Source organism: Gigantopelta aegis, chromosome 14 (genome assembly GCF_016097555.1).
Source record: "Gigantopelta aegis isolate Gae_Host chromosome 14, Gae_host_genome, whole genome shotgun sequence".
Taxonomy (NCBI): Eukaryota; Metazoa; Mollusca; class Gastropoda; order Neomphalida; family Peltospiridae; genus Gigantopelta; species Gigantopelta aegis.
Genome location: NC_054712.1, coordinates 4519707 through 4641602, shown reverse-complemented (window position 1 = coordinate 4641602; position 121896 = coordinate 4519707). Strand labels below are relative to the sequence as shown.

The 121896-nt window shown below is 36.9% G+C and overlaps 5 protein-coding genes and 1 long non-coding RNA gene across 6 annotated transcripts in view; 4 read left to right on the top strand and 2 right to left on the bottom strand.

Moving 5' to 3' along the window:
* Positions 1 to 1162: 1162 nt before the first annotated feature.
* LOC121388414 (protein fantom-like) lies at positions 1163 to 59033 on the bottom strand. Its single transcript, XM_041519723.1, has 39 exons — positions 58936 to 59033; positions 57592 to 57733; positions 56215 to 56359; positions 55834 to 55886; positions 55532 to 55632; positions 53720 to 53806; positions 52757 to 52842; positions 51943 to 52020; positions 50089 to 50161; positions 49328 to 49398; positions 48251 to 48255; positions 47081 to 47133; positions 43569 to 43715; positions 41210 to 41283; positions 40517 to 40656; positions 39893 to 39999; positions 37760 to 37877; positions 37130 to 37248; positions 36322 to 36423; positions 35696 to 35767; positions 35064 to 35141; positions 34187 to 34302; positions 33185 to 33254; positions 30026 to 30155; positions 29136 to 29230; positions 27448 to 27607; positions 26545 to 26699; positions 25565 to 25783; positions 24809 to 25000; positions 23948 to 24080; positions 18742 to 18855; positions 17360 to 17407; positions 10664 to 10695; positions 9955 to 10012; positions 9353 to 9549; positions 7995 to 8187; positions 6665 to 6749; positions 5502 to 5635; positions 1163 to 3702 (listed from the first exon to the last, which is right to left on the bottom strand). The coding sequence occupies exons 2-39, from the start codon at positions 57662 to 57664 to the stop codon at positions 3590 to 3592; spliced, it is 4026 nt and encodes a 1341-aa protein (XP_041375657.1). The 5' UTR covers positions 57665 to 57733; positions 58936 to 59033; the 3' UTR covers positions 1163 to 3589.
* A 3098-nt stretch (positions 59034 to 62131) lies between these two features.
* On the top strand, positions 62132 to 72036 carry LOC121388164 (sodium/calcium exchanger regulatory protein 1-like). The gene is made up of 4 exons (XM_041519402.1): positions 62132 to 62275; positions 64287 to 64459; positions 68539 to 68652; positions 69688 to 72036. Exons 1-4 carry the CDS (start codon positions 62206 to 62208, stop codon positions 69748 to 69750), a joined length of 420 nt encoding a protein of 139 aa, XP_041375336.1. The 5' UTR covers positions 62132 to 62205; the 3' UTR covers positions 69751 to 72036.
* An 11429-nt stretch (positions 72037 to 83465) lies between these two features.
* LOC121389518 lies at positions 83466 to 88533 on the top strand. Its single transcript, XM_041521172.1, has 2 exons — positions 83466 to 84090; positions 87813 to 88533. Exons 1-2 carry the CDS (start codon positions 83580 to 83582, stop codon positions 87830 to 87832), a joined length of 531 nt encoding a protein of 176 aa, XP_041377106.1. The 5' UTR covers positions 83466 to 83579; the 3' UTR covers positions 87833 to 88533.
* Positions 84625 to 87795, top strand: LOC121389519. Its single transcript, XR_005960078.1, has 4 exons — positions 84625 to 85752; positions 86254 to 86378; positions 86861 to 87015; positions 87657 to 87795. It is a non-coding gene; the product is annotated as an uncharacterized LOC121389519 (long non-coding RNA).
* Positions 88534 to 91463: 2930 nt separating the features above from the next.
* On the bottom strand, positions 91464 to 103243 carry LOC121387947 (solute carrier family 52, riboflavin transporter, member 3-B-like). The gene is made up of 3 exons (XM_041519133.1): positions 103220 to 103243; positions 98679 to 100220; positions 91464 to 93527 (listed from the first exon to the last, which is right to left on the bottom strand). The coding sequence occupies exons 2-3, from the start codon at positions 99957 to 99959 to the stop codon at positions 93324 to 93326; spliced, it is 1485 nt and encodes a 494-aa protein (XP_041375067.1). The 5' UTR covers positions 99960 to 100220; positions 103220 to 103243; the 3' UTR covers positions 91464 to 93323.
* Positions 103244 to 103264: 21 nt separating this feature from the next.
* LOC121388683 (bromodomain-containing protein 7-like) overlaps positions 103265 to 121896 on the top strand; it is a 26658-nt gene continuing 8026 nt past the window's right edge. The window contains exons 1-9 of the mRNA XM_041520134.1: positions 103265 to 103398; positions 106174 to 106376; positions 110534 to 110790; positions 112667 to 112811; positions 113162 to 113272; positions 116008 to 116174; positions 119609 to 119726; positions 121103 to 121175; positions 121753 to 121863. Coding sequence (XP_041376068.1) covers positions 103341 to 103398; positions 106174 to 106376; positions 110534 to 110790; positions 112667 to 112811; positions 113162 to 113272; positions 116008 to 116174; positions 119609 to 119726; positions 121103 to 121175; positions 121753 to 121863 — 1243 coding nt within the window. The 5' untranslated portion in view covers positions 103265 to 103340. The remainder of the gene's footprint in view (positions 103399 to 106173; positions 106377 to 110533; positions 110791 to 112666; positions 112812 to 113161; positions 113273 to 116007; positions 116175 to 119608; positions 119727 to 121102; positions 121176 to 121752; positions 121864 to 121896) is intronic.

Genomic DNA, 121896 nt, shown 5'->3' with positions numbered 1-121896 from the left:
CAGTGTCCCACAAGTGGTGCACCAAAGGCCATAGTATGTACAGTTTTGTCTATTGGAAAGTGGAACCAGTTTAAAAATAAATAAAATTGCCAGATCCAGAACCATTTTGAAAAGAATAAGCACCCTGGCATATATACTGATGCCCAAAATAAACTTTCCAAAGCTTGAAATTGTATTATTAATAAAGCATTGGCTGAACGGAGCAATACTGGCTGTCGAGCTTTGGGATTCCAAAGACGACTTGACAGAGACCGGACTCCAAATCTAAAGCATGATCAACTATAGCTTCAACGCAGAAGAAGAAGAAGAAGTATTATTTAAAAAATGGTGCGATATGAAAGTATCATGATTCGATGAATTCCAGTCTACATCACAATGCACTTTGTGATACATGAAACATGTTTGTAAGGTGGTTTCTAAATTGGTTATTTTTTTTCAATTGGCTTCAACATTTATCAAATTTTATATCTGTAATGTTTCTTTTTGACATCCATATATTTGAGGAAATGTGGTGTACTTCTTGGTGGGTGAGATCAATGGCCTTGCCAGGATGTTTTTTAAGAGGGGGGGGGGGGGGGCTGGGGTCGGGGGCACCCACACTGTCTGTGTGTATTTTTACATGTGTTATGGGGAGACTGACAAGTATAAAAGGTGGTGTCCTCCATGGCATTCTCACCCCATGAGAGAGATCACCTTTAACTTTGTTACATATTAACAAGAGACCTGAAAAGCACTTGCTTACAAGGTGGGTGGGACGTAGCCCAGTTTGAAAGCCCTAGTCTGATGTGCGGTTGGTCTAGGATCGATCCCCATCAGTAGGCCCATTTCTTGTTCCAACTAATGCACCACGACTGGTATATTAAAGGCCGAGGTATGTGTTATCCTGTCTGTGGGATGGTGCATATAAAAGATCCCTTACTACTAAAGGAAAAATGTAGCAGGTTTCCACTATGAGACTATATGTCAAAATTATGAAATATTTGACATCCAAAACAAACTTTAATGTTTGCTTACAACGCATTATAAAAAAAAAATGTAATCGTAACCGCCTACATTTGGATTTTAAAATAAATTTTAACGCAATATCCCAATGAAAATGGCTGAATCAAAATGATTCAATAACCCCCAAACGAGGATCTACAATCAACTACAAACAAAACTATTTCATACTATCAATTTATTACCGTATTTAGGCACTTCACTATGTTACAAAACAACAGGACGGAAAAATACTCAGTATTTACATATCACAGTTAAAAACAATAAAATACAAGTATAAATTATTTGGATACAGCTACAAGGCAACATGGAACAAACTTTGTGTTTGTGGTTTTTAACCGTTTCAGACTCCGTAATACAGTAAATTATAGCCAGGGATGACACATAGGTTGTTCTTCTCCAAAAACAAATTCACAGTCAATCTGGTAAACTGGCAATAAAACCAAATAGAAAAGAGGCATATTTAAACGATTCTGTTAGTTTGTTGCAATATGTTCTGCTAATGCCGATGATACAACAAAGTGTTGGAAACTACACTTAGAAATAATTTTACATGTTGTTTTGGAATCACATCTGCAACGCTGGAAATTAAGACAATATCCATGGCAATAATATGTCATGGAAAACTAATCTTCACAGCAGTTTTGAAATTAATTTGTTGGTAAATGTATTACAATAAGAGGAGTTTAATTTGTTGGTAACTTATATTACCAAAAATAAACAATTAAAAAAAGTGACAGAAAATTTAAGTTCTGTGGCAAAATAAATACTGCAGACAATTGAAAACATGGTGGTAACCTCCACAGCATTGCCAGTTACCATGGTTACTTGCCAGAGTTGCATCTGTAATGCATTGGCACAAAAGCCACCAAACATGCAGCCGTTTTGTCAAAATGAAGCTTTGGAGACTTCTTAAATGTATAGTAGGCTTACATGAACCAGAATTGGGTTATACATTTAAAAATAAACTTTGCCCAGTTGCCAACTGTCCAGGCTAAATGATGAATATGAGTAGCATTCTAAGTTTCATGTATAATGAACAAAAATAATTACAGCTATGATATAGTAGAAGGTCGCATCTGAAATCTTTCAGTATTCAGTACAATACAGACAAGATAGCCATGACCGTGAACACATGGAACATTAAGACTGACTAAACCAGATCCAAGAGGACTGATGAAATGAGCCAGTATCCACTATGTCGCTCTACACAGCTTCCATTGACACTGGACGGGACTTGGAGATCAGGCCGGTTTACACACAAATCTGGATTATAAAGATACATTGTACTTCTTGTACAAAGAGAAAATTAAAATCACAGTAACACAGTTTAAGATATTATGACCCATTTACAAATGTCATTTCTTTAAAAATGTGTTTAACCTAGGAGTACTTGCGACTTATTAAATTCAAAAATGTGTTTAACCTAGGAGTACTTGCGACTTATTAAATTCAAAAATGTGTTTAACCTAGGAGTACTTGCGACTTATTAAATTCAAAAATGTGTTTAACCTAGGAGTACTTGCGACTTATTAAATTCAAAAATGTGTTTAACCTAGGAGTACTTGCGACTTATTAAATTCAAAAATGTGTTTAACCTAGGAGTACTTGCGACTTATTAAATTCAAAAATGTGTTTAACCTAGGAGTACTTGCGACTTATTAAATTCAAAAATGTGTTTAACCTAGGAGTACTTGCGACTTATTAAATTCAAAAATGTGTTTAACCTAGGAGTACTTGCGACTTATTAAATTCAAAAGGAGTAACATATTATGACTCCGGTTATTTCCAAATTAAAAGTCATTTAAAAAAAAACGCTTTTAGTATGTATTTGTGACTTCATAAATGTTTCAAAAGAAGAAACATATGACCATTTACAAATGCCATTTTTGAATATGCTGTTAAATTTTAACCAAAGAATACTTGTGACTTGATAAAAAAAAAGGAGTAATTATTTCCACATGGGATTTTTCTTTTTGTATCAAATGGATTAATAATGGTTAAGACATTTTTTCCTTCCTTTTTTTTAAAGTGACTAGTCAAAAACTGGGATATATTTTTTTTAGTAAAATGAGCATTACTTTGGATAATGCAATGGATTAAAGATGAGTTGATGTACCGGTATATACACAAATCACAAGTTTAATTTATATTTCTTGGGGTGGAGTGTGTGTGGGGCAATTCCCCTGCCCTACCAAGCAGCTCTAGCTCTTATATTACTAGTATTTATTTATTCAGTCAGTCGAGTCATAATCAATTGTCCAGAATCAGCTACTGACCATTCTATATAGTTTATGGCCATTACTAACCTATGCAAGAGGAAATAATATGTAGAGGTGAATTTACCAACTGGCCCCCCAGGACCAACCAAATTGGAGGCCATTTAGGAGCCACTTACTAAAAAATGTGGTCACCACTGGTAACTAAATGACTGATTATTTCAACCTCTGGAAACATATCCTCAACCTTTATGTACACCAGCGAAGGTTCTTAGATAACAACTGTCAGGTCACAGTATGGTTGCTAGTGAAGATTATTTCTCTGATAATGCTAATGTAAACTACACATTATCGTTACTAAGATACAATTGTCAGTAAGTGCCTTCCACTTCCATCTCACGCTCCACACACTGCATGGCCGACAGACATTCCACTGTCAGGTTTAATGTTCCTATTACCGTATTCTCATCTTCAGCATCATAGACTAAAAGCAAAAAAAAAGATGCATAAACAACTTAATAAAACAACAATTCTGCGGAATTAGATGTCTCGCCTACCATATATATATATATATATATATATATATATATATATATATATATATATATATATATACACTTTTCAGTACACTGTGACTGTGATGAACATCCATAGGTACAACTATAAACCAAGTTTCAGCTCACTGTGATGAACATTCAAAGGTGCAACTATAAACCAAGTTTCATTGACCTAGGACTTAAAGTTTGTGAAAAAATTATCTAAACGTGAAACTTTAACAGTCAGAGAAAAGTAAAGCCTATATCTTGCCTTTTTACTTCATACACGTGAGACAATAAATAGGTTTGCCTACTACACTCATAGAAAGCCATCCATTCTTACTGACACAATAACTATTGGTATTCTGGGTCCATGTTCCATTTTAAATGGAGTAACTTGAAACATCTGAAATGCTAGCTGTCACAGATAAAATGCGACAAAACAATTTTATTCCAAAAATCAATAATGTACAAAAAGTTTACGAAAGGCATATTTGTTGAACAACCTCGTTAGTATGAAGTGAAAATGTGACGTATAGGTACCGGTATTACTGTCTTGATTGTGAAAATGTGACGTATAGGTACCGGTATTACTGTCTTGATTGTGAAAATGTGACGTATAGGTACCGGTATTACTGTCTTGATTGTGAAAATGTGACGTACAGGTACCGGTATTACTGTCTTGATTGTGAAAATGTGACGTATAGGTACCGGTATTACTGTCTTGATTGTGAAAATGTGACGTATAGGTACCGGTATTACTGTCTTGATTGTGAAAATGTGACGTATAGGTACCGGTATTACTTTCTTGATTTTGACAGCGTCAACTTTTGCATTAAAGTTTAACATTAAAGTTTTCCATTTAAATCAGTTTCTCACAAACCACAAATCCTAGGTCAGTGAAACTTGGTTTATAGTTGGACCACAATGCACCAAAACATATATGGTAGGCAAGACAACCATAACAACTTGAAACTACAGCTATCTGGTGTCTAACATGGATATTTTGATTTTTGAATGAGAAGAAGAAAGGAAACCTGGGGCCTAATTCACAAAGTTCTCTTAGGCTCTGCTAGACAACAAAGCATCCTCTTTGCAAGTCTTTTAGCATTGCACTGCGAGATCGCAAAGTTGCAAGAGAGTTGAGTAAATTATGCCCTTGCTGCTCACCACATAGGCACTGGATCGTGCAACCAAACGTAACTCAGGCGAAGGCTTTATGACTGACCTACCTCCCATCCCCAATAAATAATGCATACTGACACAACAGCCTAAAAAACAAAAAACATCGTCTCTCAGTTTCCTCCCATTAGGGCTGATCTACATATCACATGGGTGGTGGGTCTGCTGAATATTGCCACATTATTTTGTTGGTGGTGGGTACTGGAACAAATTTAACCTCCCCAAACTCCATGGACCATGTGGTACTTTGTGACACGGCTTGAGTAGAAATGTAGGTAACATCTCACTGGGTACTGGAAATTTTTCTACCCCCCTCCCCTCCCACAAGTCGAGTGGTACTTTGTGACATGGCTGGAGTAGAAATGTAGGTAACATCTCACTGGGTACTGGAACAAATTTACACCCTCTCCCTTCCCACCAGCCGAGTGGTACTTTGTGACACGGCTGGAGTAGAAATGTAAGTAACATCTCACTGGAAACTGGAACAAATTTATCCCCCTCCCCTCCCACAAGCCGAGTGGTACTTTGTGACACGGCTGGAGTAGAAATGTAAGTAACGTCTCACTGGGAACGTCTTCATCTTTCACATCCCTGCCCTGCTCCAGGATATCCTTGACACTGACGAATGCCACGCCAACATCCTCGCAGTCCGTGTCCTGGTCATCCTCCGGTGGCTCGCTCACAACTGTGAACCGGATTCTAATAAAAAAAAAATAATAATAAAAAAAATACAGATGGCATAATCACCTCTAAAGCAAACCTCGCTCTTTTAAGGGGAGCTATCAATCTGGACCCCCATCATTTTCCTGAGACTAGTTCACAGAGAGTAAAACCAGCTGGCACAATCACCTCATAAAAGCAAAACTCGCTCTTTTAAGGGGAGTCATCATGCCTCCCCACCATTTCCCCGAGAATTGGTGTAGCAGCTTTTATATGTGAGGGGAGAGGGCTAATCACACTATCTACAAGTTTTTTTATGGGACAAAAGAGGTGTCCCTTACTATTTTAAGGAGAGTACATTTTAGCTCCCCTTAGCCTGTGAGTTAAAAAAAAAGAGGACTACTAAAGATCCTATATAATATCAATATTGAATATGGTATTTTATCATCCATTAAAGGTGTTTGTAGGAGATATCGCTTGCACTATAATTTGCAATATCTCCTGCCATTTCTCCGCTTCTTTTTGTTACATCACTGTGTAATGTTTCAGTGCTAAACCTATCACTAATGACGTCACACCACTGTCGTTCTGCTAGTTAATGAGTCTACACTGCCAAATATACTGACATTCAAACCACATTACTGACATTGTTTACAATTGTCGCAAATGAAAAGAATGATAATGGATGATAAAAAGAATATCCCCCTCGTGTCTTGTGATATTATAATTTATAAGCACTCATTGATAAAAGTATAAAAATCCTTGGTAAGCCTCAGATTTCATACTTTTATCAACATGTGCTAATAAATTATGATATCACAAGACACGAGGGGAGTATCCTAGACTATATCTTAAATGGCTCCCTATAATCTAAGTTAATCTCATTAACAACAAACCACTAACTCACTGTCTGCACAGACAACCCAGACAGCTACATTGTGTGCCCAGGACAGTGTTCTTGAACATAAAGCAAGAAAATGAGTATAAATAAACGAATTAATAAATGTTGACATCTTTACACCAAACGACAGATGTAATATATCGTGTGGATAAATGAGTAAAACAAACCTGCCACGTTCAGGATCATTTGGCAGCAACATGCTGGCAAGACACTGCCGACGTTCGTAGTGCTTTTCCATGTCCACCAGAATAGCTGAAACACAGCATAAATACACTATTTACAGACAGACTGATAGTTTAATAACGTCTCACCTCATTACAAAAGAATAAAATGCAGCATCTATAGTAATACAGTGGGACAGACTCAGTACTGTACTTTTGTGTCATTAATATCGTAACATAAACCTGCATTCTTGTCTCACCATAGTGGAGCATCATTTAGCAGATAATCTTCACTTTCCAACAGACAGGACAGTCGTGGTTGGGATGGGAAATCCATCCTGTAACCCATCGCGCCTCATGCGAGAGCTCTATCACTGAACTAGATCCAGCCAGGACAAAGACATCTCTACATATCTTTAATTAACTGCCACCAAGTGTCCAATATAGAAAGACCGGCCTCGGTGGCGTCGTGGTTAGGCCATCGGTCTACAGGCTGGTAAGTACTGGGTTCGGATCCCAGTTGAGGCATTTTAAATCCAGATACCGACTCCAAACCCTGAATGAGTGCTCCTCAAGACTCAATGGGTAGGTGTAAACCACTTGCACCGACCAGTGATCCATAACTGGTTCAACAAAGGCCATGGTTTGTGCTATCCTGCCTGTGGGATGCGCAAATAAAAGATCCCTTGCTGCTAATCGGAAGAGTAGCCCATGAAGTGGCAACATCGGGTTTCCTCTCAAAATCTGTGTGGTCCTTAACCATATGTCTGATGTCATATAACTGTAAATAAAATGTGTTGAGTGCGTCATTAAATAAAACATTTCTTTCCAATATAGAGAAGAAACCCCACTGATGGCATTTTCTTACCAACAGGACAGTATTTACCACAGCCTTTAAGTTTGGTGAACCAGTCATGGGAAACTGGGAGCTATCACACCCAACCATTTGCCACTTAATACAATTTACTTATGCTGGAAAAAGTTTTAAAAGTTTGTTTTGTTTAACGACACCACTAGAGCACATTGATTTATTAATTATCGGCTATTGGATGTCAAACATTTGGTAATTCAGACATATAGTCTTAGGGTGGAGACCCCGCTAAATTTTTCAATTAGTAGCAAGGGATTTTTTATATGCACCATCCCACAGACAGGATAGCACATACCACAGCTTTTGATATATCAGTCGTGGTGCACTGGCTGGAATGAAAAATAGCTTAATAGGACAACCAATGGGGATCGATCCTAAACTGACTGTGCATCAGGCGAGCACTTTACCATTGAACTATGCCCCACTCCACCACCCACCCCCGTTCTGGAAAACGCTAAAACTTACTTTTGCTGAATCCGAAAGTGATCTGCTGATTGGGCTGTGGTTTGGGTAGTGAGAACGGGGTTTCTGTTTCCTGTGGGGACAGGTTAAGAAACTTGTACTCCACAAACAGTTGTTTGATGTGTTCCTTCTGCATGACGGGCGCCTCGGCGTACAGGGACAGGTGAGATATGACAATCGTCACAGTGTTACCCAGCTGAAAAATAATCTCTTTTATTGTTCAAGTCAATAATGGTGACAGCATTACCACGATGGAAAGCAATTGTTGTGAACGACAAAAATAATGATAACAGTATCAAAAAGTCGAAAATTAAGTGTTTTTAAGCTGAAAATAAGTAATTATATTAATGAGAAATAAAGTGAAAGTTATACTTTGTTCTGTTTAACACCACTAATCATTACCTATTGGATGTCACACATTTGATAATTCTTCAAATAAACCTACTACATTTTTAATTAGCAGCAAAAGATCTTTTATATGCACATTCTCACAGACAGAATGGCACATACACAGAGATTATTATACGAGCTTGTGTGTCGTACTGATTTTACGAAACAAGTGTCAGGATTATTGTATTACCCGAGCGAGTGTAATAATTCAAGCAAAACGTTTCAAAAATTACTAAAAAGAGACAACGTGATTGTCATTGTCATAAGCGTTTATACTGGGGAAGCCGCATTAAGTTATGACATCGCTTCCCAAAAGGACATCATTCGATGTGCATTCATTCATTTCAACTTATTTTCGTGCTTATATCCAATTAAGGTTCAAGCACGCTGTCCTGGGCACACACCTCAGCTATCTGGGCTGTCTGTCCAGGACAGTTCGTTAGTTGTTAGTTGGTTAGTGGTTAGTGAGAGAGAAGAGGACGTAGTGGCCTTACACCTACCCATTGAGCCCTTAAGAACTCGCTCTGGGTTGGAGCCGGTACCGGGCTGCGAACCCTGTACCTACCAGCCTGTAGTTCGATGGCTTAACCACTACGCCACCGAGGCCGGTTTCGATGTGCATGTGAAATCATTATGACACATATGGGTCATACTGGTTATCTTTCCCTAAATATCTTGAACCATGTGGATAATAAACAACCTTTAACAATCCAGTCATGGGATGGGGAAAAAACCTTATCAGAAAATGGATGCATCAAATGAAAAAGTGACAGCCAGGATTTTATAGGGGGGTGGGCACTGACATTGGGTGTGTGTGTGTGTGTGTGTGTGTGTGTGTGTGTGTGTTTACTAACCACACTGTCTATGAGTAGTGTTATGGGGCAAAAGAAAAATATAAAAGGTTGTGGTGGAAAAATGCGTCATGGAGAGTTACTGAGTAATGTTTAGCTGCACACTGTTGATGAATGTACCGTATTCAAGCCCTTGTTCATGCGTTTCAGTGGCAGTGACCTCATCATAACGCCCTCGCTATCAGATTCTATCTGGGTCGGCTCCGATTCAGACTCCGATATTGGCTTGTCTTTCAGAACTTGTTGTTGTTGTTGTTGTTGCTGCTGTTCTGGTTTCTCCTGCAGTGTCTCCTCTTGTATCTCCTCACCAATGGATTCTTGAGAACAAAAGAAAAAAGACCTCTTGAGAACACAAGAAAAAAAGACAAGAATACCAGTGAGGTACATGATACGCCCATCAAGAGTTTGATGGAGAAGCACACAAATTAGTGAATGTATTATATGAACTGATAAGGAAAATATGGCCTGGACAAAGATTTCTTTTAGTTAGTATGCAATAATGAGCAAAAAGTAAGTCACAGTGCCCCGAAAACCTAGGATTGTGAAAAATTGCACACCTCAAAAATATTTGGGAAAGTAGAGTTTGTTAAAATGAGGGGCACAGTATTTCATACACCCGAAATTGAATTTATGGATGCACAGAAATGCGATAGAAATTGTGCCCCTCAAAAACAAAAGTCGGCAGTGACACAATTTATGTCACAGTGTACAGAAATAAATACCTTCATCGTCTTCAGTTGGTTTGTCACCAAAATATGTGTCGGCCATTTGCTTTTCTTGCTAAAAAAATAAAATAAATAAAAAGTCTTATTTTCACATTTACTAGTACATTCTTAATAATAGGTGTTAAATAAAGTCACAATAATTAATTTTAAGTTATCCCTGGAAAATAACATTGACAGGAGTGCTAGATGCAGAATTACAACAACATAAAACAGGCCATGACTTACGAAAAGAACCAGGCAACTGACTTTATTCTGGCGTTTACATGTTATGGATCAATTTTAAGGGAGGATGGGAATGGAATCAACATTTCTTGCAGTTGCTAATAATTTATTATTATACAGGTTTTGACATAAGACATGAAAGGTTGTAATGTTATGTATCCGATTGGTTATGGCAATAAAAGATAATGGGAATGGATGTCCACTGATAAAACAAAAAACCCATAAAAAAACCCAACCCCGATCAAAACCACAAAACAAAACAACCAAATATTTTAAACATAGAGAAGTTTGTCCATTTTATCAGTGATTTATAAGTTAACCTTTAGGTTAAGATCTTCTGTTGTTGCAAAACCCGTTGCTAGGTTATGATCACTTTAACAGACATGACGATTAGCTGTAGTATTTTACAGAAATATTGCTCAAATAATTATTCAAAGATGTGAGTAGTTTATAATAAATTTAATAATGTACAGGCTCCACTTACTTTAGAAACACTTTTCGGCTCAGATACGGCATCTGAAAAAAATACAGATTGTATTTAATATAAATATTGAACAAATACTGCCCACTATTTAAACCCATATCCCGACTACCTTTTATTAATTTAATTCATCTGAATCCAAAAACAAAAAGAACTAACTTGTGCTCAGTATAACAATATTACAATAAAACAACCAATTCAGATTTCATTTGAGGTAAATAAACATTAAACAAATAAAATTAAAGCAATAATATTAATGAAAACAGACTCTTCATTTTTAAAAATGTCTGTTAGTTTTAAATGACAAAATCACTACACTTCATTGTTCTATTTCTTATCACCACCAAAAACAACATTATATTATAACAACATTATATCATAACAACATTATATAATAACATTATGATTTACAACATTATAATTTTGTTCCTCGCATTGCTTTTGTTGCTAATCACAAAGTCATCTGAAACTGCTAAAAATAGTACAGACAGCTGATGCTATACACCATACCCTGTAAAGCAGAAGTAATAAAAGAAGAAATGAATTTCTAAATCATCCTAGATATCTTGTCTTCATACACACAAAATAAATTAAAAAAACCCATAAAATTTAGGGAGCAATTCAAAATTATAAATATTTTCACCAGCAAATAAAGTAGACTAAACAGGAAGAGTGGAGTTAATATCAATGAACACTTTAAAACTACTACTACTACTACTACTACAACAGTGAAACTCCTTTAAACCGGACACCCCTCAGCAGCAAGTAAAAAGTCTGGTATTAAGAGGTATCCGGTTTAGAGAGGTTCTCTTATGTACAGATGTTTAAAGAGGGACCACAAAAATGTTCAGTTTTGAGGGAATTCCGGTTTACAGAGGGTCCGGTTTTGAGAGGTTTCACTACTACTACTACTACTACTACTACTACTCCTCCTACTCCTACTACTACTAACAACTATTACTACTACTACTACTACCAACTACTACTTTTTTAATGTATCTTTTTCGAATTTGAGGTGGAAGGAAGAGCAAAGCAAAGAATATAATATTATGTGAAAAATAACAATGCAGACCTTTTAACAGAAAAAAAATCTAAAATTTTCTTTAAAAGTGCTAGAAATATTACATGTACATGTACATACGAAATATGACTGCACAACAAAAACTGTACATAATTAACATATTAATTAATAAGTATATAATATTATTTAAATATTGTGTAGAAAATCAATATTTTAGTATTGTTTTATAGTATTTGGTGTGAGGACACTTAATATATTTTTAATAAAATTAATTACACATAAAATACAAACATAATTACATGGTGTAAATATTGTTTAAATTTATAATATTAAGTACTAAAACCTTGGACACGGAATTAAAAATACATGTACATAATTATGCACTTCAGCTCAAATATTGTTTGATAATAAATTATAAAATGGAAATCTATCCATTAGTCTATAATAACTCATTGACATAATATTTATTTGTCTGCATACACAATTCATAACTTATAACATTTTACATAGAAGTTAAAGGCATATTGTCACAGACCACTGACCTATTTAATGGTCTAACAAAGTATTACCTGAACAAAATTAAATTGATTTGTCCCTAAATGTACTTTATTCAACCATCTTCATAACCACCATACTCCATTTATTAATGGTATTTTGTAAAAATAATTGAATTATGGCAATGGTCCATAATTCAAAAACTAAAATTGCCGAGAGGGTTGACATGAATTTCACTCAATCATGGTTCAGTTAAGGTGATGCGATAGCTGGATTTAGTTTCCAACACTTAATGTAATTTTTATTTATTATCCATTTTTAGAGAAATAAGGTCCTTAAATCCGTGACAGTATGCCTTTAAAATTGAAATGAACCTAGAATCCAGACAGAAAATAATCAAATACACAAATACTGAACACCAAAAGAAAAGCCGATCAGAGTGAAATTATTATTCCGTGATTAGAATCAGGCTGTTTGAAATGATTAGTCCGTAATTACGATCAGGCTGTTCATTATCTCTGAACATAGGAGGCTGTTTGAAATGATTAGTCCGTAATTACGATCAGGCTGTTCATTATCTCTGAACATAGGAGGCCGTTTGAAATGATTAGTCCGTAATTACAATCAGGCTGTTCATCATCTCTGAACATAGGAGGCCGTTTGAAATGATTAGTCCGTAATTACAATCAGGCTGTTCATCATCTCTGAACATAGGAGGCCGTTTGAAATGATTAGTCCGTAATTACAATCAGGCTGTTCATCATCTCTGAACATAGGAGGCTGTTTGAAATGATTAGTCCGTAATTACAATCAGGCTGTTCATTATCTCTGAACATAGGAGGCTGTTTGAAAAAAGTATTACAACAGCAATATTTACTGACGAAGAAGAAGAAATTTGTTTTGTTTAACGACACCATTGGAACACGTTGATTCATTAATCATCGGCTATTGGATGTCAAAACACTGGGTAATTCGGACTCATGCTATATTTACTGAATGCAGAAAGATTAATAACTAAGCATGAAAAGAAGGTGGCAGTAGCAGCAGCAAAAGCAATCAAAAATTAAAATCAAAAATCAATATCTGCTGCCTACTAGGAATGGGATGATTCATTTTTTATTTTTTTTTGCGATTCGATTTTTGATATTTAGTCTATGGTTCAATTTATTCAGCTATCACATACACATTTTAATAAACTATTTCAAAAGCAACAAACTTTATATATAATGGTCACTTGTGTAATAATTGTAAATAAATGTATCATAAAAAGAAAAACTAAAGAACAAAACTATGTCTTGACTAGAAAACAAAAATACCATTTTACCATGACATGATACAGTGAGTTGGTTGTACGACAGCCCATGGAAACACGTCACATGCAGCGGAATTGAGTGTTATGATTGGTCAAATTGCCTTTCTGCATCATGGGAATTCCCATCAGAGTGCAAGCTATGGAAATGCTAATATATACATACAGACATACAGCCTCGTGGTTAGTCTCGCAATTTGCGGGTGATTTGGTGCCACAGGTTTGAGTCCCAGCAATGGCATGGGACAATTTGTGAGGCCAGAAAGGATTTAATTATCCCCTGTGCCAGTGCGTTAATATCTATGTATGTAACAGTCAACCTCAACATACATACAATATATAGATATTCATACATCAATACATACATACATATATATATTAACATTTCTGTAGCTTGCACTATAATGGGAATTCCCATAGATATAATATATATAATAAATGTGCCATTTAACCAAATTTTTAATAAATCGCAGTAGACAAATTGAAAAACAATGCAGTCGAATTGTGGGTCTAAGACAATGAATATTGTGAACTGCAATTAACAATCGCACCACTACTGCCTACCAATGTACAGACTGATTAGAACAGGTCTAATGGACTACAACACTTCCTACCAACCTGTAGACTGGTTAGCACAGGTTCAGTGGACTACAACACTTCCTACCGACCTGCAGACTGGTTAGAACAGGTTTAGTGGACTACAACACTTCCTATTGACCTGTAGATTGGTTAGAACAGGTTTGGTGGACTACAACACTTCCTATCGACCTGTAGACGGGTTAGAACAGGTTTGGTGGACTACAACACTTCCTACCGACCTGCAGACTAGTTAGAACAGGTTTAGTGGACCACAACACTTCCTACCGACCTGTAGACTGGTTAGAACAGGTTTAGTGGACTACAACACTTCCTATCGACCTGTAGACTGGTTAGAACAGGTTTAGTGGACTACAACACTTCCTGTGGACCACAACACTTCCTACCAACCTGCAGACTGGTTAGAACAGGTTTAGTGGACCACAACACTTCCTACCGACCTGCAAACCGGTTAGAACAGGTTTAGTGGACCACAACACTTCCTACCGACCTGCAGACCGGTTGGAACAGGTTTAGTGGGCCACAACACTTCCTACCGACCTGCAGACCGGTTGGAACAGGTTTAGTGGACATCAACACTTCCTACCGACCTGCAGACTGGTTGGAACAGGTTTAGTGGACCACAACACTTCCTACCGGTTGGAACAGGTTTAGTGGACCACAACACTTCCTACCGACCTGCAGACTGGTTAGAACAGGTTTAGTGGACCACAACACTTCCTACTGACCTGTAGACTGGTTAAAACAGGTTTCGTGGACTACAACACTTCCTACCGGTTGGAACAGGTTTAGTGGACCACAACACTTCCTACCGACCTGCAGACTGGTTAGAACAGGTTTAGTGGACCACAACACTTCCTACTGACCTGTAGACTGGTTAAAACAGGTTTCGTGGACTACAACACTTCCTACCGACCTGTAGACTGGTTAGAACAGGTTTAGTGGACTCCTGAACCTCAGTGTGTGTTAAATAACTAAATTAAACGTTACAGCTGAAAATTATATGTGTTTCTTTTGGTAATCAGTGTACATGTAATTGGATCTATGACCTATGGGATACACTGTAAATCATAAAATAATGGCGATCTTAAAATTTAGCAAATCCAAATAAGAGACATATTAGCAACAGAAAACTTTATCAAGGTCATCATATCAGAAACTGAAAAAAGAAGAAGAAAAAAGCTCAAGTTGTAGGATCAGATGATATAATATTTTGGACAAATCTTGACGTTATGCAGCTTACAAACAACTTGAATTTAGTAGAAAATTGCGGTAAAGTGCATGCTAATTAACTAGTGTTGTTTCCTATCATTTGGTTTCATCAATAGCATGTAACCATTGTTGTGAGTTCAGTTAATCACAGACAAAACAATTGCACCTTTTTTTCTTCTTTTTTTGTGTACGTCTCTTTAAATTTAGTGTCGTGAAATATTGGCGTCTTGTATGACCTCACTAAATTCGCTAACAGATTTCCCAATTCACAGTAGTCCATCTAACTCTGTTGCATACATGTATTACAATAACCCTAATGCACCCAGCTGGAACATGCTGTTAAGATAGTGAGCCGATTTACCTTGTAGCCTACTGTAAATACAGGCAAATATTAAAACATACAGTACATATAATATTAAATTATAGACCACCACGTTGTCATACTGCGGTGAGTAACATAAACAAACCATGTTTTAGTGGGAAAATATACTCAAAAATGCAGTACATTATATAAAATGACAGACCACCACATTCTCATACGATGAAGAGTAACATAAACAGACCATGTTCTAGTAGTAAAGATATTTAAAAAATGCAGTACCAGTATGTTCTAACATAGAAAATGACAGACCACCACATTCTCATACCACAAAGAGTAACATAAAGAAAACATGTTCTAATGGAAAATTATACTAAAAAAATGCAGTATATTATATAAAATGACAAACCACCACATTCTAATACCACAAAGAGTAACATAAACAGACCATATTCTAGTAGTAAATATATTCAAAAATGCAGTACCGGTATGTTCTAACATAGAAAATGACAGACCACCACATTCTCATATGATGAAGAATAACATAAACAGACTATGTTCTAGTAATACACATATAAAAAATGCAGTACCGGTATGTTATAACATAGAAAATGACAGACTACCGCATTCTCATACCACGAAGAATAACACAAACAGACCATGTTCCAGTACTTCTAATGCACATAATACAGAAATTACTAACAGATCTTACTGATTGGTGCATTTTAGCCTATGCCATCTATAAAGCATTTGCATGATGTGTGAGGGACTGTATGATCAACCCCCTCAGTTGGGGAAAATTCAGATAACCACGTAAATTACTTGTCTGGTGCATTATGCAGGGTTATATGCACAATGCTTATCCAGTAAAAATAGGAAAAAGGGTTGGAAACAATTAGAACAACATGAAATGAAGCTTGGTTGGTGCATTTCTCTAATTGCCCATAGCAACATACAAAAACTCCCCTTGATTCCACCTTGAACTTTCACTGCTGTGGCAGCATGATGTCTTTTACCAATTAATAAGGTCGCAGTTAAGATTAACAAATGTTTAGTGACATCACTATAAAATCAAAACATGCCAGCTGTTAATTATCAGATATTGGGTGTATCAAGATCTTCTGACAAATTTTATGGTAAAATATGTTTGAATACTGTGGATTGTAAGCTGACACCCGCCCCACCCCCCACCCCCCACTCCCAGGTGTTAGCAATCCAGCATGTATATCTTAATAAGGATGATACAACTTCTAGCTTAGCTTAGTGGAATGAATATGCTACAGAAATAACCCCAAACAGGTTGAATTTACATTTTGGCAAATTACTTAATATATGAAATAATATTCTCCAAACCAAACTCATATTTGCATCTTGTGAACTGATAAATAGTGAATTAATATTGTCTTTAGCTAGCAACATAAATAATATTAGTAGCCAATCTATCTTATCTAGTCATATAGTTAGACATACATATAATACAACAGTACAAATTTACTATGTAACAAGCAGCAGATAACCGTTTCCACGAAGCTGACCGTTTCAATCCGCTGTTAAAATAATGCTGTAAAGAAGCAGCTCAAAGTTAGAATACACATTCCTGTCCCTTTTCCTGCTAGGATTATACGGTTATATACGGACATACACATGGACATGTACAAGTTACGCATACCATTAACATTAGCGTAATACAGAGGAACATAGATGAGTCGAACTGTACATGCAGTTCCATGCTATAACCAATCATACCCCATTTCTTGGTTCTAGTCTTTGGTCGTGGACGCACTTTGAGACTACCTACAATGTTCATAGTAATGTAAAAAAAACAAAATAGTGAAGATTGTGATTGAAAACTGGTAATAAAAGAAACTAAGAAAAATGTTCCGAGTAAATTCAAATTCTGATCCAGCTATAAATAACTTTAAAGCAAAAGATTGGCCAGTGGAACCAACACGTGTTATAGCCAATATTGGCTCCACTGCTATTCAAGTGATTTTAAAAAATACTCTAATACTAATATTATTATAAGGTGAGTAAAAAAAGTATTAAAAAGCTAAAACTGTCTACAGTGAAAGAATAAGAAGTGATCATTTTACTTTAAATGAAAGCCACACTGAAAGAGAACAGTAACATTTAACAGCAGTGGTGAATAAAGCACTGAAATGGAAAACAACTCAAGTAAAAAATGAAAAACATATCCATGAATTAGGTAAATGGCGGAATTTAAAATATTAAAGCCACACAAAAAGAAACAAAATCATTTTCAAATGCACATGGAATACTATACAAGTTTTCGCTAGATACCATGGGAAGTTCACAAGTTTTGTAAAAATGTTATCTAGCGAAAACGAGCATGGTATTTTATTTATTACCCACCATGAAATAATGCAAAGTCTGACAATTTCTGTGAATTTACTCAACGAGACACACGAATGCACATAGCTAACACCAGGGAAGATGATGTCGCCGAAATGACATTTCTACGAAATTTGTATGACACACCCAGACGTTGTTTACCAGGTGGGTAATAAATTTACTTGTGAATTGAAGAGTATTAAAAAGTTATTCTTAATGCGAGAAAGTTTTTATCTTATAAAGACTGATGTCACGGATCTTATTTGATGTAATTCTGTCGAAAAACCTGCTTGCACAGATTGATAATACAAAATTTCCCTATGCAAATTGGGAATTAAAATAAAATGATTTATCCACTCTTTTTGATGAATAACAGGACAAAATAATAACAAATTAATAACGTAGGTTATCAGCTTTATCTTGTTGGGCACCCCATTTTTCGAAGCAAACTTAGTGTTAAAATCATCTTACATCACAAAGTTCCATAGCAGAACATGGTGATTTACATTGATTTTAGTGCTACGATTGCTTAATAAAATGAGGCCCAGAACAATACGGCATTCCCCATTCTTACCTCCTCCGCTGCTGACCTTGATTTTTGTATATTTTGTGCGACTCTAATTAAAAGCAGTTTCTAAACAAGTGCTTTAGTCTATAGAATAAGCCATCTACATTAAAAACTAAAGCTGGAAGAAATGTTTTAAAAAAGAAAAAGAACAAGAAAGAAAACAAGAAACCGATTAGGTGTTTATTTGCAGCTGTAACTCTCTGGTTACCTGACTCCGACCCCGACTCAATTACCACCTGTCTATCAGGGTCGTGGCTTTTCCTCGGCTTTAGCTCCTCACCCTCTGATTCCTCTACTATTGTGTCGGGTGCAACACCTGGCACTGTTAAAACATGCATGCGTCACAATATACGTATTCATTTAAAAAAAAAAAAATTGTATCAAAACTGATTATTTTATGTTAAATTATCCACAGCTGTTGTTACTACTTCTATCAGTTATGTATATGCTACTATTGCCTGTCATCTTGTTAACAAGAATATAGGGAAAGGTCCTAATATAGACTTAAGCCTGTCGACCAATCCCTATCGCCATGAAAAGGACTGAATAAATATTGTTTAAAACAAAAGGAAATGGAGATCACAGATTGTTTCATCATCCCCAACCCCACCCCCACCCCAAAAAAACAAACCAAAAAACAACAACCCTGTAATATATTAAAGTTACTGACCCTATAGTTACAAAGTTTGTACCTTTTATGTTTACAAAAGAAATGTGAAAACTAAATTTTGAGTTTCCGGATCTACTAACAGTAGAATGACTCTATCATATTTGTTTCTGTTAATAACTTGATAATTAAAGCAAACAAAAAGTAAATTATTTTAAAATTTAATGTTTAAACAAGAATTTCGCAGAATTAAATGTTTCCACTAGCATAAACCTTTTTGGTGTACTGTGATAAACATCAATAGGTGCAACTATAAACCAAGTTTCACTGATCTAGGATTTATAGTTTGAGAAAAACTGATCTAAAAACAAAATTTCAATGTTAACGTTTAACACCATCACCATCACCATTGGAACAGTAATACTTACATCTCAACTTTTTACTTCATAAAGGCAAGACAAACTTTGAAATAGATTTTTTCTTTTATACTGCCTAATAACAATTACGGGTCAGTGACTTTACAAACAAGTTAGTTTTAAAATCTGAGTGCTCAATCTTTCACGTGCAGCACACTTGTAAGATGACAAAGATATGGACATGTTTTCACTCATTTTTCAATGTACATCACTGGCTTTGCTCATTATTCTTTTGATTGTTTGTAAATAACTAATCAAAGTTTAGCAGGATTAAATCACAGCAGGACTCGGCTTTATTACAATGAATAAGACAACAACTGGCTGTCATGACAACATAGTAATGTTGGTTTTTTAAAAATTTTAATTTTTTTTTACATTTAAGCGCTAATAATGTAAGAATTTACAGAAGAATTATCTCTCTTGGACTATCAGAAGACATCATTAAGTGATTCAGAAACATGATTCTGTAGTTTTACCTATCGGCAACGCAACTGGTTTCAAAATGCAAGGTTTTGTATAACACCTTGCACCAAAATAAGTTTTAAAAACTAATTTTTGTCATTAACAGGTAGACAATGAAGATTAAACATTTATTTATGATTTTTTATGTTTTAAAGAAAACAAATCTTATATCACTAAGGTATAGGCAAAAAATAATTTCAAAAATTGTTTTTAATTTAGTTTTCAAGAATAATTTTGAAAAAACCCAACCCCTAATACAATGATCAATAGGAAGAAAGTTTTAAAGGCTACTTATAACTGAATTTAAAATCTTCAATTTTATACCTTGATTTTTTTTTTTCAATAGAATGAATATACCATACACAAAACACTGACAGTGTTAATATTCACAACTGTGTTCACACAACTCAACAAAGTGTATTACAAAAATATGCACCAATGATTACCTACCCTGCCTAACAGTAAATGATGCAGGTGGCGCTATGACTTTGACTTTTGGTTTTGCTGTCTTATTACGTTTCACTAAATTAGATTGAAATATTAACACTAATAATAATAATATTCAGCAATTTCTTTGGAAAGCACTATAGCAGATCCCAAACATATACTAGTATCTGAATAAAAATTGTTACAAAAAGAAACACACCAAATGTTTTGTAATAATAATAATCATTAAAAAAAAAATATTAAAAAAAAATATATATATATATACGGTAAGTAGGTATTTTCCCCCAAATGAAATGCCAACCCCATGACTATTCTTGAGAAGTAAACTTGTTTTGTTTAAAGCATTAAAATTCTGTTCAATATCATAATAAAACCACAAAAATGTACATAGATTTCAATCTACTGTGCCAGTATGTCACTCAGTAATATTAGCCAGTGTACCACGACTGGCATATCAAAGGCCGTGTAATGTACTACCCTGTTTGTGGGATGGTGCATATAAAAGACCCCTTGCCGCTAATCGAAAAGAGTAGCCCGTGATGTGGCGACAGCAGGTTTTCTCTCTCAATATCTATGTGGTCCTTAGTCATATATTGCCATATAACCATAAATAAAATGTGTTGAGTGCGTCGTTAAATAAAATATTTCCTACCTTCCTCAGTAATATTAACCACATTGCAAAGAACTAATTCACATCTGGCAGGGTCAAAGTTTGAAGTGCACCTAACCTTTGACAGCACAGTTAACACTACTACCCTGCCATTAGTGATAAATGTGACAGTGTTTTTTGTACAGTAAAAAAATAATTTATCTGGGTAATGAATGTCAAAAACTAAAGTCAACATATGGAAAGTTTAGTAAACAACCACTGACACCACTAGGACAAAAAACCTAAAATGGCAGCCGAAAACATGTTTTGCTAGAAATTTTAAAAGTGAAAAATAACACTTAAGATTTCACAAATGCATGAAAATAAATATACTAGCAGATACACAAAAGTGTAACCAAGATAAATTAATAAAAATAAATGAATTGAATCCATTAACAAAAAGAGGATGACTCAGATTATGCAGAGCATAAAAAGGAACATCCAAACCATTCAAGCAAAAGACAGAGAAGGAATATGTAGCCATATGACTGGAAGTAAGGCACCCTGGGTGGAACGGAAGATTTCTTATACACCCGATGGTGAGAACACCATACGTTATTTTTGATAACACATGGTTGTTTACACATGTACGTGTGTAACAATTTCAAGACATATGACTGGTTGCTCCTAGGTGATGACCAGGTCACCATTGCCATCATCCAATGAAAAACTACATGATGGAAATTGATTAAATTGTGATGTATTATGTATAGTTAACCTGACAATCATGGGTCTGTGACACGTAAGTTAGCTACAGTGCAATGGCTGTAAATAACTTTTAGTAAAAACAGATGTAAAAATTTGTTTAAAACCTGGTTTTTGAGGATATGTAAGAAATAGAATAATACATTCGTGTCCGTTAGATACCATTAATCTTACAACTCATTGTTTAAAAACGTATTAAACTCGCTTTTGCTCATTAGATACATTTTAAAACAACTCGTGAGATAAATGGTATCTAACGGCCACTAATGTATTATTCTCTATTTAGCCAATGATTGTCTGTTGGGACGTTTGGACTAGATCAATTGAAAAGGAGAGAAATGCAAATAGGTTAAGATAAAAAGAAATTATTTTTCTGGGGACCTAGACAAGAAAATGTATGTAATATCTAATTTTGGGTCATCGAAAAGGCTCTGTTATACCTGTCCTTAACTTAACAATCATTGTTTTGAAATGAAGCGATCATGCAGCACGCAATAGCATCACTTGGGAGAACAAAGAATATTTTATGTCACTGCAAGACCCTAATGATAGGAAAAGATTTCAGAATTCCAAATTTAAAACCAACGGCATCACACGTATCACTGGATGATGTATAGCTGAGTGATGGTGCGATAGGGAGTCTATCACACCATTGCTAAATGGAGGGCGGCTATTAGTCAGGAAAATGTTCACAATGACAGCAAAGTCAGAACAATCTCTTTACCATGTGCTAGCATATCATCTAATTGATTAGCAAGTGCTAGCATATAATTTGAGAGATCAAATTATATACTAGCACTTGCTAATCAATTAGATGATATGCTAGCACATGGTAAAGGGATCATCTACAAATCAACAAATGTTTGCATATCATTTCCTCAATCAACAAGTGCTAGCCTATCATCTAATCATCAGCAAGTGCTAGCAGATCATCTACTTGATCAGCAAGTGCTAGCAGATCATCTAATTGATCAGCAAGTGCTAGCAGATCATCTAATTGATCAGCGAGTGCTCGCAGATCATCTAATTGATCAGCAAGTGCTAGCAGATCATCTACTTGATCAGCAAGTGCTGGCACATCATCTACTTGATCAGCAAGTGTTAGCAGATCATCTACTTGATCAGCAAGTGCTGGCACATCATCTACTTGATCAGCAAGTGCTAGCAGATCATCTAATTGATCAGCAAGTGCTAGCAGATCATCTACTTGATCAGCAAGTGCTGGCACATCATCTACTTGATCAGCAAGTGTTAGCAGATCATCTACTTGATCAGCAAGTGCTGGCACATCATCTACTTGATCAGCAAGTGTTAGCAGATCATCTACTTGATCAGCAAGTGCTGGCATATCATCTACTTGATCAGCAAGTGTTAGCATATCTTCTACTTGATCACATCATCTACTTGATCAGCAAGTGCTAGCACATCATCTACTTGATCAGCAAGTGTTGGCAGATCATCTACTTGATCAGCAAGTGCTAGCATATCATCTATTGATCAGCAAGTGTTGGCAGATCATCTACTTGATCAGCAAGTGCTGGCATATCATCTACTTGATCAGCAAGTGTTAGCATATCTTCTACTTGATCACATCATCTACTTGATCAGCAAGTGCTAGCACATCATCTACTTTATCAGCAAGTGTTGGCAGATCATCTATTGATCAGCAAGTGCTAGCATATCATCTGATCAATCAGAAAGTGCTAGCCTATCATCTGATCAATCAGAAAGTGCTAGCCTATCATCTGATCAATCAGAAAGTGGTATCCGATCATCTGATAGATCAGAAAGTGGTATCAGATCATCTGATAGATCAGAAAGTGGTATCAGATCATCTGATAGATCAGAAAGTGGTATCAGATCATCTATTCTATCAGAAAGTGCTAGCCTATCATCTGACTGATCAGAAAGTGGTATCAGATCATCTGATAGATCAGAAAGTGGTATCAGATCATCTATTCTATCAGAAAGTGCTAGCCTATCATCTGATTGATCAGAAAGTGGTATCAGATCATCTGATAGATCAGCAAGTGCTAGCCTATCATCTGATTGATCAGAAAGTGGTATCAGATCATCTAATCGATCAGCAAGTGCTAGCATATCATCTAATCAATGAGCATGTAATTACCTGCAGCCTGGTCAGACAGGGACGACATCTCCGATGACATTCCTGGCATGACGTCGGACACGGCGGCCGCTACAGCGTCCTGCACCATCGTCTCGTTCTGGGCTGGTACTTCCATGCGACGTCGTGCGGCAGGCTGAAAAACATTGCACTGACAGTAGGTACATGTAGGTTGCTTAATGTGCCGACATTCTATTAAAGCGACAGACCCTAGTTTTTAAACCACTATGGCATATTTTGCACTATTAGAGCCACTTTTGAAACTTGAAATCAGACATTACTTGGATTTAAAGGTTTAGATATACACCAGTTGTGGGGTACCGCTTTAGATATACACCAGTTGTGGGGTACCGCTTTGACAGGGTATATAAATCATCATTTCACTAATAACGTTTAAATGTTTAGATATACACCAGTTGTGGGGTACCGCTTTGACAGGGTATATAAATCATCATTTCACTAATAACGTAACACTGACAGCTTACATGAGTGACCACCCACGAAAGATTGGCTCTATGACCTGCTCTGTGCTCTACTGATGTCATTAAAGAAAACAAATGCTTGGTTCAACAGTGTATGTGAATGTTAAACATTTCACTAATAATGTATGACTGATATCTTACCTGGGACAGGTCGGGCTTTATGACCTGCTCCGTGCTCTATTGATGTCATTAAAGAAAAGAAACGTTTGGTTCAACAGTGTATGTGAATGATGAACGTTTCACTAATAACATATGACTGACAGTTTACATGAGCCACCACCTGGGACAGATCGGGCTCTATGACCTGCTCCGTGCTCTATTGATGTCATTAAACAAAAGAAACGTTTGACATTTCACTAATAAGGTATGACTGATATCTTACATGAGCCACCACCTGGGACAGGTCAGGCTCTATGACCTGCTCCTCGATCGCCGCCTTTCTGCTCTTGGCCACAGGGGTGGACGTGGCGATTGGAACACGCGCATCTTGAAACCTGGCTGCTAGGCGAGGTCGTGTGGGGGAGCCCGTAGCAACAAGCTTCTGAGGGGGATCGTCAGGGGCAGCTTCATATGGCTGAAAAGAAAGAAGAAGACTGTTCAACCTCACCACCAGAAGACTGTAAACTTTAATTAGTTGCCCACTAGTTTTATGCCATTAACAAATGGCATATTAATATATTATGACAGAAGGGTTAGAAACAGTTTTTAAATACAACAGAAGGTAAGGTAACTTTAAATTTCAGAGAATATATTCTGAACCTGTAACATTGTGAAAAAGGTAAAATAAACAAATAAACAGTGTTTATTTTACCTTTTCGAAAGCTAAATCCCTGTAAGAAGTTTTATCCTACATTTTTCTTATAAGTTTTCATCTATACAAAACTCAGACAATACTTTTTGAATTGTAACATTTAGTCTGCAAATTTCACTAGTGAAAAAAGAAAATCACAAAATCTTCCCTCATATTGCTGTGCGAATAAGGGTAATAAAATAAAAACTGGAGAAAACTTTAATAATTATCTCTTTTATTGAATACTTATCCTGACCTCTCACCTATGACACTTCCCCCCTTATTACATCGGACTTGTCAGATTAGGCTGATAAGAAAATATTAAGGAAATGCAAAATATGACATTACCACAAGTGGAGCGGACTTCACTATTTTCGGGGGGGTGTATGGGTACAGCCATCGCATGTCGATGTTAATTGATCCGTTCTTGGAGTTGTCAGCCCGCTTCAGTTCGAAGTTGCCGTAGATGGGCTCATTGTGAACTAAGGAGATGAGCGGGATGTTGGCCTGTCCCAAGTACTGCGTCTCGTCCGGGTCCGTGTCGTCAAATACAAAGATCTTCAGATGCTGGAGCAGAAGGAATATTACACAAATTAATATAACACATAGAACTGTAAAGGAAAGATTATTTGTTTAACGACACCTGGGTACATTTTAAACTATGGTTAACTGATGACTAACATGATTATTCATATACTTAAACGTCTTTGTTGAGAGGAAACCTGTTGCTGCCACATGGGTTATTCCCAGTGATGCAACAGCAAGGTACCTTTTATATGCGCTGTTTCACAGACAGGACAATACATACCACACAATCCTTGATGTACCTGTCATATGGCACTGCTTAGTATTGGAGAAATGTCATGTCCATAGAACCTGCCTTCGGCAATTTAATTTTGCAATAAAGAAACACAAAATTAAAAATTAGCCCTTCAGCTGATAAAAATATTTTTTATCTGGTGGCAACAGAAAGTCTGTAACCTATGGCAATTCATATCGCATCTACAGCAATTGAAGTCAAGTTCAAGCACTGAATAGCTGATATTACATAACCAATTGTCAAATGGTTTACATCCAGTAGCTCTAGTGGTGTCATTAAACAAAACAAACTTTAACTGAAGACTGTTTGTTAAAATCATCCAATGTTTTACACCTGGTAGTCGATCAGTGAATCACTATGATCTGAGACTAACGTGTCGTTAGACCAAACAAACCCTAACTGCAGACTGTACATCACAATTACCAAATACCTGACATCCAATAGCCAATGATTACTTAATGAAAGTGCTCCAGTGGTGTTGTTAAACAAAACAAGATTTTTTTCTTACCACAGTTTTGAGGTACTGATCCAGTTCGGCTGTCATTGGCACTGGGTATGTTTTGTGGTCGTGGAACTCAGGGTTGTTGGATGAAGGAAGAATCACAGTGTCATGGTCATTGAAGTCAAAGAACTGGTACACACAGTACGGTGATGGCTGAATATCTGAAAACAAGAATTACACACAATTACTTTAGAAGCTGATTCGGTGCATAACAATATAATTTGTGGTTTGACATTCAAGATTTCCATAAAGGAAAATTGCTAGTCCTCGATATTCACTGAACAGCTCAATTTATCAGCATAGACAAATATTAATATTAAATCTAATTACTATTGTTAGGTGTGAGATTTGATTTGGTGATAAACACCTCAAGAGGACAACTTCAAACCTGTGTATATATTACGTTACTATTGTTATGTGTGAGATCTGATTTGATAACAGACGCTCCAAGAGAACAGCCTCAACCCTGCATACATGTCACTATTGTTGTATGTGAGACTTGATTTGGTGGTAGACACCCTCAGTGGCACTCACTTGATCTTCTGGCTTTGAGCTTTGAGCAGGAGATGATCTTGATGTCTAGTTTGTGTGTATATATTACGTTACTATTGTTATGTATGAGATTTGATTTGGTGGTAGACACCCTCAATGGCACTCACTTGATCTTCTGGCTTTGAGCTTTGAGCAGGAGATGATCTCGATGTCTAGTTTGTGTGTATATATTACATTACTATTGTTATGTATGAGATTTGATTTGGTGGTAGACACCCTCAATGGCACTCACTTGATCTTCTGGCTTTGAGCTTTGAGCAGGAGATGATCTCGATGTCTAGTTTGTGTGTATATATTACATTACTATTGTTATGTATGAGATTTGATTTGGTGGTAGACACCGTCAATGGCACTCACTTGATCTCCTGGCTTTGAGCTTTGAGCAGGAGATGATCTTGATGTCCAGTTTGTTGATGTTGTCCCGGGGTCGCGTGGCCGGCATATCGTCCAGCACCTCCAGTGCCTGACTCGCAATCTTCTCATTACACGTGATGTAGCCCAGAGCTTTCGTCCTCTCCTGGTGACAAAATTACAAAACAATTTAAACTGACATCATTACAGATAGCTGAGAGCCATTCGTACTCTCCTGGTGACAAAATTACAAAACAATTTAAACGGACATCATTACAGATAGCTGAGAGCCATTCGTACTCTCCTGGTGACAAAATTACAAAACAATTTAAACGGACATCATTACAGATAGCTGAGAGCCATTCGTCCTCTCCTGGTGACAAAATTACAAAACAATTTAAACTGACATCATTACAGATAGCTGAGAGCCATTCGTACTCTCCTGGTGACAAAATTATAAAACAATTTGAACTGACATCATTACAGATAGCTGAGAGCCATTCGTACTCTCCTGGTGACAAAATTACAAAACAATTTAAACGGACATCATTACAGATAGCTGAGAGCCATTCGTACTCTCCTGGTGACAAAATTACAAAACAATTTAAACTGACATCATTACAGATAGCTGAGAGCCATTCGTACTCTCCTGGTGACAAAATTACAAAACAATTTGAACTGACATCATTACAGATAGCTGAGAGCCATTCGTACTCTCCTGGTGACAAAATTACAAAACAATTTAAACTGACATCATTACAGATAGCTGAGAGCCATTCGTACTCTCCTGGTGATAAAATTATAAAACAATTTGAACTGACATCATTACATAAAGCCCAGAGCCTTTGTTCTCTCCTGGTGACAAAATTACAAAACATTTTAAACTGACATCATTACCTATAGCCAAGAGCCTTTGTTCTCTTCTGGTGACAAAATTACAAAACAATTTAAACTGACATCATTACAGATAGCCGAGAGCTTTCGTCCTCTCCTGGTGACAAAATTACAAAACAATTTAAACTGATATCATTACAGATAGCTGAGAGCCATTCGTCCTCTCCTGGTGACAAAATTACAAAACAATTTAAACTGATATCATTACAGATAGCCGAGAGCTTTTGTTCTCTACTGGTGATAAAATTACAAAACAATTTAAACTTACATCATTTACAGATAGCCGAGAGCTTTCGTTCTCTCCTGATGACAAAATTACATAAAATCGGTTTGTCCCATGTAATCTGTTATTATATTTCAAAATAAAAGAGAAGGAAGCGTGTGAACCTTGTAAAAAGTGACAGTTTGTTCCATATAATCTGTAATTATGAGATGTAACCATTACACAGTGGTTCAGATGGGGTGTGGTGGCCTCACACTGTTTTCCTCCCAAAATACGACCGTCATGTATATAGCCACTTCTATGTTTAAGTGAAAAAGATGGCGGCATCCATTGCTGTTGTATTTATGGAATTAATTTTTGTATGCAATATTTAACATCATGTCTGTAAGGTAGTTGACTAAATATGAATGCAAAAAGATCCCTGCATTATTAGGAATCGTGTAAGTACAAAGATGGCAGTCAAGAATGCAGATCCAAAAGAGGAGAAGCAATCAGAAGGATTGGAAACTGTTATTTAAAAGTCTGTGTATATTATATTATAGATATCTGAAGATAAAAGATAAGGAAAGGTGTGAACCTTGTAAAGTCTGAGTGCCTGCTCCATGGGAACCCTCAGTCGCACCCAGTACTCGACAGCACCATAACCAACCCCTTCACCACCATGGCCAACACCTGCAAATCAAACAACACTGACATACACACTTACAAACATAAACTGCAAACTTCAGAAGATAACTAATTTTAATGCAAGGTTGTTGTGACCCATTAGATTATGCAAATATAAATCAAGTAACTAAGGAAACAACAATTCTGCAGAAATAAAAGTCTCGTCTAACATACATTTTTGCACTGTGATGAACATCCTTACATGTAACTGTAACACAAATTAGGACTTGTAGTTTGTGAGATACTGATCTAAATGCAAAACTTTAATGTAAAACTTCATAAAGGAAAGACAAAATCATGATAACCCACATCAGGTTACCCAAGAGTTTGAAATATTGTTCTGTGTGCTTATATCCACAAAAAGTCCCAAGACATCTGCTATGGGGACATCGTTCAAGATCCTCAAGAAATATGTCCTAGGTGAACCCAGGGTTAGCTCTACCACTTGCCAAATTTGACAATTGTAAATTTTAAAAACAACTGACAAATTTTATTTTAATTTGGTGAAATAATTTCATCATGATTGTAACAATATATTTATTTTGCGGAATTAAATATCTTGCATAACGTAAACAAATTCATTGATCTAGGACTTATAGTTCGTGAGAAACTGATCTAAATGCAAAACATTAATGCAGAAGTTGACACAATCCCTGCCGCTTCTTGAAAAGAAAACCTACAGTAAAGGCAAGACAATAACTGTGGGTTTAGCAATGTTTCTAGTTTCATAGACAATTTGTCGCAATTGTCTGTGCACCTAAAACTAACCATGAAAGCTACCACAGCCTGTTGAATACCAACCTGTCAGAGACACCACCCCGTGTATGCGACCATGAGGTTTGTCAAATATGTCCTTGAAGACGAGCTGACATGCGGCAATGGTGACATAGTCCTGTCCAAACGACTGGTGGACCTCCAGAGTACAGGCATCCTGAAATTACACAAACAGAGTACAGGCATCCTGAAATTACACAAACACAGAGTACAGGCATCCTGAAATTACACAAACACAGAGTACAGGCATCCTGAAATTACACAAACACAGAGTACTGACATCCTGAAATTACACAAACACAGAGTACAGGCATCCTGAAATTACACAAACACAGAGTACAGACATCCTGAAATTACACAGAGTACAGGCATCCTGAAATTACACAAACACAGAGTACAGGCATCCTGAAATTACACAAACACAGAGTACAGGCATCCTGAAATTACACAAACACAGAGTACTGACATCCTGAAATTACACAAACACAGAGTACTGACATCCTGAAATTACACAAACACAGAGTACAGGCATCCTAAAATTACACAAACACAGAGTACAGGCATCCTGAAATTACACAGAGTACAGGCATCCTGAAATTACACAAACACAGAGTACAGGCATCCTGAAATTACACAGAGTACAGGCATCCTGAAATTACACAAACACAGAGTACAGGCATCCTGAAATTACACAAACACAGAGTACAGACATCCTGAAATTACACAGAGTACAGGCATCCTGAAATTACACAAACACAGAGTACAGGCATCCTGAAATTACACAAGCAGAGTACAGGCATCCTGAAATTACACAAACACAGAGTACAGGCATCCTGAAATTACACAAACACAGAGTACAGACATCCTGAAATTACACAGAGTACAGGCATCCTGAAATTACACAAACACAGAGTACAGGCATCCTGAAATTACACAAGCAGAGTACAGGCATCCTGAAATTACACAAACACAGAGTACAGGCATCCTGAAATTACACAAACACAGAGTACTGACATCCTGAAATTACACAAACACAGAGTACAGGCATCCTGAAATTACACAAACACAGAGTACTGACATCCTGAAATTACACAAACACAGAGTACTGACATCCTGAAATTACACAAACACAGAGTACTGACATCCTGAAATTACACAAACACAGAGTACTGACTTCCTGAAATTACACAAACACAGAGTACTGACATCCTGAAATTACACAAACACAGAGTACAGGCATCCTGAAATTACACAAACACAGAGTACAGGCATCCTGAAATTACACAGAGTACAGGCATCCTGAAATTACACAAACACAGAGTACAGGCATCCTGAAATTACACAGAGTACAGGCATCCTGAAATTACACAAACACAGAGTACAGGCATCCTGAAATTACACAAACACAGAGTACAGACATCCTGAAATTACACAGAGTACAGGCATCCTGAAATTACACAAACACAGAGTACAGGCATCCTGAAATTACACAAGCAGAGTACAGGCATCCTGAAATTACACAAACACAGAGTACAGGCATCCTGAAATTACACAAACACAGAGTACAGACATCCTGAAATTACACAGAGTACAGGCATCCTGAAATTACACAAACACAGAGTACAGGCATCCTGAAATTACACAAGCAGAGTACAGGCATCCTGAAATTACACAAGCAGAGTACAGGCATCCTGAAATTACACAAACACAGAGTACTGACATCCTGAAATTACACAAACACAGAGTACAGGCATCCTGAAATTACACAAACACAGAGTACTGACATCCTGAAATTACACAAACACAGAGTACTGACATCCTGAAATTACACAAACACAGAGTACTGACATCCTGAAATTACACAAACACAGAGTACTGACTTCCTGAAATTACACAAACACAGAGTACAGACATCCTGAAATTACACAGAGTACAGGCATCCTGAAATTACACAAACACAGAGTACAGGCATCCTGAAATTACACAAACAGAGTACAGGCATCCTGAAATTACACAAACACAGAGTACAGGCATCCTGAAATTACACAAACACAGAGTACAGGCATCCTTAAATTACACAAACACGGAGTACAGGTATCCTGAAATTACACAAGCAGAGTACAGGCATCCTGAAATTACACAAACAGAGTACAGGCATCCTGAAATTACACAAACACAGAGTACAGACATCCTGAAATTACACAAAGTACAGGCATCCTGAAATTACACAAACACATAGTACTGACATCCTGAAATTACACAAACACAGAGTACTGACATCCTGAAATTACACAAACACAGAGTACAGGCATCCTGAAATTACACAAGCAGAGTACAGGCATCCTGAAATTACACAGAGTACAGGCATCCTGAAATTACACAAACACAGAGTACAGGCATCCTGAAATTACACAAACACAGAGTACAGGCATCCTGAAATTACACAAGCAGAGTACAGGCATCCTGAAATTACACAAACAGAGTACAGGCATCCTGAAATTACACAAACAGAGTACAGGCATCCTGAAATTACACAAACACAGAGTACAAGCATCCTGAAATTACACAAACACAGAGTACTGACATCCTGAAATTACACACACACAGAGTACTGACATCCTGAAATTACACAAACAGATCACAATCACGGTTCAAGTTACCCAATCATCTGAGACAACACTGATTAAATAACTGTGCAAGGCAGTGTGATAATTGAGAACAGGAACATGTTCACGGAAATGTTCTTGCCACTTTAAAATGTTTAGGAACATGTTCCCTACATAAGAACAGTTTCAAATACACAGTAAGAGTGACTAACCCTAACCCTGTAACTGGAGAGAGAGAGAGAACCTTTAACATTCCCCTGTACCACTAAGGTTTTGGGCATAGAAGTTGGGTTTAGAAGCATGTCATTTTAGCATGTTCGCTTTAGGTTACTTTGAATCATATCTTTGCTATTGTTAATATACATGTATTATGAATGATTTACTAATGTTCAGACCAGTTCATTTTTAAAAGGAAGAAATGCACTAAGGTTGAGAGCTCAGGTTCAGACCAGTGTTCATTGTAAAACAGGGTTAATTATCCTAATGGAAAAGATTAAAATTATAAACACTGTTCAAGTAATTATTTGATATTCATAAACAAGACAAATGTAAGATGTACAGTGTTTTTTGTTAATCTCACCTTTTGCAAAAAGTGAAGGAAAAAGTCGTCCACTTTTACAACATACTGGGAGGTGAAGTCATATTCTAGTCTGAAAAGATAAAATTCATCATTTTATATAACTATATTATGGGTCATCCTACTGATTGCTATAGCCAAAATTGGATTTTATGTCCTCATAATTTTATACATAAATTTTTTTTTTTTTAATATAGAAGTAAAATGAAGTTTATACCACAACAATTATTAGCATGACAATAAATACATTTTATAGTCAGACACAGTAACAAATTGTGAACAGTCAAATACAGTTCTTGAGTCTTACAAATTTACACGTGGCAAAATACAAATGAAATGAAGAGAGATGGTAAAGCTACTAAAGGAACAAAAAACAGAATAAATGTGACAGAGATGAAGATATGAAAGTACCTCTGAAATAAAGTTCAATTTAGAATTGAAGGGTTCATTTCTAAAACATGATTTTGGAGTTAGCTGTGAAGGTATACTGATATCAGTACACGTCAAACACACAACAATAATGTCTTTGTCAAAACACAATCTATGCCCATTAAACAGAAAGAAAAAGAAGTGCTTTATTTAACGACGCACTCAAAACATTTTATTTACGGTTATATGGCATCAAACATATGGTTACGGACCACACAGACAATGACAGAGGAAACCCACTGTTGCCACTTCATGGGCTAATCTTTTCAATTACCAGCAAGGGATCTTTTACATGCACCATCCCACAGACAGGGTAGTACATAGCCAATAGCCAAATGGGCCCACTGCCAGTGATCGATCCCAGAATGACTGCGCATCGAGCAAGCGTTGTACCACTGGGCTTTATGTGGTATATGCCACGTCAAGTTGTAGTAAAACCATGTTTTTCTCAAAATTATGTAAATGGATGTGTCACGTTTTGGAAATAAACTCTTTAATTTCAAGCACAAGTTAAACATAATACAAACCAAGTTTCCTGACACTGTAGTCTATGTAGTTTTGTTCTAACCTACATACCTGGCCCCTCGTAGTACTGGCGTGGACTGAATCTCAAACTCAAAGAACTCCCACGTGCAAAATATCGACGGCTCGTCATCTCCAAGCTGTCGGATTCCTTCGTCTGATAAGCTCACCTGTCCGTGAAAGACATGTATTGAGTAAACTCTTCCCGATACCATTAACTTACGCTAATGACAAGCTTCTACAGATATATTCATTCATTTATACTTATTTTCTTTCTTTTATTCAATTAACAAAGTTACTGTACTTTTTAAAATTAGCAGTTTTCTAGGCTGATCAATATTTCTATTTTTCACACAATATATTCTAATATAGAAATTATACCGAAGGGGGGAATGTTTTATTTAAAGATGCACTCAGCACATTTTATTTACGGTTATATGGCGTTGGACATATGGTTAAGGACCATGCAGATATTGAGAAGAAACCCGCTGCTGCTACTTCATGGACTACTCTTTTCGATTAGCAGCAAGGGATCTTTTACATGCACCATCCCACAGACAGGATAACACATACCACGGCCTTTGATATACCAGTCGTGGTGCACTGGCTGGAGCGAGAAAGAGCCCAGTGGGTCCACCGACGGGGATTGATCCCAGACCGACTGCGCATCAAGTGAATGTTTTACAACTGGGCTACGTCCTGCCCAAATTATACTGAATGCATAAAAAAGTTAATAGTGGTGTGCAACCATAATGAGTTAGAAGTCTATTTTTCCACTTCTTATACTGCTGTCAGATTATGTACCCTTTAATCCATTTTTATCCATTAACAACTCTAAAACACTTGCTGTACTAACTAAACAGAAGGCTTGATGCTAAAATAAATTTTATATTCAAATACAAACAAAAGAACAATAAGTAAATGTTCTCACCTTTGTTATGTGAATTTCAAATAAGTTTTGTCCTTTTTCCAAATGAATTGTCTCATCAAATTCTATTGTGCATTCCTCCTACAAACACAAAATTTCACTCATTATAAATATCAAGGACCATTTAAAATACAGTACATTAATTAAAGAGACATATGCAAGATTATTCTAGCGAAGAGGTGCAACATTTTGGATAAATAGAATTCGCTACTCATGGTTTTTAATATGTAAAATATCAACTTTAACAATTATCGATTAATAGAAACGTGATTGATATTTTACATGTCGAGGTTGATATTTTACATATTAAAAAACATGAGGTGTGAATTTGATTTATTCTATAACACTTCTAAAATAACACTTTAATTTGATATTCAGTAAATCACAGTTCTAAAGTTGCTTCCATTGATAATATGACGTACTCGTGATTAGCATAAATGTAGTTTGACATCTTATACTTACTAAATCTTCTGAAGACAATCACATTACACTCAGGTATACAGCTCTTGTTGGCTTGTAAGCAAATCCCCAATTGGTAGCAAAACATTATTAACAAGGTTAATTAGCCAAATACCAAAGGTGTTTATGACATGGATATTGTGGGTTAACTATAGGATAAATTAGGTCACACGTACGTCCTCTGTAGGTGGAAGAATCTTGAACTGCCGGGTGCCGTATGCAACATCTCGGAGTTGAGCCTCAAGTTTCTACAAAGTATAAAAGAAAACAATCAGGTGAACAAATGACATTTTTCATAACTTTCTGCATCATTTCTTCCTCTCATTAACTATATTGTTGCAGCTAAAACTTTAAATAATTTAAAATGTTTTAGGTGGGTTTCAATCATTTTAATTATTAGTTATAATAGAGGAGAAATATGGAGATAAATTTTTGAATGTAATAAGAGGCTTCAATCGGGCAGCTAATCATGATGACAGATACTCAGGAAGATGTAACATTGGCCAGCATTTTAAGCCGGCATCACGTTCAAACTGTACTTTAAAACCAATGGGCCGAATTTACGAAGTCTGTTTTTCTTAAACACAGGTGTTTAAGCACTGTAAATGTATATAGTTACATGCATGTAAGACATAAACAGGCTTTGCAAATTCGGTCCAATATGTTTAGATTTTACTAGATCAAATTAAATACACCAACAAATTTGACCATCTATAAAAACAAAACATTATGGTCAAAAGTTGTAGAAATAATAAATATTTGACTAAGGTATGAATAGTTTCAAAATGAACTAAACTCAAACCTTGATTCGAGCCGCTCTAATATCCAGCAGTCTGGCGTATTCATCAAGTTTCATCTCGTATTCCTTCTTTAAGTCATCCATTTTAGATGCAGCCAGATCGACCTGAATCACAAGAGCAAGCAAAAATTAAACATGTCTTATTTCGTGTAGTCAAACACAAGCTGAATTATTTACACAGAAACTAAAATTAAAAAACAGTGAGTCATATAACAACACTAATAGAAATAAGTAATTTTTGTTATAAATAGTCCATCAAACCAGAACATCTAGAAATCTACTTGGCCGCCGATAGTTTCATTTGTCCAAATAAGTGGTTTGTTTTATTCAAGTGAAAAGCCAGACTAACACTGGGAATAACTTTGTTTTTGCCAATTACCACATATCTAGAGTATTTCTTTAAAACATGTTACAAAATGGCCAATATAAACAAAATTTTATTAGCCAAATACTAAATGTTTAAACTGTCATATCTAAGGCCATAACTTAAAAAATGCTAGATTTTTATCCAATTTTGTTTTTGAAATGGGAATGACATTTTTATATTATATTTTCAGGATATTTAAAATACCATGCATTGAGCATCAGAGATGTTTATAGGACAAAACATTTCGGGAGGGAGAGGATTAACAAAATTGGAGACTGGCCTTTATTCACTCACTAGTCACAAGAGTACCAATGGGATGACAAATTCCAAATTGATTGTGCAGCATATATGAGTGCTTTACAACTGGGCAACATCCTGGCCCCCCACCCCCCCACCTCCCCCCCCACCCTACCTTCCCAGTTTGGACAGATGACATATACGGACCTCTATCTGGTAGTCCTTGTTGATCTTGTGCTGCACGATGAGCATGTTGCGAGTTTTCTCCAGCTCGTGAACGGTCTCCGCGTACTCCGCCTGCAGCTCCAGCAGGCTCTTCTTCACGTCTGTAACCACACACACAATACAAATTGACCACGATCCCATGCTTTCGGGAATCACAGATTTTCAGTTTCAAATATCTATATTAAATCATTTTATGATTCCAGTGGAATACTAAAACAAAATCCACAAATTCAGTGCCTTAACACAGAGACTACGTTAGTCAAAAAAAAAAAAAAAAAAGAAACATCTGTGGGCACCAAATATACAATAACACCTTCAAATAAAAAAATTCCAAATAATTATGTCCAATGTAAACTGAAATGTTCTTTACCTTAGAACCAAATGAATATCTAATTTTTTAAACAAATACCTGGCTATAATTAACAGCAGACCCTTCAACAGTTAACTTGGCCTAACTCAATTTCCAACAAAGTCATTAGTACTGCAAGTGTAATTGTCCATTTGATAGTAGGAAATAAATGTCGTTAACAGATCACATTACAGAATATCCTCATCATCAGTTTACAATCTGTTATACTATTTAGAGGTTAACAAGTGTAAAATAGTGCTGACCTTTTTCCATCTCCTCGTCAACCCTTTGCAGGAATTCTGGGTGTTTCTGCTCATGCTGTTTCTTCTGTTTCACAAGTACCAGAGCTTCCTCGATCTCTGTGAAGTCTATAGCACTCTCCTATACAAATAACACACAGAGTACATTAATATTTAGTACCAGAGCTTCCTCGATCTCTGTGAAGTCTATAGTGCTCTCCTATACAAATAACACAGAGTACATTAATATTTAGTACCAGAGCTTCCTCGATCTCTGTGACGTCTATACCACTCTCCTATACAAATAACACACAGAGAACATTAATATTTAGTACCAGAGCTTCCTCGATCTCTGTGAAGTCTATAGCACTCTCCTATACAAATAACACACAGAGTACATTAATATTTAGTACCAGTGCTTCCTCGATCTCTGTGAAGTCTATAGTGCTCTCCTATACAAATAACACAGAGTACATTAATATTTAGTACCAGAGCTTCCTCGATCTCTGTGAAGTCTATAGCACTCTCCTATACAAATAACACACAGAGTACATTAATATTTAGTACCAGAGCTTCCTCGATCTCTGTGAAGTCTATAGCACTCTCCTATACAAATAACACACAGAGAACATTAATATTTAGTACCAGAGCTTCCTCGATCTCTGTGAAGTCTATAGCACTCTCCTATACAAATAACACACAGAGAACATTAATATTTAGCAACAGAGCTTCTTCAATCACCTTAAAGTCTACCGCACATAGGTGTTCATTTTAATGCATGTTTTAAAAACTATTTTTCAAAACTAAAATAAATAAACTTTTTAAAAATTAAATAAAATAATAAAAACAATTAATAAAAATAATTTAAAAAATAAATAATAAAAATTTTAAATTTTAATTAAATAAATTGCAATTTTTTTTTAAAGATGCATTGTGATGAGCACTCACAGATGTAATTATAAACCAAATTTCTATTGATGTAAATGCTAGTTTGTGAAAAATTGAGCTAAACACAAAGGTTGCTACTGTTCCTACTGTTGCCACTGCTAGAAAACACATTCTTATATCTTGTCCTGTGGGGCGGGATTTAACTCGTGGGTTGAGCGCTCGCCTGAGTTGTTTGCATCGCAGGATCGAATCAACTCAGTGGATCCATTCAGTTGATTGGGTTCTTGTTCCAACAATGCACCACAACTGATCAAAGGCCGTGGCACGTGCTGTCCTGTCTGTGGTAAAGTGCAAATAACAGATCCCTTGCTGCTAATGGAAAAACGTAGCAGGTTTCCTTTAATGACTACTGAGTTTGACATCCAATAGCCGATGATTAATTAATCAATGTGCTCTAGTGATGTCATTAAACAAAACAAACTTTAACTTTTGTAAAGGTGAGACGACAAACATTCTGGGAATACTGCTAAAACAATACATGTCCCCTATCGGGCCCAACAAATTTTTGTATCTCCTAAGTTTAAGGGCCATAACTCTGTGAAAAATTAGTAAATTACCATGAAAGTCAAACTTCATCGGTAACAGTACATCATAAAGATATACGAAATATTTGTGGTTACTATTTTGAGGCATTGTCAAACAAAAGTCAGAAAAAATGTATGTGGGATAGACAGACGTACGGACATGAAACCTATATCTCCTATGGTTGGACCAGTAGGGAATTAAAAATCAACAACTGTGTACCTTGGTGAAGAACTTCATCTTTTCCTCCAGGTCATCAGACAGACAGAGACAGACAAACAGACAGACAGTCAGAGACAGACAGAAGGATGGATATGAAACCTATCGTCTCCTCTAGTTAGATCGGTAGAGGACTAAAAGTCAACAACTGTGTACCTTGGTGAAGAACTTGATTTTTTCCTCCAGGTCATCAGACAGAGACAGACAGACAGACAGACAGACAGTCAGAGACAGACAGAAGGATGGATATGAAACCTATCATCTCCTCTGGTTGGACCAGTAGAGGACTAAAAATCAACAACTGTGTACCTTGGTGAAGAACTTCATCTTTTCCTCCAGGTCATCAGACAGAGACAGACAGACAGAGACAGACAAACAGACAGTCAGAGACAGACAGAAGGATGGATATGAAACCTATCATCTCCTCTGGTTGGACCAGTAGAGGACTAAAAATCAACAACTGTGTACCTTGGTGAAGAACTTCATCTTTTCCTCCAGGTCATCATACTGCTCTTTCACCTGGTAGTAATTAATCTGCATCTCTCGGAATTCCTGCTGCGTCTTTTCATTGGAATCTGTGCCACACAGAAAAAACACTCATTGATTTAGGGCACAATCTTTCACACAAACCATTGTTGTTTGCACGTGAAAGAAAAGACAAAGTATTGAACTCTAGAAGTGATAAACAAGTTCATTTTTATTTGAGAATAAGATTTTTGGATTACCTTCCTTCCACAAGTAATAGCAAAGTCAGGGTATGACAATATGGTTCGGACCACCAGACTTCCATAACCGGTAGCCCAGTGGGCTATAGTTTTTTTCCCATGATGGATGTTGTACATGCATCAACACCTTTATCCAGCCTTTAATGTGTGCTATTATGTGAGAACCTTGTGATACGAGTGACACCAGTAGCTGTTAATTGATCCTTAGTTATGCACTTTTATCTTTAAGGTAAACGTCATTTTTTGTTTGTTTTTGTTACAGGAATTTTATGGCTACTCGTTTTGACTTCTGTCTACCAGATTTTACATACTGGCTACAATGTTAGGGCCAAGGCCTGAAAGTGACTATGACTTGTGAACACTTTACCTCTTTCTGCGGCGTATCGGTCTATGATGCTTCCTTTCTCGCCAAGGTCAGACTTCAATGTTGCCTCCAGCTGGGCTATCTGAACCTTCAAAGCGTTCTCTCTTTGTCTCCACTCACGTTCACGCTCCAGGTCAAATGCACTGTACATACAGAACATAGCAACAGTTAATGGATAAACTTAAACTAAAAATAATATACAATAACACACTTTGAAAACTCAATATGGTTTTAATGTGACATTTAAAAAATTGTTATGCGTAAATTTATGAAATTACCATATTTAGCATTACATGCCAAGGTGTCAATGAGTGGGTGGGTGGGGTGGGGGGGGGTGGGGGGGCTTTAAGAATTTTGATCTAACATCTGCTCATGAAATTGACACAAAATCTGAATTTTTTTAATCTGATGTCAAACCGAAAATATGTCCAGCATGCTTTCAATACACTGCATGTACAAAACTGTATAATATGTGGATGGTTTTACAATTTTTTTTATGTTTTGAGCTTTTGTATCAATTGCATGAAATCCTTATAGTAAATGTTTTTTTGAGGTACTTGTTGATAGATAATTCCTTATAACCAATCATCTTGGATACACCCTAATTATCTGAATTACCCCACACACACTCTCCCCTAAAAAACAAACAACCAAAAACCAACCACAACAAGTAGCACAATCAACAATTCAACTTGCCTGCTAACAAGCTTTTCGTTGGCTTCTTTCAAAATGGCATTTTCTCTTTGAAGATCTCGGACTTGTTCTTGCATCTAAAAAACCCATATAATTATATATTAATGTATCATTTTGTTTTTTGAATTGAATTGAATTTTAGAAAGACACCAAAGACATTTAGTAAACTTAAATTCTAGGGTTGTTGACATATTGTTATGGTTCAAAGCGGGTTTTTTTGTTTGTTTACTGTATCAAATATTCAACATTTAAGTGCATAGTATGTTCTCCAAAGTTTATATCCATTTGGAATGTTTCATTACATCTTGGACACTGTTTACATTTTCACAAAGTTCATACACTTTGTTAGCAAGTGAATTTCATGACTTCCTATGAATTTTTAAATGCATTTTCATTACATTTTCTTTTTCAGATTATCAAGTATTTTTCTAATGATCATAAAAATAATCTAATAACATTTCAGTGTTCTGACATGAAATGTCAATCTTTCTTTTTAGGTATTTTTAATGAGTAAAAAAACAACACTAAATACCAAAGCAAGTTTTTCATTTTTCCTGACTTTCCACGACTCGATCCAAAATTACATGACTTTCCAAGCCAGGAAATTTTTCATTTGCAAATTCCATGACTTGCCAAGATTTTTTACATGACTTACACGAACCCCATTTCATTCTGCTTTATCGACTACCATGGTCAGTGGTGGATCTAAGGGAGGGGGCCCCCTAAATTTTGTGACAGTTATAGTTTTATTTTATATTTTCATTTTTAACATTGGAGAATCAGAAGAATCTCTTTGGGAACGTTCGTGGCCTTCGGCTACATGACACTGAGACCCTCACTAAATAGATTTTCTGGATCCACCACTGATGGTCATGACTCTAAACTAAATGTATTAAACAATGATTGTGTTATGAATTACAGCATTTGGCACTAACCTCTAAGACTTTCTTCTGATGGGTGTGATTGTTCTGGTTGTGTTATGAATTACAGCATTTGGCACTAACCTCTAAGACTTTCTTCTGATGGGTGTGATTGTTCTGGTTGTGTTATGAATTACAGCATTTGGCACTAACCTCTAAGACTTTCTTCTGATGGGTTTAATTGTTCTGGTTGTGTTATGAATTACAACATTTGGCACTAACCTCTAAGACTTTCTTCCGTTGAGTTTAATTGTTCTGGTTGTGTTATGAAGTATAACGTTCAGTACTAACCTCTCTAAGACTTTCTTCCAGTGAGTTTAATTGTTCTTGTTGTGTTATGAAGTATAACGTTCGGTTTTAACCTCTCTAAGACTTTCTTCCACTGAGTTTAATTGTTCTGGTTGTGTTATGAAGTATAACGTTCGGTTTTAACCTCTCTAAGACTTTCTTCCACTGAGTTTAATTGTTCTGGTTGTGTTATGAAGTATAACGTTCGGTTTTAACCTCTCTAAGACTTTCTTCCACTGAGTTTAATTGTTCTGGTTGTGTTATGAATTACAACATTCGGCACTAACCTCTCTAAAACTTTCTTCCACTGAGTTTAATTGTTCTGGTTGTGTTATGAATTACAACATTCAGCACTAACCTCTCTAAAACTTTCTTCCACTGAGTTTAATTGTTCTGGTTGTGTTATGAAGTATAACTTTCAGTACTAACCTCTCTAAGACTTTCTTCTGATAGGTTTAATTGTTCTGGTTGTGTTATGAATTACAACATTCGGCACTAACCTCTCTAAGACTTTCTTCTGATAGGTTTAATTGTTCTGGTTGTGTTATGAATTACAACATTCGGCACTAACCTCTCTAAGACTTTCTTCCACTGAGTTTAATTGTTCTGGTTGTGTTATGAATTACAACATTTGGCACTAACCTCTCTAAGACTTTCTTCTGATGAGTTTAATTGTTCTGGTTGTGTTATGAATTACAACATTCGGCACTAACCTCTCTAAGACTTTCTTCTGATGAGTTTAATTGTTCTGGTTGTGTTATGAATTACAACATTTGGCACTAACCTCTCTAAGACTTTCTTCCACTGAGTTTAATTGTTCTTGTTGTGTTATGAAGTATAATGTTCAGTACTAACCTCTCTAAGACTTTCTTCCACTGAGTTTAATTGTTCTTGTTGTGTTATGAACCTCTCTAAGACTATTTAACGTTCTGGTTTGTAACCTCTCTAAGACTTTCTTCCACTGAGTTTAATTGTTCTGGTTATGTTATGAATTACAACATTCGGTACTAACCTCTCTAAGACTTTCTTCCACTGAGTTTAATTGTTCTGGTTGTGTTATGAAGTATAACGTTCGGTTTTAACCTCTCTAAGACTTTCTTCCACCGAGTTTAATTGTTCTGGTTGTGTTATGAAGTATAACGTTTGGCACTTACCTCTAAGATTTTCTTCTGCTGGGTGCGATTATTCTGGTTGTCGTTGCGCAGGATGAGAACTTTGTTTTCCTCCTCCTTCAGCTGCATGTTCAGACTCTCCATCTCCATCAGCAGCTGGTCGTGGCTGTGTTTTAACACACGCGTGTTCTAAACAACAATGAAGAAAACTTAAATTGGGGGAAATGCCATGGGTTAGAGGTCAGGTCAAGGATAAAAAGAAAACAGTATTTATAAAAATTAGAACACAGCCATTCGATATTATTTTTAAATACTTTTCCATGTATGTTCTATAGAAGAAAAAGTATTTTAAAATAATATTGGATGGCAAACACGTCACTTGACTTTGCTTCTGATGGCCCGACTCTTGTTAATTATGCATGAGATGACAAGTCACTTCATACTGATCTGAAACCTTGTCACTTGTCGGTTACACGTGATGACAAATACGTCACTTGTCGGTTACACATGTGATGACAAATACGTCACTTGTCGGTTACACATGTGATGACAAACACATCACTTGTCAGGGCTAGCTCTGGCACTTGCCAAATTCACCAACTGCGAATTTTGAAAGCAGTTGGCGAATTTTATTTTAGTTTGGTGAAATAATTTCATGTAATAATTGAATTTTTTTAGAAAATAACTGACAATTTCAGCAATTTTTGAAATTTAGTAGACAATTTGGCGAAATGTTTTGCTCACCCAGAGCTAGCCCTGCATGTGATGACAAACAAGTCACTTGTCGGTTACACATGTGATGACAAACAAGTCACTTGTCGGTTACACACGTGATGACAAACAAGTCACTTGTCGGTTACACACGTGATGACAAACAAGTCACTTGTCGGTTACACACGTGATGACAAACAAGTCACTTGTCGGTTACACACGTGATGACAAACACGTCACTTGTCGGTTACACACGTGATGACAAACAAGTCACTTGTCGGTTACACACGTGATGACAAACAAGTCACTTGTCGGTTACACACGTGATGACAAACAAGTCACTTGTCGGTTACACACGTGATGACAAACAAGTCACTTGTCGGTTACACACGTGATGACAAACACGTCACTTGTCGGTTACACACGTGATGACAAACAAGTCACTTGTCGGTTACACACGTGATGACAAACAAGTCACTTGTCGGTTACACACGTGATGACAAACAAGTCACTTGTCGGTTACACACGTGATGACAAACAAGTCACTTGTCGGTTACACGTGTGATGACAAACACGTCACTTGTAGGTTACACATGTGATGACAAACAAGTCACTTGTAGGTTACAATGTGATGACAAACACGTCACTTGTAGGTTACACATGTGATGACAAACAAGTCACTTGTAGGTTACACATGTGATGACAAACACGTCACTTGTAGGTTACACATGTGATGACAAACACGTCACTTGTAGGTTACACATGTGATGACAAACAAGTCACTTGTAGGTTACACATGTGATGACAAACAAGTCACTTGTCGGTTACACATGTGATGACAAACACGTCACTTGTAGGTTACACATGTGATGACAAACACGTCACTTGTCGGTTACACGTGATGACAAACAAGTCACTTGTCGGTTACACAAGTGATGACAAACAAGTCACTTGTCGGTTACACACGTGATGACAAACAAGTCACTTGTCGGTTACACACGTGATGACAAACAAGTCACTTGTCGGTTACACACGTGATGACAAACAAGTCACTTGTCGGTTACACACGTGATGACAAACAAGTCACTTGTCGGTTACACACGTGATGACAAACACGTCACTTGTCGGTTACACGTGATGACAAACAAGTCACTTGTCGGTTACACATGTGATGACAAACAAGTCACTTGTCGGTTACACACGTGATGACAAACAAGTCACTTGTCGGTTACACACGTGATGACAAACAAGTCACTTGTCGGTTACACACGTGATGACAAACAAGTCACTTGTCGGTTACACACGTGATGACAAACAAGTCACTTGTCGGTTACACACGTGATGACAAACAAGTCACTTGTCGGTTACACACGTGATGACAAACAAGTCACTTGTCGGTTACACGTGATGACAAACAAGTCACTTGTCGGTTACACATGTGATGACAAACAAGTCACTTGTCGGTTACACATGTGATGACAAACAAGTCACTTGTCGGTTACACATGTGATGACAAACACGTCACTTGTCGGTTACACATGTGATGACAAACAAGTCACTTGTCGGTTACACGTGATGACAAACAAGTCACTTGTCGGTTACACATGTGATGACAAACACGTCACTTGTAGGTTACACATGTGATGACAAACTACTCACTTGTCGGTTACACGTGTGATGACAAACAAGTCACTTGTCGGTTACACGTGTGATGACAAACACGTCACTTGTCGGTTACACGTGTGATGACAAACACGTCACTTGTAGGTTACACGTGTGATGACAAACACGTCACTTGTAGGTTACACATGTGATGACAAACAAGTCACTTGTAGGTTACACATGTGATGACAAACAAGTCACTTGTAGGTTACACATGTGATGACAAACAAGTCACTTGTAGGTTACACATGTGATGACAAACAAGTCACTTGTAGGTTACACATGTGATGACAAACACGTCACTTGTAGGTTACACATGTGATGACAAACAAGTCACTTGTAGGTTACACATGTGATGACAAACAAGTCACTTGTAGGTTACACATGTGATGACAAACACGTCACTTGTCGGTTACACATGTGATGACAAACAAGTCACTTGTCGGTTACACATGTGATGACAAACAAGTCACTTGTAGGTTACACATGTGATGACAAACAAGTCACTTGTCGGTTACACATGTGATGACAAACACGTCACTTGTAGGTTACACGTGTGATGACAAACACGTCACTTGTAGGTTACACGTGTGATGACAAACACGTCACTTGTAGGTTACACATGTGATGACAAACACGTCACTTGTAGGCTACACGTGTGATGACAAACAAGTCACTTGTAGGTTACACGTGTGATGACAAACAAGTCACTTGTAGGTTACACGTGTGATGACAAACACGTCACTTGTCGGTTACACGTGTGATGACAAACAAGTCACTTGTCGGTTACACGTGTGATGACAAACAAGTCACTTGTCGGTTACACGTGTGATGACAAACAAGTCACTTGTAGGTTACACATGTGATGACAAACAAGTCACTTGTCGGTTACACATGTGATGACAAACACGTCACTTGTAGGTTACACATGTGATGACAAACAAGTCACTTGTCGGTTACACGTGTGATGACAAACACATCACTTGTCGGTTACACATGTGATGACAAACAAGTCACCATGCATGTCGGTTAAAACTGTTTTTGAATGCAGACTCAAAGACTTTGTGTCTACACTCAAAGTGATGAAAACAAGTCACTTGTAGGTTACACATGTGATGACAAACACGTCACTTGTAGGTTGCACATGTGATGACAAACACTCAATCACGTGGAGTTAAAACCTCTTCCAGAGCAAAGATAATATAAAACTTTGAGGAACTTCTCCTCGAGCTCACTGAGAAGAATCAAAGCTAATAGCAGACTTCTCCTTCACTCAAAGCTTACAGTTTAATCATGTTACACATTCTGCAGACCTGCTTTGACTCACTCTGAAAAAAGACTAATATATTTGAGTGCACCATGCATGAACATAAAAGTGCAGACTGTTACATTGAATGCAGACTCAAAGACTTTGTGTCTACACTCAAAGTGTTAAGTAAGACTTACATAAAATTTAAGACTACTTAGCGTGCAGACTCAAAGACTTACTAAAGAGTGCAGACTCAAAGACTAAAAGACTTACATAAAACTTAAGAGTGCATCATAAAACTTTGTGTTCAAAGATTAATATAAAACTTTGCAGACTCAAAGACTCACATAAAACTTTGAGAGAAGATTCAAAGACTAATATAAAACTGAGTGAAGATTCAAAGACTAATATAAAACTTAAGAGTGCAGACTCAAAGACTTACATAAAACTTTGAGTGAAGATTCAAAGACTTTGAGATAAAACTTTGAGAGAAAGACTTACATAAAACTTTGATTCAAAGACTAATGCAGACTCAAAGACTTACATAAAACTTTAGAGTGCAGACTCAAAGACTAACATAAAACTTTGAGAGAAGATTCAAAGACTTACATAAAACTTAAGAGTGCAGACTCAAAGACTTACATAAAACTTAAGAGTGCAGACTCAAAGACTTGCATAAAACTTTGAGTGAAGATTCAAAGATTAATATAAAACTTTGAGAGAAGATTCAAAGACTAATATAAAACTTTGAGTGCAGACTCAAAGACTACTATAAAACATTGAGTGAAGATTCAAAGACTACTATAAAACATTGAGTGAAAATTCAAAGACTAATATAAAACTTTGAGTAAATATTCAAAGACTAATATAAAACTTTGAGAGAAGATTCAAAGACTACTATAAAACATTGAGTGAAGATTCAAAGACTACTATAAAACATTGAGTGAAAATTCAAAGAGCTCCAAAGGCAAATTGTTCAGACTTCAACTACTTTGAAGATACATTGCTGATACTTCATTTCATGAGGGCAGACTTCAAGGTAACAATATTTCATCTGGTCAAAGTTTGAGGTGCACCTAACTTTTCATTCCACAATTAATACCATCACTGGTGATAAATGCGACAGTGTTTATTTTCATATTTTGTGTCATCTGGCCAATAAATTCTGGTAATTTTATTTGCACCAGCTACTACACGTGTGTAAGACATAAACGTGTTTAAGCATTGTAAATGTGTGTAGTTACACGTGTGTAAGACATAAACAGGTGTTAAAGCATTGTAAATGTATGTAGTTACACGCGTGTAAGACATAAACAGGTGTTTAAGCATTGTAAATGTATGTAGTTACAGGCATGTAAGACATAAACAGGTGTTTAAGCATTGTAAATGTATGTAGTTACAGGCATGTAAGACATAAACAGGTGTTTAAGCATTGTAAATGTATGTAGTTACACACATGTAAGACATAAACAGGTGTTTAAGCATTGTAAATGTATGTAGTTACACACATGTAAGACATAAACAGGTGTTTAAGCATTGTAAATGTTTGTAGTTACACGTGTGTAAGACATAAACAGGCTTTGTAAATTCGGCCCATGATCATTTTTGTGTGGAACTAGTATAATCAAAAACAATTCCTGTTATATTTGAAACTAGCAGCATACCTCATCCCATTTTTTTCTGATTTACTTTAAGTGTGAGGGTTATAGTATTTATATCCATGTCAATTGAAGCACTGCATGTAGGAGCAATTTTAACCACAAATGTTATTATTTTATTTGGTGAAATACACCCTCAAGATTTCATAATCATGCAAGCCAGATCAATATTTTATGTTGCTTTGAAATATTTTACTGAACAAGTTAAACAGGATGGCACAACAGCTAAAACCTATCATAGATACAAAGTATGTTCAGAAATTTACAAAGTAAGCATCACATGCATTTAAAACTTTCAAATGAAGAATTGACCAGGGAAAAAGGGCATGGATTTATTTTGTCAAATAAATTATTTTTAATAAATTACTGAAAACAAATAAACAGACCAATGAAACTATGACAAATAAAATATGATTATATATATATTAAACATTACGTGGTAGGTTGGCCAAGACTTGAAATGTGTTTATTTACAGATTAAATCTCAGGTTCCAATAAAAATAAAAAAATAAAAATCTCACTTCTGTTCTGCGGTCATTTGTTGCTTGAGTTTCAAAATGTCTTCTTCAAACTCTGTTTCACGCATACGATTCTAGAATTATTGAAAATCAACAATAAAAAATATTAAATCAAAACATTCACATGAAAATAATGTCCAGTCTGAATGCTGCTAAATCAATACATGTCCCTTATTTGGCCCAACAAATTACTATATTTTTGAGTTCAAGGGCCATAACTCTGTCACAAATAGGCAAATTGCCATGAGAGTCAAACTTGATCTGTAACTACATGATAAACCTATTAAAAAATTTCAGCTCAACATCTTGAGGCATTTTCAAAAATGTCTGGAAAACCTTATGTGGGATAGTTGGGCAGACAGACAAATGGAATGATGGATGGACAGAAAGATGGGAGACAAAACCTAGTCTCCTCTGGTTGGATGGGAAGGGGACTAATAATGGAAATATACTAACTTTTAAATGTTGTTATTGCTAAGTTATCAAACTGACAAGTTTTTGGTACTACATATTTTCAACTATTATTACAGGGAAACTCCTCCAAACCAGACCCCCTCGGGAGCAACTGAAACATACGGTTTTAAGATGTATCCAATTTAGAAAGGTTCTCTTGTGCATGACCCACATAAACCCCGAGATCCTGAAAACCGATAAAAACATTTAGCCTGTGGCAGGTTACTGAATTAAACAATGTTTAAACAATCAGTTACCATGAAAGTGAATTATATGTACATGTAAGTAAAATGCAAATTACATATACCAACCTGTTCTCTCAGCTCTTCTATCTCCATTTCATAGACATTCAACCTCTCAGATAATTCTGCAATGTGGCGTTCTCTAAAAATGCAAATATAATCAAAATGAGTTCCCACAAAATGAGTTAATCCCAGTAACAAGACAAAATTGGATAATGACTACATCAAAACAAAATAGCTTAACTACAGTAATAACACTGTTTATATGACCCATTAAACATGAAACTCTGTTATGTAAACCACTTATATCTTACGGTCTTCCAAGAATGACAAAAATTAATAAATTATATTTAAATACTATAATGATTAATCTTACGGCACACACAAGATAGAGCCAAGCCTTTTGCTACTCCATAAAAGGTTTAACAATGCCACTAGAGAACATTAATTAATTAATCATCGGCTAATAGATTTCAAAGTTAAATTTTTCTGACAGGTATTCTTGTGAAGAAACCCACTACATTTTTTCATTAGTAGCATGTATCTTTTATATGCACTTTCCCATAGACAGAACAGCATATATCTCAGTATTTAAATAATATTGCAGTTGTGCAGCTCTGGTTGGTACAGAAAAACCAAAACGATAAGTCTGCAGAGCAGATCGATCCTAAACACTAAACACCGAATGCTCTGCCAACTGAGCTAAATAGTAAATTCCACTCCTACAACTCTAATCAATGCATCAGGGGTGCAAAACGTACTCACCCGCTCTGACAGATGAGCTAAATAGTAAATTCCACTCCTACAACTCTAATCAATGCATCAGGGGTGCAAAACGTACTCACCCGCTCTGACAGATGAGCTAAATAGTAAATTCCACTCCTACAACTCTAATCAATACATCAGGGGTGCAAATCGTACTCACCCGCTCTGCCAGATGAGCTAAATAGTAAATTCCACTCCTACAACTCTAATCAATATATCAGGGGTACAAAACGTACTCACCCGCTCTGACAGATGAGCTAAATAGTAAATTCCACTCCTACAACTCTAATCAATACATCAGGGGTGCAAAACGTACTCACCCGCTCTGACAGATGAGCTAAATAGTAAATTCCACTCCTACAACTCTAATCAATATATCAGGGGTACAAAACGTACTCACCCGCTCTGACAGATGAGCTAAATAGTCAATTCCACTCCTACAACTCTAATCAATACATCAGGGATGCAAAACGTACTCACCCGCTCTGACAGACTGAGTTCAAATATACAACTACTAGTCCGACAGGTGATCTGTGTTTCTCTGACTGATTGTGATTTTTTAGTGTTTAGTTTGTTTGGGGTTTTTCCCCCATCGAATCAGCAATTCCGCATCAGTCTTGTCGGAATTCCAAACCATTCAAACAAATTATTTAGAATTATGAAAAAATACACAACAATATATGTACCACACTGGCAAGCACAACATTCTGGAAACAGAACCAATCAAAGGTCAATATTTTCTAGAAATGGCTTGATTACGTTGAAAATATATTGCCGGTAGTTTTAAATAGATTGTTTTGTTAAATACTTGTAGGAGGATGTAACTTGAATTTTGTAAATCTTTATGAAATAAATGTGATTTTTTTTTTTCTAGAATATTTCAAAATTTATTGTTTTGTCAATTAAGGTTTGGGGCTTTATTCGTTTCCCACATGATGTCCTTATTATTGCTTTCGTCAAATATACATCTATCATTTGAAGTGAAGACAATGTACATTATAATGGTGTTAAATAATAATATATTGTTCTATAGGCTGGCAGATTAGCAGCAATACTGGCGGGCTAGTAAATTTCACTTGGTTCTGGTCTGGCAGGCTAGTGAAATATTTTCCATTTCTGCACCCCTGTATATCATCCAGGGACTGGGTCATAACTTACAGCTGTCTCCTGTCTGCTTGTCTGTCTTCTAGTGTCCCCTGGCCATACGGATGCATCACCGGACTATGCAGTGCTCGGCTGAAAAAGAAACAATTTAAGATTATAATGTCCTGGATATTTTTAGTTTACGTTAAATATGATGTTGTCTGAATGTTACATACGAAGACGTTGACGAAATATTATGGCCTTATGTTGTTCCTATGGCTTACAGAGTGTTAAGAGGTGAAGTGTGGTTTGTTCAAAGGAGGATAAAAATATTCTGTACATTTTGAATTGAATTTAGGTAACACCCAACCACTCTTTGAGTTGTTACTTTGTGTAGCAGCTTAATATAGTCCAGTTCAGGAGCAGTACCAGTTGCACTTGCATCACTCATAAATAATTTTTGTTTAAAGATTTAAAAAAATAAAAAATAAATTATATTATAGATATTACAGGGGTGGGAATTGGTGAACTGTAAAAATGGAGAAAACTTGAGGTGTTTTCTCTTTTATGGATACATTACCTGTCCTCAAACAAGTGCACCCCACCCCTACGGCTAGTAGTCTGGTCCGAACATCCCAAAAGCCAATGGGATGGCCTAAATTCTTCTAGAGGGGTCCCGGAAATTCTTGAAATCCTAGGTTAAAATCTGTGCCATCTGACACATTTTGGATGAAAGGACGATTAAAATGCGAGGAAATGCAATGTTCCATGAGAGGAAAACAGCTGATCTGAGGAGAATTCCTACCCCTGATTGAATTGAATGACAGAATGTTTAACGATACCGGGTATCAAACCAACGGATTGAAGTCAAGGTGTTATACAAACTCACTGTCTGCCTGGTGGAGCCGGACCAATTACTCGCATATTTCTCTTAAGACGTGTATCAACCGGCAATGTGTGCTGATGAGGAATACCCTGCAATTAATTTCAGTAACATTAATAACTAAACATATAAAGTACCCTAGTGAAAACTGTGTCGTGCATTACTTCAATAGCTAAGAAATTGAAAAATAAAAATAATTTATAATTTTGAAAAATGTTCACCGAAGTCCAAAGTAACAGAGAAGAAAATGGAGAAAATATATTAACAATTAAAGTAATTAATAACATTCTTTTTTTTATGATCCATTAAAAATCAGGTGGTGGGATGGGGAAAGCATATCTATTATTAAATTAATACAGGGTTTTATCACCTATGTTTCTAGACTCTGATTAATCGGCATCATTCCCCACCATTCCTCAAAAGCTATGTCGTTTTTTATTCCCAATATTGGAGTCAAAAATTCCCAATCAATGTAAATAATTCTCATTTTTTATTATATAAAGGCATATTTTGAAAACAATACATAAGACTAGATATTAATTTGCATGAATATAAGTATATGTATAGTATTAGTCTTTTAGATTCTAACAAGATGTTTTTTAAATGAAACTAAAAATTTCCAAAATTTTGTAAAGCAACGCTAAAACAAATTCCCAAAGTCAAAGAAATGGGTGTCACGTCAAATTTTAGAAATAAACCCTGTAATAAGCCAATATTTATAGATGAAAAATTAAATAATTTGGCTTCATTTGTCTTTAAAAATGTATCGCATTTCACAAGATCTTTGTGACCTAAGCTGTTTTATTATATTGTTAATAGAATTTTCACACTAGACATCCTAAAAATAAAATAGAACCTGTTTAACAGAACTATAAAATAGTGATTTATGTTAATTAATATGCAACTGCATTTAATGAACTAAACTAAAAGGTTAATTAAAAAGAAATTAAAGTAAAATGTCATACGTACCGTATCAATTCTAGCTTGAACTTGACTGAAAGCTGCTGGCATAGGTCGCTTCAGAGCAGACGCAAGCTGCTGTTTCGTCACCATCAACTAAAAGAAAGGAAAGGAATGTGTGTTTAATGACACCTCAGCACGTTTTAAACTATGGCTATTTAGTGTTTATCAAATGGCCATTTCAAAACTTCTTCAAGAGAACGAAAGAGAAAAACTGCTTGCCACCAAACAGGTAGTTTGTAGACTATTCCTACTGATAAAGCACTGACTGAGATGAGATAAACCTGTCTCCATAGAGGGTTACTGATCCTGCAACATATACTGACAAAGCAGAATGGGATCTTTCACATGCACTTTCCCATAGACAGGACAGTACATTCCACAACCTTTGATATACCAGTTACAGGGCACTGGCTGAGATGAGATAAACTTGTGTCCATATAGGGCCCTGATAATCTACAATGTATAAAACTACATGGTACCTCAAGTAAACAGTGGATCTTTTATTAATCATTTAGACTCCTATTTCAGTTAAACAATGGGAATTACTACCAGCTGCTTGTCAAATCTGATGTGAATACAATGGCATGGGCATTGATTTCAGATGTTTGAATACAATGGCATGGGCATTGATTTCAGATGTTTGAATACAATGGCATGGGCATTGATTTCAGATGTTTGAATACAATGGCATGGGCACCGATTTCAGATGTTTGAATACAATGGCATAGGCACCGATTTCAGATGTTTGAATACAATGGCATGGGCACCGATTTCAGATGTTTGAATACAATGGCATGGGCACCGATTTTAGATGTTTGAATACAATGGCATGGGCACCATTTCAGATGTTTGAATACAATGGCATGGGCACCGATTTCAGATGTTTGCGAGTGCGAATAATTTTTACATGCTCATATACCACTAGAGTTTCGAGCATGCCAAATTAAATGGACAATTTTGAAATTTACATCCAAAAATTAAATAGTGGGACTTTAAAATTCTGATGCGCATCTCTAATTAATAAAGAAAATTCTACTCATTAAATTTGGTCGCTAGATTAGATCGGGTGGTCAAAAAGAAATTAGATAAGATCGGTGGCCTGACTCGGGATGGAGGGGGGGGGGGGGGTTAGAGTTGAAAATGGGCAGAATTTTGAAAACAACAATTAGTTAATAGAATTTAAAAAAAAAAAAAAAAAAAAAAATTAAAAAGAATTGACTGCTTGGTCGAATATTTATATAATTTGGAGCATTTTAGAAGGACAGTCCAAAAATAAATAAGAGAAAGAAGAAATGATCGGACTATTTAATAATATTAAAAAAAGAAAGTAATTTCGACATAATCTTTTGAACGAAGGTCTAAAAGTTTAAAGTCCGATCTATATGTCCACATGAGTGGCCTCGTTAAGGCCGTTATGGTGCACAGCTTGTAAGGACGAGATGGTTTGCATCCTGTCAAGAAAACCCCCAGATTGACAGTCAATAGACGTTGAAGGTGTAGTGCTGTGCTGAAATACAGATCTTGAGAAGCCGGATCCGTCTGAACAAGAGAGAGAATCAGACTAGGGTATAGTCCAGTCGTCATGGGTTGGTATAGTGGTGCGGACGGGCCCGACTCTGGAGGATACGAGATGGTATCACAATAAAACAAAGTAAAGTCTAGAAAAAGAGTAGTAGGGGCCGACCAGATGTTTGAATACAATGGCATGGGCACTGATTTCAGATGTTTGAATACAATGGCACGGGCATTGAGTTCAGATGTTTGAATACAATTGCACGGGCATTGAGTTCAGATGTTTGAACGCATCTAAGTAGTTACCTTTTCTTTCAACTGAGCATTTACTTTCTCATATTCTATTAGTCTTGCTTCCAAATCTGAAATCTTCGATTCTGTCTCAATATCAAATCCTTTTTTATAGCCTGTAAATAACAAAAACAAAACACAAAAATAAAACACCAAAAGTGGACTTGATCCTTATAATAATCAAATATCACAACAAATATACAAATGGCAATGAGAGACTGATTAGCAAACAACTTTGAAGTTTCTTTTCTACATTGTTTGTTCTATATTTTTCCATCCAAATACATTAAAAATAGTAAAAAAAATTTATTAAATACCTCCATCAGATTTCTTCTTGTCATTGACCAAACGAAGGAGCTTTGTTGCCATCCTGAAATCATAACATTTAATGAGGTTTTATAAATATTTGTATATTTTATAAATATTTGTTGATCCAAGTGAATAGGGTATAATACATCATGTATGATTACAGAATCAAAACTTACACTCATAGGTGTACATGACTGGGTGTGTGTATGTGTATGAAATAAAATATTGTGGTGTATCATATATATTTGGATTTAAGCCAAAGTTGCAATTAAGAAAAAATAAATAAACAGATACATTTGAAAAATACATTTCTAATACTTTCTTTAGCTAAAGAAAAATTAGTACAACTTTTTTTTTTAACTCCAACAATTGGCAATAACTTTTTATACCGTTTGATTTTGTCTTCCTGCTTTCTTGCATGTTTCTTTAAGATAATATTTTCTTCATAATTTCTAAGATATTTATCTTCTAGTTCATCACGTGTCCATTTTGAAACCATTCCACGATGCTGGGCTGCCTTGTGGTCCAAAATAGCTGGAAAAAAACATTATGACTAGTTACAGAATCATTTAACATAACCCACCAGGGCTCACCCTGTACACTGCCAAATTAGCCAATTGCTAATTTTTATTAAAAAATAATCTTGAATTAACCACATTTCAATAATTTTAAAGGAAATACCCGGTACTCTACCAGGGCTTTAGATCTCACTAATTTGGACACAACGGGGACTTGGTCTTTTCTGATTGCAGGAAAGTCGTTTTACTTCAGTAATGTCAATAACAGCTACTGGATAGTTGTCAATATTCAGAAATATATTTCAAGTAATTTTAATGCAATTAAACTTAACATTTCAGTGGTTTTGAGGTGAAATATTTTGAGGTCAAAATGTTTGTACTTTTGGGCATGATTATTTTGGGCACATGTATTTTGAGCATAATGTTTATCGCTTCAACTTTGATGCAGTCTAAAGCCCTGTCTATTTATTTGAAAATTTATTCCAGTGTGAACCCTGCATGCATTTAAGAATTGAAGGTGATGATATTTAAGTGACGTTGACGGAAATATCAACCACAGAAACGATTTACACACTGAATAAATGGAGTATCGTGTTAGTGTGAAGCCACTCATACACAGTGACAGAAATATGCAGAATTTTTTACTAGTCCACCAGACAAATACATCTAGAAATCTACTTGTCCGCCAATATTTCACTTGTCCAAATAAATGGTTTATTTTATTTAAGTATCTGGATGATGTTTGTGATTGCTAAAAATTAAACTGCACTGAAATTTTTTACGTGTCCACTGGACAATGACCGAGGTACATTTTGCTTGTCCGAAGATTTTCCCTTGTTGGGACAAACGGACAAGTGCTTATTTCGAACACTGATACACAAGCATGTAAAGTGGTTCTACCATTCATACTTCCAAGAACATCAATAATTATCATGTTCAGTTCTTATAATTCCATGATTGTCAGTAGCAGGCTCCATGTATGTCCAATGAGAGCAGGGAACTTTTGTTTTGAACATTTTGATTAGCGAGATTTCTAGTCAATTGAAACTTGATTTTTAAAAATTGTGTAGGGATCTCTGAAACTTGCGTAGCAATCGAATGTTCCCTGGAGAGCCACTTAAAAATGATGTAATTACTCTAGACGGAATGAAAAACATTTTATTACAAGACATGTCCAACACTATTAACAGTGTTCTATATAATCAACAAAATTACAATGGTCTAAAATATGGAAAACAAATCTGTTACCTATGTCACTAGCCATATTCTTTACTCGCTTGTTTCCGATATCTCGGACAGGAATGAGATCATGATTGGACATTGTGAACCTGCTTCCTTTCTGCTCTACTCGTCATACATCATACAATCATCACTTCATTATACTTCACATCTGAAATAATACCAAAAAATAATCATAATAAAAATAAATAAATACAACAGTAATACTAATTTGTGAAATGTTTCTTGTCGCAGGCTGTAGATAAAACATTAAAAAATGAACATGCAAGACAGGTGTGTGTGCAGGGATGGTTCCTGGGCTCAAACTGCCCCACTCGACTTCCCACTCCAAGTAATCTTTTGTCCAATATATTTTCTGTAGTAGTATGATTCGATTCCCCTAAAAACTTTGCTCGCCACAGTTCTGACCTCCTGTCACAATTTCCTGCACATGCGCCTGCATGATCACTTCTAATAATAATAAAACTATATGTCTGGTGTGAAAATATTGAGTGTTTTGTATGATATAAAGGACTCTAAAACTAAAAAGCGCTCTGTATCAAGTTAAAAAGAAAACTGACAGTAGCAAGTTAGCTGTTAAATTCCTTCATCCGAGTATATGAAAAGTTAGCACGATTATTATTTGTTTTGTTATAACAAATATTCTTTAAAGAAAGTTTTTAAACAAACAGAAATACTTTTATGTTTGCTAAATAACTACAAAGTGCACGTGGTCAAATTCCAGAATCATTTTCATTAATTCTGAGAGATGTATGATCACTGTAACATTATTGAGTGTCACACTGGAACCAGTTTTGTTAAATAGCCAATTTTCAAATATGTAGAGTATTGGTAGGAGTTTCCTTTGACACTGTCACGTATAAAGAACATTATAAATACTTATCATAGAGAGTTAGGGTTAGGGTTAGGGTTAGGGTTAGTGACAGTGCCAAAGGAAATTCCTTCCAACCTTAGCAATTGGCTAATTTGGCAGTGGATATCAGATGTGACAGTGTATGTCAGATGTGATCATACATAAATAGTAAAATACATGTCTCAACTTGTTAATTATCATAGGATTGATAAATAAATCACCCCTATCGCACACAATTACACCAAACGTCATTATTAGGAAAACACATATTTTGTGTTACTGTCAATTCTAATATATTTTGATAATATTTATATCGAACAACATACGAAAATAAATCCAAACCCTCGCGCTCTACAAACAAATCATGCATAACCAAGGTAAACTTATTCGGTTTCCAGTGACCGTCTATAGCGTCACCGAAAAGGTTATCCTTTTCCAATGTAATAATCAATAAAATAAATAAATAACTTTTAATGCAGCGATATAAATAATCAAATTACCGGTACATTTTCCATGTTATTCAGGAATGTTCAAACGATGGAATTTTATTTCTGTTGTTATTTTTGTTGTTATTTTTTATCCATACATGCGCACGAAAGAATTCTTTTAAAAGGGATGCAACTCTTCCGTCTACGTCTGAAAATTTTCGGTCTCACGACAGATGTTTTTTCTTCGAATACCTCTACTCTAAAACTGGAGGGGTCAAGGTATGCGTCTCCTCCAGTTGAAAGGCGGTCTCAATATTATGCTGTTACTGGCATCTTCCTATCAGAACCAATAATATATGGTATGCTGTCTACAAAAGAGCCATTGCTAATCATTAAAACATATTTATATTTCCAGGACAGCGTGTTTAAATCTTAACTGGATTTGAATACAGCTCGATACTTGCACCCCAGCACATTGCGTCATTTGTTTTAACATTAACCCCGGCCTTGAAATATGTCCCGTCACACTTTATATTCAATAGAAATTTAGTCAGACTGTCTATATTCTAAGTCTTAAGTTAAAAGAAGATTTTTGTTTTGTTTAACAACACGTAGGAGCACACTGATTTATTAATCATCGGCTATCGGACGTTAAACATTTTGGTAATTCTTAGAGAGGAAACCAGCTACATTTTTCCATTATAACAAAGGATTTTTTTATATGCACTGTCCCACAGACAGGATTGATTGAAACATATTTTATTGCTTTTTAAAGAACAAATGGATTAGGCACAAGTTACACAACTTACTAGGCCTTCTCCAAAATACATACATATTACGACAGTAATACATTTTTGCAATTTAAATATGAATAAAAATAATTATCTCGCCTTCATGTAAAATTCTTTAATCTCATTGGTTGTTTGCCGTTGGACAAATCCCTTATCCCCCTGTGGGCGGAGCCAAATTCTCTTATACCCCGTCTGTAATTTCCAAGTTTCCTGCCGCCCCAGTTAATGCTAAAGCAATAATTAGATTATAAATAACATTGATAATCAATCAAGTATACACAATTAATTTTATTTTTACTATAAAATACACTATTTCAATACTTTTAAAAGCTGCAATGTTGAACTCGACCACCTAATTACGGTCGTGGTGTTATTGTATTAATGCGCGATTAGCAACATTTTTTTTTTTTTTTTTTTTTTTTTTTTTTTTTACTACATACATTTCTGATAAAAAAAAGTGTTTATTTTTATTTTATTTTTATTAATATCTGTTTCAGACAATTTCGTATTACAAACATTTGAAGTTAAAAACTCGTTTATCGATGGAACTATTTTTCGTCACTGGCAAGTGCTTTCGTTCGCGTCCGCGTGGTACGGCTCCTCCGTTAATAAATTGTTAACAATTATTGTCTGGCGTTATTTTAATTATTTGGCTATATGGTTGAACATGTCGGCAAGATAAATTCGTTGTAGAAGCATCACGAGGGGTATATGGCTTTTTATGTACCCTCTGTGTGCTCTTTTACCCCCTCGCCTTCGGCTCGGGGTAAAAGAACACACAGAGGGTACATAAAAAGCCATATACCCCTCGTGATGCTTCTACAACTTATAATATTATTGAGAAAAGAAAGAATAAAGGAAACAGAAAAAAAAGAGACGCAATAAAGTTTTCTATGTGTTCGATAATTAAACAGCAGGTTTGATAAAAAAAAAAAAAAAAACCCACAAACAAGGCATCGCAATGATTACATAATGGCTACACAAATAATAATAATAGCAATAAAATAAATAAATAGTAATAATTGGCAGACAGAAAAGCACATACCACGGCCTTTATTATACCGATCGTGAAAATACAATTTTTATCCTACTCTAAATAAATAAAGATTTTAAAAGTATTTCGAAAGTGGGACACTTTTGACGGGCTCCTACCGATATCGGTTTTGATTGGTTTATGACAAGTGCGGAATTCCCCAACAAGAGATCACGTGAGATTTCGCAATTTGATTACTCCCATTTACAGATAAACTTTATTATTGATTATTTGCCCTTCGGGGTTTTAAGATCAGCGAATAATTGAAATATCCCGACAGTTTTAGTCGAGATTGGGGACCTTTGTACATAATATTTTTGCCATGCAATTTTGTTATTACTTTAAAACATATTGTTATTGATGTGGTTATTATTATTAGTAGCGTAGTAGTAGTAGTAGTAGTAGTAGTAGTACTAGTAGTAGTAGTAGTAGTAGTTGGCCTAGTAGAAGTAGTAGTAGTAGTAGTAGTAGTAGTAGTAGTAGTAGTAGTAGTAGTAGTAGTAGTAGTTGTTGTTGTTGTTCGTGTAGCGTTGGTATACTGGTTAAACTAAAACTCCGAGGTATTAGATTTAGGGGGTGGGTGTGGGGGGGGGGGGGGGTATATTTTAGACACAATATCTTGCGACCATTTGGTTGTCGACGATTGCCAAAGCATTACATAGTTTCCCCTAGCGCTTTCCCCATCATATCAATATCAATAAAGGGAGGGCTGGAGGTGACTCGAGCTATATAGTAGAACCTACTTAGTAGTAGTAGTAGTAGTAGTAGTAGTAGTAGTAGTAGTAGTAGTAGTGGTGGTGGTGGTGGTGGTGGTGGTGGTGGTGGTGGTGGTGGTAGTAGTAGTAGTATAGTAATTGTTATTGCTGTTGTTGTTTTAATTATTATTATTTAAATGTACTCTTCCCATGTCCGTTTCTGTGGCCTTGCAATACCTAAAAAATGGCAATTATGTTCAAGAAATATTCACTTTACAATTAAGCGTACCAAAAAAAAAGAGCAAAGTTTGTTTTATTTAACGACGCCACTAGAGCACATTGATTTTTTTATCTTATCATCGGCTATTGGACGTCAAACATATGGTCATTCTGACACTGTTTTTAGAGGAAACCCGCTGTCGCCACATAGGCTACTCTTTTTACGACAGGCAGCAAGGGATCTTTTATTTGCGCTTCCCACAGGCAGGATAGCACAAACCATGGCCTTTGTTGAACCAGTTATGGATCACTGGTCGGTGCAAGTGGTTTACACCTACCCATTAAGCCTTGCGGAGCACTCACTCAGGGTTTGTAGTCGGTATCTGGATTAAAAATCCCATGCCTCGACTGGGATCCGAACCCAGTACCTACCAGCCTGTAGACCGATGGCCTGCCACGACGCCACCGAGGCCGGTCAATCAAGCGTACAAGTGCATTCGAAGCAAGCTGCGTAGTAAAAATACACATGCTATCCTACAATCGAATACAACCCAGTTATCGAACACTGCCGAGTTGTCATTGGGGCAAGTTCACTGAAGACACCATGACAAACCTTGTTGGAAACTGGCGGCTTGAAACAAATGAGAACATTGACCAATATATGAAAACTATCGGTATGTTGGATTATCTGTAATGTTAGGTTTTAATTAATGAAAACCGAAATGCTTTCGTAATGTTTCGTAAGAACACGGAAACCGGTAGGTGATATTCGATTGGTGTTCTACGTAAATTGGTTTATTATGTTGACGTCTTGGGTTTATTTTAAATATTATTCGGTTTTTAATGTCTTTTATATGATCTATATGTGTTGCTTTGTGTGTGTGTGTGTGTGTGTGTGTGTGTGTGTGTGTGTGTGTGTGTGTGTGTGTGTGTGTGGTTTTTCATCTAGTAATTTGATTAAGGGGAGTCAGCAGCTAAATGATTTGCAGTAGATCTTATTTAAAAAAATTAATTTACTGTTAATTATTTTACTTATTTATAACATTAACTCCAAAAAAGCTAGTAGGCTAGACTAGAGCATTATATCCATAACTTTGGATTATCAGTATTTAATTTACGGTTTACTGCTGCCAAATAACAGGATAGGAGATGAGTGGGTGTTAAGGCAATATAGAAAGAAAGAAATGTTTTATTTAACGACGCACTCAACGCATTTTATTTACGGTTATATGGCGTCAGACATATGGTTAAGGACCACACAGATTTGGAGAGGAAACCCGCTGTCGCCACTACATGGGCTACTCTTTCCGATTAGCAGCAAGGGATCTTTTATTTGCGCTTCCCACAGGCAGGATAGTACGAACCATGGCCTTTGTTGAACCAGTTATGGACCACTGGTCGGTGCAAGTGGTTTACACCTACCCACTGAGCCTTGCGGAGCACTCACTCAGGGTTTCGAGTCGGTATCTGGATTAAAAATCCCATGCCTTGACTGGGATCCGAAACCCAGTACCTACCAGCCTGTAGACCGATGGCCTAACCACAACACCACCGAGGCCGGTCTAAGACAATATAGATACTTTTAAATACTAACTCAAGAATGTGCATTGAAGGCTTATATTTACTACAGATACAGTAGGCCCTATATTCATTAACTATTATATAACCCCAGTATTTATTACGACAGGTTATATTATCCGAGGGCACGTGTGAGGGGAAACTACATATTGGAATTAGGGTGGTGTTATTGTTATGTAACGGTTTCAAACCAATGTTTCAGTTTAATTCATTACTTAAATGCAGCCAGTCATGTCCAGATCGTGCTAATACAATTTAATTTATATACTAGTATATATTCTATACATGTCATGATGGATGTTTGATAATAGATTTACATAATGCTAGAGCGAATTAGCTCTTTGAATTTAATAGGCATAAGGGCTCCCATTTTTGCGGGTTGAAAGGCAACCCGAGTTGAGCTCCACTTAAAAAGAAGCCTGAACGTTTATTCACATTTGCGTTACTACGAAACAGCTATAAAAGGTTCCAAACGAATCACTATGCACCTTTTTACACGAATTACACAGTTACAACTACTGTTGTGAGTAGAATGATGAAAATATACGTGATTAAAAGTTTTCAGGTCAATTCGTTTTTCCCAAGCGTGTCCATCGTTTTCCCCCCGAATGACCACTCGAATTATGTTGAACTTAGGACCAAATTCACATTAATGTTATAAGTGGAGGGAAGGAATGGGTGTTTAAAACATCAAGAGTTTGTGTTAGCCTTTGTTCGAATGATTTCATAAGAGTAGCGACAAATATTTTACCTAATCGATATTAATCTTATCGCCTTTTGCGATATGAAGAAAGAAGAAATAAATGTTTTACTTAACGACGCATTGGACACATTTCTATTTACGATCATCCAATGGGCTACATTTGTCGATTTTGGCATGCGATCTTTTGTAAGCACCATCCGACATACATGATGGTACATATCACGACTTTTTTATATACCAGTTGTGGAGCATTGGTTTGATTGAGAAATGGCCCACTGCCCAATCCTAGATCGATCGCGCATCAGACGAGTGCTTTACCATTGGACTACGTCCCGTCCCATGCGACATGAAATCGATAAAAAAAATTAGCCAGAAAATGACATGTCATTTTGTTATTATTGCAGGCGTGGGTTTCTTTCTTAGAAAACTGGCAAATAAAATAACCAGCTATGAGGAAATAAAACAAGATGGCGAATTCTGGGAAATCCATTTCACTTCTACGTTCAAAAATGACGTAATACGGTTCAAGCTGGGCGAATTGTTTGAGGAGGAAACCATGGATGGAAAGACGGTCAAGGTAACGCCTTCTCATTAGCAACTATAAATCTGGATTGCCATAAAATCTGTAACAGACATAGAATGTCTGCGACTGTGTTCCCATGTATGCATGTGCATGTGTATATCAGCGCCCTTTTATATATTGCTAGCTAGAACACTGTATTCATTCAAGTGGTTTTATAGTAAACGTAAACACGATAGATACCATTATGTGAATCCCCTGGGTAACATTCATTTGATAATCCAGAAGTTATGATCCCCTGTTTCTCAGCAAATAATAGTTCTACTATGATAGTAGTAGACAATGGGAGATGAGTTCTACTGACTGACGAGTACTGGTTCTAACTATAGGCACTGTTACAGTTTATATATCATGTTCCTCATATGCCGTTGTGTAACGGCCTGAGCGTAATAAAGTTCTGTTCTGTTCTGTTCTGTTCTGTTCTGCTAAACATATCTAAGTTTAGTAGGCCCTAAATAATTATAAGTAATCATGAAAGTAATCGCTGATTACGATTACATTAGCAATGTAATCGATTGCGATTACATGACATTCTCAAACAATTTAATCGTAATTCGATTACGATTGCGATTACATGAAAACATGTAATCGATTACAATCGATTATACGATTACTGATTACGATTACCCCATCTCTGAATATTTAGAGAATAACTAACGAGCTACGATGAATTATGAATTATCTGTCCCGAGTGAATGAATGTTGTAAACTCGAGCCTTTGGGACAGATAATTCATAACTCCTCGTAGCGAGTTGGTTTTTCTCTTTATTATCCATTGTCAATTTTAACTGATTTTTAATGTAAAAATTCATCTGCAGTCTACAACAAAGCCATCAGCCATTACGTCATATAATCTTACGCGCATTACATGACGTAATGTAAGTGACGTCATAGCATAACAGCGTTCTTTTTAAAGCCAAATCTTTACAGTACAAAATAATACAACTGTATTTGCATTTGAAAATAATTATTTTTATATATTACTAAAGCCGCTGCTTATGAAAATATACCATTTCATGTTTACGAAACAAATGAGTCCATTTGTTTTTGTAAATCTTTGTAGATCGTATAACGTATGTGTAATCTGACTCATGAATGGAAACATTATATGAATGAAAGTTCCGGCCATGGCAAGCAACCAACCAAACGTCGTGATTTTTAAGCCAGCCAATCAGAGGCTATAGAAGCAATCTGCACACTGTGCAGAGATCGAAAAACATATTACCCCATATATTTGAGCCCATATGGGTTGGCAATATATGTATGTTACATATTGTATGGAAACCAGCTTCATGATCTTTTATATGAACTTTTCTGCATACGTTATAGAAACCCACTTTTACTGTTGATACATCAGACATTTAGCTGGTGCGTATCAAGGGAACATGTGCTGGTGGAGGGGGGCACACACACCCCACCCCGAATTTCCAAAGTGCACAGAAAAGCCAGTACTTAGAAAACGAATACAAATGAATGTATCTCTGGGGGGGTTTGTGGGAGTAACATTTTGGTGGGCTTTTCGTGTTTCTGAGGACGATTGTTGCTACATACGTTTGGATGCTATGTGTATTTTGTACAGATTGCGCTGTAGGTGCCATTTTTTAAACACTGCACCCCTCCATAACCCCTACCACCACCCCCACCTCCAACCCCCCCCCCCCCCCCATCCCCCCAAAAACCCTACTATTGCTTAAAATTTATGTAACCTGATAGTTATTTGCTATTTTATTTGTGACATTTTCTGCTGATTGTGGTGGGGGGTTTTCTGCCAAAATTTATAACACATAACTTTACACATCACTTAGTGCGTGAAAAATGGACGAAATGGTCGATTTAGTTTTATCATGTTCACGAAAGTCCACTGACAACGATTGATGTCTGTGACCTTGTATGTGCAGTGATTCATAACTAGTAGCAGATGTTCACAAAGTCCTGTCGTTCTGTTTATGCAAAAATCGAAAGAAGACAACTGAATATACTACACAGTACAATAGGTTGCATTGTACCAACTCAGAAAGTGGCGTATCAACTTATTGTGAAGTACACCGTGAAGTATTTACGGAGTATATGCCACCACAGCTATTGTTAATAGTAATATATATGTGACATTGATTGTACAAATACTATTATCAATTCAAAATAATTTGATATTTTTACTGGACTCGAACTTAATGGCAGCACCAACGACAATTGCCATTGCTGCAAAATGAATTTCTTAAGGTTAAGGGCTTTACTGAGGGGATTTTGCTGCTAGATAAAAAAAAAAGGGAAAACGACACCACTAGAGGACATTGGTTTATTAATCATCGGCTATTAGATGTCAAAAATTTGGTAATTTTGACATATAGTTTTAGAGAGGAAACCCGCTACATTTTTTTTCATTAGTAACAAAATATCTTTTATATGTACCATCTCACATACAGGATGGCACATACCGCGGTCTTTGATATACCAGTCGTGGTGCACTGGCTAGAACGAGAAATAGCCCAATGGGCCCACCGACGGGGATCGATCCCAAACCGACGGCACATCAAGCGAGCGCTTTAACACTGGGCTACGTTCCACCCAGATAAAAAAAAATAATAATAATAATACAAATCTCGGTTAAAGGTCTAAGTTTGTGGTTTTTAATTTTGTGTTTCTTTATTGCAAAAGTTACTGGTTTAAAATTGGCTCAAAATGCCATAGGTGAGCATCTTTTCTGCGTCAAAACATTTCAAAACCGCTGTAGGTAACACAATCTTAAGTTCGAGCCCTGAGCTACTGATGTAAAACATTTCAAACCCGCTGTATGTAACACAATCTTAAGTTCGAGCCCTGAGATACTGATGTAAAACATTTCAAAACCGCTGTTGGTAACACATTCTTAAGTTCGAGCCCTGAGCTACTGATGTAAAACATTTCAAAACCGCTGTAGGTAACACAATCTTAAGCTACTGATGTAAAACATTTCAAAACCGCTGTAGGTAACACATTCTTAAGCTACTGATGTAAAACATTTCAAAACCGCTGTAGGTAACACATTCTTAAGTTCGAGCCCTGAGCTACTGATGTAAAACATTTCAAAACCGCTGTAGGTAACACATTCTTAAGTTCGAGCCCTGAGCTACTGATGTAAAACATTTCAAAACTGCTGTAGGTAACGAGCCCATGGTACTTTTACTCAGTATACACGTATGTGTTATACAGCAGACATTAAATGTTGAAACTTGCACATCTTGTGTGTGTGTGTGTGTGTGCGTGCGCGCGCGCGCGTGTGTGTGTGTGTGTGTGTGTGTGCAAAAATTACGGTTATTAAAATCACATTTTATGCAGGTATATTACATGTGGGCGGCACACTGGCTTTTTATATGTGTGCTATCTGGGTGTATCGATATACTGTTCCTGTTGCTTCTCTTAGAAAATGTTAACATTGTAGGAAATAAAAAATGATTTGATTCAACAGCACTTTAAGACACGCGTGCAGTACTTTATTATGTTTAGACTTGTGGACTTGGTATCGATTCGTTATGTTGTGAATATTACCTTGGATGTTGCTTTCATTATGACTTTCAATGCTATTTATAAGTGCAGCAAAAGTAAATTCACAGAACGAATATTTCAGTGCATTATCAATAAAAATTCAAAGCTATTTTATATGCAACTTCATTATTTGAGATAGAGTAAATTATGGGATTTTTTTTTTTAGTAGTATTGTATTTTTATACAACCCCGCGTGCTAGTGATAAAGCGCTCGTCTGATGCTCCGTCGGTCTAGGATTGATCCCTGTCAGTGGGCCCATTGGGCTATCTCTCGTTTAAACCAATGCACCACGACTGGTATATTAACGGCCGTGGTATGTGCTATTCTGTCTGTGGAATGGTGCATAAAAAAGACCCCTTGCTACTAATGGGGAAATGTAGCGGGTTTCCTCTCTAAGACAATGTCGAATTACAAATGATTAGCCGATGATTAATAAATCAATGTGTTCTAGTGGTGTCGATAAACAAAACTAAACTAACATTAACTATAATAATAATTTTTAAAAAGGTTTAAAAGAAATATGGGAAATATACTAAACCATCCTTTCTCGCAGACGGTAATGTCGGTGGATGGCGGAAAGTTGATTCAGTATCAGAACGGCGTGAAGGAAGGTGACTTGGATCGGGAGGCTGTTCGGGAACTACAGGATGAGGACACGATGACTGTGGTAGGTTGATGATAATTAATGATGATTAAAGGAAATGACAGCGATGTTTGCTTAATATGACCACAGTTGATGGTAATTAATAATGATTAAAGGAAGTGACTGCGATGTTTGCTTAATATTACCAAAGTTGATGATAATTAATGATGATTAAAGGAAATGACAGCGATGTTTGCTTAATACAACACCTGAACACATTTTAAAGACGTCTACTTGCTGTCCAAAGGCTTATTTAGACTTATAGACGGTCCGGCTTAAAAAAAGTAAAAGTACATTAGTTTCTACGAGATCGTGTAGACTAGTGTGCGATGCGTGCGTCTGCAAAACGTATGTGGTCAGCCGCATCAGCCGCAACAGTCGGACCGCACTCAGTCTGTACGAGCTTTAACATACATGGGGGGGGGGGGGGGGGGGGAGGGGAGAGATAGAGAGAGAGAGAGAGAGAGAGAGAGAGAGAGAGAGAGAGAGAGAGAGAGAGAGAGAGAGAGAGAGAGAGAGAGAGAGAGAGAGAGAGAGAGAGAGAGAGAGAGAGAGAGAGAGAGAGAGAGTGAGTGAGTGAGTGAGTGAGTGAGTGAGTGATGCACATCTCAATGTTCATAAATAATACCAGGACAATAAAGAAATGTTTTAACAAAATTATACTATGAAACTATATAGAACAACAAAGAAAACGCGAATATTAATTTAGTTTGTTTGCTTCTTTTAAAATTTAAATTATTCTCTTTGAATCCCGTTAGCTTTTTAGTTCCTATATAACGTTTCTCAGTGGAGCTTTTTACCGGCATCCGTACTTCAAAATAGACTTCAAAGGAAAAGTTGACGGGCGTCTGACGTCTGTACAACTTTCTTTGACAGTTTCGATTGAATTGTTTTGAAACTTGGTACAATTATCCTCTGGTGCATCTTCCACAAACTAATAGAGAGTTATTTCTTCAGCACACACGGGCCACCTGGACTTTGCCATTCTTGTTTTTTCATGCTATTTACAGACACTAATAAAATAATGACATGTAATACTTATTTTGATTTGTTTTTCAGACGTTCACTGCTGTAGGAACAGGTATATCAGCGAAACGGATTTTCAAACGTTACACCAAATGATTTCGGAAATTCGAATTTTGCATTCATTCGCACACGTATCATGGCGGACTGGAGATGGGGGTGGGGAGAGAAGAAAGAAATAACGAAAAACAGTTGAGGGATAATCGTGAGAATTGGAGGATGTAGGCCATATTTCATTCCATCTGCCCTGGTCAAAACGTTCTGGGTCGTGATTTTGTGATCAAGTAAAAAAGGGTGGGGTGAAGCATATTATACGACACTATTTTTCCTGTACATTTTGAGGTCAATATATCCGTAAGATGTATAATACGCAATTCCGCACAATACGACACTAACTATTACATTTTTAGTGATATATAAAGCCACTTAGTAGATATATGGTTTTTACTTATAGAATTTTTTACAAATATTTTATTGGCATAATGTTATACATGCGTAACAGCTAATCCATTAGTGACATCGAATGCTGGTTGGCCTGTCTCGCATATTACTAGTATTTACTTTCCGTGGATTTCCACTTCCAGGGCCGTACTTTGCTTAACATAAGTGTGGTGACAGCACAAGAAAGAATCAGGGTACAATATTACAGGGTCTTCTCGGGGTGTACAAAAAGGGGGCACTTATAAACTTAAAAATGGCTTCTTTTTTTGTTTTGTTTTGTGTATGTGTAGTGTTCAACCATTACATCTACACCACTGTTAGATCCTGCCGTGATTTCAAGATCCACGAAAGGGAGTGCGTATTATACATATAAATTATAAAAGAGGGCGTGTATGTATACCAGGGGCCTAGACTGGGGGGCGGGGTATCTGAGATTTTGAACGTCACCCCCACCCCCCACACCCGCTGAAGCTAAAACATTTTTTTTACAGTGCAAATTAGGCTATTCATATAGGTATCAAGTGTAGACAAAAGTGTCTGCTAGGTTCATATTCGAACACTCCTAGGTACAGACTACGCTTCGCCCCTGATTAAGCGGCGTTAAGGACTTGGACATTTGAAAGAGGTGCATCTGTTCTTTTTAACACATTGTTTGAAATGTCCAGTACAGTACATTTATAACTTCACACCTTTTTTGTATTTGCTATCTTGGTGTCGCTGGAATGGATTGATATGCCAAACATTCCATTCATCGATAGGAAATGAGATTGTTTTTAAAGGGACTGTCCTGTGTTTCCTGCGGTTGTATTACAGTTATTGTCGTCTTTACTGCTATTGAAGGCAAAGTAGGTTTACGTTAACATGCAATACTGACAAATTAATTTATATTAGCGACCTAGTAGCAGCTGACATACAGTTTTACAAGATATATTCGCTGCACAAGACTTTTTTCTTTTCTTTTTTGATGTTTGCTTTTAGCAGTAAAAAAGAGGAACTTTTTTGTTGCTTTTCACCGGATCAACTGAATAAATTTTAAGATGCCTCCCCCCCCCAAAAAAAAAGAAAAAGAAAAAAAGCTCAAACAATTTTTTTTTTTAAATGTTTTATTTAACAATAAAACTAGATCACATTGATTAATTAATCATTGGCTATTGCATGTCAAACATTTGGTAATTCTGACAGTCTTCACAGGAACCCAGGCGCGTGTGAAGTGGAGGGTTTCTGCGTGTCAAAATGTCTTCCAGTGCAGGGGGAGGGTTTTGGGGGTCGAAACTTCTCCCTGTTTAAACATCGATACATATATTCAATATATTTTCCCCAAGGAGTGTGTCTCTCGAGTTCTCTATAACATTCGCCCGCTACTATCTAGACTCATCCCTACTACAATTCCTGCACAAGTCTGCTATATTTTCCCCATTAGCAGCAAGGGTTGTTTTATATGCACTGCACAGCCTTTGATGTACCAGTCAAGGGACACTACATGTTTTAGACCAGTTGATCCATTTCAACAACTACAACGACAACTTCATTTTCTTGTTTAAGAGTATTAGTGTGTGTTTCTAGTCGTCCTAATGTTTTAACAGCTCAAATTGTACTTCACTTTCAGTCATATTCACACGTAGGTATGTAAGTACATGTATGTATTTTATTTTGGGAAAGCCACACAATCACACACCCCCCCCCCCCCCCCACACACACACACTCCAAACTAGGAAGTCCTGTTACAACTGTAAGACAAGCTAATAAACAAGGTGGGTAAATGTGATTGGAGGGCGCCCCTGGCCCCGCCAGTGAAATCCAGGACAATCTCTTTAACAATAAGAACTGTTGTGTGAATATTTTTAATATTAAATGTCTTGTCTTTGTGAACACGAAATACTGTTATTTTCTTTTATACATGATACTTGTAATACTGATATGCTATGAAATAAAATTAACACATTTGTCAGTAGTTGACTTTGATTGTTGGTATATCTCACTATAATTGATTAAATGAATTCAGTGCAATATAATTTTAAAATGTTATGTCGGAGACGGACCACAGCATAGGTGGTGCGAGGCGAGATGGCGTGGCGGACGCATTGCATGTTGGTTACTTTTACAGCGTATCGTACCACCCCACCCCACCCCACCCCACCCCCAACCCGACGTAGTCCCAGTACACTCTACTGGTGCCGTTGCCTATAAACTACTTATAAAATTCCTTTCAGGTTATGCACCACTGACAAAGTGTAAGCTGTGTACGATCTATTCTATAGTCACAGGCATTGGGAGGTGGGGGGGGGGGGGGGGGGGGGAGAAGAGAAATATTTAATTTAATGACACAACACATTTAATTACGGTTGAATTTAAGGTTAATGACCACACCGATAATGAGAGAAAAACTGCTGTTGCAAGGGATCTTTTACAATATGCAGAATCCCACAGACTGGAAAGTACATACCACGGCCTTTGTTACACCAATTGTAGGCTAGTGCACTAGCTAAAACGAGGTATTGCCCAATGGGACACCGACAGACATCGGTGCTACATCAGGCGAGCTATTTAAACCAGACTATGTCCAGCCCTGTCATTAGTATTAGAGTGAAGAAGAAAAGGATCGGACATTCCCGTCGGTTGAAGATGGTTTAAAGGTACATACTTTTCTAAAACAGTGTTTGGTGATAAAACCTAGTAGCGGAAAGGGAATGTGTCAAAATTTATAAAAATTGTGCACTTTGTGATAGATGTTTGCAATTTGGCATGGTGTTGGGTATGGGCACAAGGTTTTCAAGAATCAAGTTGGGGTGGTCATCTGGCGGTCGTTATGCAAAAAATCCAATGTGGCCGTTGCCGCAAAAAAAGAGAAGACAACGTATCTCCGCTCCTTCTAGCTCTAGATCCCTGTATAATAACACTTTTTCTTTCTATATTTTTTGGTGCGAGGAATCCATTTGTATAGTCATTTTTCTGTTTCAAGGTCATTTGGGTTGTATTTAGAACAAAACCCGGTCAGAACTCTAGAACTAAGCCACACAGAAAGATGATCGAGGTCTGTAGACTCTCTAAACCTATGGTTTTGACCCAGGGAATTCATATGTCAGTTTATTGAACACCTCACTGTCATCCAATAGTCAACAATCCAATATAGTGGTACAAATATCAGCTGTTCCAGTTACAAATGACCATAACTTCGGAACTAAGCCATATAGAAAGATCTTTGGCTCTATATCTATGATTACGACCCCAAGGAACTGATTTCGCAGGTTTCTTGGTATGGTGAATCATTTTGTGTTTCAAGAACGTTTTCAAGGTCAAAGGTCATGTTCAATGTCATTTCCAAAATCTACATGCAAACCTTAAACCCCCGACATTTTAAAACTTGAATGACTTGCTCAAACAAATGCCAAATTGCAAAAACTTGTCAAAAAGTGCACAATTTAAAATAACGTTAGACACATTAGATGGAAAGCTTCAAGAAACGCCAATGACCTACTCTAGATATCTTCTTCCTTGGTTAATGCGCAGAAGATGTCGGAAGAAGGCCTCATCAATGGACATGTAGAAACACTCGATGATATGCTTGTCGTAAAGAAGGCAAAATAGTTTGTGAATCCTGGCAAGGTTACAGTCATAGAAGGTGACTGTCCTCTTTATGTCCAAAGAAAACATATCAGTGGGAGTACCCCGGCGAGGTAGGTGAATCGAAGATGTGTGCTTCATGGGCTTCCTCCACGTCCAGATGACGTCCCAATAGTGTAGGGGTAAGCTGACGGCCAGATCTGGCTGGGAATGTATTTTCTCCCCAGCAAATGTCTTCAGTACTAGCGTTCCAGCGTCTCTCCTAGCTGACAGACACGTAAAGCGTACATGTTATGCGTACCCGCTAGCTCTTACCTAGCTCCATGTACTCAAAGCGCAGGTATAGGAGTACTGACGTAAGAGCTATGCGCCTCGTGAACTCTTGGAGATGTGGGAGGAGCGAGTCATCAGCAACGCTCCAACAATCTGCTACTGTACCACAGTGAGAGACAGGCCACTGACTCTGGATGCTTGCGATGACATGTGTCCATGGTTTTTTGCCTTTGGAAACACAAACTATGACCGCTGGATGCCAGTTTTCTTGAAAGATGTGTCGCGACTTCCAAAGACCCACCTATCAGTCCATTAGGCAAGATCGTCGTGCAATGTCGTGACACGACGTTCTCATTGATGGCACTTAATCAGAGCCAGGAGCACAGCATCATGTTTCTGAAAGTGGATAATGGAGCAAAGGACCTCTATCCTCAGCAAGAGAAGAAAGAAGCCAAGACAAGACATTTTTTATTCAGTATAAACGCCATAGGCTCATAATACAGTCAGAATGTGTAGTGTATACTATAGGTATATATTTAAATATTTAAGTATTTCTAAGTTTTTGCACATTATAAAGATAAAGACATACATTGAATAATACATCCAAATTTTCTGATGTCATAATATTTATAAAGGTTTGCAATGAATGATTTTTTAAAGTAAATTTAGAAATATGGTGATCTCTTGGTACATAAATTTTTCAAGCACGAGAATCAGCATGAACTTCCATCCTTATCAGGAACCAAGTCAGATATTCTTTCCTGGTTCTGGGTAATCTCCAGCAGTCATATAGAGGCTTCTATGGTTGTTCTCGATATGTCGGCAGGAATACACATCAGCACGGCGAGAGTGGACAGAGTCTGAGTTATGTATACAGATGCACTTGCTGCCACACATGCAGAGCCAGATGACGGAGAGAGTGGACAGTCTGAGTTATGTATACAGATGCACTTGCTGCCACACATGCAGAGCCAGATGAGGACAGCACGGCGAGAGTGGACAGAGTCTGAGTTATGTATACAGATGCACTTGCTGCCACACATGCAGAGCCAGATGACGGACAGCACGGAGAGAGTGGACAGAGTCTGAGTTATGTATACAGATGCACTTGCTGCCACACATGCAGAGCCAGATGACGGACAGCACGGAGAGAGTGGACAGAGTCTGAGTTATGTATACAGATGCACTTGCTGCCACACATGCAGAGCCAGATGACGGACAGCACGGAGAGAGTGGACAGAGTCTGAGTTATGTATACAGATACACTTGCTGCCACACATGCAGAGCCAGATGACGGACAGCACGGCGAGAGTGGACAGAGTCTGAGTTATGTATACAGATGCACTTGCTGCCACACATGCAGAGCCAGATGACGGACAGCACGGCGAGAGTGGACAGAGTCTGAGTTATGTATACAGATGCACTTGCTGCCACACATGCAGAGCCAGATGACGGACAGCACGGCGAGAGTGGACAGAGTCTGAGTTATGTATACAGATGCACTTGCTGCCACACATGCAGAGCCAGATGACGGACAGCACGGCGAGAGTGGACAGAGTCTGAGTTATGTATACAGATGCACTTGCTGCCACACATGCAGAGCCAGATGACGGACAACACGGCGAGAGTGGACAGAGTCTGAGTTATGTATACAGATGCACTTGCTGCCACACATGCAGAGCCAGATGACGGACAGCACGGTGAGAGTGGACAGAGTCTGAGTTATGTATACAGATGCACTTGCTGCCACACATGCAGAGCCAGATGACGGACAGCACGGCGAGAGTGGACAGAGTCTGAGTTATGTATACAGAGGCACGTCTCAAGTCCCAAACTCTACCAAGCGTGGTGAGACTGCAGGCCCTGCTCACTGCAGCCATTGTTTGGAAATAGTTCGTCTCAAATAAAAATAAAAAGAAGAAAAAAGCCCCATATATCTCCATAATTGGATTTTCAAGCCAAAGTATTTTGATAATAATATTTTCGTTCTATTTCATGCACTTTTGATAATGGATGATTTACAAATAATTATACAAGGGATGGACCCAAAGATCATATTTCTATTTGGCTTAGTTCCAGAGTTATGGTCATTTTTAGCTGCAACAGCAAACATTTTGCCCACCATATGGATTTTTTTTTTTTACTACAAAGCGACAGTGAGGTCTCCAACAAACTTTACAATTAATTCACTGGAGTTGAAAAAAAAGAAGGCCTGGAGACCTCAATCATCTTAATATGTGACTTAGTTCCAGAGTTGTCACTGTTTTTGTTTTGCTAAAAAATACCTAGGAACAGAAAAATTATTTCGAAAATTGATTCTTTTCACTAAAAACATAGAAAAAGTGGTATTATACAAGGAGATAATTACAGTTTAGTGTTGAGGGGTTTTACGGTATATATTAGGAATAAAATTAAATTTAAAAAATTCACTAAAAGAAAATATACACTGTTTAAGACATGTTTGACTATTGTTATATATGCTATATACAGTTTGGTAATGCTACGTGTGTATAACACTGATACACAATGTATATTAAAATAATGTATCACCATTAAAGCAATTCCAAACCAGCAGGATAAAATGTTTTTTGTAATGGTCAAGGTTTACCATGGCCCTTACAAATAACATTGTATCGCGCTGGTTTGGAATTGCCATATCAATACTTCACAATGATGATTTATTATTTTTGTTACTCATTTAATTACAACATCAACAACAAAACAATAATTTTGTAAACTATTGTTTGTTTATTCTTGACCCATTCATAAACACTTCAGTTACAAATTCATTTGACCATATAGTCAACATTTTTTAATGATATAAACAAAATTTAACAAATTCACTATAAATATAAGCCTGACATAATATTGTTACAATAAATATATATATATATATATATATATATATATATATATATATATATATATATATGTATATGTATATTAAAGGTATAGTAGACCCTATCAGTATGTCATAATACAAACTGCAATATTATGACACCAAGATCTATACAACAAAATCATTCATTGGTCATTATCTTATCTATCGTTGTTAACTGACCAATAAATGATGCTGTCTTTTTAACAGAATATATATTGTTTTTGCACAGACTTCCATTTCCCTTAAGAACACTGATAACCGAAGACATGTTTTGTGCAAGAAAATAACATTCAACCCACCATTTATCACTCTGTTTCTTTCTTGTTTTCTTTTAGGTTATTCTGGTTGCTTTGTTTCACCTCGCCAACGTAATTTAGTACTGCCAGTGTTTGAACTCCATCTTTGTAGCCATACAGTGTAAATTATGCATGTATGTAGATGTCCGTACCTAAATGCATTATATATTATGTCTAATTATTGTCATTTTCTCCCCCTTGTTTTAGATATTTAATGGCATCAAACAAGCTGCATTCTCCATTCACTGGCTGACAGGATTCTCTAGTCCCATTCAAAAGACCGCTACTTCAGTTGAGTGCAAGAAAATGTAATATGTAAATAGCATTGTCATACATAATACATGTATAACAGAGGATTTCAAGAACAAGCACTTATCTGTTTGTCTTGACAAGTGAAAATGTGCTTGGACAAATACATTCTACCTTCAGGGTTGTCCTATGGACAAGTAAAAATGCCCAATGCATAATTTTGAGCTATAAAAAACATTGTTCTTGCACTTGAATGAAATAAACCATTTATTTAGACAAGTGTACATATTGGCAGACAAGTACATTTCTAGATTTACTTGTCCAGTGGACTATTGAACAGTTTTGCTTATTTCTATTACTGCAAGTCATGTGAAATGCACTATACATGTAGCTAGCATAACACTGGTTGACATAAACAGAATGATGTAACCCAATGTCAAAAAACAGCCACTTCATCCAGTGTGCAAAAAATGTAATATGTAAATAGCATTGTTATACATAATACATGTACAGTGAAACCTCTCAAAACAGGACCCTCTGTAAACCGGAATTTCCCCCAAACCGGAAATTGTTCACGGTTTTTTATTAAAAATCAGTACAGAACTTAACCTCTCTAATCCGGATACCTCTTAAAACTGGACATTTTGATTGGTTCAGAGGGTGTCCGGTTTATAGGGGTTCCACTGTATAACAGGAATCCAGGAAAAAGTCATGTGACACTGGCTGACACAAACAGAATCATAGTCCCATGCAAAAGATAGCTACTTTATAGTATGTAAATAACATTGTTACACATAATACATGCATAAGAGAGGAATCCAGGAAAAGGTAATGTGAAATACACTAAAAGGTTTATGTAGCATAACACAGGCTGTACAACAAGGAAGAAAGGAATGTTTTATTTAACAACATGCCCAACAAACTGTTTTAATTATGCTTATTTGGCATTGAAAATGGTTAAGGACCACACAGATAATGAGAGAGGAAACCTGCTGCCACCAAGCAATGGGCTATTGTTTCAAATTAACAACAAAGGATCTATTATATACATGCAGCATCCTACAGACATGATAGTACATACCACACCCTTTGTTACACCACTTGTGGTGCACTGGCTGGAAAAAGAAATATCCCAATGGGCCCACCGATGGGGATCGATCCTAGACCGACCATAGATCTATGGAGACATCTGTAAAATATTACATATGTATGAGGTCACCAAGGTTCCAAAGACAGCTTGAGAAACTGGACACATGAAGAGATATAGCCCATACTAGATACCCATAGTGTCCATTATTTCAAGAAGATTTCTGCATCTGAACTACAATAGGTTCCACTTCAAGATTATACAAAATATCCTTCCTCAGCACCAGCTGATCCAGTGTGATTTTTTTCACATTCACGTGTTTTTGTCCAAATTTGAAATTCTGGGTCAGAGAGTTTGTGAAGGACGTTGTTTTGATATAAACAAACGCTTACCTATGGCAATGTTTGCCATTGGTCAAAATTATGCGCAAGCTAAACGGTTAACAGCAAACTTGAATATGCCTCCACCTCAGTCCCTGTCATGTTGGCAGAAACACGCAAAAAGTTTACATTCTGCTACAAGGTTGCAGAATCTAGTATGCAAAAAGCTGCAGATGAGATTCGAGTGGGCAGCATGTCTAATGTGACAGTTTTCTTGTGATGGTTCGTGGCAGCGTAGAGGTTTTTTGTCTAAGAATGGTGTTGCTACAGTATTGACTGTAACTGGTTGCGGGAAATCATCAAAAGTCATTGACACAGCGACCTTATCAAACTACTGTTCAGCATGTCACATTATGAAAAACAAACTCTCTGATCCAGAATTTCAAATTTGGACAAAAACACATGAATGTGAAAAAAAATCACACTGGGTCAGCTGGTGCTACATCTTCATAAATCAAGGCTAATATTCGTTTCTCGTATTCAGCCTTGATACATGTAGTCAAGATTACTGATATCAACTACTAGCACCCTCTATTGGAAGAAAATTTGTAACACCGATTATGTCCCTTACACAATGACATCGCTGACCAATCACAGCATCGGTAACATGTGACAATCTTAAAAGCAATATAAAAAATTAACCGCCGGACGCTGACGCTGCCATCTTTGTTTACAATAACAAGGGAATCTACAAGGAGCGTTGCGATTCGTTGCAATCAGATCTCATCGCATCCAATGAAATTTAATCATTTTGTGGCACGATTTCTTGACGACATGTATCAAGGCTGAATATGAGGAACGAATATTAGCCTTGATTTATGAAGATGCTGGTGCTATGGAGCCTTCTGGTATGGTTTCAATCTTCCGCCGTTCAAGAACCACCCGCAAACTTACATATTCGGGATATCTTGGAGATGGTGATAGCAAGTCCTATAGTGCAGTGGCAAACGCTGACCCACCCCAGGCGCGGATTTAGTGGGGGGCCCAAGGGGCCCGGGCCCCCCCTATTTTTGGGGTCAAGTTATTTTATTTTTTTAACTGTAGCATACACTAGAGTGGAATTACACAAAAATGCACTTATTTCAAAATTTCGCGGGGGAGCATGCCCTCGGGCCCCCCCTATTTAAAAATCCTGGATCCGCGCCTGCACCCATCTATTCCAAGCCATGTGTGGCTATAAAGAAGTTAGAATGCTGTGGCCACATCCAGAAATGAATATACCGCAGATTGACTGACAAAGTGTCAGAATATAAACATAAAACGTTTGTGGAGAATGGTAAAACATTCAAAGGAATTGGTGGCGCTGGCCGTTTAACTCAGAAGGCAATTCTTAGGATACAAGGTCATTATGGAGCAGCCATTCGTGGTAATCCAGGCAACGTGAAAGCTATGCAAAAGGCAATCTGGGCCATCTGGAAGCATCGTTCAAGAGATCACACTGATTGTGGAGACTGGTGCCCGTCAAAGTCTGGGAAGGGTGGTGATGCGAACAAAAATGCTCTTCCAGAATTTGTTTGCAAAGCAATAAAACCTGTGTTTAAAATCTTATCCAGTGAAGACCTCCTACAGAAATGTGCCCACGGTGGAACACAAAACACAAATGAATCATTCCACAATTTGATCTGGGAACGCTCTTCTAAAGTCACCTTTGTTGGGCGCCGCTAGGCTGATGCAGCTATTGTGTATAATGATGGTGAAAGTGCTAGAGTGGCAATATGTGAAACAATGGGACTCAAGCATGTCGGGCAAATCGGCTGTAATAAAAGCTTGTCGTGCACGGTCAAATGTATCTGCAGCCCGAAAAGATGACAGTTCATATGAAGCAGGGAGATTCTGAACTTTTGATATCTTATATGATATCTCTGTACCCAAAAAAGACAAAAACATCACATATAAACCAAAAAAAGACTACTTTTAAAGTTTAAAGATGATTTTCTCATTAAGACTTTTTCCACATTTATCGCTCTCTTTGAAAACTATTTAAGGTATTGCTATGAAATTTTCAGTAGTTATTTGTTAAATATTACTTACAAAACTCAACTAGTAAGTTTAAGAAAATAATAATATTTTTACAATGTATTATGTAACTGATCATCATCCGATATTTAGGCTCATTCATGAACATTTTCTCCTAATTTGTTTTCTGGCAGTTTGGACTGTGATTCTAGTTCAGTGTAGTAAGGACACCTAAATGAAGCCACATACAAGTTTTCAGCAATATTGAACTATCCATTATGGAGATACCCGGTATGTCATAATGTTGGCTGATTGCACTGAATGGGCAGCCATCTTATTTTTCTAATTAGCATAAAATATGCAAATATTTTTACAGAAAGTAATTAAAATTCTGAACTCCAACCCCAGTACTTTGTTGTCTCAAAGTCTGAAAGTTCTATGTTAATCCATTTAGTAGATTCTGACAAGTGAATGGAGCCTTGTCCCCCCCCCCCCCCCCCCCCCCCCCCCCCCCAATGTATTTTTATGCCTGTATGCATAGTGTTGCCTTAAACCTGCAGTCTCAAGTATTTAGAACAGATCATCAAAATTAACTTTCGTATCCAGTGTGCATGTTAGATCAAACGTTCGAACCATGACTATAGGAATGCAAAAAGAAAGTTCAGAAAATGACAGCAAATCAGATCCAGACTTTGGGCCAGATCAAATGTTCGAATCGTGACTATAGGAATGGGGGAAAAAAGTTCGGAAAACATCAGAAGTCATCCGTTTTGAAACCGACAACATATTCTTAAATTTCCAGGACAAAGTGCAAAAAACACCATTTTTCAGGTCTTTCAAGCACTGAAAAAACAGCTTCATAAAATTTGAGGATTTTTAAGGAATTTAAGGATGCATACAAACCCTGGAAAAAGGATGGAGAAGTTGGAGCAGCTCTTTCAGTGATTTGGCTACACACATGCTCCACCAAAAGGGAAGAACTGCTGAACAAACATACACCAACTGAAGCAGACAGGAGTCTGTTACCAACAATCACGGAAAGCAACAGTGGTTCTGTCAGAAATATCAAACAGGGTCATACAAGTTCAGCAAAACAGAACACTATATGCTGTTGTGGGACTGGAAAGGAGGTGGGTGCGACACTTTGGTGCCACTTGCTGGCTATCTGAGAGACAGACATGGGAGCACACAGAAACCAGCAAAGACTGTTCTCACTTCCAAGAACAAACAGGCTTCACTGGCAAATGATGGCAAAGTTTTGTCGTGTCACACTGATAAAGATCTATGACAGTACTAACAATGTACATGCATTATCATGTTGCACTAGTGGAATTGACAGTGTACCCACATTCTCGTCTCGTCACACTGGCAAAGTTGCCAGCTGTACCCACATTCTCGTCTTGTCACACTTGCAAAGTAGCCATTGCATGCAATTCATCATTTTGTCCTAATAGTGAAAACCACTTCACATAAGTTTTTGTCATACATCACTGGTAACGGTACCTGGACACAAAGGGCCGAATTTACAAAGCCTGTTTTTCACTGCCAGGTGTTTAAGCATTGCAAGTTACACGTGTAAGACATAAACAGGCTTTGTAATTTCGGCCTAAACAGTTGGGTCATATGCTACAGATCAAACTGCTCAATATAGTTTTATTGGAACCTCTTAAAACATGCTTTCGGCCTACCACCACGGCAGGTACGACACATGACAGTACCTTAGAGGCTATTAACAATCATAACACTGTTTAGTTCGGGTGTGTTTCATTTTGAAGGCTGCCATTTATCCGTGGAACATACAGTATCTTCGACAACAGTTGTTATAATTATTATAGTCTGGTTTCCCAACGGTATGATTTGACAAACAAGCCAGTCCGATAACAGGACACATAAAGGTGCCTTGGACTACCCAGTTGAAGTGAACAGTTAGTTAGGGACTGAGCTAGCATTGGGAGCTGCACTGGGACCATTTAGCATGAACCCCCTACATGCTACGGTAACAGTGTCGCTGTTAAATAGTCAACAAGAATCATGGGGCAAAACGGCAAGTTATTTTAGATCTCAGTTATGCAGTCAATGAAGAAGAAGAAGAAGTTTGTTTTGCTTAATGACACCACCAGAGCACACTGATTTATTAATCATCGGCTATTGGATGTCAAACATTTGGTCATTTTGACACAGTCATAGAGATGAAACCCGCTACATTTTTCCATTAGTAGCAAGGGATCTTTTATATGCACCATCCCACAGACAGGATAGCACATACCACGGCCTTTGATATACCAATCGTGGTGCACCAGCTAGAGCGAGAAATAGCCCAATAGGCCCATCGACAGGGATCGATCCTAGCTCGACTGCACATCAAGCGAGCATTTTCCCACTGGGCTATGTCCCGCCCTTGAGGTCAATGAAAGAAAGAAATGTTTTATTTAACGATGCACTCAACACATTTTATTTACGGTTATATGGCGTCAGACATATGGTTAAGGACCACACAGATTTTTAGAGGAAACCCGCTGTCGCCACTACATGGGCTACTCTTTCCGATTAGCAGCAAGGGATCTTTTATTTGCACTTCCCACAGGCAGGATAGAACAAACCATGGCCTTTGTTGAACCAGTTATGGATCACTGGTCAGTGCAAGTGGTTTACACCTACCCATTCATTGAGCCTGGCTGAGCACTCAGGGTTTGGAGTCGGTATCTGGATTAAAAATCCCATGCCTCGACTGGGATCTGAACCCAGTACCTACCAGCCTGTAGACAGATGGCCTAACCACGGTGCCATCGAGGCCGGTCCAGGAGATGGTGTCAGCTTGTGTGCAGTCAGCTATTGCAGTGCTGGAGCGCCAGTATAGTAGATATTTCAGCATTGAAATTACAGAAAAACTGAGGGAGGAAACAGCTTCAACCCGTCTCCATAATATCGATTCTGATGAGATCATGGAGATGTTTAGTGCGGCAAAAGCAAAAGCTCCGAATGCCATTCTCTGCTTCTTATCTTCACAGCTGCGTGCTTGCAAAAACAAGACTGTGGTCTACTTGGATGGTATAAGTGAAGAGAGAAGGGAGATTGTGCTGAAAAAAGCTGTGAAGCTTGGGCGCATGCAAAGAGACCAAAAGAGGAGAACACAGAATGTACTCAAGGCAGAATTGATAAGTAGGCAGAAGAAGAAGCAGCAGAGCAGGGATGATTCAGAAAGAAGAAGGATGGAGCGGTTACTCAAGGACAAAGGTCTCGAGGTAGTACAAACCGCCTATCCAGATCTTGACTATTCTCAGTCAGAAAGAGTCCATGAGATGCTGGATGGAAAAGGTTGCAGAGAAGTAAATTGACCAATGAGCGTCGTGTTGCCCACGAAGATAGTGCTTTTAAAATACACCCCCTATTTGAATAAAATAATTTATGAGTTTGAAAATAGGTAAGAAATTGGATCTTTGACAGGAATTGCACCTACATTTATGGTGCACAGTTGTGTTGAATGAGATCTCACTTTCCATGAGTGATTTGTACATACCGAGTATGAATACATGGTCGGGGTGGAGAGACTTCCTAGCAGCCGTGAAATGGCAAAATGCCGGGTGCCTCCAAAAATAAGAGATTATTTCCAGATTTAGGTTGACATCACCCAGTTCAGACATACTTGCTGCACAAAACAAGGACTGGCCATCATCACTACATGTGTGATTCACCTGGGAAAATTCTCTTTTTCTATTTTTTTAAATTTATGTTAATATAGTGGACAGTGTGTTATGATTTACTTCTCTGCTACCTGAAGACACTCTTGACACATACCACTGGAATTCACACCACACTGGTTACCAAGGTAATAATAACAATGTATTTGTATATTTCATAATTTTAATGGAGCCAGAAATTGGCTGCTTTAATTTTTATAAGTTGTTACATAATCACTGATGTAATATGACCACCACAACAACAACAACAAATGTTAAGGTTGAGGTCAACTCAAACTGGGTATTGACTATGAAAAATCGTATATTGGCCAAGACTGAAAAGATGCCAAATATGGGATGTGTAATTTGGACAGGCTGCCAAAAATGGGACAAAAGAAAGGATTATAACAAATATGGAGTTATTCATGCAAAAATACCTGGTCGTCCAAAACACCAAACTTTTAAAGTACACCGACTCCAGTATATGCTCCACCACAATCACTTTGACATACCTCGTAGCATGGATGTATCGCATTTATGTCACCACTCCCTCTGTGTTAACATTGAACACTTGAGCCTCGAACCACATTATGTTAACAACAACCGTCAACACTGTCTAAACATTGTCCCGAAACACTGCATCGGCCATCCAGGTTATAGAGACTGTTTTTTTTCTTCTTGGGGACAGGTACGTATGATCTGTTAGACATGGTGGTACAACTTCGGAGTCAAGTACATTCTTCTTGTAGGTTGTTCTTGCAGTACTGTTGTGTTTGTCGTCATATTGCTGGTATCGAACCTTGCGGAGATAATTTCTTCGGGATCTGTACCGAGTAGTTTTTTTCCTAGTAGCATGATACCGGTCTTCACGTTCCCGAGCTTTCAGTTCTGCGAGGGCGTGTATTCTTCCAGTCAGTGGGGCTCCCACTAGTTGACATCTTATAACAGTAGACTTTAGAATTCCTTTGTTGAGCATGTGGGCTGCACTGTGTATTCTTGCTTCAAAGTTGCGATAGAATGTCACTTGTTTCGGATTTGTTCTAGTATAAGCCCGGTTGACACTTTCTACTTTTTGAGTGTTTGTATTGAGTTTTGTTTTAAGAAGTGCAGTTTTGCCGAGTCGAAGTTCTAGGCATTTTCTTAACAATTCTTTATCGCCTTCTTTCATTTTCAGAACTGAATCTGCAGGTAAATAGGCAGGTTTCCATGCCTTGATCCGCCTGCCCGAACACACAAATGAATGCCTTTGACACAGTGTTGAACAGTTGCCACTCACACAGGCCACGATGGAATCGATGGTGTACGTAATTTTTCTAACTATTTTAGTGATATCTCCTGCAAGTTGACGGTGGGCGATGTCAAGTTCGAGGTGACAACGTTGCTTGATGTCGATGGCAAAACGTCGCTGTACTTTCTGTCGGTCTGATTTATTTTTTCCCCGGAAACATGGTTAAGCTAAATGAAACTTTTTCAATCGCCTTTTGCTGACTTTTAGAAAAATGTCTAGTGTCACGTAAATTTTCAATGGAACCTGTCTGCGCCCGGGTAGCACCGTCAGTAGCATGTGAATCGCCATCAGTCGTGAAATAACCAATATTGAGTTTGTCTTCGTCCACTTGAAATTCTTTCACGCATTTTTCTGCATATAAGCCCTCATTGCCGATGGAATCTGTTGTCTTCAAATTGGCTGTACATTTTCCACCGTGATCTGGACATGTAATTTTCTCTCCCTTAGATCTGAGGATTTTGGCTTTTTTGCAAAGTTTGTTTGCAGTGTATATCCCAATAATTTCCTTTTTAGGTGTTTCGTTCTCAGCAATGGTGTAGACCGCTCGAGTTGCAGGCTGGAGGGGTGTGCTCGAGTTCCCACCGAAAAGTCTGTTGTTGTAACGGCAGTCTCCCTCAACACTTATCTTGTGATCACTGGTAAAACCTTTTAGTTTGTTTAGTCGAACCAAATTAGACCGTCTTTCTTTCATATCCTGTCTGTTTATGTACACTGTTTTGGATCCAACATAATTGGCTGAATTCTGCATTCCACGCTTGCTTCCAACAGGGATACCAGCTGCGGATAAGGAATCGCGAAATCCTGTAATTCCAACTGATGTATTCATAAGGCCAACATGTATCCCAATATTAGGCTGAGCAGCTTTCTGACCTCGTGCAGTGGGTAAAGTAACTTCTTCGTACAATTTGTGCTTCTTCGATCTAAAATGACATAGCTCACATTTTAAACCTAGGCGCCAACACATACCCCATTGTTGATAGGACTGTTCGTCATACTTCAGATCACCATCACATGTTGGGAAGTTATTTCTATGTTCTCGATAAGATTCATTGAATAGATTGAGCACTCTACAACAATGAAGAAGTTTATAGCCATCTAAGTCTTGATTGTTTTGTTTCAGGAAATCTTCCAAGGCATCGGGAACAGCTGGGTGAGGCCGAAGTAACCGCATATTGCCAGTCGTCCCCTGTGAATCGGTGACCACATATGAAGATGCACCTCGACTCGTTGACGGCTTAGCCACTGCATCAGTCTTCCCTGGACAGCCTGGTACAGGTAGGTGATTTGGTGGCATTTGGGAGCAGTGTACTTTCTTTTTGGTGATGGAATTTGTGACCAATTACATATACATTTTTTCTGTTAGGGGGTCTACCCAAAACTTTTTTTTTTTTGGCAGGGGGTTTCCCCATAATAATTTGTCAATGTCAGTATATAAATTTAATTTTCTGTAGTCTGCCCCAGTGTGACAAAAACATGTTCTCACTTTTCAAAATTATCTGACTGACAAATAATCCTGCCTCTGGGAAAACATTTGCCAGGTCCGCAGAATACCCCCCACTGAATACTTTGTCCTGGTATGTAGTAACAACACACTGAAACAACATGCTGTTGTGTCATGGTGGACGTATGGCTGCTAGTGGTTACCCAATATGCCAAAGATACTCCAAATAGAGCAACAGTTTTGTGATAATCACTGAAGTAATTAGAAAATGTTTCCCACATTCCACAATTTTCAACTTTAAAATCAAATGTAAAAATTGAGGGACAGGTGAGGTGGCCTGAAAATACCCCCTGTATACAGTATGATATTACCAGGTTTAGCAATCAGTCAGACTTGGCCTAAAATAGAAAACTTTATTTAAACAAAAACAATTCCAGTGTATCACACTAATAATTTTTTTCCCCATTTTTTACAGGCCAAATCAGACCAACACAGTGACACTCCTCAAAGAGTTATCCCCCCTTGACCAGCCGTCAACATATAACCAAGTGACTTTCGTGAAGTGCCAAATGTTAGTATTCATGTTGGAGCAATAAAATTTATAAACCGAAAAATATTTTTTGTTCTTAAGGTTGCAGAGAAGTAAATTGACCAATGAGCGTCGTGTTGCCCACGAAGATAGTGCTTTTAAAATACACCCCCTATTTGAATAAAATAATTTATGAGTTTGAAAATAGGTAAGAAATTGGATCTTTGACAGGAATTGCACCTACATTTATGGTGCACAGTTGTGTTGAATGAGATCTCACTTTCCATGAGTGATTTGTACATACCGAGTATGAATACATGGTCGGGGTGGAGAGACTTCCTAGCAGCCGTGAAATGGCAAAATGCCGGGTGCCTCCAAAAATAAGAGATTATTTCCAGATTTAGGTTGACATCACCCAGTTCAGACATACTTGCTGCACAAAACAAGGACTGGCCATCATCACTACATGTGTGATTCACCTGAAAAAATTCTCTTTTTCTCTTTTTTTTAATTTATGTTAATATAGTGGACAGTGTGTTATGATTTACTTCTCTGCTACCAAAAGCAGCAGGGAAAATGATCTGTCACATGTGGTCCCTTGAGCTGGAAGTGGTTCCATACAGTGGAATGATCCGAAAGCAGTACAAGAACAAGGATTACAAGGTTTCTTATTGGACTAGAGGAGGAAGGAATGGACAATGCAACTGACACACAGATTTCAATGTATTCCCTTGCCATTGATCTGTTGCATGGGGATCTGTTTTTTTGACTCCTGCTGAACTCAAGAGAATATACATTGTGCTTTGACCTTGGATTTTGATATTAATTGATTAATCAGAGTAAGTAACTGCTAAATAAGTGGTAAAAGGGTGATATCTTGAGGCCTTTGTATGTTTCTTGGACTGTCCACCAATGCCTAGTGTCCTAAAAATTAATTTTTAAGGGATTTTAAGAATGAAAATTGACTTTTTCTTTGTCGCGAATGTTAATTAGTTAATTAATTATCCAATAATTAATTAACTAAATATGAGATGAATGTCCCAGATGCTCCAATGGCCTCACCACATCATTGCTTCTTTGCATGTCAAGTTTCAGGTCATTATCTCAAGAAATTAGGAAGATATGATCAATTGTTTCTCGATTTCCCTCATTAGCGATCACAATTTTTGTATTTCTCCAATGGTAATTCCATTAGAAACAAGTCGTTTTTGGAAACAATAAAATTGTCATATCTTCCTTGTTTCTCAACCTTTTTTCACAATCTTGGTACCATTTTGTTTCTGTTTTGATGCTCTATCCATTGAAATCAACTTGTGATACTTAGATTTTTTTGGCCACATACCTACTAATGAAAATGTAGCGGGTTTTGTTTCTAAGGCTATATTTCAAAATTACTAAATGTTTGACATCCAATTACTGATGATTAATAAATCAATGTGCTCTAGTGGTGTCATTATACAAAAGAAAGTTTAACCATAAAATTACATATTAAATACATTTTCCTGGTACCAGTATTTAATATATGTAATTTTAGTCGCCAAAAAAGATCAGTTAGTCGGAAACATCTGACAGTGGCTGCAAACTCAGGACCCTCCTTTCAAACTGACATCCACTACTATCGGTAGCACTGAGCATTTTGATGAATCTACCAAATGTTGGGAATCATATATCGAGTACTTAGCAAAGAATTTAGAAACAACCGATATACCTAACGACAAGAAAGTTCTCTGCTCATTGAGCTTGATAAACCTAATAACATATGAACTTTTGAAAAATCTACTTACTCCTTTGAAAACTACAAGATCATTGTTGGCAAACATAGAATAATATAAAAAAAACCTAACCCAATCTTTGATTGCTGAGTACTTCAGATTTTATGCACATTGACAATTTCAACAACAAAGGTTCAAATATGTAAATTGGCAAAAAATTACAAATTCCATATTTACAAGATGCAGTATGGTGTGTGGGTTAAAGAATTTTAACAAATAAATGATTAGTCTACATGATCTTTCAAAGTATCCATGCATAACATATTCTGTAACACCACTCCACAACTCCAAAGTTCATTAACAATAAAAAATATTTCAATGTAAATACATACATTTGCTCTAAAATAGTCCTACGTTTAAAAAACACCCACAAAAAAAACACCCAAAACACACATACGCGCACATCACAGAAATTTTCTATAATTAAATACACAATCTGTTCTTAAAAAAGAAAAATACTGATGTTATATTATGTACAATCTGATTATATTATCATTTTAAAAGGCACTTGTATATGAAATGTACTCTCATAATTCATATATATTATAAATAAAACAATGACTCTCTCAACAATAAAACTGTGCTATATTATCATATAGATAAAATTCTCTCTAAGAAAATATACTCTGTATAAATGATATGTTTGACTATTGCTATGCTACATATATGTACAGTTTGATAAATGGTACATGTTAATCATACTAATTCTGGTATGCATTAATAGAATCCATCACTGTTGTAAGGTATAGATTCTATAAGGCTTTTCATTTTACAGGTGTATTTTACCTATATTACAATAACATTGCATGCTACTACAAGAAAACAAACCAGTTGATTAATTCAAACTATACACACATGTATGTAAAATATACCCTGTACTTGACATTGAGTCTGACTTATGCAACCCTGTAGAAATGATATCTGAAATGGGGGTTGGGGGTGCACAGGCTAAAGTGCAGGAGTGGAGTGAGGTGTGTAAGCATATACATGATTAACTCCGTTATATATTATTAAAATTAAAATTAATAAAGAATTGAACTTTAAATTTTTTAAAAATCTTAAGCACAGAGCTAAGACCAGGGAAGATGACATCACTTACCCAAAATGATGTCATTTTAGAAACCAATATGCAACTGGTGGTGTATATGCAGGGCTAGAAATGAAAAAAAAAATCTACATGCACCAGGTGCATGCTAAAAAAAAAGTTACATGCACCATTAAGATTCTGCATGCACCAAAAATAAGGCAACTTCGGTGTGTTTTTTATACGAAGCTATTCGGAATTATTCGGCAATACTTATATTTATTTATTAACAGTACCGGAACGTTATACAACTGCGTTTATTACTGATTCTTGATCAAATTTGAAAATTTCACCCAACATAAACGCCTTACAGAAATCTATAATAGGCCTATTACAAAAACGTACGAATATTTGTGTTTTGTATTAAGCAAGTTATCAACTTTTTTTAACTCGATAAGATCTGTTGGTATAATATAAATTAGCCTATGGAATTCGACGAGAAGTTGCGATTGAAATAATTACTGGCCGACTTCGAGTCAACTACGCGAGTAACGCACCTGCACGTTCGCAATCATCTGATCAAGTGCCCATATCTGAGGTCGAAAATGTTCAAGGCAGTTATGGTACTTTGTATTGATCACAGATCTGGCGGAGTTCAATTTGTCAGTGACGACAACAACTGTGTTATGCGCGTGGATACCTCAAAGTCGGTCTCGACCACCTTCCCTAATACCGTTCACGATATAACTGAGATATTGCCAGGCAATTTTCGCAAATATATTTAACAGAAATGACCGAAAGGACGCCATTGTTGTAAGTAGGATTATGGGATACAAAATGGATGCGCCCATAAGATAAAAGTTGTCGTTTTCATGTGGCGAACAGATTACGAAATGCATACGCAAAATTCAACAACTTGAGTCTGAATCTGGTAGACAACAGAATACTAGTATACGCAATACACAGTACTTGAAAAATATTAGCATGCACCGCGTGCACCCAGTTTTAAAAGTTACATGCACACGCAAAAATCAGCATGCACCGGTGCATGTACTAACATTGCATTTCGAGCCCTGATATGAAATGTATACAACATATCCAGACTTTGACCAGGCGAGTAATAAAATAGATTATACTGCAATCACAATATACAATATACATATGATGACTAGATAAATTTCTATATTTTCAGTTACAGACCAAAAATATAGGTCACGTGACATAAGCCCAACTCGACTCGAGTGTTTCAGACTAGATTTTCAATAAAAATACTCTTTAAATCATTTATTTCAGTACAGTATATATAAATAATGTTAGTGTCATGATAAAGAAACAAAACTTGTATATTTACCTATGAATTAGCGTTTACAAATACTTTTTTAATGTGACAGAATGACATGTATCTTGTTTGACGTCATACTGTAAAAGCTTTGCTAGGTGGATGGTACTCGATTTGCTTACAAAAACAGGAATAAATAATTAATAAATAAATTCTGACTATTCCTGTTGGATTGCAGGATAAATAAAACCCATTACTGCCTTAAAATATTGGCTTTCTGCTTCTTAGTGTTTCACTGGTTCTGACTATATTCTTTTGATGCTTATTTTAAAATACCACAATTTATATATTAATTCATTTCATAAACAAGTGTTACTTATAGTGTTTTGCTTTAAATAGAAAGGCAGCGTGGATGGGATAGGAAGGATGAAATAGTCTGTGGTTTGTTATAGAATAATCAAATGAACACTCAAACAGAAGGAAGGAAATGTGAGCACTTTACCACTGGGCTACGTCCCGTCCCGAACACTCAAACAGATACCGACAGTTGGTTTTGTGTACATATTATATTATGGTGGTCCCATGTGTGTAAAAGCACCACTCCTTGCTGTAAGAACAATGAAGGAGAGTGATTTATTTGCTCCTCTAACTTATAGATTATGTTGGGCAGGGGGTGGGGTGGGGATTTAACATAATACCATATAAATTCACATGCCAAGGGGAGCTAAAAATTACTTTCCTTTAACTAGTCTCAGTGAAGTAATGGAGAGTTAGAGTGATAGCTCATCATAATCGTCTATAAAAGCAAGCATTCTGAAAGTACTGCTAAAGCAATACATATGTCCCCTACCTGGCCCAACAAATCTACGTTCAATGGCCATAACTGTCAAATGGTTAAAATCCATTGTTGACAGAGTTATGGCCCTTGAATACATTTCCATTAAAGTCAAACTTGATCAGGGCCCATGCTCACGAAACTTTTATAGTCCAGACTCAATCTCTAATGACGTCACACGCATACAATTTGTATGGCGTTGTCATGACATTAGTGTCTCAGACTCTATTAGAGTTTTATAAGCACCAGGGGCCTATGTCACAAAACATCAAGTTTATGTCTGCAACTAGCAGTTATACCGGTCATTCATTTACATGTGTTTGACATCTATTTTACGCAGAAAATTACATCCTTACGTAAGATGGTGCATTTTGAGGACAAAGGGGAAGTGAAATATGTGTAATTCAAACTATATTTGTTGTACTATAGTAGTAATAAAAATTGTGGTTGAGTTGAAGATTTATATTTATGTGCAAAACTAGGCTTACGATGTTTTGTAAAATTGGGCTCTGGCCTGGCTATAACTCTGTCAAATATTGTTAAATCTCCACGAAAGTCACTGTTGATCTGTAACTGTACATGCTAAACCTATACACAAAATTATATGTGGGACAAACAGATGGAATGTCAAAGACGAAACCTATAATCTCTTCCCCTCCTCTCCAGCTGGACCAGTTGGAGACTAATAAAGGACGTCACTTGATTACACATGATTGCAAGGTGATCCCTGTACAAACAACTTGAATATGTTGACTGATAAAAACATTGTGATGGCTCCAAGCGCCGATCCGATCTGTGTGACGATCCCACACCACAGTAGAGCTCTTTTACCTCGGAGTCGGAGAAGTCCTGCAATGGCCACCTTGGGGTAACTGAGCAGGAGAACTACAAGAACCCACGCTATCACCTGCAACAAGTCAAAAACAACATGTACCATACCGTGGCACACTGAACACACTTTCATCATGTACACACCAAATATGTTTGTACATTTTATATTTAGTAATAAAAAATATATAGTGTCATAAACAATTATTGAAATTTGAGGTTTGGTATCAATATCAGTATTTTGGGGGCGATTTACCTCAGTATAGATATGGTATTCGGTACTGACACAATACCAATACCGATATTGAGTGTTATTTTCGGTATACTCGGCTTTAATGCATGCCTGAGTTAAAGCTCACCTGCTAATTAAAGTCCATGCACAAGGCTCTCGTCTGATTTATATCCAACCCATTTTGCATTTGTCAGATATATTGTTAGTGTTTTACTATATGGCGAAAAATATTTTTTAATTTTGAAATTTCGGTATTTTGAAATTTACTTGAAACAGTAAATCGGTATTGACAAAATACTAATACCAAACAGTATATACGGTATACCCCCCAGCTCCAGGGTATGCACCAGACCTGTCAACCCTCCTGGATTCGGCAGGAGTCTCCTGGTATTTGATCAAATCTCCTGACAACCTGTGCAGGAGACAATTTCTCCTGTTAAATGACATCTTTTGTAGGCATAAAAAAAAATATCAATCCCCTTTTGCCAAAATAACATACGGGAAGTGCCAGACTCTGGCCCAGAGTTGACAGCAATACACACAATGTTAAAATCACATGTCACAGCAACAAGACAAAGAAAAGACCAATTAGCTATATAAACATATTTGTGTCAGTTAATTTTGTATGTTTGTGCAGTAAAATGTTGGTAACAAATGTACACTTCAAAAGATTTTTTTTTTTACAATTAATAAATGTTGTGTTTGATATAAAGTTATCCATGGAAATGGGTATAATTCCGGTATATTTCACACAATGTCCGTAATGAGGCTTTACAATGTTTATTGCATCATTATAATGATTTTAAATAAGTACCACACCACTGTTCCTCATTATAGTAAAAACTGAATATTAATTTATAAGATTTATATAAATTTGTCTTGGGTACTTCAATTTGGGTACACTAGCCACAAATGATGATGTAACGTAACCTATAAGTGTAATGCCGTAAATGTACTAATTAATTTTTTTAATTTCTTGTTAATGTTCTTAACATTTTTGGATAAAAGAGATTTTTTTTTTTAAATATTTATTAAATCATAATAATATTTAAACTTTAAAAAGAAATATATACACACATATTTTTAGTTTTTAAATTAATTAATTAAAAAAAGAAATTTTTTTACAAGCCAAGATCTAAGGTTAACAAGTATATATGACATTATGTAGTGTTCATATAACTTATTGTAATAATGTTTACAACAACCTTGCGATTTTGGGTTAAATTGTGTGAAGTTAAAAAAATATCCTGTTTTTTGACAAAATCTCCTGCTTTTTCAACACACACCTCCTGCTTTCTCTTGACTAAAGGTTGACAGGTCTGGTATGCACTTGGGATTTTTTTTGACTGACCAATCGGGCCACTCACAGCAACATTTTGACTTACCTGTAAAACTTTTGAATGGCCCGCTACCGAATTTCATTGAAAAAATGAACTTACTTAAATTGCACTTTAAAAACATGATATCATATCATACAAACAATAATAACAACATAAAAGAAGGAAACAGAACTTGTTTTAGTTTTATTGCAAACTGTTGTAATTAAATTATAATTATTATGTTGTCACGGGACCAACACAATAAAACATCTGGAATGTTTTACCAACGCTCGGTCTTGGAATGAATAAGGTGATTTTATGGCTGTATGACGAGGAACTAAACAAATTCTAAGCTGGCAGCAATGTATGTTAACACTGTTCACGGTGACGATTGGGTGTTTGGTATAGTAGAGTCAATATATTCGGTAAGAAACAAAAACATTTCAACTCAATCATGTAACTTCAGGCTGGTAAACAAAGTCTTTCTGCGAAACATAGTGTAGCGGAATGTGACGAGTTGTTCCAATTGTTAACTAAATGGAAAGTAAAGATGGACATGGCCGAGATGTTCCCATTGAACCTACAAAAACATTTATGTGGTCGAGGTTTTCCGAATACATAATCAAAACTGGCCGAGGCATTCCGAATGGTTTTAGACTGTTCAATAGACTGGGGAAGTGGTCGCTATTATGTCCTATATGGGTTTGGTTGCACAGATACTAATAGGAAACCAGTTGAACACAATAAATCAAAAATAACTTTCGGATCTTTTACAAACATTAGTTATTTCCATTTTGATACATAATACAATATGCAGAAATTTTCGGTCGCCAGGCAGGCGACATGTGATAAGGTTTTGACTTGCCCGACGCTATTTTGACTCGCCATGGGCGATTGGGCGACCATAAAGTGCACACCCTGCAGCTCTAATAAACACTGCATAATCATTTGGATTTTATTAGATATATTTTTATGTCATAGTATCAGTTGCTATTTAGGGCCTATAGTGATAATTAAAATGTTTGATCTTAAAAAATTAGAATATACAATTTGATCACCACATTGCTAATCAATGTGAAAATGTGAATTTATCAAATTATGTAGGGTTTTTTAAAGGCAATGAGATAAAAGTTAAAAGTTTCCTTTGTTTAACGACACCACTAGAGCACATTGATATATTAATCATCAGCTATTAGATGCTAAACATTTGGTAATTTTGACTTGGAGTCTTAAAGGAAACTTGCTACATTTTTCCATTTGCAGCAAAAAAAGGAGAAAGAAATGTTTTATTTAACGACACACTCAACACATTGTATTTACGGTTATATGGCGTCAGAATATGGTTACGGTCCACACAGATATTGAGAGAGGAAACCCGCTGTCGCCACTTCATGGGCTACTCTTTTCGATTCAGCAAGGGATCTTTTATATGCACCATCCCACAGACAGGGTAGTACATACCACAGCCTTTGATATATACTACTCAAAAGAATTTAAGGGTCAAAAATTTATAACCAAATAAGTTTCAGAGTGTATTAGATTGATGATGTAAACTACACCAAATTTTTTTTTTATTGTTCCATATTTACAAAAAACCACAAATAAACGTCACTGTATACAAGAAAGTCACATGACATGCTGTCAAAGTTGAAGGTTGTCAAACATGGATTTTACACATTAGAACATTCGATTAATAGTGTGTGAATCCACCCCTGGCGCGAATACACTCGACACATCGTTGCCTCATGCTGTTGATCAGACGTCTGAAGAACTCTCGGGGAATGGCCTGCCACTCTGCCATAAGAAGTTGACCCAGATCATGAAGGTTGACCGGAGGGGCATGGTTATCCCGAACTCTCCTGCCTAATTCGTCCCAGGCGTGCTCTATTGGGGCCAAGTAGGGCGAATATGCTGGCCAATCCATCCTGGCGATACCTTTTTGTCTGAGAAAGTCCGTTACCACCCTGGCGCGGTGGGGTCTGGCATTGTCATCCTGCAGAACTGCCCCGCCGCCAATCTGCTGAAGGCCTGGGAGAACCAACGGCCGGATAATCTCATTCAGATAGCGGATTCCATTCAGACTGCCATCCACCACATAGAGGGGGGTCCTGTGGTGGATAGAGATGCCGCCCCACACCATGACGCTGCCACCACCGAACCGGTGACGTTGTCTAACGTTAACGTCAGCGAAGTGCTCCCCAGGACGTCTGTAGACACGAACCCGACCGTCGTTGAACTGGAGACTAAACCTGGACTCATCAGTGAACATCACTCGACCCCACTGAACACGTTGCCACTGCAGATGAAGTGTGCACCAGTGACGTCTGGCCGTTCTGTGACGTGGTAGGAGTGGTGGTCGAACAGCCTGGCGACGGCAGCGTAGATTATTGGATCTCAGACGATTGCGTATGGTTTGATCAGACACTAGAGTTCCAGTCGCAGTCCGCAGATTGTCATGTAATCAGCGTGCAGTGGTTGTGCGTTGACGTAGAGCCATATTGGTGATGTAGCGGTCCTCTCTATTTGTAGTGCTTCGGGGTCTTCCCGAACGTGGACGATTTCGAACAGAATTCGTTGCTTGGTACCGTTGCCACAGTCGGCCAACGACACTCTGACTGACACCAAGTCTCAGAGCAACATTTCTTTGCGTATTGCCATCCTGAAGCCAAGCAATAGCCCTTCCTCGATCTTCGATAGTCAGTTGACGTCGTACCATTGTCGAATTTGGAGTGTGCACCGTACACGAACACAAGCTCCAATTATACGGAAATTCAGCATTGGGAACATGGAATACACGCGCAAAGCGTGCAAATGAAGCGCTTTGTGAAAAAACAAGTTATGGGCACTTAGCAGACCTTTCGCTTTCGCCCTAATTTACGTGCAAATGTAAGCATGTTTTCGCCATTAGAACTAGTCGACAGTGTCAATGACAGTGGATTTTAATTCATTTATGGGTTGCTTAGACCCACTTTCGTCAAAATGGAACAATACCATGCGTGACATTATGGTCTAGCTAATATAATTGACATTCAGAAAATAATGTCGAAAATATCGTCTGACCCTTAAATTCTTTTGAGTAGTATATTAGTCGTGGTGCACTGGCTGGAACGAAAAATAGGCCAATGGGCCCACCGATGGCAATCGATCCCAAACCGACTGTGCATCGAGCAAGCGCTTTACCACTGGGCTACGTCTCACCCCCATTTGCAACAAAGGATCATTTATATGATATACCCGTCGTGATACACTAGTTGGATCAGGAAAAACCACAATCAGAGAAAAGGTCCATTGACACATTTCAATAGTCTGTGAAGTTACTATGGTAGGACCAATGGGATGACATTCAATTGTAAATAAAGTTTGTTTTGTTTAATGACACCACTAAAGCACATTGATTTATTAATCATCAATTATTGGATGTCAAACATTTGGTAATATTGACATATAGTCTTAAAGAGGAAACCTGCTACATTTTTTCATTAGTAGCAAGGTATTTTTTATATGCACAAATAGGAAAGCACATACCACTGCCTTTGACCAGTTATGGTGCACTGGTTGGAATGAAAAAAAAAACCAATCAGTTAAATGGATTCACCGAGAAATTGTAATTAATAAAAAGGAAATTTAATTATAAATCAATGTGCTCTAGTGGTGTTTTAAAACTCTGATATGTACTTACAACCATAGCACTACCCCAGTCTTCTCCAGCGAGGACTGGGTCCGGACTCGAAGTGGCCAAGAAGATACAGAATGCACCCACTACGCTCCCGACAGCTACCAGACCCGTGATGGCCACAACCGACTGTATTTGGAAGAAGAAAGTCACGAAGCAGGCCAGTGGGTTGGCAATGTTGGCGAGGTTCACTGCAAGATGGTAGGCACTGTTTCCGTACGGAAGTACGGAATACGACTGGATTGATGGGAGGACACCGTTGGTCAGCCCGTTTATCCACATGGTCAGGAGCAGCAGCCACACGTATGTTGCGACAGTCTGGTTGCACTGATTGTAATCGGTGTTCAGTTCAGACGATATCACAATCTTTAACTTGGTTCTCCTTGTAGGTGAATCTGAGCTGTCTAGAGCATTGTCAAAGCCCATCTTTAAATCTGTGCTGTCCTCGTGAAATTGCACTTGCTGTTCGAGGGAAGGCGAATCCGACTCGTAACACTTGTATTTCCCACACGCCAGTTCAGAATCTTCGGAGTTGAAAACGGCCGGTTCATACTGCTGGCCCATGCACGTCTGTTCTCTCTTACAAACTGGAATAAAGTTCAACGCCGTGAAGGCCAGTCCACTCACGACCATCATGCCAGACAGGAAGAAGAAAAACACTTCAATTGTGAACGTTGGTTTCTGGTACATGGGATACACCACGTATTCGGTTACGTTAATCACGCTTCCATTCCTCGTTACGTTTGAGAACTGTGTTCCATTTACACAATGAACATTGGAAACCCCTTGGCCCAGAGCCACCACACTTGGCAACAGACCGCTGAAGCCTTCTCCAATATATAAGGCTGTTATGTACTTGGGGTTGAACGCAGCCATGAAGGGTAAGAAGACGACGGATGAGGTACAGTCGACAAACGCCAGGAGGAAGTTGAGAACAAACAGGGCAGTGCTGTGCTCCACTCCCCTGATGTAGGTGGTCCTGTTCCAGAAAAAAGCCAGAAGAAGAGTTGAGGCGAATCCAGTGATTATGATAATGTATATCACTGGCACCTCCTTGACGTGTTTAATTTTCGCGAATTTTGCTACAGAGAACGCCAGTGGCCCAATGTTCGCCATCTGTATGATTACAACCATGTATGAGGGTAAACTCCATTTCTCAGGAAGACGGTTCACTAGAATGGGCAATTCTGACCACAGACCATTAATGTCTATCCAGGCCGAAAGTCCCATAAGAATCACGAGAATATAAACAAACACATTCACCTGACCACAAACCATTTTAGTCATTTGGAGTTTTCAGAGACGTGTTGAAAATAATGGAATTTATCAGGCATGAAATTTGGCACAACTTGATCATGCAGTTAACTGCTAAACTTTTTCCCCACCCAAATCCTGATATCTATTATTTCCAACCAAGAAATATTATTTACTGAACTTCTGCAGATTTAATACCCATTAGTATATCAGAGCCTAAATGTATTTTTTTCTCAAGTTCTGGTTTGTTATGTATGTATAATGTATGATGTCCAGTATCAATATGTAGATAATCTGCAAAAGAGAAAAATTTTAAATTATATAACATAGTATGTATACTCTCAGTCATATATTAACAACACCATACAATCCTTACAGATTACTAAATTAATTTAATGAGCGGTTATAGAATCTGTCCGCCACTTATTGAAAAATTACAGATTCGTTATTTAGTGTACAGTAAATGGTTGACCTTAGGTGGCAGACATATTTTATAACCGTACCTAATTTAATTAATAAAAGTCACTCCACTGTTTTTCTATTCCAAATATGGGGAAATTAAAACTGTAATGGTAATTAATTTTAATGTATTACCATATTTCATGTAACTGAATGTAAAATGTAATTGCATGACCAATTATTTTTCAGTTACACTTAAATTGGCAAGGCCGACTAGAATCACACCTGGATTGTACTTTAATATTAGTTAAACAGTTTGGCCTATGGTTTAAAACATTCCCTATATTGAAGTCTCTGGTTAGCTACGAATCAGTGCCCTGTATTGTGCATTTTCTTATTCTATGCTATCAATGTATTAGTGAGATGGAGTATGGGCTCTACACAGTACTTTCATATTGGGGGGGGGGGGGGGGGGACGTAGCCCAGTGGTAAAGCTCTCGCTTGATGCACGGTCGGTTTGGGATCGATCCCCGTTGGTGGGCCCACTGGGCTATTTCTCGTGCCAGCCAGTGCACCACGACTGGTATATCAAAGGCTGTGGTATGTTCTATTCTGTCTGTGGGATGGTGCATATAAAAGATCCCTTGCTGCACTAGGAAAAATGTAGCGGGTTTCGTCTGATGACTACGAGTCAGAATTACCAAATGTTTGACATCCAATAGCCGATGATTAATTAATCAATGTGCTCCAGTAGTGTCGTTAAACAAAACAAATTCATATCTGGATAAATAGTGTGGTGTCATGTAGCTCCTGGATGAGTATATATGTCATCAATATGTTATTAACTTCAAATACTTAAAACAATGGCAGAGAAAAAAATATGTTAGCTTTTGGCTTTACAAAGCCTAACAGCAGCACCAAACAGCCAGCCAGGATTTTATATTGGGGACCACCCACAAGTGGGAGGGGCAACCAAAATGTCCACGTCATGTTAATGGGTAATAGAAAAATATAAAACATAGCGGGAAAAAAAAAAAAAGAGGTGTGATTGGGCTGGGGGCAGGGCCCTCATGCTCCCCTCTAGTTACATCAGTGCGGCTAGCATCACCATTCTGAACAAGAAAACTGTTATGATCAAAATTATAGCTCCAAAAATGGAAGAGCTGAAAGAGGATTAACAAGATTACGATTGTTTCCATGAAACACTGTTAATGCCTGAGGACAAGCCATAAGCACCAATGAATGTTTTACAGTGCCTGGCCGGTAAAATAGCTGTGGGTGCATTACCCGGTATATGTAACAAGGAATGGATGAAAGTGGGTGAACAATCATTTCAAGACATGTCAGAGCTCTGTGGTCGACAACAAAACAAATTGGCACTATCATACACAATAAATAGTATATATATCTTAAGGTAATTTTACTTAATTATCCATTTTTGATAAATGGTACAAGTTTTCTTAAGGTTTGTTTTTTATTGGGATTTTTTTTCTTTTTCATTGTACTCTGTCAGAACTTATGGCAGTCCATTTTTGGGTAATCATTGGTCTATTATGTCATGTTTTTTTTAAACAATGCACAACAAATGAATGTTGACATTCCTGTATATCACAGGCAAAATTTGTTCAGTACCATGTCATGATTCACTATACAAGTTTCAGAGATGGCTACACAATTTTAAAATGTTGCTAATAAAAATTTTGATGACAATTCAATTCAATGCAAGAGACATGATTAGAAAATTATAAATACCTAAAGTAGAAAACTAATCACACAAATAACAGGAGAGAAATCAAACTACTCTAAAGTTGTGATCATCACACAGATATGGAGGTAGTTGATCAAGATAAACGTCGAGCGCAAGCGTACCTCTTGTGCTCGATGATGTTTATCTTGATGTCAAACTAATAATAGTAATATGTAGGTTACACTCTTTTAAATCTAGTCTACCATACCAAATATAACATGAGGTGATCAGTAACAGAAATATTCAGTCTATAGCAGTGAACATAGTTTTTTGACTATCGTATGCATTACAATTTATTTATTTATGAACGGATTGTTTTTTAAATTGCACACAAAAATGGAGATGGAGGGTAGTGCTGGGCGCATATTAAGTCAATATTTTTCTTAAAGGGCCATTCCCGAGTTTGCTGCAATTTGTAAGATGTTATCGACTAACAGAGACTTTTTAGCGACTGTAATTACATATCAAATATATTTGCCTGAATACAATATTAGTGGATGTATATTAAACTTATTTCTGATCATTCTAATATTTGTACTAGGTTAAATTTCATTTTATTTCCTAAAATATATTTTTTCTATGTACAAAATTATTTGATGACAAAGTCTAGTTTGGGCACTTTACAAATAGTAAGACGACCAGAAACACATAGAATATACAGACACCGATATTTTAAACAAGAAAATATATTTGATATTAAAGTTTAATCGTAGAAATATTTTATTAGTCGGAAACATCTTACAAATAATACAATGCAGCAAACTCGGGAATGTCCCTTTCTACGCACTTGTTATTTTAGATTATGCACTTCTACTATTCTTTTTTTCGTCAAATGAAACTGAATTTATTTACAAAAACAATGTTAATGGAGGCTAGTAAGGTCTATAGACTGGCTGAGTGATGGTACTTTAACCAATGTTTACAAGATCTATTCAGTTTGCCTAAAAAGTTTCAAGATAGGCCTAAGAAGTCAATGACCCGGTACCCTTTGTAGGCTTTGAAATAGGTTACTGAAGATAAGTCAGTTTAAATAATGATTATTTACGTACAAATATAATAATACTTAGTTATTTCTGTAAGTCCACAAAGACATATTATTCGTTACTTCATTTATTTTCTCTATTATTTTAAATAAGAAAAATGATACCAAACGTGTATTAACAAAAACGAGGATGGACTTCCGGAAGAGCATGAAAGAGACGCGAACTGACTTCCGGTTGAATTAACAAAGAAACAAATCTTGATTTATATTGTTGTTTTCATATAAAATGGGAAAGAAACACAAAAAACATAAATCAGAAAAGAGATCGCAACCTGATACTGAAGGTAGTATGCTTACTTGCGAAATATTTATAAGCAATATTGAAATTTAGTTTCCAAATTCCGTAAAATGTATTTCCGTGGCTAATGCAAATTCGGATAATGCTTGTTCATCAAGGTAAACATCGGCGTACGTTATGTCGAGGTTGTTCTCGATGAACTAGGAGGCAAGACTTCCTTATATCCCTTCCCCACTAACAAAGTTTACAAATATTTCTACGGTTAGGTTAGGCGAATCCGGGTCGTTTCGCCCTTATTCCTATTCGAACCAGAGTCATTTCGCCCTTATTCCCGTTCGCCCCGAATCATTTCGTCCTTAGAATGAGTCATTTCGTCCTCCATTATGAGTCGTTTCGCCCCTATTGTATTGGGGGTGGTACACTGGTACTAGTATGCAAAATTAGGTATATTATTATAACAAAATAATGATTACATCTGTATGTGATTTTCTAAGGGGAACTCTTAGTTTGTACCCAAAACGAGTATATTCTCACAAAATCTTTTTAAAAAAGCACAAAACACGCATTATTTTAAAACATTTTAATAACAAAATATGCATTATTTTAATAATGAGAACAACAATACCATATATAGCATACAACAAGCATTTTTTAAAACATATTTTTTTATGACTTTTTTTTTAATGTAAACTGAAGCAAATGGACCTTTTAATATTTCATCATAAATCTTCTTAAGCATAGATGTAAACATGACACATCAATGGATATTACAGAGGCCAATCACTTTATAACTAATATGTCCTATCGACAATATCATTGTGTAGGCTAGTCTTTGTACTTATTAATATAAAATACATCGGGCCCGTTATTGCACATAATAACATATACATCATTCACAGGGCGATCGGGAATAAGGGTGAAACGACCTGATACCGGTTAGGCAGGGCAGGCCCGTAGCCAGCATTTCGAGTGAGAGGGTTCGACCAGGTTTTTGCCGGGGCCTTTTGCCAAGTTTTGGATATGAAGTTGCTTCCAGAGGCATGCTTCCCCCAGAAAAGTTGAAATCTCTGAAAGCCTAAAATGCATTTTCCTGGCATCTGGAACTTAAAAACTGATATTTTAAAAGAACGATTTTCTACTGTTTTTTAAAATTAAATATACTACATACCCAACTGAGGTTCAAAAGCTTCAGCTGACAGAAAATAAACAGCTGATAATGCATTAATATCCAAAGACAGAAAATTACCTAATATTTGGTAATGAATAAACAGAAGAAAAAACTATAATAAATATATTTATTTTGGAGGCGAAATGATGAGGTATGATTGAGATTTAGGGTGAACCAACCCTGGGTGAATAGGACTAAGGGCGAAACAACATAGAGTTCGAAATGGTTTTAGGGTGAAACGACCCGGAATCAAATTCTAGCACACAAGAGGAGTCAAAGGTACCATACTGACTCGGGGTATTGACTAGATGTATATGTTAAATATTTTTGGCAGTTGCTTATTATAACCTTAGTAACAGTAAAGGTACGTGTACCTCAGAACTATGATCAGTTCCTTTAATAATGAACATATATATGAAAAACAAAAGGTTCATAAAATTGTATCAACACGAATCACCGCCAACACGTGCAGCCACTTATATGTGTAATCCTGAAACCTTTTCGGCAAAAGGTATTGCATAAGGTATTGCATCATTTTTGTCACTGATGTGTCATATCATCAAAATTGAATCTAGGCCTTCATGTTAGCCATAAAACATGAAATACTTGGAAATTACCTTTAAAAAAGTACTCAACATTTTCTAATTGGCCTTAATCCTACAAGACATTTGCAAATTCAAGAGCACCAAAACCAACCCTCGCCCTCTACCGACCATGGTCGAGCTGCTTGTGCTCCGTTTCCCTTTAATACAACAATAATCTGACGTTAAATACCATTACACTGATAATTTTCAAGTTAGCTAATAACATATATTTAACATATACACACTAATACACACTGCAGGAAGAAACACATCAGTATTTATGTATATAGGCCTACACAAAATTGACTGGAATATTATTCAGTCAGAGATTGCCTAAATAATAAAAATTAAATGTTTTTATTGCTCAAATACAATAAAACATTTGTTGTGTATATCAAACAGATGAATGGATACTGGTATGGGACACAATAGAGGCTGTTAAAAATACTGTTAAATTATATATAACACTGACTGTCATAAGCTACTGACATTTTCGTCTGTTGCGTTTCTGTATACTGCAGCTTGTTTTCTTTTTTTCAGTATGTTAAAAAAATATGCATTCTGAAATAGAGGAGCTGGGTGCTGTAAAATATAGTAGAATACGAAAAAATAAAGAGGGGAATAGAAAAATAAAGGGGCGGGTGGCAGAATGTCAAAGGGGGTTGCAAAACACTTAAGGATGGGGGCAGCAACGTCCCCCTAAAATGGACCAGTGAAAACACTGTAAATTCACTCAAATTCTTGCAATTTTGTTAGTAAATATTACAAAAGTGGGCCTGTGTACCCATGCCACCCCCAACCCCTGCTTCTGACGCCTATGACAAGTGGAAATATTGACGGACAAGTAGATTTTTAGCTGTAATTACATTAAAGGTTTTGCTTATTTCTATCACTGCTTGCACTAAAGGGATCATACAAAAGAAAATACACAATGAGTAGGATCAGAGCTCCAGAGTTTTTATTAAGTAAAATCAAAACACTTTACTTGATTAAAGGCGAGTTAGGTTTCACTTGTAATATTGGTACAATATTATCGTATAGTATTTGTAATATTACTGTTTTCCTTCAGAAATCCAGAAAGAGCCAATATACACAAAAGAGAAGTCTGACAAGCCACCTGCTTTGAAACTTGTGTTGAAAGTTGGCGGAGCCCAGTCAGAAACTATAAAGGATATATACAGCCATTCCCCACACGAAGAACGTAAACACAAACATCACAAGAAGAAGAAAAAGAAGAAAGACAAAGACAAGGAACGACACAGACATTCAGAAGTAAGTGGAACGTTATTATCACTGTCACAGACATTCAGAAGTAAGTGGAACGTTATTATCACTGTCACAGACATTCAGAAGTAAGTGGAACGTTATTATCCCTCTCACAGACATTCAGAATTAAGTGGAACATTATCCCTCTCACAGACATTCAGAAGTAAGTGGAACATTATCACTGTCACAGACATTCAGAAGTAAGTGGAACATTATCACTGTCACAGACATTCAGAAGTAAGTGGAACATTATCACTGTCACAGACATTCAGAAGTAAGTGGAACATTATCACTGTCACAGACATTCAGAAGTAAGTGGAACATTATCACTGTCACAGACATGCAGAAGTAAGTGGAACATTATCACTGTCACAGACATTCAGAAGTAAGTGGAACATTATCACTGTCACAGACATGCAGAAGTAAGTGGAACATTATCACTGTCACAGACATTCAGAAGTAAGTGGAACATTATCACTGTCACAGACATTCAGAAGTAAGTGGAACATTATCACTGTCACAGACATTCAGAAGTAAGTGGAACATTATCACTGTCACAGACATGCAGAAGTAAGTGGAACATTATCACTGTCACAGACATGCAGAAGTAAGTGGAACGTTATCACTGTCACAGACATGCAGAAGTAAGTGGAACATTATCACTGTCACAGACATGCAGAAGTAAGTGGAACATTATCACTGTCACAGACATTCAGAAGTAAGTGGAACGTTATTATCCCTCTCACAGACATTCAGAATTAAGTGGAACATTATCCCTCTCACAGACATTCAGAAGTAAGTGGAACATTATCACTGTCACAGACATGCAGAAGTAAGTGGAACGTTATCACTGTCACAGACATTCAGAAGTAAGTGGAACGTTATTATCCCTCTCACAGACATTCAGAATTAAGTGGAACATTATCACTGTCACGGACATTCAGAAGTAAGTGGAACATTATCACTGTCACAGACATTCAGAAGTAAGTGGAACATTATCACTGTCACAGACATGCAGAAGTAAGTGGAACGTTATCACTGTCACAGACATTCAGAAGTAAGTGGAACATTATCACTGTCACAGACATTCAGAAGTAAGTGGAACGTTATTATCCCTCTCACAGACATTCAGAAGTAAGTGGAACATTATCACTGTCACAGACATTCAGAAGTAAGTGGAACATTATTATCACTGTCACAGACATTCAGAAGTAAGTGGAACATTATCACTGTCACAGACATTCAGAAGTAAGTGGAACATTATCACTGTCACAGACATTCAGAAGTAAGTGGAACATTATCACTGTCACAGACATTCAGAAGTAAGTGGAACATTATCACTGTCACAGACATTCAGAAGTAAGTGGAACATTATCACTGTCACAGACATTCAGAAGTAAGTGGAACATTATCACTGTCACAGACATGCAGAAGTAAGTGGAACGTTATCACTGTCACAGACATTCAGAAGTAAGTGGAACATTATCACTGTCACAGACATGCAGAAGTAAGTGGAACATTATCACTGTCACAGACATTCAGAAGTAAGTGGAACATTATCACTGTCACAGACATTCAGAAGTAAGTGGAACATTATCACTGTCACAGACATGCAGAAGTAAGTGGAACGTTATCACTGTCACAGACATTCAGAAGTAAGTGGAACATTATCACTGTCACAGACATGCAGAAGTAAGTGGAACGTTATCACTGTCACAGACATTCAGAAGTAAGTGGAACATAAATTAAACCAAAATATTCAACGAAATGTGCCCGTTGAGAAAAATAGTTTTATTGCCAAATTTTTAAGCTACATATTTAATTTAAAGTACTTGAACATATGTGGACATCATTATATGTCCATTCTTTGGAAAGTATTTATTAGGCCTAAAAATAATATATGTGTGTTTCCAGTTTCCCGACCTACCCTTATTTTATGTAGCGACCCTGACATTTTTTGAAGCAAACAAATTATTTTTAAAATGTTTTTTAAAAATCATAATCCATGATTTTTTGCAATCGGCAAACTAGATTTGGAACACCTCGGCTGATTACTGTTTTTCAGTTTGATTCAATTTAAAAAAAAAAAAAAAAAAAAATCCTACCTACCTAACCTATTTTGTTCAAGGATGAAACCTGAAACACACATGTTTCAAGGATGAAACCTGAAACACACATATGTTTCAAGGATGAAACCTGAAACACACATATGTTTTTTAGACCTTACATTGTATCAGAAGATTGATGGTGGCACAGTGTATGAATGCATACCCCTGTATATGTGCATTGTATAAAAAGTGTATACCGGTATATTGTACTTTTGATTCATACTTACATAAACTGAAATTGAAATATGCTTGGAGTCGTTTCTTATAATTAAAGTTAGTAGCATCATTTAACAAGACGCATGTTTAAATACTTTTGCTTAGCAGTGAATGCAAAGGTTTATTGATCAGCTAAGTCAGGTGAACATGGAATGACGTCTTTGCATTTCCTTGTCTTGTTTACTTAAATGTTAAAAGTAATTGTTCCGTGACATATATTGTAATAATAAAAATAATAAATTATAAAAGATTACGATACTTCTTCCCGCAAGAAACAGTTTATATTACAATAGGGCTCGAACTTAATGAAGGCATCGACGGCAATTGCCGTCATTGGGATATAAATTGCCGTAGGTAGAGAGAATCACCAACAGCATTTTTGTGCCATCAGTAAAGCTCCTCAACAATGGTGTACATTAACTGCCAATATTTAACAGTTGCACATTTGAAATATCTACATACAAGAAAATAACCTTTCAGACATGTTTATTTGCTGCAAATGTTACTTTTAAAAAATCTTGCCACAGGCAGGATCAAAATTGCCGTAAGTGAGCCGTTTCACCCATGGCAATTATTTTTAAAATTGCTGTGGGAGATAAATTCTTAAGTTCGAGCCCTGTACAACTCGTGTGCTTTTGATTGTACATCAATCACTTTCATTCACGATGTACATGTTTGCTTGGCAACACACTCATACTATAAAACAGTCTCTCACAGGAACTCATGGTAGTGTTATCTAGTTCTGCAACATAATTAGTGACTGGCTGTTTCAAGAACAATCATTCAGGGTCCAAAGATGAAATAGAATAAACTATTCTAGTATTATTTACATTTAGAATATTTCCTCTTATCTACTACAAGTCTAACTATACATGTAATATGTAATAGGTAGCATTGATTGCCAGTGACCAGCTAAAAATGGACTTTGATCCTAAATCAGCACCAATTGAACTTGGTAACAATTGCTACTTTGATAGTAAGGTTCTAAAATAAAGTTAAAGTTTGTATTGTTTAATGACCCCACTAGAGCACATTGATTTTTTTTTAATTATCGACTATTGGATGTCAGACATTTTGTAATTGTCTTAGAGAGAAAACCTGCTACATTTTTCTATTAGTAGCAATCTTTTATATGCACCATCCCACAGACAGAATAACAATTACCACAGTCTTTGCTTTACCAGTCATGGTGCACTAGCTAGAACAAGAAATTTCCCAATGGTACAACCAGAGGGCATCGATCCTAGATGGATGCGGATCAGGCGAGCATTTACCACTGGGCTACGTCCCACCCCAGTTCTGAATGAAGCCAGAGAAACATGATTAAATCTTAACTTGTTTGTTTTATATTCCGTTCAGGTTATAATTCATGACACAATAAATAGGGCATACATTTACAGTAATAACACTCATTCGGAGTATAGTAGGGCACACTATGTAAATGGTTGGTAAAATGTTAATGGGGCATTTCATGGTATTTGGTCAACTACTATGAAAATAAAAAGCATTAAATTTACACAGAAACTATATTTTAAAATATGCAAAATTTAGACATGTACACTACACCAGGAGACGTTATAAGGATTTTTTCCCACCAAAATATTTTTAAAATTGTCATAGACGTGACATTTAGGGTTTTTTAATATCTTTATTATAAATCCACAATGAAGAAAATCTTTATCATAGGCATAGAAACTTTCATACCCTTATAACTTGTGCATAAAATAGTTGGTAAAGAATTATGTGATTAGTTTGATTAATTATGTAATTAATTTGAAATATCAGTGTTAATACACATTCGTGACATTGTGATTAAAATATTTGACTTACATTTTGTAGGAAAGTGGCAGCAGCAAACGCAAGTCGAAGCATGCCGAACCGGAAGAGAGTGAAAACACACAGCCTGACGAGCCACCTGCGAAGGTTCCCGCTCTTGAGCCCGTCGTCGACAAAGAAGAAGAGTCAATGGATGTTGGAGAGCCAACAGAAACGGTGGACGTCATTAAAGATGTCCCGAATATCTACAACACCCAGGAGGGAGACCATGGTGCTGCACTCCGAGAGTGTCTGCACTACTTACACAGGACCTTGCAGAAGTAAGTGTTGTTTCTACACATAGCCACTCCTGTTTGTATATTCAATTCGATTTGAGATTGTCGTGAAGATTCAATAAAATTTTTGTGGATTAATAATAATAATAATAATAATAATAATAATAAATTCTTTATTTAGTGAGGGTAACACAGTTAGCAAAAGCTAATCTTCCCTGAGGTTCTGAGGTACAAACAATACAGAATTTTTTTATGTTGTGGTATATTGACTGTCGAACAAACTAAATTGAAACAATTATTGTACAGTGGACTCTGTCTAAACCGGACTCACTTCGAACCATCGAAATAGTCCGGTTTACATAGAGGACCGGTTTAGACAGAGTTCATCCAGAGTTATGGTTCTTGAATGATCGACAACTCGCGAGCAACAATGACCTTTGAACCCATGGGTGGTTGGAAAACACAGTCATACAAGCCAAACTTGCAATCGATTATTTCACAGACATAAAAAATATACTTAAAGGGATATTCCTGAGTTTGCTGCAATTTTTAAGATGTTATCGACTAACAGAGACTTTTTAACGATTGTAATTACATATTAAATATTAGTGGCAGAACTTTAAACGTGTTTCTGGTCATTCTAATATTTGTACTAGGTTAAATTTCACGTACAAATTAAAAAAATTGTGCTAAATCTTTCTTTTTTGACTGGATTTGAATCAAATTCTTGTATTAATTTGACTTTAGTTTCTAACGAACGTTTGATACGTTGCCGTTTTTTGGGTCGCTTCGCCATTATAAATGAAATAAGACAACACAAAATACACACACACACACACACACACTAATATTAATCCGATTGATCTAACGGCCTATCGCAATAAGAGTAAACTTCACACGAGTGCGACCGGCCTCGGTGGCGTCGTGGCAGGCCATCGGTCTACAGGCTGGTAGGTACTGGGTTCGGATCCCAGTCGAGGCATGGGATTTTTAATCCAGATATCGACTCCAAACCCTGAGTGAGTGCTCCGCAAGGCTCAATGGGTAGGTGTAAACCACTTGCACCGACCAGTGATCCATAACTGGTTCAACAAAGGCCATGGTTTGTGCTATCCTGCCTGTGGGAAGCGCAAATAAAAGATCCCTTGCTGCCAATCGGAAGAGTAGCCCATGTAGTGGCGACAGCGGGTTTCCTCTCAAAATCTGTGTGGTCCTTAACCATATGTCTGACGCCATATAACCGTAAATAAAATGTGTTGAGTGCGTCGTTAAATAAAAATTTCTTTCTTTCTTTTTTTCACACGAGTGCGATTACATTTTGTATTTGATCATGCGACGACATCCTGTTTACTTGGCAATTGACTATCATTGTTTAACTAATTAAGCAGCCCGTCGTTCAGTCAAATCCCAATCTGGTGTAGAAAGAGGTAATTAATACATGAATGGTTCTTTTGTTCTTGATTTTTGAACCAGAGTCCGGAGTAGACAGATTACGGATTAGACAGAGATTTATACCTAAGAGATAAGCGATAGTTGGACGGGGCTTTAGAAATGGACCGGTTTAGGCAGAGATCCGGTTTAGACAGAGTCCACTGTATACCGTATATGGGAAATCTAGTACTTACAAATTAAAATATTTATACCAGCATACCGTTATTTATGATCGTCAAAAGGAATGAAATCATGAGTGACATGTAACCTTCTTATAATTTGGAACGCTATGTTAGTTCCCCCAAGATATTAGAAAGTGTTCAAATTTTCCATTTTCAATTTGATAAAAGATTGAGATTTGCAAGGCCCTAAGTAATGTATGTTGTAAAAGTGGTGGTCCTTCGATGAGCTGAAAGTCTGTCTTTTCAAGATTATACTTGTAATCTGTAGCTAGTGTGCATACAATAAATTGCATTCTTTATATTTCCAGGAAAGATGTCAATGGCTTCTTTGCATTCCCAGTCACTGATGCAATTGCTCCAGGCTACTCGAGTATCATCCATTATGCCATGGATTTCAGTACTCTGAACCATAAAATAGAAAATGAGGAGTTTAGTGGTGTTATGGACTTCAAAGTAAGATCGTGCTTCCTTCCAATACTGCACATTCACCAATCTTTTTAATACATTTTCTTGTTTTTAATTATCCCCAAATCACTGTGAGCAAGTCCAGGTTGATGTGTTTTAAGATGTAAATAAATCATTGTAACATACATGCACAAAATAATGTCTTTGCTTTTATCCATATATTAGCTTATTTTGTTGATATGGTAATACAACACATCATAATATTAAAATCAGTATGGTATCAAAATAATATGTTGCTGATACAGTCAAATAGGATGATTAGCTTATTCTTTGTCCTATAGGTAAAAGGTTTTAGAGTGTTCTCTTTCCATCAAGTGAACTTTGTTTTCTTGTTTCAGAAAGATTTTGTAACAATGTGCAATAATGCTGTGACGTACAATAGACCCGAGACTATTTATTACAAGGAGGCGAAGAAACTGCTGCATTCCGGTCTCAAGCTGATGAGCAAGGTACAAAAATGTTTATTGTATTTTTTTAATGGTATAGTCAGGCCTGATTTATTCTTCAATGGAATCTGCCAAAATCAGCCCATGATATATAAACTAACGATCAAAAGAAGGTATACCAATTATTTTTATTATTAATAAACACAATACACGTTCATGGAAGGTTAGATAGGTTCCAGTATTGTTCGTTATAGTGCAATCAATGACGAATAGTCACACATTGCTGTGTTTGGGCGATGCCGCACATGCAAAATGAGTTTATTCATCAAATTTATACTGCACGAGAAACATGATACTCGTGCACATACGGGTGTAAAAAAGGGTGCCATTGCTTAGAACATGCCTCAGTCAACAGTAAAACACCAGAGAACATGGCACGGCTAACTGCTGAAGAAAGAGAGAGAGCTATTGGTATGGTGCATTTGGGTGCGAGTTATGCCCATGTGGCAAGAATCCTGAATTACACAAAATTGACGATCACCAGGTTGATACAGCATTACAGGGTGACTGGCAGGACTGCAGACAGAGTATGAAGTGGAAGACCCTGCGTCACAACAGCCTACGAGGACCACCATCTCCGCATCTTACACTTACGTAACAGATTCCTCACTATGACGTCATCTGCAGCGACTGGCCTTGGTCATGTCATCAGTCGTCACACTGTACGTCGTCGACTACGACAGCATGGTAACAGGGCATATCGACCATTCAGAGGGATGACATTGACGAGGCAACACTGACTTCGACGTTTACGTTGGGCACGTCAGTTTCAACTTTGGCAACATCGGAACTGGCAACGTGTACTCTTTTCTGATGAGAGAAGGTTCCAGTTATTCAGAGCTGATGGCAGGACTCTGATATACCGACGTGCAGGAGAGAGAACAGCTCCATGCTGTGTTCAGGAGACTGAACCGTTTGGTTGTGGATCTGTGATGGTTTGGGGCGGTATATGTAGCGAACAGCGGACAGACCTTATTGTCATTGACGGAAATCTGTCCGACGTCAGGTCCATGCTTGCATACTTGCACATGGTGGACATACACGCTATTGAAACATGTTCTTTGTGGTCAAATTTATTCACCTTCGTTATGAGTGGTCCTTTATGAAATCGTACATTTCACCCCTAGTGCTGTTGTGAACTGTGATATTATCATTTTATGGGTTTTATTGAGTGTACTCGTGTTTATTTATAGCCAAATTATTATACTTTCAAAATATAACATTTGCATCAACTTGTGTTAAGTGTTGTTTTTAATACTTTGAAAAGATAATTGGTATACTTTCTTTTGATCGTCAGTTTATATTTAACTGGATTCTTGTTAAAAACAACATATAAAAAATATTGATGCAAAATTTATTTTTAGAAATATTTAGATTCAACCTGTTGTTTGTAACTGTCTAAAACTGGATTTTACAGCCCACTAATTTGAAAAAAAAAAATATATCTTAGGAATTAAGTTTGAACTACCACAATTTTTAGGATGATCAGAAACACATTAAATGTACAGACACTGATATTCTAAATAAGAAACAATATATGTAATTTTAGTCAGAAACAACATATATTAAAGGGACACACCCTAGTTACGGCTAGTTGTTAACCATTACGGCATTGTTTTTCGCTATTAAACCCATTTTTTCACAAATAAAATTGCACTTTACTTACCGTTTATTATTTAGAATATACATTTCCATTCACCTGAAGTGTTTTGGGGTAATCCTGGTAATCCTGGTGTTTGTAATACCACAAAATGCTTTTTTCGTATTTCTGAAAAACGGACGCACGTTTGAGAAAAATCCGTTCAGCAGACAAGGTCTAATCTATTTTTAGACGGGATGTTTCCATTTCAATGTCACAGACGTTGGTATACCACGTGACCGTTATCATTTTGGTTCGGTTTGTTTTCTCGTGCACGGTTCGCGCAGTCAACATCCGATTTGTTGTTGTTCATTTGTGAGATTTTTCTTCACAGTTCGTGAACATTTTCAGTAACAATAAAGTTCAGACAAGTAAGTATCTCAATACAGAACGTTACAAACCCTTAAAACCAATAATTTTGCTAAGTCCTACAATATCTGGAGAGGGGATACAACCAGGACAGAACAGTTGGAACATGTCCAGGAGAGGTGAAAAGAACGCACCCCAAGTCTGTGAAATTTGTCGTGACGTAGGCATTGTTGTGCTTCGAGCGACATCTACCGGTGACATCAGAATACAAACTTTCAAAATTATTTCAAGCAATTGGGACATGGGGATTCCCATGGTATTTATCGATATAAAACCTGCTTTTTCACTCCATTTGATAAAAACGTGATCTAAGTGTAGATTAACCAAATTATAATTTATTTTCGCTGGATGGAACTAGGGTGTGCGGCTTTAAGAAAAACAGCAAACTCAGAAATGTCTCTCTTATTGAACCCCAAAAAATAAATATTGCATTAAAAATACATACTTTGCCCAAGTTAATTATATGTAAAACCTGGTCACCTATGTTTTTCAGTTTCATAATTTTAACCTGTATTTTCTTTTTGTACTTAACCTGTACTTAACCTATGGATACCATGGGTATCCTGCAAGATTCTAGCCAACCGGATGTTGTAATGTTAAGATTAGTCCATTGATATGTGTGTGTGGGGTGGGGGGGGGGGGGGGGTGAGTCCCATAGTTCAGAGGTCAAGTTAAGTATTTCTGAAATATGAAAAGGGAATCTGATGCCGGTTTTCTGTGTTGTTAACAGGAGAAGCTGATGAACATGAAGAAGATGTTGCCGTTCATGGGCAGTGTCACTAACGAGGAGCTAGGGGTGGACGACAACGTAGCTGCCCCCGCCGAGATGGTGGCCATCATAGACGAGGAGGAGCAGAGGATGAAGGAGCTCAAGAGACTGCAGAAGGCTAAAAATTGGTACAGTGGTTGTAACGGATGGTTTTCTATATTCTACATGCTAAAATATCATTTCCCTTTTAGTATAGATTACAAATAGGTACAGTGGTTGTAACGGATAGTTTCTATATTCTACATGCTAAAATATCATTTCCTTTTTAGTATAGATTAAAAATAGGTACAGTGGTTTTAACGGATAGTTTTCTATATTCTACATGCTAAAATATCATTTCCCTTTTAGTATAGATTAAAAATAGGTACAGTGGTTGAAGTAATGTTAACAACAACACCTTGGCGTAGGTTCAGCCATTTTTATTCAAGAGAATAAAAACCATAGGGAAAAACCTAAAATACATAAAAACAAAGCATCCTTAACATTTAGTGTGTAACACATATGGATGCGAGACAATATATAAAAAGTACAATTTACGCGTCGTCGCGTGCACACATAAAAAAACAATACAATTTTCTCACCAGAACATCTTGTTCAGCTTGTACCAAACACAGCACTTGTATATATATATATATATATAAACAAATAAATTACATATATATATATATAAACAATAAATTACATATATATATATAAACAATTAACGACTTTGCAGTCTGTTAAGATCTACAGTTTTGTTTTCACTTGATGTAGCTCTACATTTACATTTCGACGTCTCAAGAAAAAGATGGAAATGCCAAGGTGTGGTTATTTTTGGTGGGGAAAAAGATCGCATTTTTACCAGCATGCATTGCTACCTGTCATGTGTCAGAGTGTTCAGTCAAGCATAACTGTCACTAACTTTACGTGCCCTGATCTCACATCCAACTGCATAAAACACAACACAGCTAACCAACTGATAGACAACTGATAAAAGAATTATGCAACCTGTCGTGACACTATTAAAAGTGTAACTGAAATAAATGTAGGATATATAAATATTAACAATAGGTATTAATATAATATTCATATGCGGTAGTTATCATTACCGTATATCGCTGTGTATTAGCCGACTTTTTGATACAAAATTTATCAAGTCAAAGGCTGGGGTCGGCTTATCTAAGGAGTCAACATTTTATTGGAAATGTAAAGTTAGAATAGTGACGTCACGGCTTGACTCGATCTATTGTCATTATTGTGCTCTGCATTTCCGCTTTCATAAAGGTTCAATATTGCATTTTAACACAAGCTATTACAAATAAAAGATATTAAAATTGTATATATATGTTCATCTTTAATAAATGTTGGTGTTTAAAAGTTATTTAGTAATATTTATCTGTTTAAACAACAATAAATGGTGACCGATCAAAACAATTTCGGAAAACTTCGCAGGTCACGTGTCATTACAAAACTGCTTACTAAACCGGTGAACACGTTAATTGTTCCAGCTTCATTTGTTTTGTTTGTCGGCTTGGGATTAATCGACACGGGTGGTTGGGTATGGTAGGGTATAGCCGACTACATGTAGTAATGAAAAGACCGATTAGCACAATCAACAATGCAAACAGTCACTGTGTTTTTAACGTGTGGCTGCAATCAAGAATGTTTAGGTATATTTCGCTATCTTGGTACTTATATTTTACGAGAAATAAATTAACCGGACACCGTTTCTATAAACAGAAATCGGCTACTGCTTCCGGATAAGTTTGCTGTGACAAATGACGTTTGAAAGCAGATGTACTTTGTCATTTTGTAGACCACACAGACATCTGACTTGGTTAGTTTTATATAGGGGGGTCGGCTTATATACAAGGTCTATAATTTTAAAGCCGATTTGGAGGGTGAAACTAGGGGGTCGGCTAATGCATGGAGTCGGCTAATACACAGCGATATACGGTAATTGCAAAACTACCCCTGGTTACACTAAAATATTTCTTTTTTAGTATAGATTAAAAATAGGTACAGTGGTCGTAACGGATAGGTTTCTATATTCTACATGCTAAAATATCATTTCCCTTTTAGTATAGATTAAAAATAGGTACAGCGGTCGTAACGGATAGGTTTCTATATTCTACATGCTAAAATATCATTTCCCTTTTAGTATAGATTAAAAATAGGTACAGCGGTCGTAACGGATAGGTTTCTATATTCTACATGCTAAAATATCATTTCCCTTTTAGTATAGATTAAAAATAGGTACAGCGGTCGTAACGGATAGGTTTCTATATTCTACATGCTAAAATATCATTTCCCTTTTAGTATAGACTAAAAATAGGTACAGTGGTCGTAATGAATAGGTTTCTATATTCTACATGCTAAATATTAATTTCCTTTTAACTTAGGTCAGGTCAGGTCAGGTCCAAGGGCTTAACATGTGCATTCAGAGCAAGCTATTGTGGTGCACGCCTATCGTGGGCACAGGTGTCAGTTAACACAAGCTCCTCCGTCCAGGACAGGAAAGGTTTTGGGGTGGGTGGGAGGAGGGACCGCCCATGCTGGCAATTGTAAGAGAGCATCAGCAGCCCAACCAGGGTTGGTAGTGGGCAGGGGCACTTTTAACGTAGCAGGTCAGGTCATAGGGCTTTACGTACACATTCACTTTTAACGTAGCAGGTCAGGTCATAGGGCTTTACGTACACATTCACTTTTAACGTAGCAGGTCAGGTCATAGGGCTTTACGTACACATTCACTTTTAACGTAGCAGGTCAGGTCATAGGGCTTTACGTACACATTCACTTAGCCTGACCCCTTAACTTAGGACACTTTTAACGTAGCAGGTCAGGTCATAGGGCTTTACGTACACATTCACTTAGCCTGACCCCTTAACTTAGGACACTTTTAACGTAGCAGGTCAGGTCATAGGGCTTTACGTACACATTCACTTAGCCTGACCCCTTAACTTAGGACACTTTTAACGTAGCAGGTCAGGTCATAGGGCTTTACGTACACATTCACTTAGCCTGACCCCTTAACTTAGGACACTTTTAACGTAGCAGGTCAGGTCATAGGGCTTTACGTACACATTCACTTAGCCTGACCCCTTAACTTAGGACACTTTTAACGTAGCAGGTCAGGTCATAGGGCTTTACGTACACATTCACTTAGCCTGACCCCTTAACTTAGGACACTTTTAACGTAGCAGGTCAGGTCATAGGGCTTTACGTACACATTCACTTAGCCTGACCCCTTAACTTAGGACACTTTTAACGTAGCAGGTCAGGTCATAGGGCTTTACGTACACATTCACTTAGCCTGACCCCTTAACTTAGGACACTTTTCCCCTCTTATATTGGCCAATCAGCTGTTGGGATTTTCAGACTAGTCCACTTTAATAGGGGGAAGTGCCATAGGTTAAGAGGTCAGATTAAGTATTCGGTAAAAGAAAAAACAATCCAAATATAGTAGGCTGTAATTTTCTTTTATTATTGTTGTTATTGTAGTTATAGTAGTAAAAGAAATAACAGCATGAAAAAAATCATGAAAACATACTTATGTTTATTATTTTGTTATTTTTATGCACAGTCTAAGTCGGTTTGAGGCCGTGCCTGACAATCTGACGGCTGATGAAATCTTGGCGCAGGCGCAGGCTGCAGCCAAGGAGGCGAAGGAGGAGCTGACTCTGAGAAAACCACAGTGCCACGTAAGAACATACTAAGGCTGTTTCATATAGTCAGCTGTTTATTATTCCACTACCAGTCCTAACTGCAGAGGACTAGATTTTGTCTCCATCTGTCTGTCCATAACCATATGTCTGACGCCATATAACCATAAATAAAATGTGTTGACTGCATCGTTAAATAAAACATTTCTTTCCATCTATCTGTCTGTCCCACATATAGTTTTTGGCACTTTTTTTTATATTATAATTATCTTAAGATATTGAGCTGAAGTTTTGTGTATAGATTTATCATGTAGAGTTACATATCAGATTTAATGTTTATGGAAATTTGCCCATTTTTGACAGAGTTATGGACCTTGAACCATGGAAATATGGGAATTGGACCTTGAACCATGGAGATATGAGAATTTGTTGGGCTCTGGAAAGGACTGTATTGTTTTAGCAATACTCTTAGAAGACATATTTTTGACAGAATTATGGACCTTGAACCATGGAGATATGGGAATTTGTTGGGCTCTGTAAAGGACTATTGTTTTAGCAGTACTCTTAGAAGACATATTTTTGACAGAGTTATGGACCTTGAACCATGGAGATATGGGAATTTGTTGGGCTCTGTAAAGGACTGTATTGTTTTAGCAGTACTCTTAGAAGACATATTTTTGACAGAGTTATGGACCTTGAACCATGGAGATATGGGAATTTGTTGGGCTCTGTAAAGGACTATTGTTTTAGCAGTACTCTTAGAAGACATATTTTTTTACTTAATATCTTAGTGTTGGAAAATGCTAGCTTTACCCCATAAAACCTTCACTAAAAGTGTTTTTTGTCAATAATATCAGCTTGATGTATTAAGAAAAGGAAAAGATTAATCAAAATATAATTAAAGCAGAAATAACTCGCCTGTGATGAAGAACATCACCTGTCCCAGTGAGTTTTAAATGACTCTTTCTTAGTTGTTTTAAATCTGCAGATAATAAAAAACAGATTAACAAAAGAATAATCAAATACGGAGTTTAGTGTGGATAAAATAATTCTAATATTAGTGATTTACACTGTCATCTTTGTTCTGCTTTGACAGCCCAAAATAGGTGTTAAAAATGTTAACATGTTAATCAAATTAGTTTTAGAAATAGGGAAAAATAAAACCTAGCTGACAGACAGTGTTACTTTGATATGAAATACATATACCTAAGCCTATTTAATTTAAACAGTCTAATGTCATAAGAAGAAATGTAAACCTGATGATCTATGCTTAACTCATAAGTACTAACAGCATACTTGAGTATACATCTTGTAAATTTTTGATAAATGTTAAGATTGCTAATGTTTTTATGATTACCAGTATTATAATAAAAAATGTCTTTTATGTATGAAGGAAAATGCTATTTTTATTTCAGTTTGGTTTCTTAAACAGAAGAAATGATGGATCGACTACAATGTCGATATTAAACCCAGACAATGATGGACTAGGTTGGTTTTGTTATTTTTAGCCTTGCTTTTGACAAAACATATTATTGCAAGACATCTTATAACATATGCATTAAAACAGTTTACATATAAATTGTTTCATGTAATAACAAACTTTCTGTTGTGATACAATTTACTTGATTCTGACTGGATGATGTCATTAAAACTGAATGTTATCTTATAAGACTGAGAAACTTTCTATAAAATAGAGAAAATTACATCATGAAAATTTATGATAAGAATGAAAGAATTGATTAATGTATATTTTAAACTATTTTTGTTATGTTTTTGTAATTATAAGAAATGCTTTTCATTTTAGTAGAATTTATAAAGGTATAATTGCAAATTTATCATCCATGGTATATTCTACCAAAATGAACAACAATTGTAATATATTCATAAAAATACAGGACTTTACTTATCATTTTAGTGACAATATTTATTTATTTTGAAAACATTATCTTTTTTTTTTCAATGACACTTTTTTGTGTGTTATTTTGCTAATTATTTGGTTTTCACTGTCTAGTTTGGTTACAAATTACAAATAAACTATCTTTTCTATGTCATGTTTGCCATTTAGTGAGTGAAACGGAGAAGATTGTGTCACTAGGAGAGTTGACCGGCAAAGTAACGATGGGTTCTGGGTCTCTAGCTGGCTTCAAGGAAGATAAGAGAAACAAGGTGTCTTTAGGTAAACACGAATTCGAAATTGTTCCATACGTCT

Bases quoted from the DNA above. Each gene is read 5' to 3' on its own strand.
- LOC121388164 (XM_041519402.1), top strand. From the start codon at position 62,206: ATGACAAACCTTGTTGGAAACTGGCGGCTTGAAACAAATGAGAACATT. The intron at 62,276-64,286 runs GTATGTTGGATT...TTATTATTGCAG, and splicing joins CCAATATATGAAAACTATCG to GCGTGGGTTTCTTTCTTAGA. The intron at 68,653-69,687 runs GTAGGTTGATGA...TTTGTTTTTCAG, and splicing joins ATGAGGACACGATGACTGTG to ACGTTCACTGCTGTAGGAAC.
- LOC121387947 (XM_041519133.1), bottom strand. From the start codon at position 99,959: ATGACTAAAATGGTTTGTGGTCAGGTGAATGTGTTTGTTTATATTCTC. The intron at 93,528-98,678 runs GTAAGTACATAT...GACTTGTTGCAG, and splicing joins ACTGGGGTAGTGCTATGGTT to GTGATAGCGTGGGTTCTTGT.
- LOC121389518 (XM_041521172.1), top strand. From the start codon at position 83,580: ATGGTGTCAGCTTGTGTGCAGTCAGCTATTGCAGTGCTGGAGCGCCAG. The intron at 84,091-87,812 runs GTTGCAGAGAAG...TTTGTTCTTAAG, and splicing joins TGAGATGCTGGATGGAAAAG to GTTGCAGAGAAGTAAATTGA.
- LOC121388414 (XM_041519723.1), bottom strand. From the start codon at position 57,664: ATGTCCAATCATGATCTCATTCCTGTCCGAGATATCGGAAACAAGCGA. The intron at 50,162-51,942 runs GTAAGTTATGAC...TTGCATTTTTAG, and splicing joins CAAGCAGACAGGAGACAGCT to AGAACGCCACATTGCAGAAT. The intron at 27,608-29,135 runs GTTCACACCTTT...TTTTGTCACCAG, and splicing joins AGGCACTCAGACTTTACAAG to GAGAGGACGAAAGCTCTGGG.